Raw genomic sequence first — 142,473 nt, 5'->3', positions numbered from 1 at the left:
TGATAAGGACACGGTAGGACTTTATACCACACGTACTCTTAAATTTGTGATAACAAATTTATATTGCTTACAGTTTAATAAATTTGTGATAACAATTGAGGTTATCGTGCTTCAAATACCCTTTTGCATGCTGATAGATTGTCAGTTGGGGATGTCAAACTGCTGTTTATGCCTCTTACAAACTAGAAATGAGAGTTATGGCGTGTATGGTTCATGGTTCAAAGGTTTAGATTCATCATAATTGTGTAAATTGGTATTAAATTATTTGTACAATATGACTATTGGCTGATAAATTTATGTCACAATGAGTTATACGTATGTAACATTTCATCGAGATGTATGATTTAACCTTGTTGCACCCCTTGTGAATCACGATCACAATACTGTTTACTCTCAGTCCTGAATTTCTTCCCTTTTCTTCTTTGTTCAGGGCCTTGTGAATTTTTTCTTAAATATTAATTTTGGGCACCGGAGGAGGGGAGGATCAGATGGAAGAGTTGTGATTATTGAATTCTTTGTCATATAAAAAGCAACGATAATTTTTAATTTATCTGAAAGCTAGTCATTGCTGAAGATAGACATCGATCATTGATAAGGATCATAATACCACAATAAACTTTGACCTGAGGTGTATCATGCACCATTGCATCCATGATTATATCCATTGTGCATATGCTTATGTCTATGCCTAAGTAGGGATATGCTCTTCCAAGTTCTTCCTTTGTACTGATTATGTTGTCTTCTCTCGCTCTCTCTCATCCCCCCTGCAAATATGGCATAGCCTTCATTTGCTTTTGTGTGTGTGTGTGTGTGTGTGTGTGAGGCAACCTCACATGTCTACTGCTTGTTCTTAATTCATATTTATATATGTCTGCTTCTTAATGCGCATCTGAAATACCAGTTTAATCTTCTCAAATGGGCAAATATTTACTTGAATTTTTTTTGGATTGCAGGCAGAGCTACTATGCATCATTTGCAAGGTGGATTTGATTCGTCTGAAGGAAGCTGGTGGAAATAATTTCTTTTCACCAGAGGAAACATTTAGTGGGGCCGATGAACTTAGCTCAGAGGGCTGGTCAATGGCAAAAGAAAACAGTCAGAGATTGATTAAAGTCTTGCATCCCCAGTTAAAGGAAACTATTTTAGATTGTATAAGAAAAAACAGTTATCTGTTCCATGTTTCTGGAGATGAAGGCGGCGCAGATATTTATCACTCAACTTCTCTAAATTCCTTATTTCATAGGCATGCTGGTGCAAGAAGGAATTTGCTTCAGAGCATTGCAGAGGCTCCAGCCCCAGCGCCTGCTGTTGGATCCCTGATTCCTAGCCCTGCACCAGCTCCAGACCTGGCTCTTTCTCCAGTTTCCACTCCAAACCCTGCCCCTTCACCGCAAGAACTATTTTTTACTCGACCATCGCCACCTCCTCCCAGTCTCAGCGAAAACTCTTCTGGAGGTCCAGCTTCTGTTCCAAATATTGACCCAGATAATGGAAAAAATAACAATAAAACAGTTCTCATTGCAGTCCTTGTGACTGCTGCAGTGACATTTGTTCTCGCAGCATTGTTCTTCTTGTTCTGTACTAAGGTTTGTAGGAGAGGATCTGGTGCGAGACGAAATGATGAAAGGCCCCTTCTTAGCATAAGCCTAAGTGACTATTCTGTTGGTTAGTAAATGAACTGTCATATGTTTTCTTTTAATCTACAATTCTTTAATACAGTTCTGATATTGCTTCAAAATTTGATCTTCCAGGTTCCACACTTAAACCTTTTGGTGTAGGAAATTCCATCATAGAAGAAAAGCTCGGTCATCAATCTTTTGGTAATGTATCAAACCATGAGAAAAGGGGAACATCTTTGGAGAGCAATTTTTATAACTCTGATGCTCAGAATGTATCGTTAGATGAAAGTCTGTCGTTAGGAGTTGTTAGTGGTGCTGCCAAATCCTCTACTGACAACAAGATGAACATACTTGTACCACCTCCACCAGGAAGGACAGGCAGCAACCCTTTTCTGAAGCCCCCACCTGGAAGGGCAGAACCGCTTCCCCATGAACCGCCTGCTAACCTCAGGCCTCCTCCCAGTAGGGCTGGTCCTACCCCTTCCCCTCCCCCTCCCCCTCCCCCTCCTGCACCACCTGCCCCTGCAAAATCATCCAGTAGTGTGCCCCCTCCTCCCCGTGGTTCACCTCCTCCGCCACCTATTGCTCCGGGAGTGAAACCTGGTCCACGCCCTCCACCACCTCCACCTGGAGGTTCCGCGCCTCGACCACCACCACCAATGCCCCCAGGTCCAAAGGTTCCCCGACCCCCTCTTGGATCAAAGCGTCCTTCCAATAGTGCATCTAGTGAAGGAGCTGGTTTGGGGGATGATGCTGATGCTCCTAAAACCAAACTAAAGCCATTTTTCTGGGATAAAGTTCTAGCCAACCCTGATCATTCAATGGTTTGGCATCAGATTAAATCAGGATCATTCCAGTGAGTTACAATTTTAACTTAATTTTAATTGTTATTTTAATTTTGTTGTTCATGAATCTCTAGATAACCTTTGCTGCTGAATATGTTTTATACAGGTTCAATGAGGAAATGATAGAAACCCTGTTTGGATATGCACCTGATAAAAACAAAAATGAACACAAGAAAGAGTCTTCTTCTCAAGATCCTTCACCCCAGTATATTCAAATACTTGATCCGAAAAAGGCACAAAATTTGTCTATTCTTTTGCGGGCACTGAATGTGACGATAGAGGAAGTCTGTGACGCGCTTCGTGAAGGTGATCAACTCTCTTTGTTTCTTTCAGTAGATATACATTCATGGATAAGTTAAATTGCTCCATTTTCAATTTATTTATTAGTTTTTTCTTTTCTTTTTCTTTTTCTTTTTTTTTTGGGGGGGGGTTTGTGGTGGTTTTGTTTGTCCTGTTCCTTGTCTAGGAAAATCTCTTTACACACCATTTCTGTCTAGTATGGCTGATTTTAATGATGGTGTGGCTGTGTGGATGGTATTTAATAACCCCATTTCATTGGGTTCTGGAATTTGAGTAGCAATAGTGTCCTTTGGTTTTAATGCATCAACATATTCTAACCTCTGTTAGTTAATGCAGGAAACGAGCTTCCTGTAGAGCTTCTTCAAAATTTGTTGAGGATGGCACCCACAGCAGATGAAGAACTGAAGCTTAGGCTCTACAGTGGTGAACTTTCTCAACTTGGGCCTGCTGAGAGGTTCCTAAAAGCATTGGTTGACATACCATTTGCTTTTAAACGACTAGAAGCCCTGCTTTTCATGTGCATTCTACAGGAAGAGGTTGCTACCACTAAAGAGTCTTTTGAAACCTTAGAGGTAGGAAACTGGATACTGTATTTCTTTTCAGCACTTGGTTTAATTCTTGCTTATAAATGTTGGTTGCCATTTTTAACAATGCGTTGGAAATATCCATGCTCATGGTCTGATGATGAACTTGATAGTTGCACTTTTTCTACATTTGGGGAAGCAGACTGTCGTGGAGCTTCATGATTTTGGAAAGGCATGCCAAATTGTGGAGATGTATTTTAAAAAATCATTAAAATATTACTAAGAAAATTTTCTGTGGAGAGCCACAACAGTATTTTTTGCAAAAAAATAAAATAAAACTGCATATTGATATCAGTTTGGTGCCTTGTATCGGTTTCCCTTCATATGTGACTTGGAAAGTGCGTGCATCCCTGCTACTGCATAGAGCGAAAGAGACCAGCCACTTATTAGACATTAGAGGATGGGTAAGATATGATAGAAAAGATAGCATTTGTAGAATACTGACTTAAGTTTGGCTTTTAGAACGTATGCATGTTCTTGCATATAAGATGCCTGGCTGTATAAAAATATTCCTACGTTTGTAAATTTGAATATACTAGCATGTAGAGGCAGTCAGTTTCTCTTGGTTATGATAAAGTCCCTGCATCTCACAATGGACTCTCTTTTCTGGAAATTTTTTGAATTTCTACACTTGCCAAAATCTAATGTGATGCCATCTCCATCTAATATGGCAGGTTGCTTGCAAGGAACTCAGAAATAGTCGGTTGTTCCTCAAGCTTCTAGAAGCTGTTCTTAAAACAGGCAACCGAATGAATGATGGAACATTTCGTGGCGGTGCACAAGCATTTAAGCTTGACACACTTTTGAAATTATCTGATGTAAAGGGAATAGACGGGAAGACTACTCTCTTACACTTTGTTGTTCAGGAGATAATTCGCTCAGAAGGTGTGAGAGCTGCTCGTGCTGGACGAGAGAGCCGGAGCATCTCCAGTGTCAGTGTAAAAACAGACGATCTCCTTGAGGACATTTCCCCTGATACAGAAGACAACTATAGCAGTCTTGGTCTTCAGGTTGTTTCTCAATTGAGCAGTGAACTAGAAAATGTCAAAAGAGCAGCGGTGGTGGATGCTGACAGCTTAACAGGATCCGTGGCTAAACTTGGGCAGTCAGTGGTAGCAACCAGAAATTTTCTGAATAAAGACATGAAGAATTTAGAGGAAAATAGTGGATTCCATGAAACATTAAAAAGTTTTGTGCAGAATGCTGAGGTTGATATCATGTCACTTCTGGAAGAAGAAAAAAGAATTGTGGCTCTGGTGAAGAGCACTGGTGATTATTTCCATGGGAATGCCGGGAAAGATGAGGGTTTACGATTATTCATCGTTGTACGAGACTTCTTAATAATATTAGATAAGGTATGCAAAGAGGTGGGAGAGGCGCAAAAGAGGTCAGCAAAAACACGGAAAAAAGAGGCGTCAACTGCATCATCTCCCTCTCATAAGCACCAGCAACCCTCGCCTGATATTCGCCAGCGGCTATTTCCAGCAATTGCAGAGCGACGAATGGGAGATTCTAGTTCCAGTTCAGATGACGAGGGTTAATCTGAGAGAGGTAGGCTAAGACCCTATCAATAATTAATTTGTGGTTTTTCCATTTAGAATTTATACAAACACACAAACAAATAAACGTTATTCTGTGAACTTCAGATTAATGTAGAAATTAAGGAAGTCCTTCACTTGTGTTATCCAGGTTGCTGATATCATGGGAGTGTAGATTACCCTTCAAGTCACTTGGTGGTGGTATCCCACATTTTTTAGGGAATCGTGGGGAAGTGCACGAAAGCTGCCAAATTGCGTTCACACATGGAGACCAAATTGCAATTTCAGCAGATGGATTAATGGAGCTGAAAACAGATAGTAAATTAAGCCAGCAATTTCAGTCGGGGCTCAGTGGATTCACGTTTCTAAATCCCTTAAATGTATTAACTTGTGCGTTGGTAGCAGTTAGGTGTTTTGATGTTTATTCTTCTTTCATTTTAAATTCTTTGTTCAAACAAGATTGATTCTTTTTGTAGAATTTGGATGTCAATAGTGGAGCAGTTAGATTGGAATTACAATTGCATAAAAACAGTTGCTTTCTCTTTTGATGTTAAATAGCAGTCCGAAATGTGGAAGATCAGCATATGATGAAAGACGGGCATTTGAACTGAGTTTTAAAAATTTTTTTTTTCTTTAAATTAATATCTTTTATAATATTTTTAAATTATTTTAATGTGTTAATTTTAAAACTGATTTTTAAAAATTAAAAAAATATTATTAATATAATTTTTTGATAAAAAAAAAAAACTTTGAAAAGCAATTATAATTATATTTTTATTTAAATAGGTAGATGTATTTTGCATTTAAAAAAAAAATTCAAATTATTTTAAATTAACCTTTTTTATATATAATTTTACATTGTTTTGATGTTAATTTTTTAAAAAATATATATTTAAAAGTATTTCTAAATAAAAAATTACTTTAAAAAATATTCACTTATAATTTTAATATTATTTTACGTCATTACACGAGACATGCAAATTTGATAGAAAATTTTACAGGTTGCGGAAGAAGACAGGGTTCCCTTGGTCAATTCGATAGACAACATGATAATCAGTCTACCGGTTTCTAGAAAATACAAGATTGATCAATCGATTATTCAAATAAAAAATCATAAATTCAGAATAGGACAAGCTCAAAAATCTTTTCATTAACATCTTGGTAAGGTTGATATAACTGGTGGAACACCTAGTTCTTCTTTTCATATCAAATGAAGCAAATCGTGGCCGAGAATACTAACCTAGCAAGCAGAAGTAAACCTCCCTCATAAAATATACATACTGAGAAAATGTTGATCTGAGTGCATAGATGAACAAAAGAAACAACTCATATGATAAATGAGTGTCTCAGTATGTGTCCTGGAAGTCAGAGGGGTGATGCATGGGTCTGTGAGCCTCGGGTCTCTAAGAAACTGTCATGTCAAGTTGATAGTGAACCTCCCTCATGAATGACACCTCCGGACATAGTAATCTGGTAATGTAATGCGAGGAACAAGACGCCATGGCAGATGGTCAAAGTGGGAGAAATATTGTTCAGGCACTGGCAACTCATTGAAACCATTTTTTTTTATAAAGCAGTAGTGGGGTGAGCAAAAAATTGCTTTCATATCTCCTGAATATAAATTATTCCTTCGCTTCCATATAATTAATATGATTGTGATCATCAGAAAACTGGCAAGGCTACTTGAAGGATGTATCTGTCCGCCATCCTCAGATTTGAGCTCCAAAGTCCATGGCACTTTGTCACGGAGAAAACGAAAAAGTCAAAATATGTCTCCTAAGGATGCAGCCCTTGTTTCTGCTGCAGCATCTACCGTGAATAAGTTTGCTGATGATGGAAGTTCTATGAGCAAAATTCTTGTTAAGCAGAATGAGGATGCTGGTGGTTCTGTTGGTTCCTATTCAAACCAAGAGGAGAATGTGGAGTCGCATGTTGGTTAAGGAGACACTAAGTGAAAACCAGTGGCATCTAAGGCTTTGCAGCTTCGCATGAAGAAGCTGAGAAAGTTATGGTGAGACAATGTTTCTACTTTTACTTACTTTTGTTTCACCCTAACTCTAATAAAGAATCAAGCTTCAGGAGGTAAATGGATGAACTTTGGAGCAAATTGTTAATGCACGAACTTTTTATTGGCGATTAGCTGATTTCATTTGCCTTGTTTTATCAGTAAGAGGCTGAGAGCATCAAGGCGAAGCAGGGTGTCGGAGAAGGTTAGCTTTTTCTTATTAATTTCCTGTTTTTGATGAATCATTTTTTCTTCCCTTTTTTAGTTTTCAGTTAGTTTTCTAGATTTCACCGGATTATCTCCAAAGAGGAGAAGAGCTGATCTGTTAGTAACTATTGATTGAGTGCACTTTGATGAATATATAACAGCAGGATTGCCAATGCACTGTAACAATGATGTTTCTCTAATATTTAGCAAATTGTTGAAAGTAAATGGGGTCAAAGTGATGAATATATAACAGCAGGGAGAAACCACAATGAAAAGTAAATTATATCCATGCAAGATTATGTGCATGCTTCTGATATGAACCCAGTAGCTTTCTTTCTGGGAACAATGTCAGCACCAGCCATTCACATATGTAGATGTTGCTTGTATACGAGGACAAATACATGACTTGCACAAGTCCATTCCTAACAAATACTTGCCCTAGTTACTGAAGTTCATTTCAGGCCATTGATGAAGCTGAAGATGAGTGGAGTGAGTCAACACAGCACAAAGAAGCTCACTGATACAAGTGAGAAAGGACTTCGTGGTTCAATATCCAAGGACTTCCCTTACTTTCATGTTGAATTTGGCCTAAATAGGGGGTTTGTCCATGTTATCGATGACAAGAAGACATGCAACTTGCATCTAACTGAGGAAGACAGTTGATTTTTTTTGTTGGAAACTAGCTAGAAGATGGCAACACTTTCGCTAATTTTCAACATTTCTGAACTTCTGACTGGGCTGGCTTTGAAAATGCCGTGGCAAGGTCCTGTTATTCACATGATGCTTTCTTCCCATTTTGCTGTGGATGGTTGTGCTGTAGATAGCTTTATTTGTAAATCTGCAAGTTTTTGTAGCTGCAAAATCAACTTTGACTGGTAATAGTATGTGAGATGCCGTGTTCATCAACATAGATATAAATTTATGATTCACCAAGAAGTTACAGATAACAATAAAAATTTTGTTTCATTAGCTCATATTACTGTATCTTTTGGTTATTAATTGGATTGTATCAGTTCTAACTATATTCTTTTGCATTTTCAAATGAAGATAATTGCTTTATTGTTTTGCATTTGAACTGGAAAAAATCATTGCTTGAAAATATCAATCCAGACTTCTTTGATTTAAGAGAGGAAGAGAAGAGGGTTGCGTAATTTAGTGACTAATTTGTTTTGTTAATCTAATCGATAATATTGATTATTTTTAAAAAAAAAAATTCTTAAAAATGTATATTTTTTAAAATTAACATATCAAAACAATAAAAAATATATATATAAATAATTTTAAACAAAAAAAAACCATTTTAATATCACTGGAAATAATTTATTGATTTACCACTGTGTCCCGCTATAAAAATTATGAAATTAATTCCAAGGAAATAAAACCTCTGAAGCCAAGCCCAAACCAATATAGTAGGCCCAAGTTACAAGTCCAACGAACCTCTCACACCGTTAAAATCGAAACCCTGACGCCGTGTGATTCGATTTCGATTTCAAATCAAATACCCCTCCCTCTCAACGGCTATCCCTTGCACTTTCTCTATTTGCTTTCATCTTCTAATCTCAATCTTTCTCTCTACAAGCCAACAAAATCACAACAAACTCTCTTTCTTACATGGATAAATCTCTAACAACAGTATACCCAAACCCATAACGACGACGACGACGACAACCAGGTATGTTTTTTTTGGTGGGTCGTCTCTCTTATTCTTGCTTGTTCAAGTGTTAAAAGAATCATCAAGCAGTGAGGTTTCTTAATCTCTCAAGTCTTTAGCTTTCACATGTTTTTTTTTTTTTTGTTACAAGTCATTTTAAGTTAGCCCTTTGTTTCTTTCTTTCTGGGCCTCTCTGTATTTTGCCAGGGACTTTATTGATTTATTTATTTGAATGCTGGGTTCTTAACAAGACTACACAGTGACTTAAAGTTAGCCATTGTGAAATCCTGACAGAAAATGAGATCTAAAGGCCTTTTCTTTTGGATTACATGTTTTTGACAATAAGATACATATTTTGGTCTATTATTGGATGCAAAAACGGAAAAGAAATAGACTTTTTAGATTTTAATGATAATAATAATTTTTAGTCTTTGTTTAATCTTGGGAGAAAAAACATGGAAAATCTTATTAAAATTGGTATCCAAATCTTTGGTTATTTTGGGTTTTATTTGATTTCTTATGATCTGGAAACTAAAGATTGGCCTTGCTCGTTGACATGTAGGTTCTTCATAATACAAAAGGGACAGCAAATAGGGTTTGTGGTCTTAAGGATTTTAATCACTTTTTTAATGGTGGTGTTTTATGCTGTCCATCTGTTCTTAATTAGACCTGGAATAGGGATGCAATGCTCTTTTGGGAAGAAACAAAATAGCACCATAGGAATTATTATGCTGTTGCACAGTATTTGATTTGGTTAGTTGGATTTGAACCTCTTGACATATCCACAATGTGATCTTCATTATATATCTGTTTGTGGTACTGTGTTCTCCATTGACATAATTGCTCTTAAATCAACTTCAATTTGTCATCTGAAAGATTTTTGCTTGTGAACAGGTGAGATTTGTTTCTTTTAAACTTGAGAGGAAATGGGTGAAGAGTTTGATGAAGCGAAAGCTGAGATTGAGAAGCTCAAAGCAGATTTGAAACTCAAAGCAGAATTGGCTGACAACCTGAGGAAAGCTCATGGTGAACAGCTTATCCGAACTCAAGAAGCATGTTCTAAGATTGAGAAACTGGCACGAGAATCAAATGGAAAGGAAGAGGAGATCTCCAAGGTGAAGCGGATGTGTGAAGATTTGCAATGCAGTTTGAATGAAAAAGAGTCCGTTATCAGACGTCTAAGCACTGCAAATGATAAGCTTAGAGTTGATTGCGGTGAGAAGTGTAAAAAATGGGAGGAGGAGAAAAGGGCGATAGTATTGGCACTAGATGAGGCAAATGAGAAGAACATAGATCAAGAGCAAAAGATTAATGTGTTTATGGCAGAAATTGAAGGTCTCAAGGGGCTTCTGTCGGCTTCTCAGAAGAAATGCTTGGAAGCAGAGAAAAATGCCAAAGCATCCAAAGAGATGAGGAAAAGGGATGCTATGCTACTCAAGTTAGAGGAGGAGAGCATGAAAGTAGAAAATCAGCTAAAATGGAAGAAAGAACAGTTCAGCCATCTAGAAGAAGCACATGAAAAGCTCCGAGATCAGTTCAGGGAAAGCAAGAAAGGGTGGGAGATGGAGAAGTCCACATTGATTGACGAAATTTGCTCACTGCAGTCACGCTTAGATTCTCAGACCAGAATCTTAGAAGATCTTGAAAGACGGTTCAAGATGTGCAATGAAGCCTTAGCTCGTGAAGAAAGCAGGAGAAATCATCTGGAAGTTGAGGTTTCTGAATTTAAAGCACGCTTTGAGAATGTTTTCACTGAGTGTCAGGATGCAAAGTCACAACTAGAATGCTTGGCCACTCAGAGGGACAGAGAAATTGCAGCTCTGAGACATTCTTTGGCAACAAAGGAGACATTTTACAAAGAAATCGAGTACAAAGCAGGGAGGCTAGAGGAAGAAAATCAGGAGTTGCTGGTGTCCCTTAAAGAACTTCAGGAGGCTGGGATTCGGGAAACGGGGAATTCTTCTTCTTTGGCAAAAATGCGAAACAAACTCAAGAGTTTGGAGCAGATGCACAGAAATTGTTCTTCAAATCTTAGAGCTAAAGAAGCTGAATGGAGCTTTCAACTGGAGAAATTGACTGAAGAGCTGGATAATTACAGGACTGCACTAGAGAGCAAAGAAACAACGGTAGAAGAACTTGGGATAGAATTGGAAACTTGTCACTCGGTGATATTGCAGTTGAAGATGCAGAATGAGGAGGCTTCGACAATGCTACTGGTGTTGAAATCAGGTATAACTGAGGCTCAGCTGAACATTGAGAATGCTGATACTGAGGCAAGACTTCGTGACAAAGAAAGGAGAGAAAATGTCTCTCTCTTGATGAGGCAGCTGGAGACAAAGAACACTGCTCTAGCTAAAGTGATGACAGATTTCGAGGATGAACGTCAAAAGGTTGCATCTTTATTGAAGAGAATTGAGGACCTGGATCTTGTTGAAGACCAACGACTACTGTTGCAGAAAGAGCTTGAAAGATACAAAGAATTGCTTGAGGAATCGTCCAGAAGTCAACTTTGCTTCAAGAAGCAAGCTTTGCAGACAGAAACTGACTTGAAAGATAAACTTAAGGCAGTTTGTGATGACTTGGACGTGGCAAACTCAGAATTAGCCAAAGAACATCAGAAGTTAGTATCTTTGTCAAGGAAAGCCAAGGCCTTGGATCTTATAGAAGAGAAGTGTCTCTTGATGCAGAAAGAGTTGGAGAAGTACAAGGAAGCGCTTGAGCAGTCATCTAGGCATCAACGTTGCCTAGAAAAGCAAGCTTTGCAGATTGAAAACGATTCGAAAGAGAAATTCAGAGAAGTTTGTGATGCATTCGACATGGCCAGTTCTGAATTGGCGGAACATCATGAGAAGGTGGAATGCTTTTCTAGGAGGGTTGATCACTTAGAACTGGTTGAAGAGCAACGGCTCCTGATGCAGAAAGAGCTTGAGAGGTATAAGGAAATGGTTAAGCAATCATCGAGTGAGCAGCTTCTCATAGAAAAGAAAGCTTTGGATGTGGAAACTGACTTAAAGAAGAAACTACGAGAAGTTTATGATGCGTTGGACACTGCAAATGCTGAATTAGCTAAAGAAAACGAGAACACAGCTTCTTTGTCGAGAAGGGTTCAATCCCTTGATCATATTGAAGAGCAGAACCTCCAGATGCAAAAAGAACTCAAGAAATACAAAGAAATGCTCGAGGAGTCATCCAGGTGCCAACACCGATTGGAAAAGCAATCTTTCCAGAAGGAAAAAGACTTGAAAGAGAAACTTCAAGAAGTTTGTGATGCCATAGACAGATTGAAATCTGATTTTGCAGCTAAAATTTACGAAGGACATGCTCTGGAATTTGAATTGTGGATGTGGAAAACTGTTGCTCATCGCTTAAAAGATGATCTTGAAGAAAGCCAGTTGTTGCGCAAAGACATAGAAGCTTCTCTTCTATCACAAGTAGAAGTTGAGGAAACCATCAAGCAGGAGAAAGATGACCTTGCCTGTCTATTAAAAGCAAGGGACAGTAGAATAGATAGCATGCAGCATCAGATTGATTTCTTTGAGAAAGAACTTAAAACAAGAGAGTCAGCTGCAGCCACTTCTGCAAAGGAGACAGTACTGTCCTTTGAATCAGAGAAAGAGGGTTTTCTACGAACCATGAGAGAGAAGGACAAAATTTTAGATGATCTGCAGAAAGAGGTTGGGTGGCTGGAGCAAGAATCGCTGAAAAGAGAACTTGAAGTTTCGCTGTTGACACTGGTAGAGGCTGAAAGAAAATTTGATCTTGAAAAAGAACATTTTATCCAGCTCATGGAAGAGAAAGATCAAAGAATAGACGACCTCTTGCAATGTGTGAGGTCGAGGGAACAAAAATTTAATGGCTCGTTGATCTCTCTCTCTTTGGAGCTTGCTGAGAAACAGGCTGAGATTGGTTTGGTCCATGAGGCCTGGGAGAAGATCGCTTCAGCCGAGATTCTGGCCCAACTGGAAATTGAAGAGAAGAAAATGATGTTATTGGAGCTGGAGGATGACATCTTTTCTGTACAAAAGAAACTGGAATTGCAGGAAAAATCACTCTCGGAATCGAAACACAAGGCAATAGAAATTGAAGCTGAACTAGAAGAAAAACTGCTGGAAATGAAGAAATTAGAGAATCTAATGGAGACGAAGCTGAGAATGTCAGAAGCCTCGGTAGATGAGCTGAAAAGAGGGAACAAAAGTTTGGCTGAAAATGTAATGAAGATGTCATCAGAAAGGGACAATTTGTTTGGCTTTTTCACGGGACTTGGTGAGAGAATCAGCCAGTTCTCCAATGAAGACATGCAATTGATGGGATCCTTGGCATGCATGGTGCAGTCATTTGACAATAGTGGATCATCTAGTGCCATGTTGAAGTGTGATACTGGGCTTTTCAATGCTGTGAAGGAGAATGTCAATACTTGTCCTTCACCAACAATAAAGAGACTTCAGTCTGTTCCTGATGAGAGAGCACCATTTAGAGAGCTCAACTAGCTATAACTGGGAAAGAGTTGTTAATATAGCCTGCAATATGCTAGCGTGATTCTTCCTTTAACATGTCTTACTGATTGCTATTACCATGCGATTTATGTATATTAGTATATATGATGTGCACGTTTGAGCAATTTGTTGTGCGAAGAGAATTTGCCACAGATTCAGATTGATTTAACATTTTCTGTCCCTTGGTCTTGTCATTTTTTTTTACTTCATGTATTGTTGTTATACAGAACCAAATGCTTTTAAATGCATTTCTTTCCTAGCAAGTAGCACCACGCCAAGCCAAGCATTTCTGCGCTCACAAACTCAAACAGGCCTCAATGTTTCCAACAGTGATTGAAGCTCCTCTGAAATATATCAATTAAAAAGAAACCACGCAAGCTAAAAAACCATCATCAATTAGCTCCTCACAACAGAAACGGAAAAACAGTTCTCTGATGTAAACAAGCAAGGGAGGACCAATCTTCCGTCATTGAAGAATTAAGACGGGAGCAACTTGGCAAGTCAACATCCATGTTCTTGGTATAAACCACTCCAACGTATTCCTGAGTTTGCTGTAATAACCATTCTAATCATGGCCTATCTATTAACAGACTCGTAGTCATCTCTTGTAAATTCCACTCGATACCAATCATACCCTCAGGACAACACTCCTAAGCACTTGCATAGACTGTATCATCACATATTGGTGGCCCAACAATCCTCCTGTCAATTTCTACACCTAGAAAACCAATAAACCCAGGAAACATGTCAAGCTTCGACAAGAAATTGATGCAAATCTAGCACTAAAGATCCTTCAGCCGCTTTGAAATGCAAGCGTCAATATCAACCACCTATCATCTCGCTCTAACACCAATTAGAAAACAACACTCCACACCCACTGCCTGCTACACATCCCATCTCATTCGAAACAATAATCAGATGATAAAATCAAATAAGGATAGATTCAAGTCGTGCATTAAATGCCATTACATAGAAAAAAAATATTTTCCACCATAACATGAGCACAAAGATGATGATCAATTTATATTCACATCATTAATTGTAAAACCCTAACTACTAAAACTACCCTTACATGAACACAGCCTCAAGTCCTAAAATCTGAAGAAAAATTGAAGCTAAAAGACTTCAAATTTTCACAGTGAAGTCACAGTGACAGAAAATACACTTCCTTTAGATCTCTTCCTTCACATTTAACTGTCATCATCAGCCGAGGCCTTGGAGGAGCCACCAGTCTTCTTTGGGAGGAGAAGGTTGTGGATGTTAGGCATCACACCTCCGTTAGCAATTGTAACATCACCAAGAAGCTTGCTTAGCTCTTCATCATTCCTCACTGCTAGCTGGATGTGGCGTGGCACAATACGGGTCTTCTTGTTGTCTCTTGCTGCATTTCCAGCCAATTCAAGTACCTGACAGCACAACATACACAAGACCCATCAAACACAAAACCAATTGAAAAGATACTTTCACTGATTTAGGCTTTGAAACAAAAATTCAAAACTCTCAGATTCAGACATGGAAATTTAAGAACACCAAAATTGACTCAGGAACGAGTTCAAACCCTAGATTCCAAAAAACCCAATAAGCAAAATCACAGACTAGCCACGGCCACGTCTTCAAAAACACAATTAACAGGATAATTTCCGAGAACAAGAAGATAATTCCCAAAAAAACGATCAAGATCACCAAAACAAAAGAACCCTAGATTCACAAAATCATACCAAAACACTTCATAGAGAGAAGATTAAGAAACAAAATTGAGGCATTATTACCTCAGCAGCAAGATATTCAAGTACAGCAGCTAGGTAGACAGGAGCGCCGGCGCCAACACGCTCAGCATACTTGCCGGCCTTCAAGAATCTAGCAATACGACCCACCGGAAACTGCAGACCGGCCTTGCTACTCCTTGATGTAGCCTTCTTTGCTGTTCCAGATCCTAGGGTTTTGCCTCTGCCAGCCATTGATTGACTATTTTCGAACAAATAGTCGAAACGAAATGTGTAGAGGGTATTTCTTTTGGGAGAGGATAAATGCTGAGAGGAAATCTGAAGTGCGGAATGGGTGTTTTGGGGTTTATATAGGAGAACAGAAAATCGGGGTGGCCAATGAGAGAGGAGTACGCGGATCGAGATCCGTGGCCGTTAGATTGGAAGTGGAAGGACGGTGGAGATTCCGTAAACTTCTTGGTTTTGTTATGGGAATTTTTCGTTGGGATTGGTGGATCCACTGAAATGGGGTTTTGAACGTAGCTTTTGGTTATTGCAATACATATAAATAAAATTGTGATTGACAACGTTGAATAAAAGAAAACGATTATTTTTATATTTTATTTGGACGAGGGTGTGTGTGTGTATTACTTTTTATTTGAATTATTTTTAACTTTTTTATATTAAACAAATAATTAGATATTATTTTTTTAATTTAGCTTACATTAAATATTGAAATTAATAATAATATAATAAATCTTATTATAAAAACTTAAATCGATCTGGCGAATTGACCTAGAACCTTGACAACTTGGAGTTTAAAGCAATTTGAATTAAAAAATAAAAATAAAAAAAAATAATTGATCGAGTCTAAATCAATCAAAAACACAAGTAAACTCGAGACTCTATCAAAACCCAAGTAAAAAACTTGTGACTTTTCTTTTGTGTCATTTTGAATCTTTTAAAAAAATTGAAGCAGATTCAGGTTGACCTAGCCGACCCATGACTCGAGCATTATTTCAAGTCAGGTTTTAAAATTATAATAATAATCATATTTATCATTACATGTCTTGGTTGGACAAATTTAAAATTAAGAGTTTTTGCATAAATATTGTAGTGATAAAAAAAATAATAAATATTATCTATGTATAAATGTTTTTTTCTATAGATCATGTTCTGAAAGTACAAAAATTTATTTTAAAATTATTTCAATATTAATTTATTTTTATATTTCTATCTCTTCAATCAAATATATTTTTATCTTTGTGTTTTATGCTTTTTTTATAAAAAAAACACTACTTAAGAGACAATTAAGGATCTGATTCTATTTAAGCTAAATCTACATCTACATATTAGCATGTCAATTCAATTTCCTCCTGAAGTTTTAAAAAATTTAAAAGATATTGTTTAATAAAAAATTAAAAATTCAAGTTGATTGATTCTTACTTAGGTTATTAAGATCATGCTTGGCAATATGACCTGGTCACGCTTTTGAGAAAATTATAAAAACAAATTGCTTTAAATTATTATTTTAGTGTTTTAATGTGTTGGTATCAAAAATAAATTTTAAAAAATAAAAAATATATATTATTTTAATATATTTTTAAATAAAAAAATATTTTAAAAAGCAATTATTATTACAATATCAAACAGGCGATGCGTTAAATTAAGTTAAGTTTAATAATTATGATTTTAAATTTTGAATTATTTTGAAATTTTCTTACTCGATTGGTTTTGTCGATTAAGGAATGTGGATTGGCGATAGCATGTCCTTGAATTTATATGGGTCAGATATGAAAGAATATGCTCTTCGAGTCTCATTAAGTGATTATTTGGAGTTAATATACTCTTCAAGTCTCACTAAGTGACTGTTTGAGAACGCTGTTAAAATTATATTTTTTAAAAAATTAAAATTTTATTTATTTTTTTATATTTTTTGTTCGTTTTAAAGTGTCAATATCAATAATTTTTTAAAAAATATAAAAAATTATTTTAATATATTTTTAGATAAAAAATATTTTTAAAAACAACCATTATCATAATTTTAAAACCTCTTTAAACCTAGTTTAAGGTTTAAGAAGGAAAAGTCGATCCACGATGAATGACATTTGATATCATTCTATGCAAGATAATGGTAGCTTAATAATTAAAGATTTAGTTTTTGGTTTGAGCACAACTTTAAAGAGAGACGCCAAACATTTGGAAATATGCACTTCGATTGCTTTTAGGCACTTCGATTGCTTTTGATGACAAGAAACAAAGAAGGGGTAAAAAAAGGTTAAAAATAAAGTTGTTTGTTTTTTGACGGATAGAAAAACAGAGTGGATTTTGTTGGCGATGAATTTAATATGGTTTTCACACCTTTTGGATCTTCTTGACGATGAAGTCAGCATCGCACTTCGTTTTATGATTTTACCATGGTTTTCACTCCTCTTGGACCCTGGATTTTCTTGGATGCTGTGCTAAATCGCAACAAGTATTTGAGATTCTTGAATAATATGCCAATTGTTCTTTGTTTTTGCTTTTTTAAAGGGTTCAATTCTGCCAGGTTTTAAAAACCCTCGTGATTTCTGATCATGATATACCCAGAGAGAGCGATTTCTTCTTGATTGATTGTTTTGAGTTACGATGAAGAAAGATGGTAGAAACATTGTTCTTGTTTAAAAAAAAAAAAAAAAACTTGATTTGAAGAGAAAATATATTTCCAGGAAAACCTGGTCTGATCTTCTGAGATGAGATGGAAAGGAAGAGAGATGTGTGAAAGCAATTGTTTTGGATCTGCAGTGGAGAAGAAAAGACAAAATAGTTTTAAGGGAATTGTTTTAATTTTATAAAAATTGTTGATGATTTATAGAAAAAGTCTTGATAAGGGATAAGTCGGTGATATGTCTTGTTAGTTGATGGAATCAGAGTATCAGACTGTACTAATTACAATTTAAACACTATAAAATTTCTCTAAAGTCATTCATTATTCATCATTTTCCATTAGTATGTTCACCTCATTATTTGTAGACAATTTTTTATATTCTAAGTCCTTGAAATTTTTTGTTATTTTACACTTCTGTCATAAAAGCTTTTTTTTTTTTTTTTTAATTTAATCCTTCCAATTGTTGAAATCTATTTTAATTCACATGCTCTTGCATATCTCATGACATCTAACATTGAATTAAAGATTTACTTTTTCAAGATAGAATCTTAAGTTATTATTAAAAATAAAATTAAAAGATTAAGAATCATTTAAATAAATAAAAAAACCCCTTTTCACAAATCATGTCAGAAAATATCATTTGGTCCTTCTAGTTTAAATTTTATACATGTTTGGTCCCTATTCTTCTTAGATTCTCATGATTTAGTCCTAAATTTTTATTTTGTCATGTTTAGCCCCTACATTTTGAAAGATGAGAGAGATTCATATAAAAAGGTAGAGGAGAAAAAAAGCACTGAGGTGGTCAAATTTCAACCTTTAATAACTTTATCTTCAGTGTTTATAAATTCATTTTTAAAGAGAAACTCAAATAATATATTTTTATTTTTAAATATTAAATGACATTGTTGAAAAATATACTAGGATTCACAAATAATTTCCAAATAATTTCCAAATAATCCCTAGATTTTTTAGAATGGCTTAAAAATACAAAGGAAATAAAATGTATAATAAGAGCTAACGGTGCTTGTCAAACATGTTTTAAAAAAAGAAAAATATATTTTTTTCTCTTGCAAAAATGGAATAAGTCAAACAAGGGTTTAAAGTTTTATAGGTCAATCAAGTCATGTGAGACTGGGCATGGTGGGCTTGTCCCACAAATAAAAAAACAAGGCCTTAAACTGATGAAAACCAATTAAATAAGGTAAAAACACAATTTTCAAATTGAAATGGATGAAAACTCATAATTTATCAAGAACACAAAGAACATTCAATATAAACCTAGAAATGCAAATTCAATTTCGAACTAGATTTTGCAAAATCAAAGACATAAAGGCATGTAAAATCATTGCCCAAGAAAAATTTTGAGGCTGGATCATCACTACAAACAACAATTATCATGATTAATTGATTTTGTTAAAAACACAAATGAAGAACCAAAGATCAAATGCTAAGATTTCAATATTTTTAAGCATTTAGGATACTAGATTAATGCTAAATTAAAGATTGTTATTTCAAAATATAAAATATAGGTTCAATTAAAAAAATTAATAGAACATGGACTGGAATTAACAAGAGAAAAAAAAAAAAGGAAGGGTAGTTTTTTTTTTGTTTAAGAAGTTCGTCTTTCTACACTTTAGTTCTTATTGTTTTCAAATTTTTCTTTTTAGTCATGAAATTACATTTCTTTTACATTTTAGTTCCTGATAATTTAAAGAGAGAGAGAGAGAAAATCTATGGAAAGTGAGAAGGACGTCGTCCGCTACCTTTAAACAAACAAAACTCAAGCCTGGGCTCAAGAGGCCCAAACATCAGAGCCTGAACTTAAAGGTCCAGGCACTCCTAGCATTGATTTTTAAAAGTCAGAAATACAGACTTAGGAAGGTGGGCTTGATGCTCTTTGCCCTCGTTTATATATATATATATATATATATATATATATATATATATATAGAGAGAGAGAGAGAGAGAGAGAGAGAGAGGGATTCGTGAGCTCCAATCTCAACTCTTTCCTCGTTAAAATAATAATTTTTTTTTCTTAAACTCTTAATATGTTTTTATTGAATTAATCATTTTTTATTTTTTAATACCATCACTAAAAAATAATTGTAACATTATTAGTTTTTATTTCTTGGTGGAAACTTGCTTTACAGATTAGATAGAGTTTTGATTTTAAAAAAATATTTTTATTCTAGAATTTAAACCATTATAATCATGATGAGTGTTTATTTTAACAACCATATAATTAAATAAAAATAGGTTTAGAGAATGATCCTGACATCACAAAAAAAAAAAAAAAAAAAACTAGTTCTCTTTCAATGGAGACAACGCACTCACAGAGCATGCTTCAAGTTGTTGTTTTTTTTTACAATATATTTGGAACCCTTTAAATTAAATCTAATTAAATTATATCTCTTTTAAATAAATAAATTTAATATATTTAACGATTGAATTCAAATTGATATATCTTGAGTATATTTGTAAATATATTTCGCCTTCTTTTTTCTATTAGGCCACACTTTTGCTCATAGTTATCAGCCCTGACCCTGATTTTAAGAACGTGTTTAACAGTGTGGTAGCGGTTGCTTTTCAAATAGCTTTTCGTGTCGAAATACATGCCAATGATGTTTTTTTATTTTTTAAAAATCAATTTTGATATCAACACATCAAAACGATCCAAAAAGTACAAACCAAACTCAATTTTAATAACAAAAAAAAAATTAAATTTAAACAAAACACCGTTTGGAACACAATACCAAACGATATCTAAGTCTAATAACTATGAGCAAGGGTTGCGAATTCTAAAATAAAGTAATTTTGGTTTTAAAAATGAGATGTTGTCATTTTAGACAAATAATTTTTAAAAAATCACTAGGGTTGCCAATTCTTGTTTCTACTCGGTAATCTATGAATTAATGGAATTTATTGGATTTTAAGAATTTTTTTTATTTTACAAATTATACTTGTTTAAGATGATGATAAACTCATAAAAAATTAAAATAATTTATGAAAATAAATCTAAAATCAAATAAATACTAAAAGATAAAAATAAAAAATAATTTTTAACTCTTTCATTGTTTATATAAATAATAAAAGAGATAAATTATAACCAAAAATCTTTTAGATGTATTAGGAAATAACAATAAACCCTTTCATGAATCTAGTTTCCTCGAGCATGCCTCTTCGACATGTTAAGGCTAACAGCAAGATTACAAAACTGAAAAAACAAAATTATATGATTTTAATTTTATTTTTTATTAATATAAATATCAAATCAGCTTATATATATATATATATCTTAATTAATCTCATAAACTTTAAAATTAATAATTATATAAATATTCAAAAACTATTATATTAGCCTCCAGCTTGGACGCCCCTGTTCCCATTTTTTACATTTCCCACAGCATTGAAGTGGTGCTTTAATTTATTCATAACATTATTTTTTTTTGGGTAATTTGCGTGCCTCTTTTTCACCACTTTTCGGATTCCAAAAACAACTTTGAGAAGTTGCATGGAGATTGGAGATGGAGTCCGAGGCTAATTATGAGCTCTTCTTTACTCCAAATCCACTTGTGTCTTCGATAAAAAAGAGTTCAATCATTGCTTTCCTTTAATCCATGGATTAACGATGCACGAACATGCCTAAAACCATACTTATTTTTCATTACAATGCAGTCCTCTTCCATTGATGGCAAATTATCAGTCTTTTTTAAGTATTTTTTATTTAAAAATATATTTTTTAAATTATTTTTATTAATATCAATATATTAAAATGATTGTTAAATGCAAAACAAATAATTTAAAATAATAATAAAATATTTTTTTTAAAAAAAACACGTACACATCCTAAAAATAAAAAATCATTTCAATTTTGCATTGAAGGTGCACCATCCCCATCATATAACACGAACGTCCTAACAAGACGTGAGGCATCATGAAGATGTATGGACATCATGGCGAAAACCCTATTGAACCCACCAAGCTCCAAAACCATTTATTCCACATAGATATAACGTTGTCTTATGTTTTGGCCCTTACCCAACCTCATGGAATATTCATATTAAATGAATGATTTTGATAGCAAACGTAGTTATTAATTTCCCAATCATGATTTTTAATTTCGTTTATATATGTGTCTTTCATAAAACCCATTATCCATATATATATATATATATAAAAGAAAATTCCTGAGAGGAAACAAATTAATGGGATTTTCAACTCTTTTTTTTTTTTTTTTTGAAAATAAAAGGACTCGTAAATTTCCGAACAGATGATGAATGCAAGAGTGGTCCTATACACGACGCAACAGCTTTGGTAGTGGTTGTATATTTTGGAAGCAACCATTTAAGGGGTATGAGATAGGTTTTGAGTTCAGCCAGGATGTGTATTTTTTATAAGAGAATATGATAATTGGGGTTTTACTCGCTTATCTCGATCTATAAAATAGGTTTTTCAGGAAATGGGGTGTCCTCGAATTAAAAGAAGAAGTATGAGATAGGTCTATCCATTGAGTATTTTTTTTATTAACATGAATATTTGGATTAATTTATTTGTATATAAATTTTAAAATTAATAATTATATAAATTTTTAGTGATAATGAAAAAATTTAAATTTATAATTATTAAAAAATAAATTTAAAACTTAACCGATAAACTATAATTAAGCTATCGATAAAGTCTTTACTAAGCTACATGCGTTGCATGGACTAAATTGTAACGAGATTGACCAAATAATTCTTTTAGTACAAAGTCTATATGTGCAGTGATAGTGTAAGAATCCGTGAAAAGTAGATTTTGACTCGGATTCATAATTTTAAAGTTGGTTTCTTACAAAATAATTTATAAATTTAAATGAATTTAAGATAGAAATATGTTTAATCAAAACTAATCAAAGCAAATTTTTTTTCCAAGAATATATACAATCAAGATTAGAATCGATAAGTTAAAATTTTAGCTTTTAATTAAATTAATATTTTATTTGAAAAAATATTAAAATACTATATATATAATTTTAGTATAAAAATGGTAAAACCTTTAAATATTTAAATTTTTTAGATAAAAAGCATTTTACAAAGACAATTTTATTCACATTAATAGGAAAGACGGAGAGACAAGTACGGGTAAAAAATATTGGATGGAAATATTTTTTTTTATTTTTTTTTTAATAAATTATAAGTTTTTTTTCTAATTTTTAAAGTATATTTAAAAAATAACTAATAAAATATTATTAATTATTCTCAGCACTCCATGAAATTACTGGATTCACAATGAAAGGCATCGAATAAAATTTGAAAGGTTTCTATCAATGCTGATGTTGTCACTATGTGCAACAAAATTCCCGGAAAAAAAGGGTCAAAATCAACTTTAAACTTATTAATTATCAAGATTTTCTGTACTTTTTTTTTAACTATTAATTATTAATGTCAAAATCATCACTTATACAAAAAAAATACAAAGAAATCATATTATTATATAATCAAATCATAAATAACAATAAATTAGAAACAATTTCAATTAAAATCATTTAAACATTTAATTGAAAGATTAAAATAATATATAAATTGACGAATAAGATGAACATGTTATGATTAATACAAGTGAATATAAAAACATATGAACTATTTTTTTTTCATATATATAATCAATATAATAAAAGCTTATAAAAAAATGAAAATCTGATAAATGAATAGCATGCAAAAATGTAAAAAATAAAATAAAATTAATTTTTTTAAAATAAACATATTAATTGATAAAATGAAAAATTATGTGTTTTATGGTCAATATAATACCAACTTCTCAACAAATATTATGATATTATTTTTTTTATCAAATATTATACCAATTTTTTTAAAAATAATATTGTTTTTATATTTTAAGAAAGTATAATTTTCTAAAATAATAAACAAATAAAAACACGAGGATGTTAGATTGTAAAAAAAGCTTGTGGATTCCTTCCACAAAATCTAAAACAGATTCAAAATGAGAATAGAAAGCAAGCAGGCAAGCATAGTACAGAGTACAGACAAGAGTCAATTTAAGAATGTCCTTTTTTTTTTTATTTTTAAATTCTTATGAGTTGTTTTCACTTTTCACAGGCTGCCTTTCTCAAGCTGTAAGTGTCATTTATTACAGACACCACTGACCATGGTTTTTCATGTTAGGTTGTCCTGTTCCCCATGGACCATAGATTCTCCATTTCTTGAATTTCTTCTGTACAAGTAATTGCTTTCCCCCTCCTTTGTCTTTCTTACAATGGGCTTTCTCTGGCCTTCTGTTTTTCAATTTGCCTCTCTCTTCCTCAGTCATGGACTCCCATTTTAGTAGAAGTACCAAAGGTTCTCAATATGGAATGCGCGCCCAACAAGCCTGCACTTTAGGAAAAAGTTCAGATTTTTTTTTGGATGATTCGTGAGAAATTTTGATTCTTGATTCTTCTGAGTTCTTAAGCATGCTTAATTAGTAGTTCATAGAGTTCGTTAAAAGATTGGGTGTTAGCCTCTCAAAATAGAAAGGAAATTGCAGGGAAAGAGAGTTCTGTAGCATAAGTAGAAAGAAGGTTGTATAGTGACTAATGGTTTATTCAGATTCTTCTTTTCAGCTAGCTTTCATGGTGGAAAAAGCAAAAAACCATGGAAATGCAAAGTGATGTGCTTTCTAGAAATTATGCATGCAGAGGAGTTTTACTTTGAAAAGTTGTGATTTTGAAACATTTTGAAGCCCAACAAGCAAAGGAAAGGAGTGAAGGACGGTAAAGATAGAAGTATGCCAACAGTTTGGTTCACTTTGAAGAGATCTCTACATTGCAAGTCAGAGCCATCAGAAGTTCATGACCCAAAATCCACAAAGCATTTGAGTACAATCTTGACAAGAAAAGCAGGAAGGTCAGGGTGTTCAAGGTCCATAGCAAATCTCAAAGATGTCATACATGGAAGCAAAAGACACATGGAGAAGCCACCAAGTTGTAGTCCAAGATCCATTGGGAGCAGTGAGTTTCTTAACCCAATTACCCATGAAGTTATTTTAAGTAACTCGAGGTGCGAGCTCAAAATCACTGGTTTTGGTGGGTTCCAAGAAGGGGTTGGTACTGGTGTTAGTCATGGCAGCAACCATAATGGTGGTGGTAGTAACGGTGGTGTTGGTTCAACTTTTGTCGGTACTTTAAGGCCAGGTACTCCAGGACCTGGAGGACATCCTACAATGCACTATTTCAACCCTTCATTTAGGAACGCAGCAACTCCTCCAAGAAAATCTCCTTTTCTTTCATCAGACAGAGAAGGGTCTGGATTTGGAGGTTCTGGTATATTTGGTGCTGGTGCACATTCAAGCAGTAGGGTCTCAAGAGAGACAGATTTTAATGGTTCTTCTACAATCACTTGCCATAAATGTGGAGAACAGTTTACCAAATGGGAAGCTGCTGAAAATCATCATCTCTCCAAGCATGCTGGTAAGAATCTCCTATTTTGAAATTATTTGTTAATTTAGACATCTTCCATCTAATTTTTCACCCCCCTTTTGTGCATATATTTAGTTTTGAATTTGAACCCTTTTTGCAGTTTCTTTTGTCTCTTTCTTGTTCTCTTATCCTCACAGTAGCAGTCTCACACTTGATTCTGACCTCAGAATTGAGAGGGCACTTTTCCCTTTCAACTTTTGAGATCACCATGTGCTCCGAGACAGTGGTGAAGGTTTTTTTAAAGGCATGGATACTTTGCAGGCTTTGCGGCAATTGGACTGAGTCTTCCATTTCAATTGCTCTTAATGTGAACCCAGATTCTAACCACCAGTAAAATGTTAATTTTAATATAAAATCTTTTTTTCTTTATTTTTATTTTTTTAATAATTTGTCAGATATTACTCTGCAACAAGCCGTTTCTTTTTTCCTGCAATATCTTCGTCTGAGATATAATTTTGTTTTTTTACTGTGATGCTCAAGAGAGGCATAGTTACTAGATGGTTTTGATGACTTTCAACTTAATAAATTATAGCTGTACTCAAAACAATTTATTCTGATCTTTCATTTTGATGTTAGTCTTTGAAACCGGAGTCAAATATTAAAGTGGTTTGCTGTTCCTGATACTTCAGAGTAGCTTTCCTTATCAGCAGCTCATTATATTTCTCTTCTTGGCAGTCACTGAACTCGTGGAAGGTGACTCATCAAGAAAAATCGTAGAAATCATATGTCGAACGAGCTGGTTAAAGAGTGAAAACCATTGCGGTCGAATAGAAAGAGTGTTGAAGGTTCACAATATGCAAAAAACTCTAGCCCGATTTGAAGAGTATAGAGAGACGGTGAAAATCAAAGCCAGCAAGCTCCCGAAGAAACATTCTCGGTGCATAGCTGATGGGAATGAGCTTTTGAGGTTTTATGGTACGACCGTTGCATGCTCTCTTGGCATAAACGGTTCTTCAAGTCTGTGTGAATCTGAAAAATGCCGTGTTTGTCGAATTATTAGAAATGGTTTCTCTGCCAAAAAGGAGCTTAAAGGTGGAGTAGGTGTGTTCACAACTTCTACCAGTGGAAGAGCTTTCGAGTCCATTGAAATCTTTGAAGATGATCCATCTACAAGGAAAGCTTTGATAGTATGCAGAGTGATTGCTGGGAGGGTTCATAGGCCTTTGGAGAATATTCAAGAAATATCTGGCCAAACAGGGTTTGATTCTCTGGCAGGGAAAGTTGGTCTCTATTCCAATATCGAGGAGCTTTATCTGCTCAACCCTAGAGCCCTGCTTCCTTGCTTTGTAGTAATCTGCAAATCCTGAAGAAAGAAACGAAAATGCTGACACTACATTATGAAGTCATGTGAATCCCTTTTACACCTTTGTTTAAAGGAAATTTTCTTGAATCCTATGTTTTGAAGAATTATGTTTCTTCTTTTGAGGCTATATCCCTTGTTAGCATATCAAATTTTATGATTCATAGTTTAGTTGTATCTGCCCCACAACACATTTGCACATCTCCTGCTACTTTATTGCTGCCCTCTCCATGACTGGAGTTATAACACACAGCAAAATTTTAATTCCAGTTAGTTGCTGAGCATAGTGATAGATTCAAGATTTGGGGACCCAAGTTACCTTGAAAGTACCCTCATAACATTTACCCGTGTAGGTGAATTTAAGAACAAATACTTTAAAGAAAAAAAGAAGAAAAGACTGTCTGATAATTAAATCTTGAATTGTAACGTCAGGTATCCCAGTTTGAATGGCAAAGTTAATGAGCTTGCAGGTTAATTTGAAAGGTACTGGAGTTGAAGACTTCGATTTATATGCTGCTAGTGCATTGAAATTTGAGGACTTCGAAATCCTGCTCACATGCATCAAACACTCTAAGACAAATTAAACCCAGCTAGTTAATGTTATTATATGAAGTCCTGTCTCACTTGAACACAAAGTAATAGAATAATCAAATGAATCAAGCTCAGTTTCCATTAGAGATAATTCAGAGGAGGATCCTAGACCCGTCTTTCATCAGCAGAAATTAGTGAGTCTATGCATATAAAACTAGTCTAAACATGTGTTTTCTTGAGGTGTAAAACATGCATGCTTTCAATAATGATAAATCTTGCTGTCCACTTGCATTACTCAGTACAAGAACTACATGTGGTCCTTGTTGGAGGTCTGTGCATGAGACAAGGGTGAGTCCAAACCAGCAGACAACAATCTAAACGAGTTACTGGAGAGTTAGGTTTGTTTTGTCTCATATTTTCACATCCCTTTTAGAGTTTTTTTCTGTAAATTCATTGACCAGGCTAATCTCTCGCCTGGAGCTTCTTGCAGATCCTGTTGGTGAAGAAGCAGCTAATGTTCAAGATGAGGTTAGGGTTCCGTTTCTCTCTTGCTTAAAAAATGGTAACTTTCCAGTTTCTTTAATCGTATCATTTTCCTTGCCGTAACATCTGTGAAACTGTAAATGCTGGCACATGCACCTCATAAATGAAGGTTAATCCTTGCAGCACCTCTCTGCATTATTTATGATTCCAGAAAAATTGATGGAATTCAGTTGACAGTATTAAATATTTCCGGGGGGAGTAGCTTGAGGTCAGATGAACACAAATTAAGATACTTAGCAGTTAGCACAGTCGATGTGGCCCCCGTGATTAGGACTCCTCGTTTTGGTGGGGATGCCATCTGCTGAGCTATGTTCAGACCGAGGGCTGCTGCCACGCTAACATACAAATACCTGTGTGTTTTTATGTTTTAAAAGGTATTTTTAAAAAAAATTATTTTTTTTATTTTTTTTTATTAATTTTAAATTAACATGTTTTTAGATGAAGCATGCTGAACCATTGGACTGATTTTAGCTGTTGTGCTTTAGACTTGCTCTCAAATTAGGTGATTCTAGGAACTCTGATGTAAAAAACAACAAATTAAATAATTAGATTTGAATTTAATGCCTTTTTCCCCCACCCTTTATTTAAATTAAATAGTTTATCTTCTGGTCTTGGTAAAAAAATAATTTAGGGTATGATAGAGCTGTTACAAATGACAAGAAAGAATTAGAAAAGACAGCCCAGTGTAATTTGAAAGAATGATTCTAATGGAATAATAAAATTGTCAGTTTGTGCTAATTTTCCTGTTTTTTTGTTTTGTCTCTCTTGTTGTCTCTTTCATTATCTCTTCCATAGATGTAATATCTAAACTGGTCTGAAGAGCTAATTTAAAACCTAATTGATTTAAAATCTAAACCAATTTAGATTAAAAAAATAAAATAAAAAATTAAATCTAAATTAACTCTTTTACCTAGCCAAAATTCACTTTCAACATGTTAATATATATATATATATATATATATATATATATATTTTTTTTTTTTTGATAAAAAACAACACCATTTCATTCATTTTTAATTCTATTTTTCTTGGGTCAACCTATGAACCCATCCTGGCCTCAATTGAGCTTTACAACTAAGCTGTCGTCTTCTCTTCCTGCTTTAATATTTATAGATTGATTGGAACGGTTGAAATTGTGTTCCCTTAAATTTTATTTTATTTTTTATAAAAAAAATTTATATTTTTTTATATTGTTTTAATGTGCTGATATCAAAAATAATTTTTAAAAAATAAAAAAAATTATTTAAATATATTTCTAACAAAATAAAATATTTTAAACCACAACCGCAATTATAATTTTAAACAGATCCCTGGACAACCATGTTGGACAACCATGTTCGTAGGCATGTGCACAGGTTGACAAAAATTCCTGAAAAATAAGATAAATTGGTGTGGAGCGGTTTCCTTGAAATTCACATGTGAATAAATGCATTAGGTTTAATTGGTCTAAACATGGGACCAAAACAACCTCATTGAGATTGACCCATGTTTGGACCAGAACAACTTCATTGAAGACCTCATTGAGCTTTTCATGGGTCAATTGGTCTAGAGTGGCTAGGGATTTAACTGAATTATGGTCCTACACTCCTAATGAAGATTAGTATAAAATAACAAGATCAATGTAGCAACCAGCAAGGAAATGCAAATGAAAGTGAAAGCTTTTATGTTAATTGAGGGAGTTGGTTTTAAACAAAGCTGCATCACTTTGATTTAATCCATTTCACAATCATCTTTCATGGCATTGGACTGATTGTTATTTCCTATGATTATTCTCATAGTTATTGTTGTTATTCATTTTAGGGCTTCATATAAATAAAATAATAATAATAAAAAAAGAAAATATAAAAAAAATGCTAGAAGAAAATCACAAAAATAAATCAATAAAAAAAAATACCAGAATGCTTGAGAAATTACCAAAGACTAATTGAGGAAGATCAAAATATACAAGATTGAAAAACATCGACATTATATTTTCGATAGATAAAGGCCTTGTGGCAAAGGAAAATTCAATTTGAGGAAGGAAATGTTCAAGGACTCAATTGGAATTTTGCAAGGTCTAATTAAATTTATTAAGGGCTTAATTGTAAGAAAAAATAATTTTTGAAGTTAGGCTTTAATTGGAAGAAATTCAAGTCTGGGGGTTGAATTGCAATTTTAAGAGTTAATTTGGTCAAGTTAGGGGTTTAATTGTATAAATATTGAAGTTTGATCGGTAATTAGAGATTTGATTGAAAACAAATCCAAAACCAATGACAAAATTGAAAAATACGCATGAATGTTGGGCTACAATTGATCAAATTAGGGGCCAAATTGAAGAAATTAAAAGTTTGTTGGTCAATTAAGGGTCAAATGCACACATTTAGAATCAAGGACTAAAATGAAAATAACGGTAAACTTTAGGGCTGATAATTGAGTTTGAAAAATGTAAAATTGTATTAAATTAAAAGTTTGGAGGTAAATTACAGGTACAATTAAAAGCAATTAGAAGAACAGAGACTCAATTGAAATTCTCTAATTCCCAAATTAAGAACCCTAAATGACGCGTTGTTCAGACTTAATGAAGAGAAGGTGAATGAAACATCGTTTGTCAGCTTGCATCTTTGTTTTGACAGTTTCGATTAATTGAGTTGGCAACTTCAAATGTTTAAATATGGAGTTACAAACTTTCAAATTAAGTAAGGTTGAATCCAAATGAAAGATGTGTTTTTTTAGGTGTTTAATATATATTTTTTTGCTTTATTTTTGTTTTTAGGTTATTTTCAGGTCAAATCATAATTTTTGGTTCGGTGTATGGTTGAACAAAAAATTTTGGGTCAACCCAGTTGAGTCAAAAAATTTTGGGTGTTTAATACCATGTTTAGTTTGCCATAATTTTTGTTAAAGGGTTTTTGGGTTTAAGAGTGTGTTTGGCAAACACACTTTAAGCCTATTTTTGTTAGTTTTATTACAAAGAAAATGAGTTTTTACCAAACAAAGCCTTAAATAAATAAAAATAAAAATAAAAATTTTCTTTTTTTGTTGTATATGGCTAAAAATCCTAAAGTTATTTAAGCATTTTGTTTTTTTAATCTAAAATATATTGACATGTTTTTTTTTTTATATAAAAAATATTACATGGATTTTACAACAAGTTTGTAAAATTCCAAAAAATTCTGGTTTACGTTTCAAAAATACAACAACAAATTTTTTTTTTGTTTCTTTTAATATACAAGATTATGAACTTATATGAAACTTTGAGACATTTCTTTTACACCATGTGTTCCATTACCCAAAATTTGAGATCGGTTAAGGTTTTTATTGACCAAAATATTTGACGGTGACTTTCATTTTCTTTTTTCTACTTATAAAGAATAAGAATCTCTTATCTTTTTCACTCATATTATTTTTTACAATCCCGATCCAGGAAAATAATCACCGTAACGCCTCATTCGTGACAGTTCTTGAAAAATTTCTTAGTTGTTGAACTGCATTACATCGATCTATGCACTTCTTGTTGCAGTACCGTCCAGAATAAATGTTTCATTCTACGTATTGATGTAGTCAATAGGCTGCTTTAAAGCGTATTGCTGACCCCATATGTCTGTGTATAGCATTTTATTACCATTCAATTCTGGAGCACCTCTAGTTTAATGATAAATTTCTTCTTTCTATGCACACAATCGGTGGCTTCAGATCAGTTTGCCACCGCAAGACACGATTCCATTGTTACGGCAACAGGATTAATGTCTTGCCAGCATTAATAACGGGAATGAATTTCCAGAATTAGCAATGTAGGACATCGGAAAAACAACATATACCGAACAGACCAAGAGTTAGAAAATAAAACATTTACTTAGTTTATATAAGACAAATAAATGCAGTTTATCTTATGTAAGGTATATTAGAAATGTTCACATATTTCTTTTATGTAATTTGCCTCATTACTCAAACTCTGAAACCAATTAAAGATTTTATTAATCAAAATATTAGATGGTGACTTTCATTTTCTTTTTCTACAGACAACCAGTGGGTTTGGTCACTGAGAATATGTTGCTTCATTTATTTCTATTCGTCACTTCCGCCTGTGCTGTAATGAACTGCTACATTGCCAGCATAGGCTATAAATTTCAACACTTGTATCCTGTGACAATTTTGCCAGAGATTTGATCTTGTAGATTTGGTAAATGTTGTCAGAAAGATCAATGACCTTTACTCTTACTCATGGCTAGAGGCTATGATCTAGGTAACATGTGATAGTTTCGCACATCATATCTTTAATGCCATGCCTGCACTTAAACCTCAAGTCTCTTATCTTCTTTGATGAAATCTTTGGATGTATTGAACCTTGTTTTTCCTCTGATAACCTGAAGATGTGAAAAAAAAAAATGTTTTAAAGTAGTAAAAATCCCAAGTGAATTGTTATTTGACCTTTAACGTTGTTAAGAATGCAAAATATCATATTTTCATTCCTTAATGTATATTCTTCTATACTTATTTGATGCCTAAATATACTCATGATTTTTATATTTTGATCTAGGAGGCAAAAAAAGGCGTTATGGGCTAAGCAAAGCTAATTGGACAATTCTGTATAGTTTCAACATAACTTTGTAATCTAGGCATAATTCTCTCATCCGAACCCCCGATTGAGATGATTCAAAATGTTATGGAATCCTAAGAAATATCTCTAGAACCTTAATGTTTTGAGTTTGGAGAGATACTTATTGAATCAAAATCGAAAATGGGTATAAAGCCGCTGCACCTGTATTGCCAACATGCTAGAACGTTTTTGGACATGTAAATCTATTATGATGTGATTTATTTTCAGAAACTTCTAGACTTGGCGCATGAATTCCAGCTGAAGACATCACTTTCCTTGTTATATTAGAACTCTATTTTCAGATTGATCAACTGTCAAAGCAAATAAAGATAGTGATAACGAATCTACAATCTTTGGAAGCTAACGAAGATACATGCAAGAGAAAGAAGGGAGAACTCCAATTCTAATGGAATCAATATGCAACAAAGGAGTTGCAATCATGGTAAGGTATATGGACAACAAGAAAAACTTAAGATGAGAATACAATGTGAATCTACCGAGAATTGAGTTCCCAGTATTTGGTGGTGATAATCCCAGGGGGTGGATTCGAAAGTGCAGGAAGTATTTCAAGATGCACTATGAACTACCAGTACAACAATGGCTGGAAGTTGCTTCAATGTACTTAGAAGGAAAGTCAGAGATTTGGTTTGAGGGGATCTTGCTGGGAAATAATGATTTGACGAACTGGAAAGCACTCTGTATGAGATTTGGAAGCCATAGTGATGTCGTGGAAGAATTCAACAAATTAGAGCAGAAAAAAGGAACTGATGAGTACATTAAAAGATTAAAATCTCTGATGAAAACTATTAATCCCATGCTGCCAGAATCATATTACGTGTCCAGTTTCATTAGTGGATTAAAGGAAGAGATTAAGTTAAAGATTCTCTAGCCGACTACTTTAATACAAGCCTTTGATCAGGCGAAGTGGCTTGAAAAATCAATTGTTGCAGTTGTAAGAAGAAACATAATTGCTCCCAGAATCAGTTCTTCATTTAACAATGAAAGATCAGCAGGTATTACACCCTATAAACCTTTCAACCAGCATGGAGTTGATGAGAAATCTAGTCCAAAACAATCTACAGATACACTTTATGAACAAAGAAGGACACTTGGATTATGCTTTAAATGTGACGATAAATTTGTACCTGGACATAAATGTGGTGTTAAAGGGATTGATTTGATTGAGGGAAGGGAGGATGAAAAGGAGAAATTCTTAGAAACAGAAGTAAAGGAACAAGGTTGTTGTTTTGGGATTGGTTAAATAGTCTCAGATGTTCATGAAGAGGCAACATATGGGAAGACCTAGAGGAATTAAGCATGCAGTTCCCAGATTTTGTTATGGATTCTTGAGGTCAAGAACTCTTTGATTGAGGGGGTCTTGTTAGGACACCAGGAATGAAGAGTACAGTATTAGCCATTGACAATGCAGTGTGCGCAAGACAGCTACCAGAAGAAGAATTGTAGCATGCGCATATAATAATCAAACTTCAATTTTTTCACTTTAGCCAAAACCCATGTGGAGATTACCATCAACATTCAAAATCTCAAAAAAGAAAATGCAGTTTCAGAAGTAAAATCACGAAGATTTATAGTCTTCGGCTATGAAGTTAATGACCAACTACTGAAAGAACAATTAAATTCCAACTTAAGCAAGATCCATTTTAGTATAGCATACGAAATCTGCGTAAAACAATCACTTTACAAGTTATCAAACATAAATAATCAACCGACTATCAAAATTCAAGAGCATTAAAAATATATATGAAAAAAAAACCAGTGGAAAGAAATCAGAGAGGATTGCAGCCTACTTTTAGAGGGGAGAGAGAAGGAAGTGATAGGCGTTGGCCAAAGAATGAGTTAGAGGGGAAGAGTGAAAGAGAGGACATTGAGCTTTGAAGTGCAGCCATTGCTGCCATTTCTTCTTTCTGGTCACGCTCTGGTTGCCATTTTTTCTTCTGCTACTACTTGGTCACGCTCTGGCCTGTTTTGCTTTTGACACCGAATAGACGGGTAATGAAAGATAGCGTTTGTTTTGTCAGCAGATGATGTTTGCCTGATCAACGATGCTGTTTCTTGTTCTTCGTTATGAAATGGTGGCTTTCTTGGCCCTGTTTCTGATTCATTGTTTAAAAAGTAACGATTCATCCCCAAAATAGATGGGCACAAGCTTAGTAATTCTGACTATGATCCAAGTGCATTTCATAACATGGCGCTGACACTTTCAAGGGAAATGTGAACACAGCTCAAGTAAAAGAGGTGTTATTTTCCTTGCATTTTCATTCGTGATTCATAGTATCAATGTACAAAATCATGGATGTCTTTTTATCAAAGCGAAAGAGAGAGAAGGGACCTAGTTATGTTACAAAAAAGAAGAAACCTATAAACAAACTGAATGTATCCTCTACTCTTCTAACTCAGAAGAGGGAAAAAAAACCCCATAACTACAAATCTGCTCGCCTAGCTCCTTTTGAACTGCATGTATATATCACAAACCAAAACCAAAACCATGGGCTGTCCCGAATGAACAAATTGTTTAAAATCATCTCTATACTTCACCAGTGTCAGCATTGTCAACTGACTCCTCTCTTCGGTGGTGGTGTTCAGAGAGAGGAGTTCTGATTTCTTGTTGGTCCATATCAATGGAAATTTCGTCTGCTGTGGTGGCAGAAAGGGACTTCTTGAGATGCTTCTTATCGTGCCTCAATTTGAGGATCCTGGAAAGAACTTGCACAATGTCTCGCATGGAAGGCCGTTTTCTTGGGGCACGGTTGACGCATTTATATGCTAGAACTGCCACTTCATTGAGCTCTTGAACATCAAATTTCCCATCCAGACGTGGATCAACTATTTCCTCCCACCCAACTTTTCCCTCAGTATTCATTGCTGCCTGTTCATCATATTAGAAAAACGGGTTTAAACTACAAACAGAAAAGGAAAAGACTGACGTACATATCCACTGGACCAACAGAAGCTAACATGACCTTTCTTTTCAAATGAGAGCAGACATTGTTCTGAAATGCAATGGAGAAGGTTACACAAGGAATTGAAAACAGTTCATGATGAAGTATAACAAATAACAGTTAGTTTAAGACCCTTCAATGTTAGCATTCTTTTCCAATTTATTCTTATTCAAGGGAAAGCTGTTCGTGTTACCTATTTGGAAGTATTCTTAGTCTCCGTCACAAGTGAGGGCATAGTTTGTGCATTAAAAAACCAATATCCAATGAATGGATGTTGAAATAAATAAGTTACATAGAAAAACCATCTGAACTTTGGCAAAAGTTTCAATTTGATTGTTGTATTTGAAGTTAACCATCCACCTGAGAAAGAGTTGTTGAGACTTACAAGTTCAACATATTCTAGAAGACCTTGTTGAGGATTTCTGCCAGCTATAAGCTCAAAGAGCAACACTCCATAGCTGTAGACATCACTTTTCTTTGTGAACGTCCTTGAAGATACATATTCAGGATCAAGATACCCAAAAGTTCCCCTTATATTGGCTGCATGTTCTTCCACCATCTCTTCTCTTGAAAGCCCAAAATCAGCTACCTACTTGAACCAACATGAACAGGAGTATGAAATTAGCATGAGAACCTAACACTTGTTGATAGAAGAAAAACAACCATGATTGCACACATTGAATTAAACTAAGTTTTTCTTTAATATTCAAAACATTGGATGAAACTTTACTGTAATTTCTCACAAGGCAAAGTTTTTGTAATACACAGCGGACATACCCTGGCTCTCATACACTGATCCAACAGAATGTTGGAAGATTTAATGTCCCGGTGAATCACAGGAGGAACTGCCTGCAGCATAATATATAGAAAATAGTAAATTTCTCATGGATAAAATAATGAAGAAGTTTTATTACCATGGAGGACATGCATGCACACAAAAGAGTCCGCATAAAAAGAAAATTTACCCCATTGTGGAGATACTCCAAGCCCCTTGCTACATCTAAAGCAATATAAACCCTCAAATCCCAGTTCAATGGTTTGAGGTCTTCTCCTGCGTGAAGAAGAAAACAGTGTCACTTTTCACAATCACCACAATCAAATCTCTTCATGGTGATTCTTGATCCTTGCTACAGGATAGACAACTACAAAAAAGGCCACAATGGTATGTTCCAGTTTTTTTAGCTAGAGCTCTCCTAGAGAGTGACAGGCAATTTCAAATTGCTGAAATCTGTCATACCTGAGCTTTACAAGTGACATAAACATTGATCTCTGTAACAAAGTGATGGTCAATCAAAGTGCAACTATTTTACTTGCAATCTGAGACGCAGATGTTCATCTGACTACAGCTTCCAGAAAGTTTGTGTGTGTATTTCTACCATACACAAAATTGATGTCAACTTACTGTATAAATGAGAAGCCAAGCTGCCTTCACTCATATAGACATATATAAGCATATGCTGGCCCTTTTCTGCACAATATCCAACCAAGTTCACAAGGTTTCTGTGATGCAACCTTCCCAATAGCATAACCTGAACATAATTAAAACAAAATTGAAAGGTTAAAAGCAATGAACAATTTGATAGCAGAAAAATGTCTACAGAAACAAGTGAGTCAATCAATGAAACAGTGACACATCAAACTTCATGCAGTAGGAGCAAAACAAGAAAAATTGTCCTCCAGAGTGAAGAATTTCTTATTTATGACCTCGGTATAACTTATTTCCTAAACAGAACATAATTTTACAATTGGCTGACTCTCTTGATTTCATCACACTCCAAAATTTCTGTCCATAAATCATGTGCAAAGCAGAGTAGATTATTTTTCACCATTTATGCGTGCAGCTCTTTCTGTGATGTTTATGGTATTTCCTTTCCACTCGTTACAAAACTTCATTAAAAACTTCCCCATCTGTTGACTAGCATGCCATTAGAAGTCAAACAAAAGGGGAAATAAATTTAGTCGTACCTTACTCAGATAATTAAAGAAACTGTTCAGAAACCAGATCCAGTTCTGTTCAAGATATGTTTGTGCCAGTTGTCATTTCTTGAATCAGGCTTGATGTAACACATGTATGCTAATGTTGAAGACACGTGCCAATAACAACTTGAAGTAACAGTAATAAACCAATATGAGCATGAAAGTGAAACTGTTAACCAGCAATACCTCCGTCTGAAATTCTTTCTCCCCTTGCTTAGAATCAGTTGCAAGCACTTTAACAGCAACAGTCTCATCCATTGTAATCTGAGCTTTATAAACAGGACCAAATGCTCCTTGTCCTATTAGTGTTGTAAAATTATAGGTTGCTTTTTGTAGATCCCTGCACGATAACACCAGGAACAAAATTTAATCATGAACCTAAAGAAAGAGAACTATACACTAACATGAATTACTGATCATAATCCTATTCAGAGTTATAGATTAAAGAGATTGCAAGCGTAACAAAATACCACAGTTATAGATTAAAGAGATTGCATATCCTACTCAAATGTAATTCTGTTGCAGCACACATAACAACACATCAGGAGGTTAAACCCATACAAAGCATTCAAGCCATCCTCTACATCAAGAGATTAATAATCAGATATTAAACACATTCTGAACTTAAAAAGCTCCAGTAGTTTCTCCTTCTATCTTAGACCCCCAAAATAAGCTATTTGCAGGTATAATTGAACTTCAAATCAGATCATTTTGAAGACTCCAAATTTGAAGCACAATTATCCATTCACCATCATCAACTGTTCCAAGCAGCACAGGACCTTCTACATGTGCTGGAGCCAATACGCAGAAAACAAACTCTAACATCATAATAATTATGATCAGGTCACTCAATTGCAATCAGCCTCATCACTCTATCATATGTATAACCACAAAGTAATTTCATTCAAAATCAACAGATAGGTCATCACCGAAACAGATTAGAGAAAAACATACTTGTAAGAAAACTCAGGTATCCCAGAAACTGAAACCACATGACTCCTCTTAAATCCTTCCAGCCACAAGGGCACCCTGTTTCTTCCGGCTTTCACAGGTGACTCTGGATCAATGGTCGAGTCAGACATAACAGTACATGCATCTGCACCATTAGCCCGGATAGGGATCTTCGCCGCCCTCCTAGAACTGCTACTTCCAATCTGCGACCGCTTTCTATGGTACCTCAAACAAAACAGCGCTAAAATAGCCAAAAACACTCCAATCACCACCCCAATTGAAATCCCAATAATCAACCCTGATGACTCCATTTTTGTGTTCTATTTCACTATTTGCTATTGAATTCTCCAATCCATTGATACATCTGCTAAAAAGAAAATCTTGGTCAGTGTTAAAGAAAATCACGCCACTTTGCATCTTATAACAAGAAGCCAAATATACACACATTTTCTATAGTTACGTCAGTAGTTAACAGATTCTTGAATCTGACCTTTCAATTATCATTTTTAACAATAGATTTCCTTGAAATTTATATGCTAGCAAATCATGGAATTAATAACAAAAGGGTAGTCAAAGTTATAATTCTGTTTAACTAAAAATACAAGTCAATTTGCAGACTAGTATTAAATTGTTAAAAAAGACAGAAACAACAACTCTGCATTCAGCCTGAATAGTCTACCTTGTAAAAACTGATACAATATGTTTACACTACGTAAGGAACCCATTTTCCAATTTGTCCTTAATTAAGCATCATTAACACATAATCATTCACTAAACAAGCAAAGAAAAAAAAACGAAACCCAATTTTATAACTAAAAAGAAGAAGAAAAACCCACCATCCGTACTTCATAAAAACTTGAATTCCTTCTTGAATAATGTTCAAAAAGAGGAAGCCACAAAGATAAAAGTTGAAGAAAAAGAGAAGCAAGCAAAACTATTTAACACATTAAATCGTGGACTTAATTTAGATTACTGAGAAAGGATTTGCATTGAAAAGCATAATAAAAAATACAGCTTGATCAATGCTTGTAAATCGCAAAACATTAACTCATTCTGACCTGTATGATTAACAAAGACTTACTCCAAAAAGACAGCATCTTTAAACCATTCAACGTTCGCACACAAACTTTTATACACCAGTCCAATTATATTCAAACCAACAACACAAACACACAACACATTTATGATCTGTTTGGTTCAGAAGAAAGAAGAACTAATAAACCCCAGATCAGAAATGGAAAAAAGAAAAGCAAAGACAAATTCTCTTAAGAAACGTAAGAAGTTTTCCTCCCATTTTCGGGTTCAAAAATATTCATTACCTGTTTGCTTCGTTGGCAGAGAAAGGGAAACTGTTTGAGAGAATTACTGACCGTTACAGCAAGCTAAGGAGAAAAAAGAGATTTTGAGATTATTTTTTTTGGTGAAAAGAGAAAAGTGAGGTTTTTTTATATGATTTTGTGAGAGAGAGGAGAGAATCCAAAGAATGCAGAGAAAAAGAGCAGGAGCTGCAGGCAGGCAGGATGTGCTCCAAGGAGAAGAGGTACACTCTTGATATTGTGTTAGACAGACAAAGACAGAGCTAATGACAGTTTTTTTTTTTTCTTTTTTATTTTTGTGTATTTTTATTTTAAAATTGCGTGAGGAGCCGCCGCTTTGCACTAATAAAAAATGCGCCTCCGGGATTCGAGAGAGTAAAAATAAAATAAAAAAAATTGATTTTTTTTTTTCTTTTTGTTGTTTGATGTGCCTTTTCTCACAAATAGACCCTTACATAATGGTCCGAATGGGAGGATATTACTTCATAATTAAAATTCTCATGAATTACTGAATTTTGATTTGAGGGAAGTGGGTTTAATGTATATTTAAGTAGTAATGATGAGTATTAAAAAAACAAAAAAAAACTCTATGAATGTATATCGTTAAATTAATGAGATCTGAATTCTAATTGTTGGTTTATATTTTAAGCTTTTTATTATAATTTTGTATATATATTTAATATATAGTTATATATAAATAATATGTTATTTCTTATTCCCAAAAGTAAATTTAATTCAAATTCATAATTAAACTACAACACAATGAATATGACCAACTAATAGATTTTTCTCCAGCCACTTCCTAATTCAATTCATGAAAGCTTATTTCTATGCAAGAAAATATCATATTATTTTTATAATATGACCATATATATATATATATATGTATATGCTTGGTTAAATGGATGAAAACCAAGAAATAAAAATAAATATGTTTTTGAAATGATTTTAGAATGAATTTTTATCATTTTAAAATAAAAAAAATTAAAAAGACATGTCTTATTTATCTTAATTTTCCTCATCTTTTTTATCTCGATAAAATAATTTTATAATATTTAAATTGTAATTAGCAATATCTTATAAATTACAGCTTGGTCCGTTCTAATATACCATATTATTTTCGAATTTTTAATGTGAATAATCATAAAAATAAGACTTGATATGGATAGTCAAATCTTAATTTAGAAATATGAGCCAAATAATCAAATGAGAAGAAAAGTTAAAGAAAATTATTGAATAAAAAATCATGAATGTAATCATGATAAAAAGAAATCCAGATCACCCACATCAAAAAATATCAGTTTTCAAGGAAAAAAAAGTTAAAAAAAAAAAAATAGAATTTTAAAAGCCATATGAATTATATTCGTAAACTTCTATCTAAGTTTACAACTTGATTATAGGATTGTATAGTTGTTAATTGACAGAGAATGAGAGGTTTGTGGGGTTTGTCAAGAGGATGAAGAGAAAGCTAGGGACATAGAATAATGAATCAGGAGTGATTATTTTTTATTTGGTTTAGTTTATATATATATATATATATATATATATATATATATATATATATATATATATAATTTAAACTAATTTTTTTTTAAATCAAAACTGGTTCAAACTGACCGGTTTCGGTTCGGTTTTTTTTTAAAAACCGGTTTGACTTGGTTTTTTCTGACTTGGCTCGGTTTTTATTGTTTAGTTTTGTGTTGGCTCGGTTTTTTCTGGTTTGAGTTTGATTTCGTTTTATTTTTTTTTTAATTTCAGGCTTATAAAATCAAAACCGAGCCGGTCGGTTTTTTTTAAAATTTTAATTGTTTTTTTTTTCACGGTTCGGTTTTTTCAGTTTTTTTTTTCTGGTTTTCTCGGTTTAATTGATTTTTTCAATTTTTGTCCCACCCTAAAATGAACAAATAAAATCCATTCTTCTTGTGCATATACTAGATGGAAATCCAATAACACAATCTATATAGGGATTTTAGAATACTATTTTTTGGGTAAATTTATTTTTTGGAAACTGATTTTTTTTTTTTACATGGGTAATTTTGATTTCTTACTAGTCATAATTACATTATTTGAAAAGCATAATAAACTTTTATTCCCTTATTTTCATTTTTTTTCTCCTTTGATTATTTAGATCCTTTTCTAAATTAAAAGTTTGATTGCTAATACTAAGCTTTTCTTTTTTTTGTTATCCACATCAAAACTTAGAATAAGATTTGACAGCTCATATGAACCCTTCCTTTTCTAGTCATCCACGTCAAAACTAGAAAATAATATGGTGTACTAGGTGATGGAACCATATGATATTATTAGTTATAGTTTAATCACCATAAAATTTCCAGTAACCTATCTTAAAATTGCTTACATGTAAAAACTAATAAAAAGTAAAAAAGGATGTTAAAGTGGGCAAGTATAATTGAAATTATATCGTTAAGTAGCGCTATGCTTGCGAGTAAGATAAATTTTTTTAATATAAAAAAATTATTTCATGAATTACTAACATTTTTTCTAGTAAAACAAAATACTTGAATAATATAAGGATTGATTTGATGTGATCCGGTCAAACTTGATGAGTCTAAAAATAACTGAGACAACTAGTTTAACTAAAAAAATTCAAGACAACATATTTTTTATAAAATATTAAAACAACAATATATTGTTTTGATTCGAGTTTAACATTTCAAATCCACAACTCTAATCATGAAACTATGATAACCACACATAAAAAAATTAAAACAAATTATGAAGCCTAATTTTTATCAATTAAATGTTGAATGATAAAAAAAAAAAAAATGATCTAGAAAATCGTGATTCAACTTAAATTAATTTATCAAATTCGCAATCCAAGTCATGAAGTTAAGATAACATCATAGAAAACAAATCAAAACAAATTATAAAACACAATTCTCAATCAACCTATGGTTGAATGATGTAATTGAATTAAAAAAAAATAAAAAAAGATACAAAAAATAACTTGAGTCAATATGTCAAACTCATGACATGGTCATGAGACCAAGATAAGCTACAAAACTCATGACCTGGGTTACGAGGTTGAGATAACTTTATAAAAAGTAAATCAAAATGAATTATGAAACAAAACTCCTAATTAATGTTGAAGGAAAAAATTATAAAAAATAATTAATTAAAAAAATAACAAAAAAAATGATCCAAGTCAACTCGTCAAACTCATATCTCGTGTCATGAGACCAAGATAACCTTATAGAAAGCAAATCAAAATAAAAAAAAGTCTAATTTCCAATCCCTAAAATGTTACAAGATGAAATTAAAAAAAAATAATTAAAAAAAAAAAAACTAAATAATCAGGTTAAGCTTGCTAAACCAATGACCAAGGTCATGGGGTTTAGATAACTCTATAGAAAAAAATAAAAATAAATCATAAAGTTTAATTCTCAAAAATTAAAATATTAAAAGTTAAAATTAAAATTAAAAATACATAAATTAAAAATATCATAAATAATCCTTTATGATGTTTTGTCAATGAAAATACAACTTCTTCTAGTGTTTTGTTAATATAAAAAATGATTCATTGCAAGGAACAATGTTGGAAATCAAACCTAATTAAAATTAGAGATTAAATCCAAATTTTGCTATTAATTTACAGAGTGGTAAAAACTGTAGTTTTTAAACTTAATTCAAAATCAATCCAGGATAAGTCTCGAGTTATATGATTATTATTTTTATTAAAACCCTACCCGATTTAAGTTTTGAATCACCAAGGTCATGGATCATTTGGCGTCTGGTTGGTTTTAAGATCGTGATTAAAAGGCAAGTATAGTATTTTGAGTACAGCAAAGCTGTCTTCTTTAATGGGTGTGACAAGGATTATCGGCTCATGCCATGTGCAAGTAAAGGCTCGCAGCCAGCGTGTCCTCCCCTTTGGAGCTTAACATTGCGGTTTGTACCTTTACTGTATTTATGTTTTTATATTTTAAAAGTGTTTTTAATTTTTAAATTATTTTAATATATTAATATGAAAAATAATATATATTTTTTAAAATTATTTTAATATATTTTAAAGTAAATTAAAAAAAAATTATTATCACACTTCCAAATATTTCAAATAAAATTTTTTATAGTTGATAACTATGATAGGAATATGTAAAAAGAGCATCTCACGGAAACAATAAGAACATAAAAACCCATTGCAGACAATGGAAGAAACCTAACTTGGAATATCAAATTGGATGAGACATCATACAAGAAACTGCCCTCAAGAATTAAGTTGCATAGAACACATAAGTTTTGGTAAGACTTTAGGGTTTGCAAGTGCTTGCTACTAAGAGATATGCACTATTATAGGGTATCATTACTAGGAAAACAATACCTTATCTAGTGTAAAGGTTGTTGGTGTCGGCACCTTTTCTCAGGGCAGAGCTACACTGGGCTATAATAGGGCAATTTCCCCTTAATTTTTTTTTAAAAATTAATTTTTATATTAAAATATCAATATAATAGCTTAAGTCATATTTTGCAAAAAGCAAAGAGTTAGGAGACAACATATTAATGTTCTTTATTGCGATTGTCTGCCTTTTCTCCTCGCAAAGCCTAAAATAAAAATTTTTATCTTTGAATTCATTGAAAAATGCTTCCGATGTTTGAATTATATGCTGGTTGTCTCAAATTTTTATTTTATTTATGTTTAACAAATGGAGAAGTAAAAGTACATGTGATGATTTTATTCTATGGCAAAATGAAAACTAAGCAATGCATATAAAGAAGAAAACTGAAAATATTCAAAGAGTCGGTGAAAATTTTTTATTGTTGCTTTTGTGGTTTGTGATTATACCATCAAAAATTTTCTATGTTTAATACTTTGATTCATTAGCTTCCTTTGTAATATCAAAGTTTCGTGAGTGTTAAATCTCAAGGATTGCAAACTATACCATTTTTATTATAAATTATTTAAAAATATCATTCACACACACATATATATATATATATAATATATATATAATATAATATAATATTAAGTATTTGTTGGTAATTTTCCGAATCATTTAAAAAATCATGGCTTGGCCATTGTCAACCTCCCACACCTACTATGAATAGAAAGGTTAAAAATCATGATTCAACAAGCAAATATAGGGTGAGAAGAATATATGAACTCCCACGTATGACCTTAATTTGATGAAAGTGATCTTATTCCTTGTCATCGTGCTTAAGATATTCTGAGACATTGTTTTCCCTTAACTGTTCTGATTATAATATTCATGATGATAAACTGAGACATTGTTTTCCCTTGCAATGGAACTGATGTTTGCCCTAAAATGAAAAATCTTCCGTCATTATAAGTAGATCCACAGCAATTTTCTCCCTATTGACAAAGTATATATTATCATAAGATGTTTCTCGAGGTGCATACAAGCACAGCCATGCACCATGTCCTTTTATTTCACATCAACGTACTTATCTTGACAATGTACTGCAAATTAATATAAGAAAATCTGGTGATATAATTCTGTATCAATTACGACTAAACTAATTCAGGAATCAGATTATTATAATCAGCGGATTGTGTAGATTTTTAGCAACTAGTGGCTCTGCTCAGTCATCCCTCCCTCGCTGTTTGTTGCTTGAGTACTAAAATAAACGAAAGCTAACGTAGATGCCTGAGTTATTGCATGTCTCGGACGAGTTTAATTAGGTGGATGCCTCGACCCATTTCATTATAAGCAATATAAAGTATTCCCACCAATACATTATTATTGAAATTTAAAAGATGAAACGAAAAATAAAAAAGGGTCAAGATGGAGGTGGCAAAACCAGCTCCATAAGCTGGATGTGGACTAGATAGTTCTCTTTAAGAAGACATTATTTTTCCTTTTCTTCATACAAGACTACTGTAGCAGAATTATTCAATTCTCAGCGGAAACATTCAATCTTCACGTACCAGCTGGGAAATTACTTAGCAATGCAGGCAGAGGTGGAAGTGGGGACTGGTAGGGGCCCGGACATGTAAGGAATTCGCTTTAAAAAACAACTTTTTTAAAAAAAAGATTTCTCCCTCTAATCTCCATCGTGGGGTTAACTTCTTTTATACAGGACGACATGAAAAGTGCAGTTAATAGGTGAAAGTTTTTTACGAGGACATATTCCAAAGAATGATGCAAAAAAAGTGTCAAAAACATCTCAATCAAAAAATTTAAGCTGTTAGATGAGGTTCTAGAATATGATTTATATTATTTCTTTAACACATCCCTCAAGTAAAAGCTCTTTGGGCTTGAAACTTGCCCACATTACCTTGTGCTTAATTTTTATCAAATAAATGGAGATGGTGAGATTCGAACTCGTGAACCGCTTGGTCATAAGGCTCTGATATCATGTCAAATAACCATCTCAACCTAAAAATTAAAGCTGTTAGATAAGATTTTAGAATATGATTTATATTATTTTCTAACAGAAAACAGTCCCAGATGATGAAAACAGAAGAGGAAACGTTATCTAGTGTAGAAGAAGGTGTCCTGAAAAGCTGAAGAAACCTACAGGTATGGAGAAGAATATATCAATGGCTGGTATAAATTGTTTATCTCCTCTGATGATACATTGGATCAGCCTGACCAACTCCATGAGACAAAAGCAAGATTATCAGATCCATTTTTCTCTGCAGATTCATCAATTATTAATAAAACGGTCAAATGAGCTCAAAAGGGGGCTTCGTCGCATGTAGAAGACGGTAGTGTTTGTCCCAAGCCAACAACTGGAAAGTCACAAAAGAGGAATTTCTATCATGGCTCTGGTTGCTTTACAAAGCACTCATTCTTTGGGTTCAGCACTATCTGACACATGATCTTTGACTTTACAATGCTGCTCGATCGGTTTTGGTGAGTCCTCCACTCTTTTTTTATTAAACTATTGGAGCCCTTTGGTTCGATGCTCCATGAAATTGTCTGGCCTTCTGGTATCATAAAGAAAAGATAAAAAAAAAAAATGAAAAAGAAGAGAAGAATAACAAGAGAAGGCTGGGTGGGTGGAGACAATTGTAATGAAAATCCCAAGAATTGAAATAATTACTATAATAAGGATTTGCATATTGCAAATCTGCGATGGACTAATGCGGCATTGAATAGTGAGAAATTGAATTTATTTAGTTCTCTCGAGAACCCTACAAAAATTAATAAAAGAAGACAGATGTAAAGAAACTCAAAATTTGAATTTTATTGAAAGATAATAATATACTCCAAAAAGAATGATTACAAAAACTCTCTTATTTGATCTAAGTTTTATTTTTTCTAATACTTTTATAAATTACACTTTATATAAATTACACTTTATATTGTGGATCAAACAACATTATGTAATTAAATTGTTACAAAACATATAAACTATAAAATCAAGGGTGGAAACAGGAGGGGCTGGCAGGGGCCGGGGCTCTACAAAGAATTTTTTTTTCCAACCCCTCCTTTCATAATATTAATATATTTAGCTTAAATTATAAAACAACTAACATTTTGGTCTTTTTTAATTCTTTTTTCTGATTCCACCCTGATACAAAATATAGGAGTACAGTAAAAAAAAAAAAAAAAAATTCATATTAAACTATATGATAGTGTTTTTGTAATTATTCCATTCTAAAATCCTTAAAAAATAGCTCAAAAGTCTATCCAGAAATTCAAATTATAGCTTTGCCCATGATTGTCATTGCCTACCAGTGCCAAACGTATGAATTCCTTTAATTATTAGTGACGGCATGGAGTTTTATGGGAGGAGAGTGGATCACCGGTAAATCACCACCTCCGCCAACCACATGAGATCATGCATGTGTTCGCATACAATTCATTGTGCTCAGTTCTAGCTCACGCTAACTTGGAGGCAAATACAGTGCATTATTTATGGTTCCCGGTATTTCAAGCAAGCATTCTCACTTGCACATATGCCCATGTTTCTTGGGGACATGTGATGTGAGAAAGCACATGCATGTGCCTTTATGCAGTTTCCTGACAATAATTATTGATTTTTCCGTCCAAGCCCGCCGGAGCGGTGCAACCAGTTTTATGAAAAATTATAGTTTTTTTTAAAAAATTAACTTTTTAAAATATTTTTGGAGGGTTCGAAATCAGTTTTTGTACTCTAGCTCTGGTCTGTAGCCAAACTGAGTTAAAAAAGCTTTTTACTGTGCGATAATAATAGTAAAAAAGATTTCCTATCTACAAGAAAACATTGTTTTATGAACACCAAATTCTGGATTTGGCTCTCAATGACAGAAAACTTGGATGTGAAGTTGAAGGAGAAGAACAACGTTTAGCTCATGAAAAATTATAAAACAAGTCTTATCATGGATATAACCCAGATAGTACTAGCGATCCACCAGGTCTTGGGGCAGTAACCTTAATGGGCATTGCCTCATGTTTTATGCAAAACCTGGTGATGGATAGGATGGATTCAACGGGAGTTTTTTTTTTTTTTTGAAAATTTTAAATTAATTTTTCTGAATGTTTTTGAACGTTTTAATATGTTAATATTATATTTTTAAGTAAAAAGTCTTTTAAAAAAATAATTAATTATTATTATTATCCCAAACACCCCGTACACATGCATGCATGCTTATTGAGGCTACATATCCATTGAGTGCGAGTGGACTGCACATTGGTGCACGATTCTTGATCCATACAGCTAAAATCTTTGGAGAACTTGAACCAATCATTGAACAATATCAGTTAATTTACGAAGCTCTCCCATTACATGTACAGTATTCCGATGGAAAACTAGCTAGGTCGTCAATAGAGATGAGCATTTTTTGTTCGGTTTGGTTTTGAATTGAAAAAAACAACCAAACCAGTTCTCTCTTTTTTTTTGAAAAAAAACGAAACCGAACAGAAACCGAGTCAAACCGACCGGTTTCGGTCCGGTCCGGTTCTTGATTTAAAAAAACCGAGAAAACCTATATGCTCATATTTCTTCCACCCGGAGCCAAAGCTTTCCCCTCTTTGGCTCTTTCCCTATTAAGGCAGGTCACTAGCCCCTCCCTTTGCAAAGAAAAACCAGACCGGCCCCTCACCTTTCCTTCCCCAGCAAACAAAGTAACAAACCCCGAACCTAGCAAACTGCATTAATATACATAATCCAATATTTTCTTCACCTAATTAAAATTATGGCAATGAGATTTCCCAAGACAATCTGGTTCCATTCATTGAAAGCATTGTATGGAGATCAATATTTAGAGATATGGATGGATTAGGGGTTAGAATAATAGAAAGTTTGATGAATGACCTGACTAAGTTGATGTTAACACTGCATTATCGTAGAAATGCGCGCAATGATGATATACGAGAAAATTAAGACAACAACGTCTGACCTTTTCAAACTATCAATGTTCATTTTCATCTAGTGGATGACAATCATGGATGATAGAACCCTAATTGTTTAGGTTCATTTCATATCATGTTTTGACACCTTTCACCCCCATCCTCACAGATCGGAACCCTCTCTCACCCAGACACCCACAACAGCCTCCCTCCAGTAGCCACAAAAACCCAGCTGCACCACAACTCAGCCTCTCTGCACCACAACCCAGCTAAGAGGGAGAGGGAGAAGGGAAGGCTTGAGGAGGCTGCTGGAGAGAGAGTGAGAGGGGTTGCGGCTAGGGTTAAGAAGAGGGGGGATAATTTTTCTATTTATAATGACTTTGTTTGAACCGGTTCGGTTTGGTCCGGGTTAACCGATTCTTGCATTACAAAATCGAAAACCGAACCGAACCGGGATTTTTCCTAACTATTTTATTCGGTTTTCCAGTTTTTTTGCACACCCCTAGTCGTCGGTATTCTCTTACACTTTGATATGCTTGCTTGTTTGCTTTTTGTCTGAATTGATAATTATTTATGTAAATAAAAAAAAATTGTTAATAATAATAAAAAAATTAAAAAAAAGGAGAGATGAATATAGATTAGAAATTCAATCAAATAAAATAAGATATTTACTCGATTGTATTTACTGAACTTATTTATTTAACTTAATAAAAGATAAATTCATACTCTAAAAAACTTATGACCTAAAAGATAAACAAAAATAAAACTGGTTGAGTACACTCAATGCCTAAAAAATATATTATGCAAGGACTAACAAATCAGCTATAAATAAAATTGTAATTGAAGGACTAAATTAAAAAATAAAAAATTATTTAAAAGAAATAAGAAATTAAAAGAATGAGGATTGAAACTATAAAAGAAATAAGAACGAAATCATAAATTAAAAAAAATGAGAATTGAAACTAGAAATAAAACATATGAGTGAGTGTAAGTGAAGGACTAATTAAATTACAAAATAAAAAAAATTTCTATAAAAGGAATAAGAATGAAATAAAAAATGAAAAGAATAAGGACTAAAATCAACAAACAAAAAATAAATAGGATAATGGTGTACTTTAGCAGGAGAGAGCAAAGAAAAGGGGAAAAAAAAACTGTTGATAACAATCCGACCACCATCCTCCACCGTGTGCCACTCCTAATAAAAAAGGACACGATTGCGCATCTAAGAAGAAAGCTTAAGTCTAGATTTGGTCACTGGATGACGTCGCACGTGCCGCCTAAAAGGGGCAAACACCACCCACACGCTGGTGCGTGTTCAACACATGTCCACAAGTTTTTGATTTAAATATTTCAAAGTCAATGTAAAAATACCAAAACACCACTCACAACCCTGTTAATTACATAAAATATCCATTTAAAAGTATAAAAGTACTTTAAAATGCAAAACTTTTTTTTTTTTTTTTTTTTGTCTCGTCCAAGGTTGAACTTGTATTTGCATTGAACTAGAACAATAAAAATCCAAAAAAGCACTTGTTTGAGTCATTAATTTTTTGATCTTGAAGGTAAATAAATATTTTTAACGGTTAAAAAATTTGTGAAAAGTCAAGAAAATCCTTAATCAATAGCTCTAGATTTTATTGTTTTTGGTGGTAAAAAAAATATATTTTTTGTATAACAATAAAATAAAAGGTGCATATACCCTCAATGAAAGCTTCAAAGGTAAAAGAGTGGAGGGTAAAATGATAATTACATTATAACCAACACAAAAAATATTATTATACCCTCAAGCAAAGCTTCGGACATAAAAGAGTAAAGAGCAAAATGATAATTTCATCTTAATATAAGACATATTTCACTGTATACCGGCTACAGTTAAAAAAAAAACCAGCAGGATTTAGATTTATAGTTAATAGATAATTTTCTTCAAGAGATCCGGGAGTCAGCACCACAGCTGAAATATTTGCAAGGTGGCAGAGTTGCAAATATTTTCTCCATGAGCCCAAGACAATAAACATGTCAGGAGCTACTAAATGGGCTGCGCTCCTTTCTCCATGGGCTTAGTCTTTAAGATAAGAGTCGGTCCACTTATCAATCATCTCATGAAAGCGGTCAAATTGTTGATTTAACATATTTTTTTAAAATGTCTTCATTTAAAAAAATATGTTTTTTTTTTAATATGTTTCCCTAGTAATCTGAAAAACATATTTTTTAACAGATCATCTTTGATAAAGATCTTCATTTATTCAATCGGAGTTTAAGTTAGTAAATGAGCCAGTTTAATTTTAATTTTTTTTATTTTTTAAATTATTTAAATATGGTAATATTAAAAATAATTTTTGAATAATAATAAAATATTATTTTAATATATTATTAAATAAAAAATACCTTAAAAATTAGATAAAAATAGAATATAGTTAGTGTTTTTGTAAAAGCATTTAAATGGTGTTTAAGTGTGTAGTATGCAGATTTCTTTTCAAAGTATTTTTTTGTCTAAATATGCATTAAAATAATATATTTTTTATTTTTTAAAAAAATTAATTTTAACATTAGAACATTAAAACAATTTTAAAAAAAAAAAATTAAATTTAAGTAAAAAATAAAAAAAATTAATTTTTCATAAAAAGATAAACTTGACCCAATTTTATGGGGGTTGACTTGATATCAATCATATCAAATACTCATTTATCATCATACAAATTCCTCATTTAAAAAACAGAAAGAAAAAAAAACCTCTTGATCATGCCAAAAGCAGGAAAATCCAATAGATTCACCAACTAGCTACTTGTCTTCTGATTAACGATTAATTAAAGAAAAAGCATGATTATGACATGATGCATTTTTCACTTGAAAAATTTGATATTAATGTATTCAGATAAGGAAACGAGGCCCATGAGAATCCTCTTTTTTATTGTGTTCATATGCTTTTTCAAGACTTTATAGTGTTTTGGCAAAAATATTGCCTCTTCCTCTTGTCTATATAATGCACACGACATGTTGTCCAATGATTGAAAAAAATTACTTACTTTGATCTTTATTATATTTTGCCCAAGGGAAATGCCTTTTCCAGTGTAATTTTCTTTTATTCATTTCAACTTGGAGAGTTGAATTTTTTTTTTTAAAAAAAAGTACCATTAAAGTTTCAAAAATGCAATCAGCAGAAGCACTTCAATGACTGATATAGCAAGAAATTGACGAATAGCATGGTCTTGACTCATGAGTCAAAAGGATTAATAAGGCCCTAACTTGGGTCATAGTCCACGTCAAAAACAAAAGTAATTACCAATTGCGGTATTAATCGAGGTTTATATGAAAATATATACTTGAAAAAAATCAAATATTTTTTTTAATTCGTTACAAAGATCTAGAATCGTTTATTTCAAGATTTTTTTTTAGTTTTGAATAATTGTTTTACAAATTGTCGCAAACGACAAGTTATCAAATATTCGATCTCTTATGGTAATTCATATGAATCATAGTGAGAAATCTTCTAAATTTTTTTAGAAGAAAGAGATTTGCTATAATTTTAGTGCTAGTCTTTTTTATTTTATGTTTCAAATATTTTTGTAACTAATATAGTTATTTTTTTCTGTACTAAAAATAAGAAGTATATCATTCTATTTATAAAAAAATCTGAAAATTCTATAAATGACAAGATATCAATTTGCCTTTTAAATAATACTATATATATTATTTCATGATAATTTTATAAATTTATTTAATCAAATCCTTACTTGAATTTTTTTTTAGGTCTAAAATTGCAATCCCTTTGTATTAATTATATTTTTAGTACTTAATTTTTAAAATTTATATTACAATCAAGTCACACTTAATTAATCATCATATTTTAATTTCTAATCAATGATTTTTATGGAATAAGTTCCTTCATTGAGTTTTCTTCATTGTGTTCTCTATTGGATTTCATCATTGAGTTCCTTCTTTCATTGTAATCTTAATTTCTATTGAGTTAATTTCTTTATAGTTTCCTTTATTCTCAATGTTTTGTAAGTATTTTTATGATTTTCTTTTTTCACATGGAACTTCCTTTTTTTTGTAATTATTTGAAACATCAAAATGACTCTTGAAATGTTTTAATTTTATATAAAAACCGCAAGAAAAAATAATAATAGATAAGATCATTTTATATTGCAGCAAGAGAAATCGAAAGAGTTTCATTGTCACTTCTCTTAAGAGATTTCAAAATGTTATTTCCTCCTTCTACTCTAATGTTCATTAAGTGATTTTGGACGTTTCAAAATGAATATTGTAAGCATATAATATAATATTTGTGGCAAATTATCCAATAAAAATACATCAATTTATAATCTTTCAAGCCATGAGTCTAAAAATCAATTACTTTTTCTCAATCTTTAGGATTGGGGTTTGAATTACATAAGCTCTCGAGTCATAAGTGATGACCATCAAAATCAATTATCTTCTCCTTTTGACTTTTTCTCAAATCTTTTGGATTTGGGATTTGAATTCCATTTTCACCTTTGGCTGGCTGGTCTTGTTATGGGTGCCGTCAACGCGTGCCACGTCAGGTCAAATGAAAGTTATATTACACGTGACATTGCTGACGCGGGCTCTCGCAACTTTTTGGCTGGCTTCATTTACGTTTGTTTCCTCTCCGTGACGGAGAATTTTGTAAGATACCCCACCTTCATCTCTTCTCAGCGTGTCTGCCAACCGAGCAGGAGCATGGTTTATTATATATATATATATATATATATATATATATATATATATATGATAATAACAAGGTGGTGTTTGGGGTGGGTAAAAATACTGTTTGTTTAAAATTTATTTTTTAATATTTTTAAATTGTTTTACTGTCTTGATAATAAAAATAAAATTTAAAAAATAAAAAATATATTATTTTAATATATTTTTAAGATTAAACTATTTTAAAATATAAATTTTATCACACTCTTGAAACATGCTCTAAATACAAGGAGAGAATTCTTTGCTTCTAACCACCAATTTTAAGAGAGTTTGATTTATTTTTTTTATATTAAAAAGTTGATTTTGTGATTAAAAAACATATGTTTCATTTAATTTTTTATGTTTAAATCTCATGGCTAACATTTAAAGAGATTCATTAATTATTTTTAAATATACGAGGTGCATCTTAAAATTGTTCTAAAAGAGAATCTAGTTTCTATTAACGTGCAAAGTAACTCAAGAACATCTCTTATTTTTAAAAGAAAAAACTTCGTCTCTAACAATTTATACCCTTAACATTTATCTCTCTTTAAGATTTTTAAGAGATGTTCATCACAACTTGTGATGATGAGAGTGACTTGTAATTCTGAGATTCAACCATCATGATTGGAACTCCTACTCTCTTTCCCTTGGATTTACATTGTAGAGTCAAAAGCAAACGGTACGCATGCTTGGGATCTTGCTAGGAAGTCACTTGTCAACACAACAATGGTAGACATATATTTTCAACCAGCGCGGTCAAGAATGGAAATCTAAGAAAAAACAAGGAATGTTCTTATTAGGTGTCACAAATGGACGAAGAGGTTACCGTTAACAATCTCTCAACTCCGTCCATCAACGACCCCATCTTCATATCTTAAACTTCGTGACACCACTCGGCGCCGTTAAAATCCCACGAAACCCCCTCGATCTCTCCCTCCATTTATACCACTGTAGCCTGGCTTCTTGTTCTTAGGAACCTCTGCAAATAACAAAACACTTCACAACCCATCAAAGGATCACATAAAAAAACAAAGTCAAAATAGAAAATCAGACAAAGCTCAAACACAAATTCTTTCTTCTTTTCTTGCTGAGAAAGTTAGTTTCTTTAGTCTTTTTGTTGTTTCATTTGTTAGATACAGTTTTGTTCTCGAGATTTATACTACCTTTTCAAGATTTGGAACTTTGAATATTTCTGGGTTTTGATTTCCTTGTAAGTTTAGCCCTCTTTTTCTGTTATTCGATTCTGTTTTATGTCTTTTATGCTTCATTTTTGTGTGATAATTGCAGGGTTTTTCTTGGAAGCCTTGTAGTATTTTTTATTGAATGGATGGTTGTAGCTTGGATTCTATTTCTTTGAATGATCAATGATTGTTCAATAAATAATTTTACTTGGTGTTTTATTCTATCCTTTTGGTCCAATAAGAAGCTACATAAGTTAATTAACTCTTCATTTCTTTTTTCCTAAGCTAATTATAGTTTCTCTTGCTTTCCTTCGGAGAAAAGTTCTTACCTTTTCTAATCAAGTCCTTGTTTTTATTACATGTCTAGATTTATATTAATCGAAGTTAATGCAGAGCAAATGTTGCAAGCAATTTTATAGTTCCGGGTGCTTTCTTAGTAACTGAAATTTTAAGTGAAGTGTGTATGGATTTCTGAGGTCTGTGGTTTGGTAATTTGCTAAGTATTTCACTTTCCAATATGGTCTTGGAGAGGGCAAAGAAATAGGCGACAACCCTGCTCTTGGTTACTGATTGATTCTGCAACCATGTTCAGCAAGAAAGTTTGAATCTTCTTCTATGTACATAGGAAATTAGGAATAGAAGTCATTAGAAATGCATGAATTAGATTATGGATGTTGATAAAGAAGATTCTTTTATATTACGGCTTTTTTGATTCGATTCTGCCTCTCTTTTTTTTTTTTTTCTTCTAAAAAAAAACGATATTTTTCATGATCTCTCTCTGATGTTTTACTGTACCTTACATGTTCACAGTTTTGACTTTTGAGTAATATGGAGTTTTCTTGTAACTAAAATAGACCGACTTAGATGTTCATTTGTGTTTCTTTTGTTTTTTACCAGGCTGATACATATTTTTCACTAAAGAAAAACAAGTTTGAGTTCTCCAAGGAGAGTTGTAAAGCTGCCTTCAATTGCTTACAACAGAGCCTAGCCAATCTTCTGTGTTGCTAGAAGAACAATATATAGGATGGGATCACACCAGCATTTTGGATACGGTGTCACTGGTGCGGGCCTATCCTACTCATCTTCTTATCCTTCTGTTCCTTCCATGCCTGATAGGTTGTTTGGTTCATTGAAATTAGATATAGGAAATTCAACCAGCTCGCCCTTCTCAACTCAATTTGATTGTGATACAAATGCTACTATGGTAAGTGACAGCCAGGACTGCTACAGCTCCACACAGAATCTCTCAGGTGAATCTAGCAGTTATTTTAGTAGGCTGAACCCTTCTGGTGGCACTTCATTGCTGCAAGATGCAAGTTCTAGCCATAACATAAAACACACGTTGCTGAAATTGGAGACTACTCTAATGGGGCCAGACGATGATGAAGATGTAAGCACACCGAATACTTGTTTGGGGGCAAGTAGCAGGCCACCGACATCAGATCAGAAACCTAGGGCCTGGAGCCAGCAGCACGAGGGTTCTCATGTTATTCAGACTCAGACATCTTTTGTTTCAAGGCAGAGGCAGTTCCACGAAGGTGCTCATGTTGAGAAACGCCAAAAAGAAATGGAAGAAGTACCTTTTCATGGCATTCCATCTGGAGATTTGAAGCAGCTGTTGATTGCATGTGCTAAAGCTCTTGCTGAAAACAAGGTGAATGATTTCGATAAGTTGATTGAGAAGGCCAGAAGTGTGGTGTCTATCAGTGGGGAGCCAATCCAGCGTCTTGGTGCATACTTGGTAGAGGGATTGGTAGCAAGGAAGGAGTCATCAGGTACTAATATTTATCGTGCCCTTAGGTGCAAGGAACCAGAAGGCAAGGACTTGCTGTCTTACATGCACACCCTGTATGAAATCTGCCCCTACCTGAAGTTTGGTTACATGGCAGCCAATGGAGCCATTGCTGAAGCATGCAGAAATGAGGACCACATCCATATAGTAGACTTCCACATTGCTCAGGGAACGCAGTGGATGACTCTCCTTCAAGCTCTTGCAGCCAGACCAGGTGGGGCTCCACATGTGCGTATCACAGGTATTGATGACCCTGTTTCTAAATATGCCCGAGGTGACGGTTTAGATGCAGTTGCGAGACGGTTGACTGCAATTTCTGAGAAATTTAATATCCCCATAGAGTTCCATGGAGTACCAGTTTATGCTCCAGATGTGACGAAGGAGATGTTTGATCTTAGGCCTGGAGAGGCTCTCGCCGTAAACTTTCCCTTGGAGCTTCACCACACTCCTGATGAGAGTGTTGATGTGAACAATCCAAGAGATGGGCTGCTTCGTATGATCAAATCACTCAATCCCAAGGTGGTCACGTTGGTGGAGCAAGAATCTAATACAAACACAACCCCTTTCCTCACTCGGTTTGTAGAAACTCTCAACTATTACCTGGCAATGTTTGAGTCCATTGATGTCAGATTGCCGAGAAACCAGAAGGAGCGAATTAGTGTGGAGCAGCATTGCCTAGCAAGGGATATAGTTAATGTCATTGCTTGTGAGGGGAAGGAGAGGGAGGAGCGCCACGAGCTCTTCGGAAAATGGAAGTCTAGATTCATGATGGCAGGTTTCCGGCAATGCCCTTTGAGCTCCTATGTAAACTCTGTGATAAGGAGCCTGCTAAGGTGTTACTCAGAGCATTATACATTGGTGGAAATTGATGGAGCTATGCTCTTGGGATGGAAAGATAGGAATTTGATCTCTGCATCTGCCTGGTATTGATATAGGAGGAGATGGAGGTAGGATATACTATATACTTGTATTAATTACATATACTTTTCACAGGTGGGGATGGTGCATTACCCTTTTTAGGAGAGTGGGAAAACTGAGGTTACCATCAGAAAGGTTGGCTGAGTTATATTTTTCAGTCACAGTCAATTATTTAATTCTATTGCAATTAAATAACATCCTCTTCCTATATAGAGCTGTTTCCTCTTTTTGTTAATCACTGTAATTTAAATTCCTTCAACACATGTGATTTATGCCTCTTTCTGTGGTTCCTCATGTCACTGATGGCGAAATCTTCGTTCGATTTTGCTACTTTCCGGTGAATAAATTTGGCATACCGACATCCATTTTTTGGGTGCCAATTGTTTTTCCATCCATCTCTATGCTACCCTCTCCGTCTCGGGCAATGCCTTACAAATCTGAGGTCAAATAGACATGAATTTGGTGATTTTGTTCGTGTTCAGGCTGGTCAATTTCAGTGTCCTCCCTTGTGACTTGTTCAGTGGTCTAATTTTATATCATCATGATTCTAAAAACCACTAGGAGGAGATATATCACGATCACGCATGATTGAATCTAGTGTATTTAAGGGCTTACGGCTAACCAGTTGCTGTCTACTTGTTTTGGGCTTCGCTTTGGTCGACTAAGTTCCCTTCTTCCTGTTTTTTGACTGCGATTCAGGTGTCTGGAACTGGAAGACATAGACATTTTCTGTGTAATATTCGTGTTAAAAGAAAGTGAAATCTTCTCATACTTCAAACCTGTGATTTCTTAAATGACCTGGTATCTGTATATATATATAATTTCTTGAAATCATCTCATTTTGGAAAGGTGTTTAAAACTTCCGAAAACATGAAAACAACTCAACAGACTAACCCATACATTTTGAGAAGAAAAATTCAAGCTTTTTATTCATTAAAAAATTATTGTGAAAACATATACAAAATAATTTATTAATTTATCAGACAACTCAACTCCATTTCATTTTCATTTGAGGGTTAATCAACTAAATTTTTTTAAAAAACAACTATACATTGAAAACTCTGACATGCTAAGTAGTTTACTTGATGAAATCATGAAATTTTAGATCGAAAGCATGTAATGGTTAGACTTTTTGTGATATCGCTTTTATAAAGAGACATCCTAAGGAACAGTTGTAGCCATTGCAAATGCAGGAGTAAAAGTTGGCTAGCCTAGATTGGTCTTTAAGTGTGTGGGCGTGGGTTTTTCAGTTCTCTCCTCTCCCCTTATTTGTTGGAATGGGTTGCTTTTATTTAGAGGAGGTGGGGACGGTGCCCTCCCTTACTCCCTCTTTTTCCTTTTTTGGTTGAATTTGAGTTGATTATTTAAAAAAAAAATATAAGAGAAATAAAAATATACAAATAATTTTGGGGAACCAAAATTAAGTCATGACAAAATATCATATATTATAAGATAAATGCAACTTTTATTCCATAACATATATATTTTAGCGCTAAAATAATTTAGCAGTTTTTATCCCACGAGTGAACGATGTGAAATGGGAATTAACATAAGATCTTGTTTTCTTTTAACTGCGCCACCAAAAGACTCCGTCATGTCAAGATCTTCAGGCTTCAATCCACCAGCAGGTTTCCAGTCAAAATGGTATAACATCTGCGCAAGTGCAAACTCAGTGTTGGCCATAGCAAACAACATGCCAGGACAAATCCTCTTTCCAGCACCGAATGGGATGAATTCGAAGTCGCTACCCTTAAAATCAGTCGAAACATTGATGAATCTCTCTGGATAGAATCTCTCAGGTTCACTCCAATAACTGGGATCTCTTCCAATTGCCCATGCATTAATCAATACCTTACTCTTGACGTCGATGTCGTATCCATTAACATCACATCTCTTCCTGCACTCTCTTGGAATCATTGGTACCGGAGGATGTAATCGTAGAGTTTCTTTGATAATCAACTTCAAGAATTTTAAATCATGAAGGCTTGTTTCGTCAGGAATAGTTCCAAGATCATTGAAGACTTGTCTCACTTCTTTTTGTGCCTTCTCCATTACTCTCGGGTTCTTTATCAATTCTGACATTGCCCATTCTAAAGCTGTTGCCGAAGTGTCACCTCCACCACTGAACATTTCCTGAAAGGTAATTAAGTAAAGAAGGACATGTTAGATAGGATTGAGTTCACTTCCAGTTAGGAGGAGTAACATGATGCAAGTAAAAACATAGAGTATAGACCATCGGTTTGCGTTTAAATATATATATGATTTCATTTCATCAAGTTTGTGGATGGTTGTATTTTTCTTGTAAACAAATTGATTAATTAGTGCGTGTGACAAAGCGAAAATATATACTAACCAGGATGATTGCTTTGATAGTGCTTGTTGTTAATTGGAATTCAAGGTTTCCATGGTCTTGAAGATTCAAAAGAACACCAAGAAGATCATCCTCTTCGTTCTTGCCCGTCTTTGACGCTGAAGCGGAGTTGGCTCTACGCTCGGAGATGATGCTTTCAAGTATCGCATCTGCTTCTCTGTGCATCCTTTCGAGTCTAGACCTGACCGGACTGACCATGTAAAGAAATTTGGAGGAAGGGAATATATCTATCATATTCAAACCTCCAAGAGCCTCCGCCAATTCCTCAACAATTGGTAAGAAAGCTTCTTGGTTTTTGCATTTCTTACCAATGCTTGTTTTCGCAGTGATGCCACTTTCTAAAGAAAATATCATCCTACTAAGGTTGATTGGAGACCCCTCTTTTGAATAAATGGAAGTAATAAAATTAGATACCTCTTCTTCCCTAATAGATTTGAATGATCGTACACGTTTTGCAGAGAGAAGCTCTAATATGGAAGTTTTCTTTAGTTGTCTCCAATACTCGCCATACGGTGCAAATGCAATGTCTTTACGGTTGTAGAACAGGACGCTTGCAGCTAGGAGATGAGGTCTTTCAACAAAGTTGATTTCGTGGGTTTTCATCACTTCTTTCGCTGCTTCCGATGAAGAAATAACGACAGTGGAAACTTCACCAACTTGAAGTTGCATCACAGGTCCAAATTTCTTGGCCAAGTCCCTTAGGCGATGATGGGGCAGAGGGTGAACTAGCTGGTGAAGGTTTCCAATAAAGGGTACTTTCCATGGCCCAGGAGGTGGATTTGAACTTGACTTGTTGCTTTTGATAAGTTTCATCCATGTCCATAAGATGGAGATAACGAGAAGGATGGTTAAAAAAACTGGGAGGGAGAGCAACATTTGCTGGAGGGGAGGAGAAATGGTGTTTTTTACTGGAACAGTGGAAGAAAAGTGGGACAAGGGAATTAATTCCCTCTGGTTTTGGTTGGACTGATTGCGAACGCAGTGTGTGGATGTGGATTTTTCAGTTCTGTCCCCTCCCCTATTTATAGAAGGTGGGGAAGGTGCATAGGCTCCTATTTTCATTGAATTCGGACAATTTGAATTGATTATTCAATATTTTTTTATTAAACCCCTGGTCATGTTAATTTTGGCATTCAATATTTCGTATCTTTTACAATATAGTTATTGATTTTGAATATTTTTAATTTCATTATCGATTGAGCTTTAAAATTCTAATTTCTTTAAATTTACCCTTGATTTTTAATCAATTATAATCCTTGAATACACATGTCTCTTTCATTTTGATCCTTGGTTTTAGAATTGTTTAATTTATCCTTAATTAGCCTTCAAACTTTAGATTTCCTGCAATTGCACTCAGTACCATTTAACCTTCCAAAGCTCTAATTATATCTCTAATATTCTAATTTTTATGAATTGATCTGAATTAATACCCAAACTTAATTTTTTTTCAATTGAGTCTCTTATTTAATCCTCCCAATACATTAAAAGTTTAATTAAGCCATTTAATCTAATTAAATCTTTTAATTTTGGTTGAGTTGGATTTCAACCTTAAATTTTGTTTCAAATTAAGTCTTTATTCAACCCATCTTGTCAGCATGTTTCAATCTAACTATTTTCCTGACATTTTTATTTATTGTAATTCTGGTTTTTTAATTTTAGCTTATATAGTGGTCGGCCTTCCTACACACACGTGCCTGCCAGAATGCCTTCTTTGTTGTAGATAAAGCCAGGCAAAAAATAAAATATACGAATAATTTTTGGGGAACCAAACTTAAGTTACGATAACTTACATATCATAAGATAAATTTAGAAAATCATAATTGAAACAACTTTTATTTCATAATATATTTTAGCACTAAAATAATTTAGCAGTTTTTATCCCACGAGTGAGCGATATGAGCAACTTAAGATCTCGTTTTCTTTTAAGAGACAAGAGCGTGTTTGACAGTGTGGTAGCGGTTGCTTTTTGAAATAATTTTTCGTATTGAAATGCATGCCAATAATATTTTTTTATTTTTTAAAAATTTATTTTTGATATCAGCACATTAAGACGATTCAGAAAGTACAAACCGTACTCAATTTTAAAAAAAAAAAATTCAAATTTTTTAAAAACACAGGTTGAGCCGCGTTCCTAAACACTACTTTGTTTCCAGTCAAAAATGGTAGCATCGGAGCAAGTGGAAACTCAATGTTGGCCATGGAAAACAACATGCCAGGGAACATCCTCTAATCTCCGGCACCAATTGGGATGAATTCAAAGTCGCTGCCCTTAAAATCAATCGGAGTGTCAGCTTCACGGCTGAACATTTCCTGAAAGGTAAATATTAAATAAAGAGTATGGACCATTGGTTTGCATTTAAATATATATTTATTTTTCTCTATTAGAAAATCCAAATCATTAATTTCTAAATATATAGTAATTTCCAACGAACCTTAACTGAATAAAGCTCCAACGATGTAATTTAATATAATTAAAGCCAAAATAATAGATGATATCAAACGTATATAAGGTACACAATCCAGATTAACATTTCTATTTGTTTCTTCTATTGTATATTGACGGAACATGCATCTATATTGCATTTTTATTTTATTTTATATAGAGTTATTATAATTTTAAATGAACATAAATTTACAAGCATATAATTTTATCATAAAATTAAAAAAAAATAATTTATAAAAACAACAAAATTATTAAACTTTATTAAAGCTTATGATCTAGGTCGCAAAGTGACTGGAATCGATTCAATCTAGAATCATCACAATATTAGAAAAAACAATGGTTGTTTTAAGGTGTTTTTTTTTTTTTAATTATATTATGTTTTTACGGGTTATCATTGTTATCTTTGGACCGTTTAATTAAATAATTTATTTTGAATCAGCTCTTATATATTTTAATTTGAAATTCAAGCTAGTTAAGCAATCGAATTAGCATGTTTTGAGATAATTCAATTTAATGATATTACTAAAAAAATAAAATCTCTATGCTTTTAATTTTTTTAAATTAAAAAAGAAAGTCTGATCAACCGCCGCTCACAGACAGATATGCTAATGTGTGTGTGTATTTATATATTTATGTAAGAAGTCAGTATTTTTCTCTTTCATTTGTTTCATTTTTCTCGCAAGGAAAACTCAACTCTTTTGTCATCAGAGGACATATTACCATTTAATATACAAAGAAAACTGAACTCTCTTGTCCTAATACTGAATTATTGATTGAAGACTTCTTACCAACTATACAAAGACAAGCTCAACTCTTTTTGTCCTAATACTGAATTATTGACATGGGCGGTGGCACGTGGTAAAGTTAGTATGATGCATTCCCGCTGCTTTATAGATCTTTCCATGCAAGTATATGAATAGTACAGTTATATTAAAGAATAATATAAATTATATTTTAAAATTTTAATTAATAATTTAAGTTATTAGATTGATATTGTTCTTTTAACATGGTATCAAAGCTTTGATGACCAAGTGGTCATAAATTCAAATCCCACTATTCCTCTTTATTTGATAAAAATCAATCATAAGGCAATATGAGCCCGTGCAAGTTTCAAGTTCAAAAGGTTTTTATTCGAGAGGGTGTATTAGAAAATAATATAAATCATATCTTGAAATTTTAATTAATAATTTAAGCTATTGGGTTGAGATAGTTCTTTGACATGATATCAGAGTTTTGATAACCAAGTGATCACGAGTTCGAATCTCATCATTCCTATTTATTTGATAAAAATCAAGCATAAGAGAATATGAGCTTGTGCAAGTTTTAAGTCCAAAAAGCTTTCACTTGAAATGATATATTAAAAATAATATAAATCATATCTTAAAACTTTAACCAACAGTTTAAGTTATTGAGTTGAAATAATTTTTTTAACAATAATCACTCTCATAATATAATGACAGTGTTAAAAAAATAAAAAAATCAACAGTATAAAAAAATAAAAACAAAAAATCAACGATATAAATTTTAAATTATTAAATAAAATATTAAAAATAATTTTATATTATTCTCTAATATAATATATTAAATGCGAACACTACATCCCTTGTTCCTGTCACCAAAATATCACCTTTTTGGGCTCTCTTCAAAACCGGTGTAGAAATGGGTGCTTTACCTAGCATTGATGACTTCATTCATCCTTGAAAAATCAACTTCCATTTTTCTAACTGTGGTTTCATGATTGACGACTCAGTGCCAATTATACAATGAAAAACAGTAGAATACCATATTATCTTATTAAATATTATCAAATTATACTTTAGATCTTTTTCTTTATAAAATAATAAGACTTATGAATTATAAATATATAATAAAATTTTTAAAATAAAAGTTTATAATTTTCATTTCTCTGCATATATATATATATCAAAGCATCTCTTTTTAGAATATTATTGTATTTTTTTCTTTAAAAACATATTTATTTAAACATTACAAAATACTCATATCTACCAAAAAGAATTTTTTTTTAGATACTAGCCCATAAGCTATATTAGCTTACGAAGAACCAAGTATAAGCTATTAATTACCTTACTTAGAAAGAATAAATGAGATTGATAAAATCAATTGATTAATTAATTATCTAACCCGCTAACCTTATTTTTAGACTATTTAGATTTTTGAGACATCATCAAAGTCATAATATGAAGGGTAGTGTGACGTGGGTGAAATATTAAAAAAATATATGTACAATATAGAAGAAACATACAATCCATTGCAGGTTGCAATTTATATTTAACCAAAATGTATTTTTTTTTAGAAAAATTATCACTTGAATTTTTTTACTTCTGATTTAATCCTTGCACATTAAGTTTACTTGAGATCCATTTTGATGTTTTATTTTGGTTAATTTTATATAGGGCTCTTATTATGTTAAAAATAAATTTTAATATTGAGTTAATGCTTAATTTGGTAATAAAAATATTATTGATTCAAACCAATTAAAATATTAGAAACTCAAACAAATATTTAATATCTTTTTTTTCTAAACAAAAAAATCTTTATTTTAGCTTTTTAACTTTATATGCGGTTAAAATCAACAATTTTTATTTATTTATTGGTGTATAAAATTCAAATTTATTGTATTTAATACATGTATAAATTTTTAGTTTGCAATTAAAAATTTTCTTGATAGTAAACAATAAGTTAACAATATTAGTATTTTTTTAATTTTTTTTGTATTGAGAAAAAAATTATTCATCATGCAAGATAGCATTGGAATAAAACTAATATATAGAATGATCATTGAAGAGTTATATGATCATTAATTTTAAAATTTATATAATTAATCGAAGTATATATAAGTTGGTTTAAATATTAATATTAAAAAAAAAAACAGGTGTATAGGAAAAAAAATCCAGGACAAAACGTGATGGAGAACGAGAAAAGGGGCAACGAAGAAGTCTACTTCTTTTGTTGCATTCGACTCATATTGAAAACTCAATTATTTTGTCCCAATACTGAATTCTTTGTCGAGGACTTTTGAGCGATTACTTGGAGAAAAATCTCTCTTTCGCCCTAATACCTAATTCTTCGTTAAGGACTGATTACCCATTAGACATAAAAAAAAAATATCACAATATTTGTTAAAGAAGGGGGCGTGAATATCATTCCTTTAAAACGGCAGATTTATTTCTTTGTTTTGACAGTAGGGTTGCGACCCCTACAGTAAATCAGACCCTAAAAGAGAGTGTTTTGAGATATTGTTTTTAAAAATATATATTTTTTATAAATTATTAAAATAATATTTTTTAAAATTTATTTTTATCATCAATATATCAAAATACTTTTAAAAGAATATAAATTTTTAAAAAGTACAAAGAACTCTTAAGTCGCCTACCTGTGCTGTATGGAGGCCAAATGGTATTTTTGGCTGGAAAAAGTGGTGCTTTGTTTTTTTTTTTTTTTTTTTTTTTTGAACGGCTGGGACAAGAGAATTCCCTCTGGTTTTGGTTGGACTGAGGGTGCATTTATTTTCTGAAAAATAATTTTCAAAAAATAATTTTCGAATATACTCACCGTTCATTTGTCTCAAACGGAAAACTCAACTCTTTTGTCCTAACAAAGCAGGTCCATCGGAACCTACTCGCCGTTCATGTCAGGTAGTTGCATGTTCATGTCGGGTCACTAGCATTGATGATGACCTTGATCCTTGAAAATCAACTTTCATTTTTCCAACTGTTGAAAAAAACAATGAAGAACAGTGCAATATATATATACCATAGGATGAAGCATGATAGGGATGGCTGTTGAAAATTAAGAGCATGAAAGAGATGGAATAGGAATTATGCTCCCTTCGTGTCCTTTCAATCCATTGATACAATTCTAGTAAATTAAGGAAAAGTCTCCACGTGCGTTTTGAAAGTATAATTCTATTGGTTTTTTAAAGTTTGTTTTATTTAAAAATATATTAAAATTAATTTTTTAAAAATACATTTAAAATACAAAAACAAATACCTTCTTAAAATGCCGAATGCTGCCGGAATCATTTCTCCACGTAAATGGTTAATTTAGTGGATGTGCATGTCTCATGACTTTTCAATATGTGACTAAATCCTTGACCGGATTTGTTGGCACAATTTTCAATCAATCTTTCTAATCACGTTTTCTTTATCAAATGGTTATTATATGCAGGTTGCGTGATTAGTTTTTGTTCTTGAAATACTCCTGGGCATAATTCCTTGAAGGATACATTATATTTTTTATTAAATATTAATATAGATATAAATAATATTTATCTCTTATTAAATATTATTAAGATAAAATTATATTATGACATTTCTTTTTATAAAATAATAAAACTCATGAACTATAAATATACCATGAGATCTTTAGAATAAAAGTTTAAAATCTTCATTCTCTACTACATATATATTTTTAGAATATTTCTCTAAAATTTTATTATATTTTTTTATTTAAAAAGATATTTATTTAAGCATTAGAGAGCACCTACCTCTAGAAAAAAAAAATTTTTTTATAGGTATTAGTCACAAACCATCTTGATCTACCAAATACCAGTATAAATTATCAATTACCTTGATTAAAGAGAAAAGATGAAATTGATAGGACAACTGATTAATTAATTATTTAACTCGAGAGCTCTATTTTAAGCTACTTGAATTTTTAGAATATCATCAAAATAATGAGATGCACAATGAGCCTGAATAGATCCCAGCAACCAATCGATCCTTTGAAGCGATTTTGCCCATCCCACACAAGGATGAACCTGTGAGCAAAGGGTAAGTACAGCTAAACACCCCATTTTTCCTGTTTTCTTCTAATGTTGGCACATGATCTTCGTTAAAACATCTTGCCGATTGAGTTAACAAAAGAATCAAATTTACGGCTTCTTTCGCATAAGATACACAGTAAGATCTCCCTTCCTTGGTTGTTTCTTCCTCAATTTCACTCGAGGAAACAAATAGTGCCTCAAACCAAACTTTCGTGTAATCAGGGAGATCTTCCATGCTTGTATCCCATCTGAAATAAATTCATTAATCACCACTCAGTTAATCACGCCGCCAAATCTGTGTTTAGAGTTGCAATTACAGAACCAGGATGTAATCTAGTATACCTCTCAATCATTTTGGTGAACTGCTCAAGTTCTTCAATAGTACCATGCACATCATTTATGTCATCCAATACGGATACAAGCATAGTGGATTTGGTTAGTATCTGTCGGGCAAGAGCGTACTGTGGCTCGCTAAACAGGCCTAACACCACAATGATCAATCTGTCTCGAGCGAAAGGTAGCTTTGTCGTGAAGTCCAACTCTTTCCACCACCTACAGTGCACAAATGTAATTAATATTTTCTATCTGGTTAAATAATTCTCAGCTCCTCCTCGTACAACTTTTGCAGCATATTGAAATTCGACTTTGCAGGCTTTAGTGCAGGGTTCGATGTGCTGCTCGTCTTGCTCGTAGAAAGAGATGGAATACCATTGTTCATACTTCACTATGCCCCCGTGTAGGGGTCGATTTAAGGCACGAGTTACTTGGTCAGCAAAAGGAGAAATTAACCATTTAAGCTACCATGGACTTGAGGTGAGTTTCAGTAAACACAAGAGCTTCATCCAGTATAATTTCTCCGTGAACACTGAGGTATGAAGCCTCATACAAACTTAATAACCCTTTCACATCTTTTGTAAGATTTTCCTTGAAGTTGCCTTTGTCATCCTTGTACTTGTTGAATACATCTGCTTCACCGGTTGATAAACACATTAGAAGATATCCCTTTTTGAATGGGAACTCTCTAGTGGAATGGTGCCAGAAAATCTAGACATGGATGAAGCCTCTGGTATTGCAGCTAGAAGAAACAGCAATCTGTGCTTGACTCCCATTCCTTACCACACACAACACCTGCTGGATAAAAAGAATCACCAGCAACATTCCATGTATTGAATGTTTATTTCATAAATTGTAAATTGTATCAACATTTTTGTAATGCTCAATGGAGAATCTTTAAAACTCTCTATATGTTTATCATGCTCTGTAAAGTAGTATCCTCTCCTACTATGCCCCACTGCCAATACTGTGTTAAATGGACTCTCAAAGTCTGTGTTTGGGCTGCCTTAGTTTCAGAATATATGGGTTTATTTATTGTGGCCTTAGCCTTTATAATGTTGGACTGGGCTTACTTAAAATGTAGGCTCAGGGCTAGTCATTTACAAGAAAACTGCGAATTAATATGAAAGCTCCTTTGTCTATGCTTGGAAAGTACTATGAAATTATGTTTTTTTTAGAAAGTTTTTTTTAATAAAACTCGGGTTATTTTTTTTTATATTTGAAAATATTATGAAAAATTAGTTTGAAAATACTTACTAGTATTTTGCTATGTCATGAAAAATAACTTATTAATATTATAATTTATTTTTCAAGTTTATTAAAAAAATAAATATATATAATAGATGAAAAAGTTGAAAGAGAATCAAATTGATATAAAAAAATATAATTTCATAAATTATTAACAATTAAAATAAAAAAAAAATCAAACCCAACAAATAAAAAAGTTAAAAATAAAAAAATAAAATAAAAAATTTAAATTTCATAAATTATTTCAAAAATATTTAACTATCTTTTAATAAGAAAAGGTTCCTCATCGCTTATAGAAGTGAACCTTAAAAGGTTGCCCTCAGACCTATGAAGTGTAAAAAACTATAGACCGGAAAAATTCATATTAATTACCAATCACATTTTGTAAATTTTTTATTAGAGTTAAGGGCTTTATGAATATTAGCCCAAGGCAAGACTTATTAGGATATTACTAATTCCTCTTATGCTATCTTAGATGAATGAGGTGTTAGAATAATATTAGAGGTTGCTTTTAAAAGTTATTTTTTTATTTAAAAATTATATTATAATAATTTATTTTATTTTTAAAATTTATTTTGATATTAATATATATATATATATATAAAATTAAATAAGCAAAATTATTTTTTAAAAATTTGTGAAATTATGATTGAATCACAACACTAAACACCGTCGAAATGTGTGCCAAAACAAAGCAAAATTGTTTTTCAAAAATTTGTAAAATTACGATTGAATCACAACACTAAACACCCTTGAAATGTGTGCAAAACAAAGTTTCATGTAATAAGAGCATAGTTGCAAACTAAAAATAAAACGACAAGTGGTCGAGTTGACAGGAGATTAATAATTACAAAGGCAAGCAATAGTATATACGAATGTGCTATTAGATCCCAATTGACTAAAGCGGTCCAGCATCCTCTCATGGCCTCGCACACACAATTCAACGGTGCTGCAGTATTCCTCGAACTTTGTTTATCCTTTATCATCTCGGATGGCACCCTCCCCAAATCCAATGACCATTCATCTCTCCACGTGTCAATTTAAAAAATAAAGGGCTTGATTTCCTTCCAAGTGTCTTCCCGACCACACAACACCACAACTCTAGTTTTTTTTTTTCCCTCGGGAGACAGCCAAAAAGTGTGAGATGAGATGCATATCCCCATACAACTCTACTTCTATATATATACTTTCTTTATATATAGTGTTATTTTATTTTTAACACCAACATTCCTTCTCCTTTTTTGTTATTATTTATTTTTGCTTACCTATATATGGTGGTCTCGCCCCTCTACATATATTACTCACCACACTTGAAAATATCCACCTTGTTCCTGCGACGCCGATAGATATATTACATGTCTGCCATACCCTCCTCGGAACCGGACCTCCGGTTACCCTTGCTATCTTCTTTAGAAGAACCGGCAAGGAAACCCGAGAAGGGACCAGACGTTCAAAAGCTAACAATAGATGACATGTTACAGAAACATTGTGGTGAATTTGGGACATGGCAATTACGTCACTTTGTGTTAACATGCTTGGCTTGGGCGCTTGAGGCCTTCCATACTATGGTGATGATATTTGCTGACCGCGAGCCGGAGTTTAGGTGTCTTAGTTCGGGCTGTGATGAGATGGCTAAGAGTGTTTGTGGGTTCGAACCTGGTTCGTGGGATTGGGTTGGTGGCGCGGGGAGCTCAACGGTGGCTCAGTGGGGGTTGGTTTGTGGAGAAAAGTACAAGGTGGGGTTGGTTCAAGCTGTCTTCTTTGGTGGCTGCATGATTGGTGAGTATGAGTTGTCTCTCTTTGTTTTTTTGTTTTTTCTTTTTTAAGTGCAATATATCTCGATCTCTGTTTTTTTTACCTTGGTATTTGTTCCTCTTTTTTTTCTCCCTTTCCTTTTCTATTGAAAAAAAAATGCAGAATTATAGTTGGAACGGTGATGGAGTTCAAATAACATTCATGTTAAAGTTTTAGTTGAAATAAAAATTAAATTTTATTGGACTCTAATTAAGAAGAAAAATGTCAATCAAAGCAACTAAAACTATTTCTAATTATTTGGATTTTGAACTCTGATCGCTTGGAAAGATTCAAAATTTTAGATGGGAGCAATGAGATTCTTTTATTTAATTCTTAATTCTTTTTTTTTTTAATTTTTAATTCTTGGAGGAAGAAGTGATGGGTTGAGTTTGTGATTCTCTCCCTTCGTTATAACGTGAATGTCATTACTTATTGATCGCTGTTTATTAAAATTTTAAATTTTATTTTTCTTTAAAATTATTTGTTTGGTGTTTTAAAATTGTTTTGGTGTAATTATGTCAAAAATAAATATTAAAAAATAAAAAATATATTATTTTAAGATATTTATTACTAACACAATACGCTATTAATACTGAAAACAATTGTTTTTTTTTTTTAGATTTATTTTGTTTGTGTTTCTGATTCTAGTAAATGGTATTTGACAAGGCAGGCACGTCTTTTATACCAATAGATTGGAATTAAATAGTAGAGTTTGTCGCTGGTTATTTAATGTTGAAAGGACTTCTAAATTAATCTTGCACGTGGAGATAATAAAAACAATTTGTGTGTTATACGACAATATTTTATGTCGAGATGAGGTTGGCAAGCTTATCATCATCTCTTTTTTTTTTAATATATAGTGTACTAATCACATGATGATATCTTGAGGAGATTCAACTTTGTATTATTGCTATTATTTACAAGTCTAGGCTTACAACAATCTTGTTTCCCACAGAATTATAAATTAACTTCTCATTGGATAGAATGGTAAGATTATTTTTTAAAGTTTTTTTTTCAAATATATTTAAATAAATTTTTATACCTTTTTTAAAAAAGAATGAGCCTATGAGATATTTCGGAGAGACACCAGGGATAGAGACAATCGTGACTAACAAAAATTAAAAAATCCTGGATGCTTTTTGAAAAAGATAAACATAAAGATACTAGCTAGTAGAAGACTTTTCGTTCCACTATTTGTGTTTCTTATGGACTCGAGGCTCTCTCTTGTCGCAAACAGTCATGAGTTCCAGATTTCTGTATTCATTGTATCTGTCGTTTATGGAGATCAAGTGGGATTTAAGTGGAGGAAAACCACACATAGCCTTTCTTATTTAATATTTGTCTGTGGCTGCTGTCTTGTTATTGTAAGAAAATCGTTTAGTATATGTTTTTTTAAAATGTTTTTAATATTATAACAAATTTAAAATCACCATGACTTCATCTTGTGGCTTCGGAATTGTGATTTTTACATAGCTTTGGAAACAGATTTTGAAATACCAACCCGAAATACTTTTTTTATTAGTTTTTTCTGTTTAAAATTTCCGAAAAAAACTACATAAACCATAAGCTGTCAATTGGGTTTCTCTACGTTTGATCATAAAATGAAGGCATTTTGCGGCAAAAAGTAACCCTAAAAAGGGAAGGATTCCGATAAACCCCCGTAAACTTTTCGAATGGTGTCCGGGATCCTTTATTGCTTTACTAGAAGAATTCACACAAGTGGGTCATATGACATTATTGATGGCTATGATGATTGCTCGGGCTTTCTACTTGCTATGGTCACATGAAAATCACATCATAAGCTGCAATGATGCTGAAGATAAACAGCCCAAGCACCTTTTACTTCCTTTTCTTCGGATGCCTCTCAGGAGTTCGGGTCCCCGAACCCTTTATTTCTTTTCATCGTTCTCGGAAGCATCTTTAGCATGCTTCTTCTTCCCTACTTTATGAATTTCTTGAGGCACTTTCTCTACAATAAATGCTGTGATCGATCCACCCCACTTTCTTTTTTGTTATGATCAATTGGGGGGTCACACGTACATCACTTGCATGCATGACATTACATTAAAGTGTCTGCCATCTGCTATTACGAAATAATCAATTTATAAAATATTGTGGCAATTCACAAGGAAACAATGGAGCCTACGCATCTAACTTCTTTGGCAATATATCTAGTACTGAAGTTAGGTGTGGCTGTAAATTAACTTATTTTATAATAAGTTTTCTTGTTTGTTCGACAAACAGAACTGGATTTTTACAACGAGTTCAAGATGGAGCGTCAACGTAAAATATTCAAGGAACAGAGAACCTTGTTATGGTAGAACTGAACTATTGAATCTGAGCCTACAAAATTTATGTGTATGTACTAGAATGAAATCCCAAGTTCACAAGACATTGCTGGAAATTTTGTACTGAGGGTGTGTCACGAAAATACCTAATTAAATGTTAGGTCAAGGATCCCAACTTTTCAATTATAATGTGAAGTTTGAATTAAGATTGTGATTGATGAATGTTATCTTAATTTTTTTCAGGTGCTGGAACATTTGGTCATCTCTCGGACTCTACGCTAGGAAGAAAAGGCTCCTTGACAGTAGTTTGCTTACTAAATGCTGTGTTTGGTTGCTTAACAGCATTAGCCCCAGACTACTGGACCTATCTCCTACTTCGTCTCCTCACCGGTTTCAGCACCGGTGGTGTTGGCCTCTGCGCCTTTGTTCTTGCTACCGAGCCAGTAGGATCCTCGAAACGTGGTGCGGCTGGCATGTCCACATTCTATTTTTTCTCAACTGGAATAGCAATGCTGTCAGGTATAGCTTACATTTTCCCCTCTTGGCGGGAGCTGTACATTGCCTCGTCTATCCCCTCTATACTGTTCCTTGTCATTGTTCTTCCTTTTATCTCTGAGTCGCCGCGTTGGTACCTTGTTCGTGGGAGGATCAATGAAGCAATGGCATTAATGCGGACCATTGCTAAATCTAATGGAAAACATCTTCCTGATGGAGTTGTCTTGGCCCTTGATGAAGATGTAAATGAAAGTTCTGTCAATGACCAAAGTGACAAGCAAGGTTTTGCTACAAAAGAAGCAATAACTGGTTCTGTAGTTGATGTAATTCGCTCACCAATCACCCGTATTCGCCTGTTTTTAGCAGTAGCAATCAACTTCATGTGCTCAGTTGTCTACTATGGCCTTAGCTTGAATGTTGTCAACCTGGATACCAACCTTCACCTCAATGTGGTGCTTAATGCAGTGGCTGAAATGCCAGCATTCACTATAACAGCACTTTTGTTGGACAAGCTTGGAAGGAAACCATTGACAATCGGGACTCTATGGTTCAGCGGCTTTTTCTGCTTTGCAGGGTGTTTGATGGGAGGTGTTGGGATATGGAAAGTGGTGAGGATGATTTGCGGGATTTTGGGTATTTTTGGGATGGCTGGGACATATAATTTGCTGTTTATATACACAGCAGAGTTGTTTCCTACAGTTGTTAGAAATGTAGCCCTTGGTTGTGCAACACAATCAGCACAAATGGGGGCAATATTGGCACCCTTCATCGTAGTTATGGGTGGTGCATTACCATTTGCAGTTTTCGCAAGTTGTGGTTTTGTAGGAGGATTGCTTGCATTTTACCTGCCAGAGACACTAAATCGGCCATTGTATGACACGATCACCGGAATGAAGGAAGGAGAAGGTGGTTTGTCAGGTGTGTGAACGTGTTTTTATGTTTTGCAATTTTGTTGCTTTAGATTCATTAGATAAGCTTTTGTGAGGTTTTGCTTCTAAGATCTCCTGCTGCCCCCTCTCTCCTGATTCCCGACCTTCATCGGTGCAGAAAGCAATGTGCCCATGTTATGAAATAGCATGCTTATCTGGTCATCATACAGTGCTTGCATAAATTTGAAGCTCCACTACTATATATATATATATAATATATATATATATATAGAGAGAGAGAGAGAGAGAGAGATGTAAATGAGTCTCAATCTAAAAATAATGTAACTGAAAATCGCGAAACAATTCTTCAAGGAGAAGCAAATATCTTGGAAGCTTATCTAAGTCAAAAATCCTCTCCCTGTTTGAAAATAGCAAGAACAGGATAGAGCTAACAATGCAGAGCCAGGTTTTGAAAGTTCCATGGCTAGCTTCAGCTGCTTCAAGAAGCTTTACCAACAAGATTGCAAAATTACATGTAAAACTAAATAAATATTATATAGTAGATTTAAACATAGTTTTAATTGTTTAGTTAAAAAAATATATGGTATGCATCAATTCAATATGATTCAGATAAATAACATGAATATAGCAAATTAAATAAAAGTTAAACTTTAACTTCAAATTAAAGTTGCTAATATCTTCCTTTATAAATTAAGCTAGTTGGAACAATGAATTAAAAAAAGAAGATAAAAGCCTATATAGTCATTGCAATGGTCATTGGAATAATATAATGATTATTTTGTTTTTCTCAAACCAAACCATTTAACTAATTATAGGGTCAATTTGATCTTTTCATGATGTAGTCGAGCTTGTTATAACAATTAATTCTGAGTAGTTAGATAAATATTTGTCACAACTAGACAGCTATTTGCTTCTAGATAAATTATGTGGATGATCTAACAGATGTATTTATGGACTTAATGAGACAGATTTAAATTCAAGATGAGGTATTATTGCTTCAAACCAAAATGATGATTTAAAAATACTATTACTTTTAATTCGACCATTGGATCAGACTCAAATGTTTACATTAGTTTTTGAATGCCATTTTTTCTATAGTAGCCACTACATCACTATACAGACAATTAAATCTTTAAATATAAAAAAACCTTACCTGATATTTCAGTGTGGGCCAATTTTGTTATTTTCTCTGTTAATTTTAGATTTTATGATTATTGCCGTTGTATTTTTATATTTTTATTTTGTTTTCCAGTTGATGTAGGGTTTCAGACCCATCTGAGGTTTTGTAAACCTCCTAAAATGGTAGATTTCTTGAGTATTATTTTAAAAGAGAATAAAACTGTGAATTTGAAGTTCACATCTGCAAACCCTTTCGCTTATCAAACTTCTATGTTTTGTGTATTTTTGTTATCTTGAGCTTCCGTCAGCATCATTTCCATAGAGTCCACTTATCATTCTCATATTGATTGAGGACAAATAGGTCTTTTAATATAGCAAATGCATAGTAAAATGATTTAAATATCCTTAAAAAAAAAGTTTTTAAAACTAGTGTCTAAGGGTGTTTCCGTCTTTCTATGTATTGCTGGCACAATGAAATGACTATATTTCACTTAACGAAAAAAAATAAAACTAACATACAAGGGTCTTTTCGTATTTTCATCATATTTTTTGGTTATAATCAATATGAATGGTGAGCAATTTAATCTTTTAACAAATATAAAAATATAATTAAAAAAACAAAAAGTGGGAAGGGCAATTCATATAGTCCATGTGAATGACCGTTACAGGCACTAGCAAGTAGAGACGCACACGCTGTTTAGGTGGTGTGTGCAACATCTCCAAACGGTCAAATGACATTTTCTATAATGGTGTTAGAAGTTTCAAGTTGTTTTATTCTTGATGGTCGGGCTTGTGTGCACGATATTGTAGTGGTTAGGCTATAGTGAATTTCTCTCTTTCTCTCTCTCTTCTCCTTAGGTTTCACGACAACCATTTCAAAAATTAAATGTGTTTTGTCAAATTTTATTTATATTAATTTGCATCTTTATTCTTTTAATTGCTATTTGTTCTTGTTTTAATGTTTTTTGTATGTTAAGATTTTTTTTTTCAATTTCATCCATCAACATTTTTATTTCATTTAACTTTCTATCTAATTTAGTTTTTTTTTTTTTTGTTATTGTATTTTATTTTTTATCCTTTTTTTGTTTTGTTTTATCCATCATATTTATTAACATTTATTAATGTATATGATTTTATTTTATTTTATTAAATGTATGCACCTATTTTTTTATTCATAATTAATTTTTTTTATATCAAAAAAGATATTAACAATACTCGCGCATTTGATTTGTTGCCCATTAACTGACCAGTATCTTCTCTTTCATGAGCTGGAGTAGTTTTGTAAAAAGATAAAAGGAGAAATTTGAAAAATAAGTAAATAGAAAATTATCCTAGAATAGGGTGGTATATGAAGTAATATGTCACATATGCATGCACATTCTAAGACAATTTTTTCAAAAAAATCGAGTCTTCACTCGATTTTGGCCTTGTGTTTTCAAGAGTATTGAAAGCTGAGATTGGATCACGAAAAGCAGAGGCCACGACACTTTATAATTGCAGATATTAACAAAAAGCAAGCTGGTGGTGATTTTATTTTACGGTGCTCCAGGATATATTTTCTATTCATTTCAATACTGTAATTACTGTGTTAATTATATCTTAGTCGTTTTTTCATTTACCTTTGCTTCAAAGATAAGATGGTATTTGTCACATACATGAATATCTTTTCTCAAATAGAGTTATTTTGACACTTATATTAATTTGTAAATACACGGTAAAATAATAAATTTAACTCTAGAATAAAATACTTCAATGCTTTCTATACGGTCAAATAGTACAATTACGGCATTACTCATGCCATTTCAATTTGTTAGCCTTATATTCAGGGGCTTTGTGGTAATTTCTTTATGGTTTGTTTGTGTTTGTTTGATTGGTTTTTGAAAAGAAGTTTTAGTTTTGTGCAATAAAAAAATAATAAAAAAGATATTGACGCATGCAAAGCACTTGCCAACATATCAACCGCTCCATCGACTTCAAGCGGTGTCTACGGCTGAATCTGATAGTTGTTGTGACGCTTCAGCTGCATCATTGGATTCTTCTCAGCATCCTCTTCCTCCATGCAGGACCGTGTATGGTGGTCAACTCAATATGACAGGAAATGACTTTTTTTTTCTTCTCTTTCTTCATAAATTTGCGTGCAGGCCATGCTGAAAATCAAATCAGTACTTCAATTGTTTTGTTCTTTCAATTTAGCCCCTCGTATCTTATTTGCAATTTCTTTTATTTACATTGATTGTTTTTAACTGGATTTTATTTTTCATTCTATCCCTAAATATTTAATTTCATTTGATTTTTATGTTGGATTTAGTACTAATTTTTTTAATTACTTTTTTTTTTTGTTTTGCATGGTTTTTTATTGATTGTTTTTTCTAAATTTTATTTCTCAATGTCAAATTTAGTCTTAATAATTTTCTCAAATTTGTTTGGGATAATTTTGATTTTTTTTTTCAAATTGTTTATCTGGTTTTTCCTATCAGATTTTAAACCTTTTTTTTATTTTCTTTTTCTTTTGCAATTTTTTTAGTAGTTTTTTCAATGTTTCCATCATTTAAAATTAAATTGAATGACATTCAAGCTTTTTAATTGAACTCGAGTTCATAATGTAACAAGTTGCATGTTTTTTTAGATTAGATGAGGCTTGAGGAGATTTATTTGAGATCGTTTTGTGTTTTTCTCATTTTTTTTAAAGAAGATGTTTTTTTTTTTTTTTTGAAGTTTGACTCCTTTTGTTATGGTTTTTTTTTTAGTTAGGTTAGCATCAAGTTGTTTGTTCAATAATCCATATTGAATATTGTTCTTTTAATCTTTTTCTTATTATTTTTTTGTCAATTTATTTATTATTGTTGTGTTTTATTTTTCATATTATTTAAATTGTCACTTTAACTAATGATTTTAGACTTGAATTTTTTTTAATAAATTATTGTTGTGTTTTTTTATATTATTTAAATTGCTACTTTAACCAATGATTTTAGACTTGAATTTTTTTTTTTTTTTAACTATTATTCTTTTACATGAAAAAAAATTATCGTTCCATCAGCGATGAATCACGGGCAACATGTCTAGTAACAACTATTTAAACATTATGAGTACTCTCATCGAAAGGTATTATGCGTAAACATTATGGAGTTTGAACTTAAAAATTCTTATTCCCATTAATTTTTTTTTTTTTTTTAATTTTGTCTTCCATGCGATACTAATTTATTCACAACGCGGTATCCACAAAAAGAAAACTGCTGTGAAATCAAAAGCGTAAAGAAAATATTTCACACCCATTTGCTTAGAGATGGGAAAATCTACTCAGAATTACAGACAATAAAACTAAACCTAATTAGGAAGGGGAAAAGAAAAAAAAAACCTTCACAGACCCTGCAATTCAAATGGAACATCACTGGTTTTATATTACAAAAGATGAAACTTTGCAACCTCTGTGAGTGGAGATGATAACTTCAGGAGAACTTCCACTTGCAAGAACAGCCTCTTGTCGATTCTCTTACAAGAATAATATTTACTTCCCTGCTTATTATACATAAAGCCAATCACAAATTCTTAATTGAATAGCAAGGCCACTAAATCATGAATGGAGTCGGAGAGAATGCTGGAATAACAACCGAAACTCCATTTCGCCTGAAAAATCATGAGAAATATATATCCAATTAAATGGAAGAAAAAGAAAATATCTCACACAAAATAAATCCAGTTTGTCTTTTTTATTTTATTTCATAAGAACATGAATATTTAAAGCAGAAACTTTATAATTCTACTACTTGGTCAATCATCAACGAAGTTTGATTAGTGACCACCAATCCTGAACCCACCACGCTAAATTTTATTTCTTTATGAGCTATTATCATTATTAAAGAAAGGGATAGTCTATATATTATTTGTTTATATGTTAGACTTTCTTATTACAAAAACCAGAGAGTCAATCAACACCAAGAATTGCTCCACTTACAAATAAAGAAATAGAATTAGTGATCAGACGCACATACATACAGTATAAACATAGATACATGATCATATACAGAAGGTATCCTTCATGGTCATCTGTATCAGTTTGGTACATTAATTCTTTGTCCATTGATGTACAGGAATATATCAATGGTGGATTCTCCATTCAAGAATCCTACTGCCACATATACAAAACTAAATCTTGACAATCAGGAATTTTAACTTGCCGAAAATCTTTTCCGAATCACTTTCTGAAAGTTTAATTCTGTGAAATGATACAACTCGTTTATTCAATAGTTGAAAGGGATGAAACTTTTCGTGTGATAATTTAGGAAAGCAATGTTGGAAAAGGCACGAGATCTTAGTGGTTACGACACGAAACATGATCAACTAATAATTAATTACCTGTAATTGTCAACGTAACCGGAAAGGTTAGCAATTTCACGGACCCTGCCGCCGCCGCTGCCGCCACCACCAGCAGTAACACTACCTTTCCTATTAAGCACCCTTTCAACTCCTCTGTCCCCCGCTACCACTACGTTATTCTCCGATATCGCACTCAATGATGGCTTCCACTCAACCCCTGAATCATTATTCCCAGCAGTCGAAGACCCTCTTCCTCTCTTCCTCCTCCTATGATCGTTCCTCACCGTCATCAACTCACGTGTCTCCTCCTCCGACTGCCTCCCTACACTTTCAGCTGGAACCTCCTGTCCCCCACCACTCGAGACCCCACAACAAGACACGAATTCCAACAAAAACCTCATGCTCATGTAGTAATATAAGAAAATAACCTCAAAATCAATAAAAATAAGTTATTTTGATTATTCAAGTTCAAGAAAACAAAGTTTCCATTAGAAAACTAAGAAGAGGGAGTTTTCATGGTGATGGTTGTGAAGTTTTTTTGGGTTTGGCTTCTTCTTTTATAGAAGAGGAGTGAAACTGAAAGCATTTTTGGCCTTATGCGGCCATTGACAGAAATTGGGCATGGATTTTGAGACCATTTACGAGAAAGTCCCTTCATGTTAATATGTCAGTGGATCCGGCGGCGGGCCCGCCGTGTTTACTGTGGAAGAGTGAGATTTGTTTTGGATAATTTTAACTGTGGTCTCCACTCCACATGTTGTGGAGAGGTTAAAGTCAGAAACAAGGCCTTAATTAATGGCATTTTGGACTGGTGAGCTTGGTCAAGAAGGCTATGGGAATCGGTTCAATGATCCTACGTGTCACTCCTATCAACTTTCAGTCACCTCCAGCCAACGGTTTTGTAGTTGAGTGGTATGTGTTTGAACAAGAGGTTCCGCGGCTGATACATGCTTTCATGCAAGGCATATCTCATTGTTTAGCTTAAAAGCGACGGAGGTGGTTTAAAATTGTGCTAGTTTTTTTATTTTTAAAGTATTTTTTATTTAAAAATATATTAAAATAATATTTTTTTTTATTTTAATTTTTTTTATGTTTTTGAATTGTTTTGATATTAAAAATAAATTAAAAAAATTAAAATATATGTTATTTTGATGTAATTCTAAATAAAAAAAAAAACTATAAAAAATAATTATTACCATAATATCTCTATTGATGGATTGACTAGTTCATCAATTCAATAATTTATCTAATTTTTATATTAAAGAAAAGAAAGAGACTATTTTAGACATCAGCTTACCATTTACTAATTTAACTAGCAATTCTAGTCCTATTTATTATACTGAATAAAGACTTTAACTTGAGACTTAAATTTTTGGATAAATTAACATGAACTTCTTAGGGTAATATGAAAATATAAAAATCTTTAAAATTTGGCAGAAACCATCTTTCGAATCCAAAATGCTCTTAACTACTAAAAGAAAAGTCTTCATATCCAAAATCCCCTTAACTAATTAAAAGAAAAGATAGCTAACCTAAGAAATGTAAAGAATTAGAGAAAAACTATTATTAAAAAAAAAAGTGAACAAATAAATAACAATTAATATTAGGCATCTACTAAAGAATAATCACGTCCATTCTTTTAAAAAAAAAAATAATTTAGTTCTATTTCTTTTAGTGGTAATTAAGTGTATTTTAAGTACAAATGGGGATTCTTGTAATATTTTCTTGAACATAGAGGGCTTTTTTCAATTGATTAATTATCTTAAAACTAATAATATGAAATATTAGATGAATTGAAATCTTATATTATCCATTAATATATTACAGCAATATAAAATGAATGGAAAGATGAAAAAATAATAATTATCTTTTTTTTTTCTTATTGTTTTTGCTTATCAATTATCTTTTTTTTTCTATTTGACTTACATAATTAAATGCACCGCCAAAATATAGGTTCTTAGCAACCAAAACATTTTAATTAAAAAAATTATAAATGAATTTATTGAATTCTATCAAAAAAAATTTAAATTATTTCACTTAATTTATCCTTTCTCCATGGGAACACATAATTTTTTTTTTTTTTAGTGTCATCCAAAAATCTATCCATCCATATTATATATACACAGGACTAATTAATGTTTTAAGGTGACACCCTAAATCCCTAATTAATAGTTAGAAATATGGGATTTTAACTGAAAGATTTAATTAGGTCCAATCTTCAAAGGGATGAGATACAAAATTCGAGATCCAATAGAGGTCTACTCCAAGACCAACTAGATATTATGGTTAGAAAATAATACAATATTAGTTTTTCGGTACTCATTGTGCTCATAAATGCCATTGGTCTTTTTTTAATGGATAATTAGAGGCATCGTTATACAGTAAGAATTTATATCAAACAAGCATGTTAATAAATAAAAAAATAAATTACCTTAATATTTTTTTAATTTCATCATTCGATTTAAGTTAAAGGTATTATATTTTTTAAAATTAATTTTTATTATTTTGATTTTTTTTATTTTTTTATTGGTCCTTTTGTAAAATTTGTTATTCTTTTTATTTTCACCCTTCAATTAAAAAATTATTTTTGTTTTTTATATCAATTTTGACCATCTTATTCTTTAGATTTTGTTTTGTCCTTTTACTTGATTTGATTTTTCTTTTCAATTTCACATTTCAATTAAATATAAAATTTATTTTTTATTTTAGTTTTGATCCTTAATCTTTTAATTGCTTTTTTTTTAATTGTTTTGTATAATAGAAATTATATTTTCAATTTCATCCTTCAATATTTAAATGATTAAGAACTAAACTTCATGGTTTTTTTCAAATTGAGTATTTCGAGTCTAATGACCCGAGTCATGTATTTAAAAAGTTATCGTATATTTGTTTTTTTTAAATAACTTTATAATTTTTTTTATTTTTTATTAGATCATTTTAATCTTATAATTTAGAGTGCAGGTTTGACAGGATAGCTCGAATTATCTCAAGCCTGATTATCATATTTTATATGTTTGTTATAATTAGTTTTTTGTGGTTTTTTTTTTATTATTATTTTAACATCTGATTATTTTAAAAAAATAATAATAATTTGATCCTGACGCAAAACACAATCACCAAGACTATTGTTCATCTAATCAAGCATCATTACACTTTGATCGTAAGTATCGTGCAAAACAAACATTCAATTTGGGACCTTGCGTGATTTATTAAACATCGTGTTGACCTCCAAAGTAACCTCATAAAGAAGTGGTTATAATTAAATCGGTCATTAATGAATCAAATTAACAACTAAACTTGACGTGCGAATTGCGAGCGTTAACCAAAAAGTGTGTGTAAATTTGACGTTAATTTATCAATTATACTTCTACTTCTCAGTAACTTACTGGCCATAGCTCATCAAAAGCATCAAACAGGTAGGCATAACTAATCTCATTCCATCGACGTGCGTTTCATTTCATTGCTTGTATAATAAGAAAACTCATTTGTCAATTGCCAACATGATGATTCTATAATATATGCTTTCAAATCACGATGACAACCCAATATTGGAGTTCACGAAAATATTAATTAATGGAAAGTAAGAAATAAAATACATAAAACATGTGTAATACAAAAAGTATAAGCCATGAAAGCAGGAGAAAAATATATGTCATGTGCAAACATGCAATAAAAAACTAAAACCATATAAGATTCCATCATGTGTACTAAAAATATATATTCAAAGAAACATAAGACATGTAAATACAAAATATATATTCAAAGAAACATATCATAACATAAATACTAATATGTTTTAATTAAAATAAAAGGGCATACTTAATTATTGAAACAAAATAAATCAAGTTTTATTGTTTTAAAAAGTGAATAATTTATTCTTAAGACTTTAATTGTTTCTTAACTTGGTGCAAAGGATTTTTATAATAAATCTCTAAAAATTTCATTATCACCATCTTATTTGGATGCAATTCTAAACAAGATTTACAAACTAAAAAATATAACTCATGAATATCTCAACAATACAAAACCTAAACTCTAGATTTTTTAGGAAATTAAGAATCTAAAGCTCAAAACATATGAGAAAACAATTTAAAATTGAAGTGAGAAAGAGTACGTAAAATCTGAGAAGATAGTGTAGAAAACTCTTCTTACACCCCCCTTTTTATAATGAGTTTTGAAATCAAGAATGATGAGAATTAGTTCTAATTAATTTTGGAATAAATTCTCTCCATAATCAGATTTGATTACCTATTATAATACTAGAAGTAATGCTAACAATTATGGTTTTAAAGGGCTACAAAAACTATTCAACATTGTCTACATTTATGAAGAAACAGTTCTGGAAAGGAAAAAGAAAGTGTATTAGACTTAAACCATAAGCTAGACAAGGCAAAAACCTGGAGAGAATAATCATTCATATTTTATACTAAAGAGCTCATGTTGAAAGTTAAATTCTAACAAGATTTTAACCCTAATTTTATCTCAAATATCCTTTTTAACATTGTTTTAAACAAATTTCCAATAACAATAACACAAATTATATATATATATATATATATATATATATATATATATATATATATCTTCTTCTTTTTTTGGTAAGTGGAAGATCAAATTTAATAGCATTGCAATTGGGATGTAAACAGCATGGTAAATTTTTATGTGAAATTTTGAATTTTCAACTCCTTTTTTTTAATTCTCAAAACTTGCTTTTATTACTTCTTTGCAATAGATTGGCAATTGGTGATCAGCTGTGTATCAACACAACTATGGACAAAAAAATTAAAAACAAACATTTATATTGGCAATTGGTGGACTTATCCTTGAAGCCATGATCAATGCACTAACCTCACACCCCAATAAGATTAAAAGTTTCTCTTATTTTTTTCGAAATAATCTTCAAAGTTTCATTTCAAAAGTTGGATAGAAGATTATATTGATCATAATTAAGGGGTTGCCACCGAATAATTGAATCGAGCTGACTCATTTTCCTGGCTTCATGGGTTATCTACTCACTCAAGCACCTTATCGTTTAATCATATCTCTATCTCGAAATGACTTGGATGCCCCTTACGTATCCTAATTAAATTCCTGCCTATCATATCTCCAAACCCATTTGCTTGCAAAACCATGTGGGTTTACAGCTTTTAATCAAATATTAAATGCACAACAAAGAGAAAATCTCCAATTATCCCATATGACAGATTTTGCCCCAAAAAAAGGAAAACCCATTTGTCAAATAGGATAATATAATTGTAAATAATATGAGACTATGATACCATTTTCTTTTCTTATTGACAGACGATGCAACGTTGGACCATTTTTTAATGAAAGATGTAGCCATCAAGCTGATGGTCCAACCACTGCGGGCTGCTGGCTGCTACATAAAAAAAATTATAAAACAATTCTTGGGGGTATAATTTAACTGGTTAGGTCTCGAATTTATTTTATAAAATTTATCAGTTTGAATCTTATAAATCCCAAACCACTGGAAGTTTATATAATTATTAACTTTAAAGTTTATAAGATTAGTCGAGATACATAAAAACTAATTTAAACACCTAAGTTAATCTAAAAAACAAAATGGTAAGACTGTAGGATCCTCATATATGTTGAAGAGGAAGTTACTTATATTATAATATTCGGTCTCTTATCATGGCCATTGCCGAATGAACACAGCCGTTTAGTGGTGACATTCAATTTCACATAGAAAAAGAAAATCACTTCTGTATTGCTGAATTAATTAACACTAACACCTTTTGATGAATGATTTCAATTTATAGCTCATCATGGCGGGTGAAGTTGGAGTGAAAGAGAGAGATCACTCAAGATTGATGATCCGTAAAGAAAGTCATCTTTTGTAGATTTATTTCTCTTAAGGGAATCCATTTAAATAATTAATTTAATTAGATTAAATGAGGATTATAAGATTAAATCCTCAATTCAAGCTTTAAATTATTGAATGACGTCTTAGGATTAAGAAAATGTATATCTCAATTTCCATAGTTTATATAACTGACTGCAAGAAACGTATAATATATTTCTTAGAATATTCATCTTAGGTGCGTTTACTTTAGAAAAATAATTTCTTATCAACAACATTGAAATATATATATTTTTTTAAGAAAGTGTGCTTACCTCCTTGATAAAAATAATTTCTTAGTACCAATTTAATTAAAAAAAATATTTTTTTAACACGTATTCTTGCTTCAGGTTCGCCATGTGTAGCCTATAGAATACTCCCAGGTGGACTTGACGTGCACAGTATGAATAATAAATTCACTTAATTAAAACGAAGTTATGATATATGGACCATCTGATACTCACATCACCATCATTTATCTTTGTATTTATATGCTGGCAATTTTAAAAGAAAGTTTAATTAGTTAGATTTTAAATTTAATTTTTAGTAAAATTTTAAGTTTGGTTTTTAATGGATATGAATTTGAATCTTTTTAGATTATTAATTTTAAAATTCATAAAATTAGTTAAAATATATATAAATTAGTTTAAAAATATATATAAGTTAGTTTAAACAGCTATGTTAATAAATAAATAAAATGATATGCTGGCTTACACAATTAAGTTGTGCATACATAAAACTTAATTTCAACCTAATACAACTAGTGATGGATAAGTAAATTTTTTTATATGTTTGCTTAAAAGTGAAAGATTAAAAAGATTAAAAGTAAAGTAATAACTCAATATATTTAGCATTGGCAGGACACCAAGTTCAACGTCAAGGTTTATTTTCATGTCCAATATCTAAAAGGTTCAGATTTTTTAGTAACTTAATTGATTGGTAGTTTAGTTTAATTTGTTTTTCAAATTGGTTTCATTTTTTTCCCTCGGTCCACTAATGTTTTAGCTACATCTAGCCTCCCTTTCAATTTATAAATCCCTGTATGAGCGAAACTTGAACCCAGATACCTCAGACCAATCCCTGTATGATTTTTTCAATTAAGCTAGCCGATCCCAAAAGAAGAAGATGAAGAAGAAGAAGAAGGAGACGGTACTTCAAGGCATTGTTATTTCCAAAAAAACAGGTGTCAACATAGAAAATGATGTATCGGGAGAGAGACAAAATGCAAAATCTGATTTGCACCACAAATAATATCACTAAAAATATTGTAGGATCTTCAAGAACGTTCACCTGTCTACTTGTAAAGGATACTTCTTGAATATTGTCTTCAGTTTCTCTCTCTCTCTGGAGATTTCTCTTTAGCTAGACACCGAAACTTTAAAGGAAAACAACCAATCAAGAAACTACAAACCCTACAAAGAATGACAAGACCCTGTATCTGTGAAGATGATAGAAACAGCGTCAGGAAACCAAGACGCATTTAATTTGTTGCATCTTCTATATAGTTCTCTTCCATCAAATTTCCTCCAACTGTAACTATATTTTGTTTGTTTTGAAGGGATGATTTTGATGTATTGAGAAGTCCTCTGTGGAGTTCCTTTCGAAGCCAATCCAGATTGTTGTGTTGCTTCGACGGGAAGGCGAATTCTTGAGGCCCATTGTCCTACTTGGAAAAACAGTGCCGCGTAGCATTCATTCCTTTTCTAGGTCAACTGTACTCTGCAATCAGAAATTAAACAGATATCTTATTGTAATAATTCGAGGTGGTGTTCTCTTGCATTCATCTAAACCTGGACAACGTTGTCAATTGCCAATGTTTGATGTCGTGCACAAAATTACAATTGAAAGAGTCGTAGCAGATTGGTACAGTAGAAAGAGAAAGAATCCTATTAGAAGAAGAAGCTGAGATGGTGGCAAGTAGAGATGGTGGACCTGCAAGATTTACTTAAATCTTTAGTAACCCTAACTTGTAAGTTCAAAGTATTGTAATTAACGAGTTTTTATATGAGAAAATAATTTTTCAAGGGTAGCAAAGCGGACATCAATTGGACATGTTTTTCTTCGTGTTGCGTGTGGAAGTCTATTTAGGTGAATAAATCAATTATTTTTATTGTTTTACTGTTTTAAATTTTTTATTATTTTTTATTTATAGTCTCTTTTTTTTCACGTTTCAAAAATATTTTAAAAGAACTTTTTAAAAAAAAAAATTTTATTTTCTTTATATTAATATTTTTTTTATTTGACATGTTTTTCTTCATTTTTTATTTCTTTGCTTCATTTTTATAAAATTTATATATTTCTTTGCTTCATTTCTTCATTTCGTATTTTTAGATCACATATGTTAAAAATATTTTTTTAAAAAAATAATAATTTGATGCAAAATATTTTATAAAAATACTTTTTACTTAAAAATACATTAAATTAATTTTTTTAGATTTTTTTATTTCGATACCAGTACATTAAAACTATTAGAAAATATTAAAAAAAAACCATTAATTTGATATATATAATATTATTATATAGATGCAGAATGTTTCGCAAATTTCCTACAAAATAACAAGCAATTAGAGAAAACACTAAAAAGAAAAATTTATTTAATGTTTTTCATGCCACACATACTTTAGAAAAACAATCAAACATAATTTCAAAAGCAGCAAAAACAAAGGTGCTGTAAGTAAATAGACCAGACAATTCGTTATAAATCCGTTTTCCTACTATGTAACAATACTGAAGACACCCTAAACAAAGACGGATCACAGTAACCAGTTCCATCCTGCTTGTGCACACCTCTGAAGAACACTAAAGACCACCGGATTTTCAGTGCTACACGATACCCAATTGAACTTCCAGCATACATTGCAGAAAATATACTGATTTTGGACACCTGACAGTAACTTCTGTTCCCAAAATAAAAATTATGAACAAATTCGGAGGCACTCTAACAAGTTTTTCAATGATGCAACATTCAGATATATTAAAAATGAGTTCATGGAGCACAAGATTTGTAAGATGCTCATGGAGGACGAATATAGTGTCAAGAATTCATAAATTGTACTTGCTAGATATGCATGCTCACGCATGGAACAGTTTGTTATCCACATAATTTATAATTTCAAGCTGCTCACAGTTAGTTAATATAAAAAATATTGATCGTTCCAAGCTGTGAAAGAGAAACCACAATAATGTGAAGAATCCATAAATGGTACTTGCTGGCCATGCTAGTTTGAATAATGACAATCTCGATCACTTGACTATTGGAGTCACCACCAGCGGCGCTGGCCGTTCTAGTTTGGATAATGACAAACTTGATCCCTTCACTGTAGGAGTCACTGCCAGAGGCGATTAGTAGCGCTGTTTCCATAATCCCATGCCTGTGTTGTTTTGAGGTTCAGAAGGTGGTTGTCTGGGTCTAGCATACTCTGCAAATATAACCCATCCATCCAGAAACTACAATACACAGAAATCAGAAAGAGAAATTAAAAATAGACAACCAAAAAAAAAAAAACGAGAAATTAAGTTTCACAATAATCATACTAAATAGGTGGCTCAAGTTCGCTGCAGGCCGGACTGAATTTTTTATAATGTAAATAAACGATGTTCAAGCGCTGCTAACGTGTTTTAAAGAAGGAAAAAGATCCACGACTTGAGTCCAAGACCTTACTATGTCCAATAAGATAGTTTTTTTTAATTATATGATAGAAAAAACAAGGAATTTTAAAAGTAAAGGTGATAAAGAATAACTTTTGGTCCCTTAACACTTAATTATCAAAAATAAAAAATTCAGTAATAAAAATACAATTAGGGCTTTTGTTATTGAGACCCTTTTTTTTTAAATCTCGGTTTTCTTTGTACTTTGCTTCCTTTTTGCTCAGGTTCAATTGCATCAATAAAATTGGTGAGCTAATGAGAGAAGTTGCACTAACACAAGGCAGATAGGTATCCTTAGGTTGCTTGGTGAGCACCAAGGGCCAAAAGTATGGAAGGAACATGCATGAGCATGAATGTAAGCTGATGAGCTGGATTGCTAGTTAGAAGACTTGCTGAAACACACTGAACAGGATTCAAGGGATACTAAAAAATTAAGCATCTTCCAAGTGCAGATAACAATAACAGATACAGTGGAGGAAGAATCATCAATTTCATATATATGTTCCCATGTGCAAAAGTGCAAGCCCCTAACCCCATTGACAAATCTCGATGTATGCCACTGTTATGAGTTATCATAGCTAACCTAGGAAACATTGAGAAAGGTGCTTCGGTTTTTATGAGGCTTCAACATATGGAACCACCAATCTTATGTCTGTCATAGTTTTCTTAGATATCCACGTGACCATTGTTTAACTTGAGAAGCATCAAGCTTTCTTTAGTGAATCCTTTTGAATTCATATTGAACTTTAGGTTTTGGATTTTCCTCCAAAGATTTGACCATTTCATAGCTTGTTCCATGACTTAAGAAGCTGCACAGAACCCATACTGAATTTCCTAGAGTTACTGATCATGCTATGAGCTATGCTAACAACTACACATCATTTTATCCTAACCACTTTGAAGTCATTACAATAATAAATCCACAATCTTCTCTCAAAGGACAGAAGTAAGGAGCCAGGTAAAACTCACCTGTCCATCCATGCCTTTTATTCCTTCAGCAGCATCTTCTAAGGTAGCATATTTGACAAAACCGAACCCCTTAGAATAGCCTGAGACCCTGTCAGTTACAACTCTAGCTGTAAAAAGCTAGAAAGGCAATCGTTAGCAATCCAAAAAAGAAATTTTTGAAAAACATTTATGAAAAGAAGAGACTAACCTTGAACCACTTCACCAAATTTAGAAAAGGCCTCACGTAGTCCCTCTGAAGTTGTTCTTTTACTTAGCCCTGAAACCAAAATCATAGAAGCATCAAATAAAACTTCTGACACGTTAAGAAGTTGACTTGATGTTAAAATTACGTTCACTGGGTTTTCATAACCATCAAAGGACAAAGAAAGAAATATTTCTTTGGTTTACAATATGAAAGGACAAAAACACTAGACTACACAACTTTAATGGATGCCTATATCATTATCCCACAGCTCATGCATCCCAGGAGGACAGTCCAAAATAACTATTTAATTCTTCCAAAAAGCTCCTGCCCACTAAGATGCGCTTCTGTTTCTATTATTTTTAACCAGTACTCTTGGGGAAATTTCTGTACAATCTTTTAGCCAGGATATTGAGTATTACATTCAGATTATAATTGTGTCCCAAAAGTAAGCATTATTGAGTACCAGCTATGCCAGCACAAGAACATTGTCTTCCGATTCTCATTTTAGTCTTAGCACCTCCTTTCTATCCAACCACTTGAAGGTCACCACTGAAGAAATTCTGCAGACCGTATTCAGAATGCCCTTCCAAACTTCCACCCCCTTGGTACAGGTCCAAAAGACATGCAATTTATTCCTCCATACCTCCCCCACATCAAGAACAATGACTACTCTCACAGAGACCTCTCTCCATCTAAGCTTTCTAGAGTCCATCCATTCACACTGCTATAAGAATCTCAAACTTCTCAGAGATTTTCAACTCCCATCATCATGAATAATTCCAAAATCCTTTCAAACTAAAAATTTATAACCAACACAAGAAATATAAGATTGTGAGCTATGACTCCGAAGAAAGACACAGATGTGCGTGCATCACAATTCACGACTACTTTCCAATAAATTCTAGAGCATGTCCAACTCTTGAGCTAAAACCCGTCATTAACATAGCTAAACAACGTAGCACGCGTATCAGCATGTTATATCATATACTAGTTTCTCAAATGTGTGATTATGATCATATCCAAATCTACCTTTCGTAGGTTTTCAACACCTAAATTGCAAGTACCAGTTACTTTTATTTTGCAAATAATTAACATATAACCAGCTAAAAAACACACATTTTTTTCAACCTTCCATGCATTTATGGGCTGTTGTCGAATCACCAACACAGACATCGCCACAAAATTGGACGTACTAATAGGCAAAGACAACTAAAAGCAACTTCTTTCGGTACATAAGGTAGCAAATAAAACATCCTATCAATATACTCGCAATCAAAATCACAGGGCTCATAACCAAATAAACAACACAAAAATCTTACTAATAATTCTTAATTTAGAAAAAAATAATCAATCAGATCGCATAACGTTTAAGTCTTTCTTTTCATTTCTAGCATTATATTGACAATATCAACCCTTTAAAGATTGCAAGCAATGACTAACAGAACCCAGATGGGAATCGAGGAAAAGAAGAAAGGAATGAAAGTAATTATGGAAATGTAAAGAAAGAGACACATGCCAGATACAAAGAGATTGGTGTTGGGCTCAGCCTGTTCACGTGCAGGAGTTTGCTGCGTGGCCTGAGGAAAAGGGAAGGAGGAGGATGAAGTGGAAGTTGTTGAAAACAGACGCAAAAATCCGCCACGAGGAGCTGCTGCTGCCGCAGCCAAAGCCGCCGTCGTTGCTCTCATGGCCATTGTGGCTTGTTTGCTTGTTAAGGGTTTTAGCTAGCAATAGATTGAGAGGGAGTGGGGACGAAGGGAATGATGGTTTAAACCATGATTATTAAAGCCGTCCGGGGATTGGCCAAGCTAAAAAACCTTTTGAGTTTTATAGATCAATCCAGAAAATATATATATATAAAAAAATCTATATAAATATAGATTATATATATTGTAAATAATAAAATTTAAAAAATATTTTAAAAAGTTTTTTATCTCATATTAAAAATATATTATATTAAATTTTTTAAATTAAAGTATTTAAATAAAAGAAATTGTATCCTATATATTAAAAAAACATAACTTCTTTCATGGAAATATAAAAGTATATATACGAAAGAATTTCAAATCCCATATTGAAAAGATAATATGTTATCCTTTTAAGTTGAAGTATTTAAAACCAAAAAGCTTTTTATCCCACATTGAAAAAAATATGATTTTTTTTTTTTTTGGAAACATATAGTATATAGACAAAAGGGCTTCAAATCTCACATTGAAAAGATACTATGTTATCCTTTTAAGTTGAAGTATTTTAAACTAAAAAAAACTTTTTATCCCACATTGAAAAAACATGATTTTTTTTTTTTTGGAAATATAGAGTATACATACTAATGGGTTTCAAATCCCACATTAAAAATATATTGGTTGTAACATGAACTATATAAAAGGATTTAAGTGATAAAAAGAGGATTCATTCATCTTCTTAGATGAATTAGAAAAAAATGATCCACATACTTAATGATAAAGAGAGAATACTTAAACTAATATGTAGATATTTATCATATGACATGTACATTGAACCAATCCACATGAGAATTTTATATGGAGAGATCACTAGTATCTATGAAAAGGCTCACGTGATAGTTGTATAAGTGATCTTTATATTTGAGATCATATAAGGAAATGTTATGTTTTTGATACCGACTATATGTTGTTTTTAATAAAGAGTAACAAAATAAGTAAAATACTGGATATAACATGAACAATATGAACGTATTTGAGTCATAAAAAGAAATTAGGAAACATATTTAATAATTATCAAATAGTATTGATTATGAAATCTTTACATAAGGTGTAATGAGATTTAAAAAGATTTTTAAATTTTATTCAAAAATCAATGATTATAGTGTTGAGAACAAATATGATTTGATAAAATAAATGCACTCCATGTTATAATATTTAAATCGAAAACATTCTTGATAAAGGTATAATAATTACCTTAAGAAACTATTTACTGAAATGTTAAATCAAATCACTTATGACTTTTTTTAATATTTAAAGGATCATGACACATTGCTAGACAATGCACTTGATCTTCAAATAAAAATCAATCATTTATTGAATTGATAATAAATTAAATTATTTAATTTATTTAATCTTATTTAATTTAGGATTACGATTTATATTTGTGCCAACATATTAGGAACCTAATGGGTCACACAAAATAAGAGTTATTATTTAGAAACTAAACTTGAAATACTTAATCAAAGGTGACTTGATTGTAAATAAATTTTAGAAATTAAGGGATGTAATGTAATTTATATAAGGAACTTGCAACTTCTAGACTTAAAAAAATCAAGTTAGGAACTTAATTACATAAAGTTTCAAAATTATCATGAAATAATGTATGTTGCATTATCAGGGGAAAAAGTGATATTTTTACTATCTATAGGGTTATTAAGTTTTTTCTATAATAAGAATGTTACGTCTTTTTTTATATATATAAAAAAAATTACGCAAGTTACAAAATAAAGAGAACTATCACTTATAGGCATAGCAATCTTTTATTTTAGAAAAAAATTTAAAAGATTTCTCACTAGTGATTTGTGTAAATTACTTATTATTAGAGGTCAGATACTCAGACGACTTATTATTTGCAATAACTTAATTTTGAAAAAATTGATTGAACCTCAAATTAAAAATATGATATTAAAATAATCTTTATATAAACCAATAATAATCCTAGATTATCTAAGAGCATCTTAGAACTCACGATATTTTTTAAAATTTACCATTTTCTCGGTGTATATATGTTTAGGAAACCAACAACACTATCATTGCTCATCTACATTGCAAGAGGGGGAATTCGTCCACTTGGCCATACATTGGAGGTCACAACATCCTCTTGTCGCATGCCGCTGCTTATTGGTGTTACAATCTACATTTCAAGGTATTCCTGAATATAAAAATGGTGGCCCTATCAATTTCTTTTTTTATATAAAAAAAAAAACAGCTGATAGAAAACATTCTCTTCCAGGGAAAGCAAGGAGGTCTAATTGGAATAGCATTAGATTCCAAGTGGTACGAAACCGCTATCTGATGTTGATGACGACAAAGATGCGGCTCAAAGAGCAGTGGCTTTTGGAATTGGATGGAAGCTTTGTTGTGTTCATAATATTTGGGAAGGAATCAGTTGGTTCTTACGACTACCTGAGACCTCTCTAGAGATGTCGAAACTCTTAGTCGGTTCTTTGGAATTTGGTGGCATAAATCATTACACGATATTATATATTCGGAATGACAGGACATGGATTCAGAAACTAATATTGCCGGATGCTTCATCCTACGCTGCTGTGAATGCTGCTTGTAAGATAATGAAGTACTGTTCTGTATGTTTGAGAAGAGTGCATAATCAGGCAATGACTTGACCATCTTTGTTCATGTCCTCAACTGCAGCTTATCGTCGTGGGGTTGCAATCGGAGAACCAGTATGTCCCAACAACTTACCGGCCGGCGGCCCCTAAGATTTTGTTATAGATTTCAAACTAAAGTGAGTCAGCTTACATGTACTTCCTCCTCCAGGCAGCTTCCCTCTGGCTACACATTGTCCCATGGGGCATCCATAAATTGCTCAAATGTGTGAAAGGAAAGTATGGGAACTCACCGGTGATTATAGCAGAAAATGGCAAGTGTTAACTCTTTAATTAAATGTCATTAGGCTAAAACTAAGAGTTGTTGCATAAAACTGACTTCATGGTTGCAGGAATGGATGATCTGAATACACCGTTTATATCTTTAAACAGGGCCGTACAGGATGACAAGAGAATGAATACCACAGGGACCATCGCTCCAGCATTTCTGCAGCTACAAGGTAATGGAAATTGTGTTAGGTTCATACATCTTTGGCTTCAGAATTGGATTCTTCCGTTTGAGACATTGCGCATTTGGGCAATCTGACAGAAAACTAAATCAACACAGGCAAGACAATTGTGATGTTCGAGGTTATTCTGGGTGGTCCGGACAAACGGGAATGGAACTCAGGCTACAGAAACAACCTTACAAGGACACCGAAAGCTTCTGCTGAATGGTTCAAAAGTAGACTCGAATTAAAAGATAACCTGCAAAATGTATACTTTCAGTCACATTTATACGTCAATAACTCTTTCTTTCTCTGTTTTTCCTGGTTTCATTTCAGTCTTTTCTTTATCCTTCAAAAATGGAAGGTGAGAATATTGACACACAGTGAATGTCCCCACACGCAGCTAGTTAAAGCGTTAATGCACACCTTTTGGTTTCCTGATCCATAAACATTAAAACAGAAGATCTCAGGACATCTAAGTTTAGCATACCTGCACAAGCTAGGAAGTGTCAGGAAGAGGATGAATATGCTAAGTTGAAAACAAATGGTAATTTACTCCAAGAATTTACAACCTTACTAGAATATGGAACCTTAACAACCTAGTGAATTTGCACCCCTCTATAATCTAATTTTATGTTTAAGCAAATCTCAAATAAAAAGTTAACTTGTTCAACACAAGCTAAAATCAAAACCTAAAGATTTGTGATTATGAATTGGAAGAGAATTGACTTATAAGTATGCATTTGAAAGATTGTTTAATAATAAAAATTAATAGAGCCAACAAAGTAAAAGATTGCAAAATTTTGATAGAGAAAGGATAATATTGACACAGTTAAATAGTGCAGGGACCAAATTGATACCTACCTTTATTTGTGACCTTGTTTTTTCAAAAAAAAAAAAAAAAAAAAAACACGCACACACCCTTAGTTTAAGGTCTCTATTTTTAATCTCTTTTAGAAAGAAAGCAACTCCATTAGTATAAACACACTAAATCCTCTCTCCTCCTTCATTAATTCTCTCTTTTTAGAACCCTAAAAATTTTATTTGTACAACCTACAATAACTACTAACGATTCAATAATTTGCCATGAAACGAGGATACCCAACTTCACCATCCAACTCTTCTGCTTCTGGCCCACCGAAATCCAGATTGAAATACACCCCTGAAGGTGATTCTATTTTCACACAAGCTTAAATGCCCTTTTTTTATTTCTTGCTTTTTTTATTTTTTATTGTATCTTTGACATGGCTTTTCGTTGTTTAGAAACTTTAAAATTGTAAGTTTTTGCTCATTTTCAGTTACAGTGGATTTAATTGCTAGCCATTTGGTTCTTGGTGTTGTTTTGGGACTTGGGTTTTGTATGCCACTAGCCTTTTCTTTTATTTTCTTGGAAATGGAGATGATTAAAAATTGAATTTTAGTTCTATGCTAGTATTTCGTTTTTCTCTTAGAATCAGAGAAAAAATGAGAATGCAATTGCTTTATGGGGTTCGACTTTTGATTGTGTTTATATTTTTTATGGGTTTGATTTGTGATTTCTTCTCTGTTTCAGTTAAGGTATTGATTTTGGACCTGGGATTGGGTTTTTGGTTCTGTGTTCTTTTGGTATAGAAAACTGGAGAGATTTTTTATTTCTTAAAAAAAAACTTCTAATGTCATTCGTGGTTGTGTCTGGTTTAAGAGAGTAAGAATCTAGGATTGTAATGGTTTCTTAATAAACTTCCTTTTACTTTCCTGCTTTGTTTAGGATTCTGAAAGTTGAGGGCTAAATTTTGTGATTGCAGGTGAGGCGGATTTTTCTAATGATTTTGTTCAGAGAGTGGCTGACCATTATAGTGCCAGGACGAATCAGACTCTGGAAGAACGAGAAGCGAGCCCAATTATCCATTTAAAGAAACTTAACAATTGGGTATGTAGCATATTCCAATGCTTAGTAATATCTTAAGGTGATAGTGTGTCTAAATAACATAATCATATCTGTGAACAGATAAAAAGTGTCTTAGTTCAACAATATACTGCTAAAGGAGATGCTGTTCTTGATCTTGCTTGTGGGAAGGTAAAGTATACATCCCTTTCCTTTAATCAGTTGCATTGGAAGGTTCACATCTCCTTATTTTGTTAGGAATTAGTTTATGATGTCATTTTTGTTAGGAATTATCTTCTGTTGTCATTTTTGTTCTCCAGGGTGGTGATCTCATCAAATGGGATAAAGCAAAGGCTGGATATTATGTTGGCATTGACATAGCTGAAGGCTCGGTAAACATACTACCTAGAGATTTACTTCTCTTTCAAAATGAACTATCAAAAGTCCTTGTAATTGGTGCTTTGATTTTTAAATGCCTGACTACACTTTGTATGTATGTAAATTCTCAAGTTTGGATCTCCAAGTATATGCTATGCAATATGAGATACCATGAATACGATTATTTATACTGTTTAGTGCCTAAATCTTTAGTACTAAAAAGTGGTGCCTTCAATCTTCTGTTATATGTACTTTTATGCTTAAAATATAGATGATGTCAATGGTCATTGTCTGTATGTATTCAACTGTCGATGCAGATGGAAGATTGCCGGACGCGTTACAATGGTGATGCAGACCACCATCAACGTCGCAAAAAGTTCACTTTCCCTGCCCGCCTTATATGTGGGGATTGTTTTGAGGTAAGTTCAGCTATAACAGCTGGTGCATCGACAAATTCAGTACATTAAGTGTGATTTGTTAATTTTAATTTTATGTATGCTACCCTTTATTTGGATCTAACAAGTAGGTTGAAACTTGAATGTGCCGTCCAGAAGTTAAATTGATGAACAATTTTGGTTTCATTTATGTTATAGACATATTTGTAGAAGTAACTGAATCTTATTTTTACATGTTTCAGCTTCAGTTGGATGAAGTCCTGGTGGATGATGCTCCTTTTGATATTGTCAGTTGTCAGGTGAATTATGATTACCATCTCAATTTTCAAAATTTAATGAGATCTTGCGTTGTAGTGTGGTGCTGGAATCAGCATCTGTTGAAGCAGCTGCCCAACATTCATTTTCTCACTGAACCTAGAGCTATTCATGACTCAACAATTGTGACCTAGGGACTTTTGGAGCTATGTCACAGGATTCCTAACTACTTTGCTTGATAATGGATATTATTGCAATATATGGACACAACGTCCTCTCAACATTTTTTTTTCTAGAATCTTGAGAATGCAAAAATCACCATGTTTCATGCTCTTTTTGGCATATCTTTCTCTCTAAAAGGGCACAACATGGCCACAGAGACCCAGGAACTAGCCTGTGCTTCAATCTTAATATACCAAGTTCTTGCCCTTTCCATTTGTCTGTGCTGTAATTATGCAAATCATGATATGGGTCCATAGGATTCCTCAACTTTGTGTGTGTGTGTGGTTTTACATAATTCTTAAGCGTCGACATGTTTTGCAGTTTGCCTTGCACTATTCATGGTCAACAGAGGCACGTGCACGGAGAGCATTGGCCAATATATCAGCCTTACTTCGGCCAGGAGGAACCTTCATTGGAACAATGCCGGATGCCAATGTTATCATAAAAAAACTTAGAGAAGGTTTTTGTTTTTTTCCTTTCAAATATTTTCTTTATATGGGAAAAAAACTTCAAATGATCAGATTTATGAATCTTAACCTAAAAAATAGTGTTTTTTTTTTCTGACTCTACAAATATAAAAGCCCAGTCCGGAGGCACCTTCATTGGAACATGAAATTTGCTATTAATGTGATACCTTGCATGTCTGTTTTCGCTGTATGAAACAATGAGGAGTCTTTTAAAGAATTCATGGGATGATGATAATTGATTAAGACCTTTCAGAGTCAATCTATTTGAAGTATTCTCGTAAAATGTTCTTTTTCACACTTCTCCAATATAAGAATTAAGATTAATGTGCATGGAAGACTATTTTTTCCATTCATGACAGAGGATTCTTTTTTCATGTGAATATGCAGCTGAAGGACTGGCCTTTGGTAATAGTGTGTACTGGGTAAGATTTGATGAAGAGTTTTCTCAGAAGGTTAGTTCTTTTCAATATTGCAGGCATTTTGTTTGTTTCCACTCTAATCTGATAAGCTCATTATTCTGTGGTTCAGAAATTCAGATCTTCTAGCCCATTTGGTATCAAGTACTACTTCCATTTAGAGGTATTTATGCATTATCTTCTCTTCTCCTTTACTTAAGTCTAGTTTCTCTAGAAGCAGATGTTCTGTAGAATAGCTTGTACTTGATATTTCATCGCGTATTTGCATCGATTGAAGTTGTTCTTTTACGCAACACCCGATAGTTACCACATGCCAAGATTGTAACCTGATTATTCTCTTCCCTTCTATCCATCAGAAAATACCAACTCCAATTCTTTGTTTACTGTCATTTAGTTCAATTTATATGCTTTAGGTGACGACTTTCATTCTAAACTCCTGATGATGTTAATACCCATGATTCTGTTGCAGGATGCTGTTGATTGTCCTGAATGGATTGTGCCCTTCCATGTCTTCAAAGCTTTGGCAGAAGAGGTAAAAAATTGAAGTATTTTTTTTATAAAAAAAAATCTCGGTGCAGGAAATGAAGCCTGTGGTTTCAACATCTTTACAAAGTTGTCAATGTGTTTTGCTGGTGTTAAAAGCTGGTTGCACTTAAAGCTTTTTAAGCATTTACCTAGATACATTTATTTTGCACGCTTGCTTTCGACTTTGGCAGTATGACTTTGAGCTGATTTTTGCTAAGAATAATCATGAGTTCGTGCATGAGAATATGAAGAAACCAGAAAATGTTGAGTTAATGCGAAGACTCGGTGCTTTGGGTGATGGGAACCAAGACCTTAGTAAGTCTTTGTTATGTATCTTTGAATTTGGTGCATGATGAAATAGCTATTTTTCTTGCTGATTTTTGAGTCTCTGTGCCCTTTGGCATCCAGGCACGCTATCACCAGATGAATGGGAAGTAGCTTATCTATACTTGGCCTTTGTCTTGAAAAAGGCAAGCATATCAGTACACATTTTTATTCCTTGATTGAGTAGTCACGATACACTTGTTTCCTCAATTACAAAAGGCTAAAGTAAAATTTGTTCTTCCAGCGAGGTCAACCAGATCGGACGCCAGTCAAAAGTAAAAGAGACAAAGGAAAGATGCATCTGGAAAAGGAGGACATTTTGTACATTAGTAGCGAGGTATAATCAGAGAACCATGCAGGATGGTTGCGCTTCAATGGGTGTCCTCCGTGATCCCTCGCACTGAAAATGAAGATGGCCACCTGCCTGTGCTTGTTTCACGAGCTTCCAGTGTATTCATGTAACCTGCACAATTTTGTAGATTGAAATAAGACATTTCAAGTGCCAATTTTATGGTTCTTGATCTCTGCATTCTCAGGACGAGGAATATAAATAGTCGAGCAAAGTAAAATATACTGATGGCACCAAAGTGGTGCCTTGATAGCATAAACACCTTGACGATAACTCCATGAATTGAAGTGGAATTATATTGAGATACAGCAACTCAATTGTTCAAGAAATATAAATAAGAGTAGGATATATTCTTGTCACTGTTCTTCTCTTTTATCTGTTCATCCAGGAGAGAGATTGCACAAGAAGTAGTTGCCCTAGAAGAATAAAGCTGGTTTTTCAGATTTACGCATGGAATTGGTGCCAATATGCGATTCCTCTTGTATGCCAAGCTTCATCATATGTAATGGATGGTAGAAGCGTCGTCGTCGTGTACTAGGCAATTTTAATTGAAAACAATTGTTTGTGTATATCATTGGAATGTTGCTGGTTAGCCATGCATCTCGTTTTACTTGATGCATACAGTAAAAGCACTTGGAGCTACAAAATGTCTTAAATGAAGAGTACTAAAAATATAAAATAATAAATTCAGGTTCACCAAATTCAAGAAAAGAAGGGAAATAAACTTACTAATTGTCAAAAAATTGTGTCCCTGAACAGAGGTCTAAGACTAAGGGGAAAAATAATCTGAAAGTAGAATTTATTCTGTTCTCAAACCTTTCATTTCCATGCGCAATTACATCATAATTAAGTGGTGTGGCTCTCAGTGCTCTATCAAACCGCCTCTAATATTTATATTTTTCAACAATTCAATTATTTGAACGTACAGAGAAAAACTGTAGAACACTCGAAAATAAGAAATCGAATCTCATAGATGGCTTGCCAGGAGATTAGGGCTCAATCAGAATTAGATTAGACCTAGAAAAATAATGGAGTTACTCTCATAGATGGATAATTAAAACAAACTGAAAACTGCACGTAGATCATTACTTAGGTAAGAAGTCAAGCTAAAATGTTACAGCTTTTTAACTTTGTTCGGCATCAATCCCATCATCCATTCAACCATCCAAAAACACAGATAAAGTAGCATGTAGACTCGGCAAATTTACAGGTTGGCTTGCCAGTGAATAGAGTTTTAAGGGCGCCTCAGCAAAACCACCATTATGACCATCACTGCCAAAGCCATGAGAGAGGCTCCCATGGTCTTCTCAGTGGTAGATGATCCAGCATTTTCATCTGCGGCATCGGGTGTGTGCTCGGCGGATGAAAAGCTAAAAATCTTCTTGAAGTAAGCAGATACATTTGTCACCATGTCAACCACAGTAAGCTTAACGTTATTGATGACATCCCTGAGCCCAGTTTGAGAGTTTCCAGTTTCACTTTCATCATCAGATAATTCTGTGAGCTTCTTTGAAGATACTGCTGCATCCAGAGAGTCAGTATCTCCAACAGACTCATTATCTGCAACATATTCCTTATCTGCAACAGATTCCTAGGCTTCAGAGGCAAAACAGAAGGACATAGAAAACAGGAATATAAAAAATAAGAAGAAGAAAGACGAGTGGATTGAAAGACAAAAGGGTACACTTACTTGCATTCTGTGACTGGAGCAATTCCTGAAGGGCTTCGTTTTCCCAAACTGCATTCCAGACATTTGGATCTGAGGCAAGGGCAGCAACCACAGTCTGGGCATAATACTAAAATCAGTGAGCTACAGTCCCATAGGCTGATTTCATCAATCAAAAGACAAGGTATGCTGGATGCAATGATAGAACATGTGAAAATACACTTCAAAATGTTCAAGAGGCCTCGAAGATCCAATCAAATTAAAAGCCCTCAGGTATTATATATGGGGGCTTATAATTTATAAAACAAAGCAGTACATCAGTTATATATTCTCAGCATGGTCCAGGCCCTGAGAAATCACAGGGGTTTTTGAAATGCATTGACAGCTTAGTGTTCTTAAAGTTAAGCTAGGAAAATAATTGCAACTAACAATACCAAGCATCATCAACGACAAAAAAAAACATAATTGAAGCTTAATTTAATTCTGTATGAGCAAAAAACATTTACACATATTTGTGCAACTACAACTCTATTGTCAAATTAATTCACCATGAATACAAAACAGTCTAAGCAATAGGAGGAAAGAAAAGGAAAGAACAACTTGAAGGGGGGGAGAGATATATCAGAACCTGAATTTTAGGACTTTCATTAAGCAATGAAAATGCCTGCATAGCATATTTTGGCACAGGAGCTCGATTTGGATCACAGCTAATACAAGCTTTAGTTTCTAAAATGTCAGAGTTTGTAAGCTGGTGGCCAGACAGCTGACTACCTCCAAGTGAACTGCCAGTTCCCAAGTTAGGAGGCGACAGATATACTCTGTGCATAACAGTTCAGCATAGAAAGACGATAAAGTCAAGAAAAGGTAAATACAATTTCAGGCCACCAGAATCAATATAAGGAACAAAAGGCAAAAAAGTAAATTAATGGCATAGCTAATAAAAAAAAAAATTGGCAACACTGATGTTCTATAACTTAAACAAAACATCACACATTCATTTTTAAGCCAATTTTGTATAAGACTGCAAGTGCCAGGTTTAACAACTAAGCTCATCTAGAAAAGTAATAAACGAGATGATCCGCAGAGACAAATAAGCCTCAATTTTCAGAAAAATAAGAATAAGATCTCTGAAATCTTACAGAGGCAAAACTATTCAAACACAAAAGAGTGAGTAAACATCAAGGAACATACATTCCTCAAGGATGGTATTTGATATAATCACAGCAACCCTCTAAGAAATGCATCCCCAGTTCATAATATTTACTACTTCAGCAACTTCACTTGCCACGAAAGTGCAATGATAGTGGAGAAAGAGATTAAAGATACACAGACACACACACTCTTGAGAGTATTTATATGCCTGGAAGCTTCCCAAAAGGACGAGAAAAGCCACAGCTTTTTGTCAGCATGTGTACTGAAACTTTCTGATTACCGTGCATTTTGGCCACATGCCCTAAGAAGTTACATCAAACTCAAGTTGCTATATATGAACCTTCATTTACGCTGTCTACCTTGACTCGCACATCTCAAAAGTAGATGAGAGATTATTCAATAAAAATAAAAAGAATTGATATGGGAACTGATCACACCGCATTACTCAAAAACTATGAAAGATATACAGCACAATCAGTAAGAGGTCCATCTAAAAATCTCCGCCCAAACCAATCATGCGTACATAGAATGCAAAGTTCAATCAACCATTTAAACCTAACCTAAATGATGACACCAAATAAACCTACGTAGCAACAAAAGAACCAGAATTTAATGCAAAAAATAAATCATTTCTTCAATTCCTGAAGTTCGAAGATTCAAGAAACAATAAATTATCCAAAACTCTGAAATATAATGCAAATTTTTGTTCTTTTTTTTTTATTAATAAGAAACAAGAAAGTGTTGAAAAATCTCTAAGAACTTCTACCAATTTCTTCAGTGGAAACTATAATTACAAAGGTAAGGCTTCATTTCCTCTATACATTCAACAAACAAAGTATGATTTATGTTCCATTCTTTTCATTTCTTCGGTATCTATCACAGTTTCTACAAACTGAAACCAGATGGGAGAAAAATCAAAGCCTCACACAGTCACACTTTCAATTTTTCAAACAAGAATTTCAATAATTCCAATAATTGTAAATAATTTCAAATAAAATTTATACACAGAAAAGAAAAACCCAATAACATCACATAAAATTAGAAACAAGTAAATAAAAAGAGAAATTTTGAATAAAGATCAAAACTTTACTTTTGCAAAGCATCCTTCAATTCACAAGTAGCCGCCTTAGCCTCCTGCAAACTCGGCGGGGCACCCCAGAAAACAACTCTAGCCACCGGCTCAGCCGAATCCACAACCATCTCCTCCTCAACGCCACCAGCTAACTCCCACTCATCCACCTCCCATGCAGGCCTCTGCATCCCCGCCGCGACCTCACCTCCACTCGCCTTCGACGACATGATCGCCGAAACTGGACTGGATGCGTTGCGCATCGACTGCTCCACCGGCGGTGTTCCACCAGAGATTCCCCGGCGGATTCCGGCGTTGGCCACTCCAGTTCCGACCACCTTGACCGCTGCTCTCATGACTCCTCCTCCTCCCATAGTTCGTGTTTGATTACGGAAATCGAAAACGCTGCGACGTTCCTGGGTTTTTATTTAGCGAAACGATTTCTTTATTTATTATTAGAAGAAGGAGATATGAGAGAGAGGAGTGAGGGATCTATCGAGTTCTTTCTTGTGGTGGTGCCTTGGAGTGTAAGCTTTTTGGTTTATGACTTTATTCGAGGACTTTATCTTTTTTAAAGGAAAATACAACGCAAATTTTTGCTTTCAAATTATCATTAAATGTTTTTATTTAATTTTATTGTAATTCTTTGAATTCCAATTACAGCATAGGTGTAATTTTAATGAAATCTCGTAATTAAGATTACTTTATAGGTAAGAATTAAATTTAAAATATAATTTAGTCTTTAAAATTAGTACTAATTTATACTTTTAAAAAGTAGAAATTTTATGTTAAAACTAATTTTTAAAAATATTTATTTATCTATTTTTTAATATATATTTAAAGAAATATAATGAAAGTGAATGAGATTAATAAATGAACTCAATTCATTTGTTTTTAAATAAGTGAATTCAATTTACCTTTTAACTTAATTTATTTATTTATTGAATTTTAATTAAATATTATACTTAAATTAATTATAATAGAGTATTGTGCACAAATTTTTAAGCCATGGGTGAAGAATCTCTAGGAAAAAATGAACACTGTAAGTATTTGGCACCGTGGTTGGAAAAAATGTTATTGAAATTTTTTTAAAAAAAATTAATATATTTTTTATGTTTTTAGATCATTTTAATATTTTAATATCATAAAATAATTTTTAAAAAATAAAAAATATTATTTTAATATTTTAAAATAAAAAACTTTTTGAAAAGTAACTACTATCACACTCTTAAACACTCTATATTCTATAATTATCTTTTCATATCAATTAAAATCATAATATTACTTTAGCTTCTTTATTCATTTACTAAATTTATTCATTGTTATTTAAGAATATTTTTATGGTTGGAAAGTTAAAAAAAAAAAAAAAAAAAAAAGGATAAATATGGTAATTTACTTTAGGAATCATTTATTATATACTTGATTGGAAACATACGCTTTTTTTTAAAATTATCTATACCACAATCCGAGTGTAGCTGCCGCAGTCCGGCGAAGATACAGAGCACCTACCGTGGTGAGGTTCGCAGGAAGGACAGGACCGAGAGCAGAGGATAGATATGCATTCTGAATTTGGACTAGTAAAAGTGGAGAACTTACTCACTGGGCATGAGATTTGCACATGGATTACATAGAATACGACGTCGGAGTAACGAAACATAGAACCCCGAAAACTCTGATCGTGTCATTTGGAGCCTCTCTTAGAAAACAGGATCAAGTGCAGATCATCAAAAAACTTCTTACAATTCCGAGTAATTTATTTGATGATTATTTTTTTCTTATTAGCATGTTAGTTAAAAAATAGTGGCAAAACAACTCAGTTTAAGAAGAAATTAGTAAAATAGCATAGTTTATTGGTTGAAAAATGGTGAAAAAGGGTGCGTATCAAGGGAGAATGAGAGATGAGAGAGAGAGAGAAAAAACAAAGAAATAAAGAAAAAGATATCAGAAAAGCGCACTGCAATTTTAATTACAATAATATTAATATCATCATAAAAATTTTCATGAGACTAATTTAATAATACTAATAAATATCACTAACAATAAATAGAATAAATAGAGTGGATATATTAGTCACTAAGTGACTCATTCGTAATCTTTAAACAATAATTGCAACGCACTTAAATTATTATTAATGATTTTTTTATATATTATTGAATTTATCTTATTAAAATATTCTTTTAAAATAATATTGATGATTTCACAATACATCGATTCAATCATGGTTATTAAATTCGGGATTAACTCTGTCAAAGGATCGGGTCCTATATTTTATGGGTCAACTTGAGTTAACTCGGATCAACTGGGAAAAATTTAAAAAAAAATAAAATTTTTAATATTTTATATGAAAAAATTAAAAAAAAAAATCCATGTAAATATAGGCTATGCATATTATAAATAATAAAGTTTTAAAAGAATATTTTTAAAAAGTTTTTTATCATACATTAAAAAATATTGAGTTAAACTTTTAAGTTGAAATATTTAAACAAAAATTTTTTTTTTTCCCACATGAAAAAAAAATAGTTTTTTTTTTAGAACATAGAGTATATATATTAATAGTTTTTAAATCTCACATTAAAAGGATACTATGTTATCCTTTTAAGTTGAAGTATTTAAATCAAAAATTTTTTATTTCCAACACTGAAAAAACATAATTTTTTTCTTACGAATATAAATATATATATACTAATGGATTTCAAATCTCATATTTAAAAAAAAAAAAAAAAACATTGAGTCTTGCTCGGGTTACGGGTTGACCTGCCGAGTCAACCGGATTTGTCCAAGTTGTTGCATCGGTTGGTTTTTTAACAAACTTGAACCAGTTTAGCCTTTAAATTAATCAAGTCTTTTTAGAATTGACCCGAGATACTGATCTAGATTTTAACTAACATTTAACAACTGTAATGAAAATATATATAAGAGAGAGATGGAGGAAATTCTCATAAAATAATATAATACACTCTCATGTCCAACTTGGTACTAGGAGGTGGAGAGCTAGAGATCCTTCGAGGACAGCACCCTCCCTCTGTGTGTGTGTGTTTTTATGAAGAAAAAGAGTTGTATATAAGATAGAATCATAGCCCAATAATGGAGGTTTTAGTGTTAAAGTGATGTCTGACCTTGTAGATGAAGGCCCAATTGACTTTCCAATACAGATCTCCGCAAGAAGTGATGGCAGAACCAATGCATGGAGGAGGGCATCCCTGGGACAGTCATCATTCACCATCCGAGGTGCAGGCCTACGGAGAGGTCTTGTCAAGGGTGAGCTCCCCCGCAAGCTTGTCGCGGCTAGCTGCCAAGGGCACAAAAGAAGTGGCTTGGTCACCTGAGGCACCGCGTGCACAACCAGAGTCATGATCAGTTTTATTTTCCAAGTCTTTTTTGCATGATTTCTATGATAACCACAATATGTGAGCATTGGCTGATCATCAGTTCGCGGATCCTTTTCTTGCATTCTAAAGCTCAAGCAGGTTGATGTATTTTAAGGGGGTGACATAACATTATTGATTGACTGATCATTCGCGGAGTTCGATTTCAATTTGTTCTCAATTTTTCTTTAAAATTGTTCTTGTTTAGCTTCCACAGATTTGGACAACAAGTAATCGCATTTTATGTTTCTTAGAACAATAAACAGTAAACACGTTTTAGGGGGGAGAAAAAAGGAAAAACTAAAGAATGTCAAGTAATATCATACAATTCGATACTGTTCTTGTTAAGAAATGATGTTTTCGTAGAGTAAAGTAAATTTAATTTAACCACATTAATGATGAATTAACTCGTAATTTAATTGATTTAGTTAAAATCAGGTTGATTTTTTTTATTTCAAAACAATATTATTTTTTATTTATAATTTTTTTAAAAATAGAACACTATCATTTTAATTTTAATTAACCTACTTGAATTAAACTGATTCATGTATATATTTATAATGAGCACACCTAATAGACTTGTAACATTAGTAAGAACATTAATTAATACAATCTCATCGGTGGAAAACTTCTATGTATCTCGAGCAGGAGAGGCATCAGCATCCCATTGTATTATATAGTTTTAAAAATTATTTGGAAACGTGGTGTAAATTGTTTTTTTCAAAAAAAAATTTTTTTTAATAAAATTTAATGTGATTTATATATTTTGAATTATTTTGATGTGCTAATATTAAAAATAATTTTTTAAAAATAAAAAAAATATCATTAACATATATTTCAACACAAAAAATTATTTGAAAAATAACTATTACCAAACTACGCAAACATATTCTTCCTCACATAATTTTCCAAGGTTGATTAAATGTCAACTCACCCTTTTAATACTATAATTATTTTTATTATTTTCTAATATACTATAACGATGCAGGTTAAATCGTGGATGGTTCTAATGTAAAGCCAAATGCAATAGACAATGACCCCTTTCTCTTTAAATACTATATATGCTACAATTTTTTTTTTAAAAAAAAAAAATAATTTCATAGCCATACCTTTCAAGTTCTCTATAATTTTTTTTTATTATTAATATAGATACTAACTTACACGTACTTTAATTAATCTTATAAATTTAAAATTAATTATCATATAAGTCTCAAATAATTATTATATTAATAATATAGAACTCAATCATAAAACTAAAAAAAAAAAAAACAAATTACTTTAATTCCTGAGTCTTACCAGTGGTTGCAAGTTGGCCATAATCATGGAAGAAAGTTAAGTTGAGAACTTGACCATTCATAAGGCAAATAAATATGAAAGGACAAAGTAGTCACAATCATATTCCAATTTGAAAAGGAGAAGGAGGAGAAGTTAAATGAAAACAAAAGAGTTACAGTCAAGATGAGACATTTCAAGATTTTTATCAAGTCTCCGGCATGAAATATCTCAAGCATTTAGCGTAAAGATGAAGAATGTTTGTTTTTATAGTAAAATCGTGTTTTTAAAAAAATTTTAATTTTTTTAATAGAATTAATGTATTAATATTAAAAATAAATTTAAATTTAAATATTATTTTAATATATTAAAAAATATATTTTAAGAAACAATTTCTTAACTTAGTGCCCAAAACTTTGATGGAAGTTAAATATCTTGTAAGATAAGAACATGATGGTACCTTGGCAAGTTCAAATGCTCATTTTAAAGAGGAATTAGTACATAAACTAATTTATGAAAATAAATCTTAGTTTTTAATTAATTTATTTTGTTAATTAAATTGCGCCAAGGTATTTCAAATAGCTTTTAGAATTGTGATAGAATCCATTTATTAATAAATAAAGGAGAGAAATTAAAGAAACTGCCCGGTGTCATAATTTATTTAATATCGATATTTGAAGAAATAAAATTTTATAAAAACCATTATTAAAATTTGAACATATAAAATAAAAGATATATGACCCCACCATCGAATAAGGATCACCAGTGCCAGAGGTGAAAGTCCACGAAAGTGCCAAAGGCACAATCACAAAAATAAAGTGCAATTATTGATGGGGAACCCTACGGTTAGGTGCTTGTGGGTCCCACTAAAACAAAGATATATGACCCTACCTAAGATCCCTCCAATTTCGGGTATATTTTAGTTCCCTAAACAATAGGGATTTTCACTTAAAAAACAAAAAGAATTATAACCTAAATAGTTTTTTTTTTTTTTTTTGCTTGCAAAGAAGCACCAAACTTTGGAGAATTTTACTCTACTCCATGAGTGATTAATTGTATCCTGCTAATTATTTTATAAACTCAACTTTAAATAAATAAATAAATAAAATTATAGCGCATCAAAAGATATAAGAATTTTTTTATTTAGTATTTCTCAAAAAAATATATAATTCAGAAAATAATTAATATAATAACATATGAACAACACAAAATTTCTTACCCGTGAAGATTTTTTTTTTTTTTAAGTGCTCTATATGTAGCCGGCTATTAAGATTCGTAGAAGTGGGTAATTGGAGAGATGGTGATTTATTAGAATAATTGTATTGTATTAGATTCCTTGCTTTGATTTTATTTTTTTACTGTAAACATTAGATTAATTGGTTAGGGTGGCAACAAAAGGCAATTAACAAAAAGTTAGAAGATTAGAACCTGTAATTTGATAAGGACACCAGATTCCATGATTGCCATTTTTATACTTTATATAGCTAACAAAACCTCTAATCTAATCTATGATTATATTATGGAATCATTAAACAAAACATTCCATGGAAAATGACAAAGTTGGAACAGCATGGCGTGCATCTTCTATCTCACAGCCTCAAACCCTCTCTCCTTCCTCGCATGATTCTTCGACTCACCTGCACGCATTCACATGATTAACAGTACTCCCAATCATGAAAAAATATATATGTAATAGATCAAACAATGCTGTACAGTTATGCCCTGCGGTTAAAATGCTGTGTCTGTTCTTTTTAGGAAATTTCTTCTGATTATTTGTGAAAGGTAACAGAAAAAGGGAAAAGGTGAAACGCAGTACTCTGTGGCCAGTTTCTGGGACTGAAACACAAGCCAGTGAAAGCAACAGGCATGGCAGATAATAAAATTCAAGGCAGCTTCATCTTCCTAACCATGTCCAAAGCAAAACTGCTATATTTCCTTAGCCATTCCATAACTTACAAAGGAAATATGGAAACCAATACCAAGAACGATGAAGTCAAATCCTTGCAGTAGGAGATTAAGTACTAAAGATTCAGGACTTGATGGAAAAAAGAAGTAAAGATTAAACAAATGCGATACCTTGAGGCTTACAGCTAGGTGGATCTTCAAAGAGTGACAAGGACAGTTGCTTATGAGCAACCCCAATGTCAAACAAAATAAGTCCTGATCTTGGGTCATCAACTGTGATGTCTTTCACTGGTAGCCAAAGAAAGAGTTCTTCTTGAGACAAGCCAACAACTCCTGAAAGGCTAAGATAAGTGAGATTAGCCCTCACTACACTTTCAAACAAGACCCTGTTCTCATATCTGGTCAAGCATGGACCATCAAGAAACACCTCCAAGTAGCCATCTTCAGACACAGTGTAGGACTTCACTTCCTTCGGGAGTAGACCAGCTGGTAGCCCTTTTGAGATAAGCAGGTCGTGGATTGAGGAGGAGAAAGAGAGCTGCGGAGAGAAGATTAACACCAAGCTCAGTGTGCAGAAAGAGACTACTATGGTCTTGGTGTTAATGGTGGCCATGGTGGTTTGTTTAGAGAGAGTGAAGAGAGGGAGGGAGAAGATCGAGGGAGGGGTTTGGGGGTGGTTTCGGGCTAGAGAGTAGACTGTTTTTTTAAAAAAAAGGGAGGGTTTGAGAGGTGGAATGACTGAATTGGCCTTGGTTGTTGGTGAAATGGGACCAAAGTGTGTTTGATTAGGATCTTGTATTGTTCCGTAATGTATCGCCTCATGAGCCTTAATCATAGATGTTGGGTTTTATGGATGCTATTTTGTGATTTATTTTTATGTTTTAAAAGTATTTTTTAAATATTTATATTTTATTTTATATATTTTTTTGTGTTTTTAGATTATTTTAAATTGATGATGTTAAAAATAAATTTTTAAAATTAAAAATATATATTATTTTAATATATTTTTAAATAAAAAATATTTTAAAACAATCACATTAATACTCTTCAACCTCCTTAAGTAACGCACCCAAGAATAATTTGCATAATTGCGAGAGCAACTTGTTGGTAAGTGTTTATTATATTAGTAATCAATTGGTCAAAATCAATTTCTTGAGATATATCTATTTAGTCCCTTGAACAATTTGTATTTCTTATTTTGTTTTTTCTAACATAAATTGGTATGTTTTCTATAAAAAGAATAGCTTTTTTTTTTTTTTTTTATGATAAAGAGCATAATTTAGATGGAATTCATGATCAGATACGATTGAAAAAATTTAATTAAGAATTGTGAAACTTGGAGGATGAAATTGATTCAAAGATTTGTTTGAGGTAAAATTGAGACTCCTATATATATATATATATATATATATATAGCAATTTGAAGATGCACCCTTGTTTTCTTCCATCACGCGAAGGAATAATCATGATAGGTGGTATTGTAAACAAAGTTTTAACTTGTACTTCAATTCCTTGTCTTCTAATACTCTACATTTAACTCACATGAACAAGCAAGAAAATCTTCTTTTGTCATGAAATTAAACATGACATAACAAGCCATTAAAAAATAAGAAACAATTAACTAGAATTCTATCTATTAATGGCTCGATTTCTAGAGTTTATATACATACATACATACATATGTATGTATGTATATTCGATGATGTGTGTAGTGGACCAATATGCTTATTAGAGTAGACTGTTGTGATCTATCATTTTCCATTTATTTATTTTTTTTATAAAAATTAAGTCTCGATCTAGGAATAAATATGGGTATATGTTGCAACTAATTTTTCATAATTATAAGCTTTGAATGAAATCATTGACCTTGCAGAATGACCATAAAATCAATGGCCTCCGAAAACTGGTGTTTCATTGTGACTTGGATTACAGTCAAGTGAGGTAACTACCTCCCATATGTCGTGCACCATAAAAAAACATGGGGTCCAAGTAGAGTTTTTGCATTGCATAAAATCGAAACAATAAATTTATCCCAGCAAATTAACCTGATGGTTAATTTGAATCCAGCTAATACATAATTTAAATCAATTCAAGTCGAAAACAGAAAAGAAATGAATTGACCCCACTTAACTTATAAAAAACCCAAGTTTACTTGTAAATTGAATAAAACCCGATCAAAATCCACTAATCTTTTTTTTAAAATAATGTTATTTTAATTTTTTTTTAAAATTAATAATTAAATCAATTTAACTAACCTTCTATTTGAAACTCGGATCTTACTACAGATCCACCGTTTTAAAAAGGATGTTATATATATATATATATATATAGTAAATAGCATGCATGCCTGACAGCCATGGCAATATAATTATTAGATTAAAAAGTTGTTGCCTGTCCAAAAAAATAAAAGTAGTTCAATGATGAAAATGCCAGAAGCAAATTTGCTTTCCCCTCATCGCAAGCAAACTTTCAATAATTTAGCTAAAATCTTGGGTCCCCTAAAATAAATTCGGGCAAACAGAAGGGACTTGTCGAAGTACATTTTTTCTTTGTTTTCATTTCTCTTTGCTGAAAAATCATTACATCGCAATTATACCAACCACCGAGGAGAATTTTGTTTTCTTCCATATCCCCCACCAAATCTAGCAAGTACTTACCTCTGCAGAAAAACAAAGGAGGTTACAATTTTGGAGTTCGAGTCTTACATCTGTGACTTCTGAATATATACATGAAATAATTTTTTTTATATATAATTATAAATATTCAAGTCAGCTTATGGATATCCTAATTAATTTTTTAAAATTCTAAAATTAATGATAAAATAAACCACTAAAAAAAATTGAATACGGTGAACTAGTAAAGGCTATTTTTGTCGATTTTAATGACAATGTGGTACGGTACAAGAAGAAAGTACCGGATGCACTTGCAGTAAAAAAGACTGGACTTTGAAGGTCCCCTTCATGCCCGTTCTTCAGCTCAATGAAGGGTAAAAAGGGTTAAATTTTCACTTCAGTCCTCGGGTATGATTCTGTACACTTTTTTTTCTTATATTTTTAGCCTTCTACTAGATTTTTTTTTTTTTGGCAGGAGCCACGCTACAGCTTGAATTATTATTTAATTTAAAAAAAAAATAGTAAGGCGATGAAAATTTAAATCTATCTAGATTAATTTAATGAACATGTGAGACATGAAATGGGAATACCCTGTATATTAAAAAGCAAACAATATCACAAAACTTAAGGCCCAACAACATAATCTTAAATGAAAATTATTTTTAAAAAAAAACATTTAAGAAAAATCACGATTCAACCTGCGTTTATTATACTAATCCATCACCCGTGACATAAGATCAGGATTAAAAAATTAAAATTTCTAAAAATAACATAGAAAAAAGGATTGGATTTAAATAAATTAATTAATAAATAAAAACTTGAGTCACTCCAGATTAACTAACCTGTGACTTGGGATAACCTTACTAACCTGCAACCAAGGAATAACCTAACTAACATGCGACCTAGAATAACCTCATAGAAAGGAACATAAAAAATCATAAAAACTCAAAACCCAGTAACATAATGCCAAATGATAAAAAAAAATAAAAAAAAAAATTTGAAACAATCCAAGTCAACTTGACCAATATATGATCCAGGATAACCTCACAAAATAAGAAAATGATAAAAAAAAAATAGTAATTAAAAAAATAAGGACCAAACTTGGATAAAAAAGAAAATAAAATGTTGATGAATAAAATTGAAGAAAAAAAAAAAAGAAAACGATAAAAAAAAAAGCAATTTAAAGAATAAGGATTGAAATTGAATAAATAAATAAATAAAATGAAATGAAATGAAATGTTGAAGAATAAGATTGAAAAAAATAAAAAATAAATGATTAAAGTAACAATAATCAAAAGAATAAGTACTATATTTGATACAAAAGTTAAATAAAACCAAATGAAAAATGGATGAAATTAAAAAAAAAAAATCAATCCAAAAAAATTAAAGACCACTCAAGAGAAAAAGAACCATAATTGAAAGAAAAAAAATTAAATAAAAGAACAATTCTGAATTTTAGCAGGTTTAACTTGGATTTCAAGAGGAGAAGACAAAAAAAATGGGGAGGAGAAAAAAAAATCTAATCATCTTTGAACTGCATGGAATTGCACTATAAGTGTATTTATCTACACGACAGCGGTTATGTTTTGAAGAATCACAAAAATTTGTGTTTGGTTAAAGTGTTAACCAGCGCTTTTAAAACATGGAACCTACCAAAAAATAGCATAGAAACGCAATTTCAGGAGAAGCATCTTGCACTGGCTTCACCGACACTGTTCACTTCACAAAAGTGAACAATGTGCAGAGTGAATTCACTCTGCACACAAAAAGTGAACACGTGAATAGTAAAAAACTTTATTTTTTAAAATTGTGTTTTATTCAAAAAGGTAGTATTTAACATTATTCAATGATACTACATAAATTAGAAAGAGATTGCATAATGACGTAATATTTACAGAATTTAATCGTAATTCCAATTTTGTTCATGATGATATTTTATCTGATTTTATTGTACGCTAAAAAAATCATAAAAACTATAGTTCTTATCGGATGAATTTCACATGTGATGGAATTGTAGATAGTTTAATGAAACAATAATTTTTTTATATAAAGTATTATTTATTTTATAATATAATAACAGTAATTAAATCTATAATATTTAAATTAAAAACTGTTAATATTAATACATACCATTAAATACATTAAATTATTTTTTTGTTTAATTTTAATTTCAATTACAATTTTAATCAAACATATATAAATACCTAACCAACTTTAATTAAAAATAATTTTTTTAAAATCATAAATATAAAAGCTATCACAATAGCCAGCCCACTGTATACATGCTGCCCCATCAGCTGCGCCACCACTTGATCCTGAGGAAGACATGACTGTTGATCCTTTTTGGCTCTGGAAGATGCGGAACAAAGCGTCCAAAGAGAGAGGGCCGCAACTACATTTTCTTTTTTAATATTATATTTATTTGGTAGGAGACTGATTTACCCCTAAATCATAGATTATAACAAATAAATTGTAGACATGCATAAAAACATGAGAATTAAATAGGATAAAGGGGTAGCTTTTTAGTTTCTAGATGAAAACAAATACTAAGATCCGAAAAACATTTGTTTTTTGTAAAATATTTTATTGAAAAATATTTTTTTTAATAATGATGGTGAGATAACAATAATAATATAGGAGGTAGTGGTGATAATGGTGATTAAAATAATTGAATATCATTGTGTAAATGAATTATTATTTGTAAAATATTTCAATAAATTTGATGAGTTAAAACTATTTTTCAATAAATAAACTAAGTTTGGAGATTGATTGTAAAATATTTTTTATTAATTGTTTTTTATGTAAAATATTTCATTGAAAATAAACATATAAATTTTTTTTATAAAAATATTAATCACAAATAAACATAAAAAAATGTAAAAAATATATATATTTTTAGTATTTTACAATTTACACAGAAGAAGCAGAACCTCAGTTATAGTTTATATAATTTTGATGACAGAAGATATGAAAGTTAGTATTATTTTCTTTTTTGCCACTGAAGACCGAGGAGTGAGGACTGGAGGGGGATCCTTTGCAGTTTCTTCTGTCCATCGTGACACTGTTTCTGGGACATAAAGTTTTCTAGAGATAATGACTACGTTACGCGTGGAGTACCTTAGTAGGTGACCCAGCCATATGATTTGACACACGTGGATCAAAGACTGAACCGGTGACTTGGTGTACATGTCGCTTTACGTGGTATTTTTCGTTGGATATTTTAGAGAACCAGACTTTTAAAGCAGGTAGCCTGTTAAAGTTGGCCCTCGTGTGGTCCACAATCGTGATTTCTGCGTGAACTCTTTTATGATTAATTTTTTTGGGTGTACATCTTCTATAATGATGACGTGCCTATCAAAAACAGAAAAAAATAAAACCCATCTACTAATATGATTTTGTTTCTGGACAATATGCTGTCAAAGGACCTAAATTATATTTCCAAAACTATTAACTGAAAAATTCCCAAAAAAAAGAAAAACAAGATTGGCCCGTATAATATATAGTAGATATCTGTAGAAATAAATTCTGGGCATGTGAGTTTCTCATTCAGTAGATTTTGCAATATTCTCAGTCTGCATATAAATATTATTTTAATATATTTTCAAATAAAAAAACATCTTCCATCTCAAACATCAACCCCAAAGAGTCAACTAGGGATAGGACCCTAAGCATTTGCCTTTGATCTTTGGAAAAAAACCAGAGCAAATGAGAGGATGGAAAAGAAAATCCATCATTTGTTTTTGTTTCCACTAGAAAAAAAGGGCGGGCAGGCAAGCACCATGAAGGTCCATTGTCAAACTTTTGGAAGTCTTAAATATGATCATTAGCATTGCACGTCATGATCCACATATATAGTTTGGACAAAAAAGATATTCAAGGAAGAAGATAACACTCTTCGAATGTTTGGGACCAACGGTTGCAAGAACCTTGGCATATTCCAGAGGTTTGATATTCACTACGATAATCTTTCTATGTCAATGATCATGTCGAAGATTGTGTTGGATTTTCAGTAACGTTGTTAATTAATGATGAAGTTTGCTTTCAGAAAATTGACTTGTATCGTTTAACTTTACACGATTAAAGGTCGTAAGGCTTGGAATCACAACAAGAACCAAGAGCAGCTTTTGAGTATGTTCTTTCCTTTCTTTATTATTTTTGTTATTAGTCTTTTTTGTTTTTCCTGTTTGAGACTTCGAGCAGGAGTAGTAGTTTGGTGACGATAAGCATGATATTGAAATTCAAAAGGTACCTTACCAGAGATCATTTCTAGTCCTTGGTATTTAATCTTTAATCAGAGTCGGGGAAATTAACTCTCTTTTTTGTTTGTCTTGTTGTTCTTGAAATAAGATTAGGCATAAAACATGAACAGATTAGGTCTGATCACTCTGCGAAAACTGAAAGAAAATTGGCGTCAGCAGTATGAGCAACATATCACATGTTGCAACTGTATTGGTCCAGCACCAAACATTTATATAATGTTAGTGTCATGAAGAAATCCAGCATGCCACAAGCTAACAATGGCATTGCAGGTTGCAAACATGGCAGAGGCTATGGTTGAGGCTCTTGCAGAGCAGTTGGTTCAAGTTCTCAAGAAGCCAGGAGAATATGTGCTTGAATTTCAAAGTGAGTTCAATGATATGAAGACGCAGCTTGATCTGATGAAATCCTTTCTTGCTGATGCTTACAAGCTCAAAAAGAAAGGAGGAAACTGTCAAGACAACCTTAAGCATGCTGCGAGAACTGGTTTATGACGCGGAGGATATATTGACAGATTGCCTGCTCAGAGCTGAATATCGGAAAGAGGGTTTTCAGTGCTGCAGCAACTTCACCCCACGTGAACTGATCTTCCAGTATCGGACAGGAAAGAAGTTGGAAGCTATCAATGAAAGAATTAAGAAGATGCAGAAGATCTTGACAGCCTATTTCAAGACAATTGGACAGCAAAGCATTCATGATGACCGCGGCAGCATGGGAAAGAGGTGGACATCACCAGTTTATGATGAATCTGCCATGGTTGGTTTGATAGAAGATACAGAAAAGATAATAGGCTGGATTCTTCCTGAAAACAGGATGTTGCACCAAGTTGGGATTGTTGGAATGGGGGGTTTAGGAAAAACCACCGTGTCACAGAAGATTTTTGACAGTAAACAAGTAGTTGATCGCTTTGAGAAGAGGATTTGGGTATCTATATCTCAAATTGTCAGTGAAGAAGAGATCATGAAAACTGTGTTGAAACAATTGGGAGAGGATGTAAATGGGCTGGATATGGCTCAAATGCTTCCAAAGATTAAGCAACTGCTTGAGAATAAAAACTACGTGATTGTAATGGATGATGTTTGGAGTGCCGAAGGCTGGGCTACAGAATGTGTGGAGTAGTTGCATAATAGAAAAGAAAGTGTAGCGATAGAAATGGGCGTTGAGAAAGCACGGATTCATCAGCCGAGAATTCTCAACGAAGAAGAAAGCTAAGCATTGTTCTGCAAAATTGTATTTTCATCAAATGAGGAAGCAAAACAGCATCCTGAGTTGGAAGAAGTTGGGAAAGTTATAGTGAAGAAATGCAATGGACTTCCTCTGGCTGTTAAGACCATCGGAGGCTTACTGAAATCGAAAGCTCAATCTACTGAAGTTTGGAGAAGGATTTGTCACAATTTCCATGATGCATTAACCACAAAAGAAAGCGAAAATTCGGTCATGGCTTCTTTGCAGTTGAGCTATGATGAGCTTCCCATTCGTATGAAGCAATGTCTGTTGTGCTTTTCCCTATATCCGGAGGACTCTGAGATAGGCGCTGAGCAACTAGTTCATTGGTGGGTTGGAGAGGGTTTCATCGAGGGCAGAAACACATCAACCACGATGGAACTGCCCTTTGACTATCTATCAGAACTAATTAGCAGATGCCTAGTTGAAGTTGTGCAGCGTAGAGGTTATGATGGAAGAGCCTACAGTTGCCGGATGCATGATTTGGTGAGGGATTTAACCATCAAAATTGCTAGAGAGGAGGGTTTTTGCTGCTTTGATGATCAAGGCAGGCAAAGACCCTCAGCAAGATCTCGGCGTCTGAGTTTTACAAATGAAGCAGATTTAAGATCAATGAACAAAAAGTCAAGGATCCGTGCAGTGCTGATGATGACAAGTTCCCCAATCCAATTTAATAGGAACATCGCAATGTTTACGATAAAATCCCCAAGGGTGCTTGATTTCTCAAAAAATAAACTAGAGAACATTTGCATTGAAGACTTGTTGAATTGGATCAGTTCCCTCGAACGCCTAGCAAGTCTGAACCTAAGTGGGGTTTCTGCACTAAAAGAGCTGCCATTTTCAATCGGAAAGCTCCGCAACCTCCAGCTTCTTGTTCTGTCAGGATGCAACAACCTACAAAAATAGCCCTTATCCATCACAGCCCTGCAGAAGCTCATTCTGTTGGATATAGGGCATTGTCCTATTCAGTACCTTCCAGGGAATAGGAAGGCTCTCGAATCTTCAAGAGCTATCTGGATTAAAGCTAGTGGGTGCCGATAACAAGGATGGTTGTCGACTAGCCGAGCTCCAAAATCTGTTACAGCTTAGGGTACTAAGAGTAAATATAAGTGAAGAGAATGAAATTGCAGAGGAGGAACTAACAGTCCTAACACATCTTAAGCAACTTAAGGTTTTATCTATCGACTCTGAAGTGTGAAGGATGTGATAAAGAAGAGATGTTTCAGAATCTGGAAGACTTTCCCCTCCCACATCTGTTGTACCTCAGGCATTACCGAGGAGGACTTACCCCACAATGGATAAACCCCACATCACTCTGTCATTAGCAATATCTTTGCATGGAAAATGGAGACATCAAGTCCACAAGTCCTGTCTTTGAGGGCACTAATGGCACCACTGGGAAGGTTGTGGGTTTATGTTTGAAGTTCCTTCCAAGGTTGCACATGGAGTGGGAAATGGTGCAGCGAGTGATGCCTCGGATGAGGTATGTGGAGGTTAGCCACTGTCACATGTTGAAATCATTCCCTTGTAACATCGACAAACTAGGGGTGTGGAGAAAATGAGGAAGAAAAACTTGGTGATTGCAAGATTGAAGCTAGAAGGAGCAGAGCTTCATCATCAAATAACCAGCAGAAGCCAAGACTCCTAGATAATGTTGTTCTTGACATTCTTGTATCTAAGATAAGATGTCCACTGCATATATCACAGTCCTAAACTGTCTGTCAAATAATTCTAGTTTCTCTCTTCGGCAAGTATATTTTGGTTGCAATTCCATGCATGCAACAAAAACTTTCCACCCCTTAAAGGAAGCTTTGCTTTTGGATACTTCAAAGAAAAAACAATCGGACATAAAAATCATTCACCATAGTTAACCAACAAAAAATCATAAGGTTGACAAAATCATCACCTGCCAATCTCTCCTGCCTTGCACTTGGTGTGGGCTTGGAGAGAAATAGTGAAACTAACGAACCTGTAGAGGAGTGTCATAAAATAGATCTACTACATATTAGGCCGGAGAGCTTCATAGGCCTCCTTGCCGTCAAGGACTGCGGCAGGCCATAGCTACCAGTCTAGTTTCATGTCAATAAAACCCATCTAGAGAAGAGGGCCTTCCCTTTACATCAAAACAAAGATAGCCCACCAAAGCACATGGGGTTGTGGCCCAGTCCCCTCCACTGGACATGGATATGTTTGAACCTCATCGTGCACGCTTGTCATCCCTGCGGTGCCTTACATGTTCACCGGACTTGTAGGATGTTCAGTGGGGCCCGAAAATTAATTGTGATGCGCTCAAATTAGCCTGAACATCTTGAGTTATTAAAAAGAAAAGAAAAAAGATAGCCCAGCAAAGAAAATTACATTATCGTCTGATTAAGAAGATAAACAACTACACGATCATATCAGATATGATAATTCATGATAAATCCTGATATGCAGCTAATAAAATGTGAAAATGTTGTTGACAAGGATGTAATAACATTCGGTTCAACGCCATTTACATGGTTTTTCAATGCTAGGTAAGAATCTACCTACCCTATACTAGAGGTGTAAGATGCAAGCAATAATAATTGAGAAAGTGGGCTTCTGCCGGAATCTGTGGTTTAACCTAACCATAGAAAAATATCCATGATGGATCGATCCAGTCTTCGTTATTTCTGGATCGATGGGCATATAAAACATCCATGTATTCAACGGAAGAGCAAAAATTAAAACCGAGCATGCACTTCGGCTGAGTTGATGTCCCTCTAAGCAATGAAAAGGACTCGGACCTAAAAGTTTATTAATCTTGAGCATATTTATTAAATCTAACCGTGTAATTTGGCTGTCAAGTGAATTTCAAAACAATATCAGTTAGTTAGGGGATATTTGGAAATGTGTTTCTAATTATATTTTAAAAATATATTTATTTAAAAAAAACATAAAAATAATATTTTTTTTAGTGATTTTTGATGATTTTGATGTTATAATACAAAAAAAATAAAAATATATATATTTTTGATATATTTATAGAATAAAAATATTTTTGAAAAATATATATATCATGCATCAAGCACACACTTAGTTTAATGAAACCTTTTCATTAGAATTTTTTTTTTTTTTTTATAAAAAATCTAAAATGTTGTTTTGAGTTTTTTTTTCAAAATTCTTGACCGCATTCGAGTTTTGCTAAGTCAATCAGTTGACTTATTATGTTATCAAAATTTAATTAAATCAACATTTAAATTGTATAAAAAAAAACCTCAATTAGAATTCAGATCAACCAGTCTAACCTTACTAAGTTTTAGATATCAATATTAAAGTTAACATCAAGTCATTTTTCATCTATTAAAAGTGATTTTTTTTTAATTAAGTTTTAAATAAGCCATCTACCCTGTATATTGTATATTAATGTATAAGTAAAAAATATTTTTCCTTACAAGCTTTTTAAATTCGAATTGTACATGACATCGGAAATTAAAGCACAAACTTCTCACTAGAGTGGACTTGAATGATCGATGTTCCATTCGTCAGAACAACTAGAATAGACCTCGAGTGGTTGTTTATTTGTTGAAAAAGCATTTAAAATTTCATTTTCCTCCCTAAATTATGAACGAAACAGCGTTATTATCATACGAAATTAGGGCAAGCTTCCACGTACGTCCGCATTTTATCCATTTCGGAGCTGGTAGCCATAATATAACCAAATGACAGAGACAATTGCTTCCGAAAGCACTAAACAATAACATGGAAAACGACAGGGAATATCTTGGTGCCTGCAACTTTGCTCCGAGTAGTTTTCAGTGATGGAAACTGCAGTAATCACAGCGACAAGTTGCCATCCTCATAAATTTTCAAGCCAGGTGTTCACTGGTCACTATAGATTCGTATATCATATATAATATGGTAAGCAACACCTAAGATACCAGTAATCAAGAGTGGGTTCGGTAGCTACTTTCTCTATCAATTATTTTGGTGTCTTCGAGAAGATTTATTACACGAAGTTGACAGTGACAGATATTGCAAGAAACATGGATGTTTCATTAGGCAAAAATCCTCAATATATATATATATATATATATATATATATATATATATATATATGTATGTATGTATGTATATGTATGTATATGTAGAAAAAAGATCAAGGCAACCTCCATAAACCATCAAGAACATGCAAGAGAAATTGAATCTACATGTCTTTTCCCACTGTTCGAGCGCAAGACTAACATCAGCAAGGTGAGAGTGTTGTCGTCGCTTAATTATTAAAAATATTGCAAGGCATGTTTCTTGCATCTGTATTAAAGAATGTTTAAGCAGCAATGGCTGATGTAAGTGTAGGGTTGATCAAGAACAGGAGGGTTTTATACTGCCATTTCTTCATGGTGGTCAAGAGACAAAAGGAGTAAATTAGGGTTTATGAGCAGTGGTTCAGGTGGCTGTATCCTTACACTTATCCACTTATGTCTCCTTAATCTTAAGCATGCCCATTTTTTTTTATAGCCCCGCCTAATTGTGATACATTTTATTTTAGTTCATTGTTTTAGACTTATGCTGAAATGTACGTAATTATGCTGGATTATATGCTTTTGTCGTAGTCTCATAGGCTATTAAGTTAATTAAACTATGATAAAAATAAAAATAACTCAAAAAAATATTGCACAAATATTGTGATACATTTTATTTTAGTTCGCATATTATTATTATTATTAATCTTTGAAGCATTTTCTATTTTAATTACCCATTTTTTTTTAAATTTCATCTCGTCACTTTGTATTGACTAAAAATAGAACCTAATAATTTTTTTTCATTAAATCTTTAAGATTTTTGTGTTAAAAAAATATCCAGTATTAATATATACTAAAAAAAAATTAAATTAAATACATAAAAAAATAATCATTTATTTTAAGTCTCTAGATAGCCATCACATGAGATCACATAAAAATAACAAATTATTCTTATAGAAAAACATCTACGCGTCACCCCACGACCGACCGACTGTTACAACACAACTGTTAATGTTTACGTATTGGGCCCAGAACGGGCTGAGAGGCCTTGTAGAAAAGGCCCGACAAGAAAGCAATGTAAGTTCTCCCCCACGTGTGGGTGGGGTTTTCTCTGAGGGCCGGTCAAAGTGAACATTCATGATCACACGTGTTCGTGTCTGGTGATGTACGTGTTGTAAACAGTAGTTGGGCCGTCACCTTCGGCTTTAGGGTTTAGTAAAATGCAACGATTCATGTGGACATGGGCCCGACAGAGAGAGGCTTTATTTTGGGTGGCGTGGCTCTAAATTATGCTAATTTTGGCAAATTATTTGCCCTTTTTTTTTTTTTTTTTTTTCTTTCTTGGGGGGTTGGTTTGCCTTATTATTATTATTATTATTATTATTATTATCATATTGGACCCACTTTGACTCTTGAACGCGTGCAAGCCCTTTGTGTAGCGATTAATAATTTGTGGAGATTCTTCTTTTTTTTTGTTTCCTTGCAATTGCTTGTTGCTATCCAAGTGACTAATAGGCAAAGGAGACATTGATTTTCAACACTGGATTTTTGGGAGTTGTAGCGGATTCTCCCAACCCCAAAATATTGACTTTGGATTAAATTATTTAATACCATTTATCACATAGACCCCCAACAATTATTGTGCCTTTGAAATAAAAATAGGATACATGAAAGAACCCTATAATCCGATCTCTCCCTTTTCTCTCCCTGTAACATGAATTTAGACCAAAAAAAAAAACATTTTATTTTATTTTTGAAAAAATGGAAAAATCATTTAACAAGAAAGAGAGAAAAAGCTTCTCTCTCACATGTATCGATCCTGCATCGGATGCATTTTTCACTATTGGATGCAAAACTCGCTGTCTATCAATCAACTTTTGCCCACTATCAGCATCACTTAAGACAATAATTGGCTACAATCACAGTCAGTGTTGGTTTAGTTGTCTGTAAAAGCAAGAGTTCGATCGATCAGCCCCTCAATGTTTCTATCAAACTTTTCAATCACTCTCAATCAATCCTCATTTTTCTTCACCATGTGCTCTCCAGATGGTTAAATCACTAACATGGAAAGAGATAAGCAAAAAAAAAAAAAAAAAAAAAAAAAAAAAGAGAGAAAGTTATGGGCTAGCTAGGGGTTAACCCTAATTCATGCATAAAAAGACCTAGTTCCATGTCCCTCTACACTCCATCAAGCTTTGCTTGTCTGAGTTTACACACATCTCTTTTCGAACACAAATTCACCCATAAAATTGACGCCTTTTGTCATTTATACACTCCCCTCGATCGCTATTACATGGGAGGATTGCGTTTGTGTTTATCGGTTTTTAAATAAAAAAGCAGCTAAACATTTTATTAGGATTTGTTATTGTATAAGGTGTGATTTATTATGTTGTTAAAACCAAAAAAAAATAATATATACGGCACATATATATATTGATTTATCCAATTATATGAAGATTTATTTTATTTTAGTTATTAGTTATCACATACTGAATTCCTTATTAAAAGCAATCAATCCTTAATCGATTATAAAGGGATGTTAGCTTTGTAAGTGGTATTCTATATTGTGTTCTAGTTGCATTTTGAAAAAAAAATTAGTTTTAAATTATTATTTTTGGTTTTTTAGTAGTTTTGATATGTTGGTGTTAAAAATAAATTTTAATAAAAAATAATAAAATTATTTTTATTTTTGATGGCAAGTACAATCACAAAAAGCATAATATTTAGTTAAGACAATGCTAAACATCTCTCTCTCAACATGATTGGAACTAATTTGGATTAATCAACTCAAAATTGATCCTCACCGAGAACACTCTTGATCATATGTGACAAGAAGGTCCTTAATTTTTCTTATTGCCACGTGTCAGTACATGACAAGACAGGATCACATAACTTCCGTGGTACTAACACCATACGAAAACTGCGCCTGTATGTGGGGCCCAGAAGATAACAAACTTAAAAGGACAGCCCCACGTGGATTGCTGTTCTTTGATTGGCACAGCAAGTTGGGCCCATAAAATTTTTGGTCAGCGCATGAAGTGAGAAACGTGGCAGATATGTGTAATGGTCCCCCACTCGAAGAGAAAGAAACCTCCCACATCCGAATATTATTTTACCGGATTCTTCGCTTCTTCACAAACGTGCAGTCCTCACGTAGGTCCCACGAAAAGAAGTGTCTCGATTGAAGCGTCTTACGTGGATTTGTCTAAATTTCTTACATGTCGTCTTCGCCTTTAAGCCTTCGGTATATTGTTTTTTCCATGCCCTTTTTAGATTCTATTTTAAGTTTGTGGAAAACCTATTAAATTGATTTGCAACTTGCTGTAGTTATTTGATATAATTACAAAAATGGTGTTCTAAAATCTAAAAATAAAATAAAATAATGTTCAAATACAGTAATTCCAAGTTTATGAAATAATACAAATTGTTTTTTATATAATTTAAATAATATTTTTGGTTCTCTAAGGTAATAAATCATTTTTTATTGCAATTGTACAAAATTATATTTATAGCGAGCTACATATAAAAATAATTAGGGTATCTTATCTTTGTGTAAGTTCACATTGGGATGAATTTGTCACGTGAACTTTGGAGTTCGAACCAGTCCTTGAGTCACATATGTAAGACTATGGTTGGAAATAGATTTAGATTCGGGTCGAATCAGGTTAATGTTAGGTTACAAATAATCAATGAATTTAAAAACACAATCAGATTAAGTTTGAGTATTAAAAATTCATACCCATTTAGATCTTGGGTTATCCTAAGATAATAATTTTAATTCAAGTTTGGATAATGATAAATATCACACAATCAATAAAAAAAAGCTATAAAAATCTCAAAAACACAAAATTAAAATCTTGTTGTTAAAGCTAGAAAATTATACAAGTAATAAAAACAGATTATTTAAAACTCAAAATGATGAGAAAGAAATACAATAAATTTTTCTCCAGCATTAATGGAAAATATACATTAGAGACATCTTATCCTCATCAGATTCAACTCATGGTGAGTCAAGATCCTCCCCACATGTTCATTTTGGATTCTATCTTCTCCATAACTTCACTCATTATAAATACAAACACCTTCACCTAGAGGACTAATTAGGCAAGGTACTCGGGCATATTTATTTATTCCACAAGAATTAATAATATAATTAAAGATTAGTCCAAGTGTACATGCTTTTCAAATTATTTATGCATCGAAATGGACAGGAGATGCTTTGAAACGGTAGGAAAAGCAGGGGGCTGATGACAAATAGGATAGTGAGTAAATGCAATCACAAATAGGATAGTGAGTAAATGCAATCAAAAGAAGAAAGGAGGTACAATCAATAAGACATCAAATAAAGAAGAAGAAGAAAAAGAAAAACAAGATATTATTTATATTATTCTCTAAAACATCCTCTCAAATGAAAGTTTTTTGGGCTTGAAACTTTTACAGATCCATATTACCTTGTGCTTAATTTTTATCAAATAAATAAGGATGATGAAATTCAAACTCATGATCGCTTGGTCATCAGGATTATAATACATTACAAAATGTACATGCTCTTTGAGTTATTTATGCATCGAAATGGACTGGAGATGCTTTGAAACAGTAGGAAAAGCAGGAGGCTGATGACAAATAGGATAAGATGATAGAAGAAGAAGAAGAAGAAGAAGAAGAAGATAAGGTGATAGAACGGGCTTAATTGCACGCTATTCCTTTATTTTTACCTCACAAAGACCGGAATTTCAGGCCAGAATTGAATGTACACTAGCATACAAAAGTGAAATGACAAGAAGAATTGCTATTGCTGACATGCGACACTTTATGATCCATCCATTCATAAAGCCATTTTAATCTTTTGGATTATATTGGGCAACACTAGGTCGTGGGATGGGTTAATTTAAGTGATTTCAAGTACTTTATGCCATGATTATGTGTATGATTTAGTCCCAACTTCACCATCGATCCTTCCTTCCATTGGTGATGTGAGGTATACATGTTTATTAGCCAGCCATGATCATGTGCTTGGAAGAGCTTGAGGCTTCTTCGTCAGTGAATTGATGCGTTAATTCAAAGGAGGATAGGGTTAGCTTCAACATGATCACTTGTATAAAAGAAGAAGGAGTGCGATCAGATGATTTGAACACCATTCATGCCCACTATTATCTTTGCTGTAAATTAAAAGGATTTGTAGTGCAGGTTCACGGATTTGCATGTTGTAATGGAGGGTTTCAATTGCTTGCAATTGATGTCCACCAAATGTGTGGAAACTATTTATTTTATTTACTTATTTTTTCAATGATTTTCACTCCATTAAATGATCAAGAATTCAAATAACCATTTTAAATCACTTCATTTTGCTCTCCCAAACGATCTAGTTTAAGTGAATTGAATAGTATTTTTTTTTCCTTTTTCTTTATTTTTTTTTCTAAAAAAAATCAATTCTATCATTCAATATTAAATATATTTATTGGGGGTTGAACTTCATAATTTTCTTCCATTTACTTTTTATAAGGTTATTTCAGTTTTATGACTTGGACTGCAGGTTTGACCGACTAACTCGATTAACTTAGATTTTTTTTTATAATTGATTTTTTTTTTAATTTTCATCATTCAACATTGAATTGAGTGTGAACTAGAATTTTTGATTTGTTTCGGTTTGTTTTCTATGAGGTTATGATCATTTCATGACTCAGGTTACAAATTCGACAGGTTAACCCAGGTTGACTCGAGTTATTTCTTTTGTGTTTTTTTAATTGATTTTTTAATTTTAATTACATCATTCAACATTAAATTTATTAGAGATTAAACTTCATAATATGTTTCAATTTGCTTTCTATTGGGTTACTTTGGTCTCATGACCCGGGTTGTGGATTTGACAAGTTAACTAGGGTTGTCTCGAGTTATATTTTTAGTCCTTTTATTGTTTTTTTTTTTCAAATTTACCATTCAATGTTGGATTTGATATTGGAAGTTGAGCTTTATAATTTATTTTTATTTACTTTCTATAAGATTATTATGGTCTTATGACTCGATATACAAGATTGACAAACTAACCCAGATTGACCCGAATTGATATATTATGTTGTAGTCTTAATATTTATTGAAAACATATATCATTTTAAGTATTTATTTTGAGTCGAATTATGTTTTTACTGGTCATTCAGGTTACCTTTAGGCCCGTCAAATTAACCAAGTTACTTTTAATTAATCCTTCAACAATTTAAAATTTCTTACATTTTTTTTGTGTTAAAAATAATAATCCGATAAATGACCTGTTCATAAGTAAAATGATTTTCTTATATTTGACGTCATCAACACATGAAAAGCAATTAAGCAAATCATGGGGTTATTGTATTGAGTAGACAGAGTGAAATTGGTGCTCAAACAAACAAAAAAAAAAAATCATTAAGGAAATCATGAAGGCTGGCTGACAGGCCCACCGTCTGAAACCAATACAGCACTTGCACCGCAACGCACCGCACCGTACGCACACATACAGGCACAGAGCAAACATGCACCAGAAACAAAAAGATATCACCTTATCTTCAAATAAGTGGCAAGCCTCTGCTTTTGTTCTTTCTTTTTCTAAAAACTGAGGATACGTCTCTGAGATTTGTCTCTCTTTTTTTCTGGGGCATTATCTGGCTGCTGACAGGCTGCTATCATTACTATCTGACTGCCCATTCTGAAAAAACAAAAACTGATTTTGTTTGTGTTCCCAGACAATCGCAATGGAGAAAGGGAGCAGCCACTGATCCTACCTTATCTGTCCTGCCACTCCAAAACAAAAGCTCCCTGCCCTATCAACAGTTGCTGTCTTCTGGCCCCCTAGCTACATGAATTCCAGGCGATTTTCATGGCTATATCGAGGACTGGGTCCGAGGGACACACTCATATAGGCCATGCTCTACCATTTAACAAGCCTTCATAAATTTCTTGCTTTTCTCAGCTTTACATGAAATGATGTGTAGACACACACTTTGCTAGCCTGGGTTTGATAAAATAATGCTTGAATGTGGACATGGCAGCTGCATGCAGTTACAGGGTTCTATTATTTTGAAGTGACATATATACTTGCATAGGAAGATCACAAGGAGTCTTTCTGGCAACCATTATCATCATAAACATGCAAATTCAATATTATTATTCTTGCCGTATACTGTCACACTTCATGACATAAACAAATCAGCACTCCATCATGCTGTAGAGTTATTAATTAACTGGTTCCCTTACTACTTTGAATTCCTGAATTTTACATGCCTTTGCAGAGAATTTAGCCCCCAGGTTTCCAAAAGAACTCCTCCCAAGAACACTTCCTGTGTTGGGATTATATTACAGTGCAGGATATTTTCAAAATTTCTCTTTTTTTTATACTAGCATGTCAAAATCATTGAAAAACATTAATTTGATGTTTCTTAAAGGGAAATGTGTTTTTGAAATGAACCGAAAGCAGAAGCTATATTCCTCCCAGACACTCACTATTTGAATCTATGTAAACATCCCTTCCTAGGGGAATCTTTTATGCCAAAGTTAAAATAAATTGACGGGCTGGTAAGAGAATCGATTACATTATTTTAGTGATTAATTATAGAGTGAATGTAGTTTTCATTGACCTTAGAACTCAACTGATATTTACACTCCCTTCCTTCTGAAAGGTTCTAGTTTCCATGTCTTTTTCAAAATAAACAGGATATTCAACATAATATTATTGTTTGATTGGTAGGATTTTAAACCTTCCACGCAAAAGTCACACCTCCTTCGAAAGAAATTCCAATTTTTAAATGATGGAGTATAACATTAGAACATCTCATGATTAATTGACTTTTTTTTTTTGGATAAAAATTACTTGGCTTGAATTTGACTTCTCAGTTAGCTCTCACGATAGTGACAGGAGAGTCCAGGTTCGGCTAATGAAGTTGTTTTTCAAACTTAAGTGTTGAGTTCACCTACTTGAGATCGATCCCCTGAAATGGTGATCTTCTTTTTAACTGATGTTGTTTGTTCCAGAGTACAAATGGCTACTTGGAGTACCGTTAACTGAGAAGTCAGCAAAGAGGAGAGGTGCCCTAGCTGTTGTGGCAGTCGCTTTGAAAAAGAGTTGGCATTAATGCTACAAGGACAGCATTCTCTTGGACTAACTCCATCACTGTAGCAAAAGCTGGCATGCTTTATCGTAAAAATAGTAGATAAAGATAGGACTGCTTCAACTTCATTCCAAGTGAGTGGATTTCTTGTTTGCCGTTTTAGTACATGCCCTGTGAGGTTAAAGAGGGCAGGATTCCTGGCTCGAATTAAGAATCAATTTCGCATATATAAAATGGAAAAGAACAGCTAAATTAAGTAAAGGAAGGGGGGAAGTGGAAGCTTTCCAAGGAACAGGAGGTGTTTTTGTACATTGCTAATCCGAAATTAAGTCCCTAATGCATATTAAACAACGGCTAAAAAAAATTCAAGAGAGTACAGAGGAGAAGAAAAGAAAGGGAGAGAAACATTAAGACGCGGGTTAACCTAAAATGGGTCCTTAACATTAAGACACGGGTTAACCTAAAATGGGTCCTTAACATTAGCCTTGAAATGGCTTTAAGAAACAGCAGCTGGGATCAGAGACAAAGGGTCTTAATTTCCACACCCTTCAATTCTTGTTCCATTGCTTGTGACCAGGGACCCATTTGGGACACTTTGGACTGAAGTAACAAGACACAGCCCTCGAGTTCAAGAGCTCAACAATTGGTGCAAATTTCACACACCTAGGGGTCTTGTATTGGTTGATCGATGCCCCCAAGCTAATGGCATAGTCCATAAGCTTATCAAAAGTCCCTGGCTCAACGACCTTGATCTCAAGTGGCCCTATTGACTTATCAGACACCCGTCCTTGGCGATATACACTATTGAGCGACTCTTCAACGGTCAAGCAACAATCCTCAAAAACCGAGGGAGGAATAGGGGTTGACCCATCGAGGCTAAGCTCCCAGAATAACACATAGTGGCCTGGAATGGTAGTGGTATCTGCGTAGCTAGTGTACTCAGCTAGCGTTGCATCAAATGGGATCAAATGGTTCACAGCATTCTTAACTGCACTTTGTAGTTCAACCTCATCGGTCTTGTCTGAATCAATGCTCAAGACTACATTTTTCCGGCATATGAAGCTGAACTGGGGTGCCTTGTTCTTGAACCCAACCACTCTTAGCACATCACCAACCCTGTAGCGATAAAGACCTGCAACAACAGTTTTTATTTTATTTTATGTATGTAAGACAAACTATGCAATACATTAAGAGAAAAGAAAAGGGGTGAACATTGATTTTAGATAAATTTAATTACCTGCATAGGTTGTGACCACAAGCTCATATTCTTGGTCAAGCTTGACATCCACAAGATCAACCAGTTCTTGCTGCTCCTTCTCCTTGAGTGATTTAGGCCTGGAAACTGAGTTGACGACCCCATTATTTCTATTAACCGGTAAGAACTCAAAGTAGGCCATGGTGGGAATGAGGGTGTAAGACACTTCACTTGGCTTGCAAATAGGATTAAGATTGACACCAAAGTAGCACTCAGAGGACGCATACATGGTGCAGACTAAAGGCAGCCCATTGCTGTAGTAATCAAGAGTTGGGATATACTGTGACATGGTGCCTGTCACAATAACATCTACATACTTGGTGTTTGGCCACAACCTTGTTATGATTCCTTGCCAGGATTCCTTGCTGCATTCAGCCTCAATAAAATCGGCGAGTTTTGCATCAGGTTTGAGTATTTTCATGACTGCTTCACGTATCGAAGGATCCGTGATTTGGGGGTCAATTATGCCAGTTCTAATATCATTCGCAAGAAACTTCCAATATTTCTCCAAGAAACGGATTGCTCGAATAAAACCAGAGGCGAAAACAGCCCCAACACGGAGGACTTCGTTGTGCTGGCAAAGGCCACAAAGCATTTGGGAATACATGGATTGGTAAGAGTCAGGGCAAAGAATGGTTTCATTTGGGCTTGTGTAGTTAGTGTAAGGGTCATAAGGCCTGTCCTTGAAATGGGTGCTTTTGTAGTAACTAGTGAGAACTGGCCTAGCCACAAGTCCACCAGGTGTCTTAGCCTCAGATTTTATGAACAAAAAGTACATTCCCTTGCCTTTTTCTAGGCCAGGAACAAACTGGCTCATTACAGGCATCAACAGGCTATATAACAGTGATCTCCTCCCCAGCTCCTCCACAATTGTTGGCATCAACTTTCTCTCCCCTCCTGAGGTCCCAGAGCTGCAAACAAAACCACACCAATTTAGCCAAACCAGCAAAAAATTGAATACGAGCCTGCTACAAGTTACCGGAGACAAGAATTACAGCTTTGAACGGCCCACCGAGCCAAAACATTAAAAAAAGGAGAGCCTCGAATAACTACACAAGGTACTAAAAAGCCAAAACTTGCACACACCCACCTTGTCAAGAACTCTGAAATGGGCTTTGAGCAGAGAATTGGCGAGGCATCACCGTTGGCAATACGGTTGATATCAGGCTGGATATCGTCATAATTAATCACGGGCATGACTTTCTTGAAAGTCTCACGGTTCGTCTGGCCATTAAGACCGTGCCTTTGCAAATACTCAACATGAGCATTGCGAGAAAGAATTTCTTCAAGAACCTTCCTCTGGACCTCATCAGCGTTTGAGGTCACATCTTCAATGAACTGAAGAGATTTCTTGTTCTTCTCAGCAAGGTTGTAATCAGAGGGTTTCAAAGTGTTTTTTGGTGCCTCAGGCATGGTTTTTGAACCTTTGAAAGAGATATACCTCAAAAGTAAGTGCGTGGATGCGTGCTTTGTGTGCTTGAGAGAGAAAAAACACAAGAGTCGGAAAAGATGTGTATTGTAGAGAGAAAGTGTGTTGTGGTTGTGTGGGAAAAAAAAGGAGTGGAAGTGTGTATATATAGAGGGAAGAGGCATGAAGGTGGCTATTGTTTTGTTTTCATTTCTTGGGATCGAGAAGTAAACATTTAGTACAAGCGAGGGTATTGTTGTAAACACAGGCTATTTCGCTTTGGATCATTTACAAATCCCTGTATATGTCTGCACGCAAAAGAGTAGAGTTCCCATGCTTTTGTGGGTCAAATGAAGTGCTAGCCTTTCCTTCGACTTTTCTTGTTGTAGAATATATTATATTTTAAAATTTTATTTAATAATTTAAATTATTAAATTGAAATGGTTTTTTAATATGATATTATAGCTTTAATAACTAAATGGTTATGAGTTCAAACCTCATCATTTTTATTTATTTAATAAAAATTAAGTATTAAATAATGTAAACTTATATAAATTTCAAGTCTAAAAATATTGTACTTGAAGAAAAATATTAAAAAATTATATAAATTATATCTTAAAATATTACTTAAATTTTTAAATTGCCACATATTACTAAATATCTAATTAGTAGTCTTAATTCTCTTCTTCCATGATAGTTTCCAGGTTCAAGAAGTGTTTTTAATTTTACTTCGATAATTTCTCGAAAAAAAAAAAAAACTTTGAGATTCAATCAAGAATGAGAAGGATCTTATACTGGTTCTAGATTTGTATTTAATATTAAACTTGACCAATGGGATGATTATATGTAAAAAAAAAATTATATCAACAAGATGGTTAAATAAATTAATTAAATTGTTCCGTTCCTTTTTTTTTTCCTTGTTACAAATAAAATTTTGTTATTATATAAACAAATCTTTAATTAGAAAAACTCAATATTAAATTTAAAAAACAAAAACTAGTTCAAGAATCATCTAAATTACATATTTTATTATTTCACAAATATTTCATGAATACAATGTTACAAGATCTGGCCTCGCCTGATGATCTATATTAAAAATAATTTTTAAAATTTTAAAATAATATTATTTATGTATATATATATATATATATTTTAAAATAAATAATAAGTTAATTTTTTTAGAAAGGTAATGCTGAGGTGAGTGTGCTGTGCATACCGTACACGAAAAACCGGGAACCGTTTAGAATTTACCCTCTCAAGTTGTTTGGAGACCATGAAAAGGAGCAATTTTGACCGGCAACATCCGGTTTTACACTATGGGTTTGACCGGCAGTTCCCTGTAAGACCGCAGTAATTCCACCGGTTACAGGCGTGCTTGTACCTCGGGTGTCCTCCAAAATACCGGCAGTCCTTACTTCCATTTCCCGGGTAACAAAAGAATGGCTTTTAATAAACCAATTTAGCGCGATATTTTGAAGTCAAATAAGGAGATGAGAGATGTGTGTATATGTGTACGGTAAAATAATTAGAATTTTCAGCTGTGGCCTTACTTGAAAAGTCGACACGTGTTCAAATAGAGTTCAATTCGCATCTATTACATTAAACAAAAACGTTTTTTTTTTTTTTAAATAATTTAAATTTAATTTTTTATTTGTTTTAAATTATTTTTTTATATTTTTCATATTATTTGAATGTGTTGATATCAAAAATAAAATTTTAAAAAATAAAAAAATATTTTGATACATTTACAAATAAAAATACTTAAAAAAAAAAATCACCAATACAATATTAAACAGATTCTTAGTATTTTTACAAAACCAATAGTCGGAATGACCTTCATTTAATCAATCATTCAATTATTATTAATTACACTATCCATTTTACTTTCATCAAATTTAAAGTTTTACAAAATCATAATTGTAGGCTTATATTTTTTTTTTTAATGTATAGATATTATGCTTTTTTTTTTCACAAGCATTAAACTTCAGGTTAATTTAAAACCTGAGTTTAAAAAAAAATCAATTTGGAATTGAAAATATTTGATATTGCATTATTTTTATTTATATTAGTATTAAGGTCTTAATTGAAAAAAAAAGGTATTAATGTCATATAGTTTGGGTTTTGTACAATCATGAATTTTTAAATATTTAACGTGACTTTTAATAAGAATTTATTTGGGACTAAAAAAAAAAGTCTTCTTTCTTTTTTAAGACCAGATATTGGTTTTTTTATATATAAAAAAATACAGTATAGATATTAAATCAAAGCTTATGATTTAAGCTTAATTGATTGAAGTAAAAACAACAACTAAAAAATATATTCTAAGAAATTTAAATTTAACTTTTTAGTATGAATTTTTTCTTGCTTCTCTCTCCTAAAGAATAATTAATCTTGTAGTATTTTATTTTATTTTTCATTCACACATGGCAAGAGGGATTCGATTTATATTTTTTTTCATCAGAGAATATAGAAAATTCATTAAATAAAAATTAAATAACATACTTTTTTTATTTCCAAGAATTTTGATTTTCTCTATCCGAAACCTCCTAAAAAATTGTTGTTGTTATATCTCATGTGCGCAGAAAAGTCTTAAGTCATCATAAATTAATGGAAAAATGATCTGCATTGCCAGGCTCCATTGAAAGAAGATTCTATGTCTCTACGATTGCAAAAGAGAGTCAATCTTATATAAAATTAGAATACTGGTGGAGAAAATAAATAAAAAAGAAAATTAGATGTTGATCAATGAGGAACTATATCTAAATTTATTTAACGTAAAAAAAAAAAGAGCCAGAAAAAAAAAAAGACCACAAGTGATTTATGAGATATCTCTTATAATTTGATGAGGAAACCATCACTGATAGTAGGGTTTTTTTTTCTCTCTCCCGAGAGAGAGAGAGAGAGAGAGTTTTTATTGTGGTTAATGAGTATATTTGATGCTGAATTAAAAATGAAATCCATTCAATTTTTAGGGTTAAAATTTTATTAAAATTTTCCTCCAACATAATCTTTTTAACATAAAATATTAATATGATTAAAATAAATTATGTGTGAATGAACAAATTTATCTTCAAAGAATCCTTAGTTGACATGTCTTGAAAAACTTAAAACCCTCTAAAAATTCCATCTCTTATAGAAAAGAAACAAGCTTTTTATATTGTTTATATGGTAGGAATGTGATTTAAAAGCACCTAAACTTTTAGATAAGAAAAATGATCCTTGAGCATAAGCCACACATGTACAACTCGACTAGGCTAGAGTCCAAGCCTTAACCTGAGTTAAGGGTTTGAGTTTATTATAATTTTTTTTTTTTGGATAGCAAAAGAATTCTTTTGTTTTGCCAACCTCTTTTGGGCTTGGGCTTGAGTTTATAATTCTTTAGCCTATAAAGAATTATTTTTTCCCAACTTTTTATTTTATTTAGCCCATGAATAATAGTCTGGTCAATTAGTCATTTTCTTCATGAACCTAAACATCTTTTTCATCATAAAAGGTGCAAAACTATTAGGTTTAATACTATTTTACGATGAGTAATTAAGATAAAAAATGGAGTGAATTTATTCTGGTAATTACTAGAATTAATTTCTTATCAATTTTGATTTCAATTCTACTATAAAATGAGGGAAAGAAAGAGTGTTAAGATTGATTTTTTCTTATATAGCACCAAGTAAGAGCAATAAAATCTTAAAAATAAAGGATTTATACTTGACAACAACAAAGTTTTAACTTGATAAAATTCTAAGATCTTCAACAAGTAAATGCTTTATATGTTTTTAGCTTAAGTATAATTTCAGTATATGTTTAGTATGCATGCTAGGAGTTAGTTTCAATATTTTATGCATGTTTCAATAAATGCCTATTATGAATTTTAGTCTTTTGTTATTATTACAAGTTTACAATGATATTATGACATTGCATGCTTATAAAATAAACATTTATGCTCACTAATTAGTCTGATATATTTGGAAAATAATCTATAAGACTTTATTCTTAATTTAGTCTTTGTTTATTTTTTTATAACTATTATAAAATTTTATTAAAGTTTGGTTTGTTGTAATTTTGTGTTTATTCAACTTATTTATTTTATACTTTCTTTGAGAAGTCAATTTCTTATATAAAATTTGATTATTGTTTCAACAACAAAAAATCATGACATCAACTCAAAAATTAATTGTCCCATCCAATGTTATTTTGGCAAGTACTATTTCGGTATAGAGGAGGATTCCATAATCACCTTATATAGAGTATGGTGAAAAACTTGAAAAGTTAAATGAATTAAACTTTAAAATATGGAAATAAAAAATATTGTTCTATCCAACTACCTTGAACTTTAGTAAAGTTCTTGTAAGAAGTAGCACCAAAGCTATCAAAAAATCAATATAATTCAATTATTATGGCAACAATGGATGATAGAGTAATAAAAATTTTGTGTGCAAGAAATACATCTTGAATGGATTAGACAATACATTATATGATGTGTATAATTTAATCAAAAGTGTAAAGGCACTTTGAGAAGATTTGAATAAAAAAATGCAATGCTAAAGATGTTGGTATTAAAAATTTCATAGTTAGCAAATTCTTATATTTAAGATGGTTGATTCAAGAACCATTATTAGCTAAGTTAAAGAGTTTCAACTTTTTTTGCATGATATTCATGTTGAAAGTATGGTTTTAAGTGAATCATTCCAAGTGGATGCATTAATTGAAAAATTACCATAATCTTGAAAATTATCATATGAAAATAGAAGTTGAAGACCTTATTTTAAGGCTAAGGATATATGAAGATAATAACTTATTTGAAAGAAGAGAAATTTTTATTCTCATATGGCCCCTAAAAAAAAATATCATAGAATAAGTGGAAAAGTTTCATAAAAAAAGAAAAAAGAAAAGGCTTATTGTAAAAGGAAAGGGATTTGTTAAGAAGTTCAATGGTAAATGCTTTATCTGTAACAAGATTGATCACTTGGTCAAGGATTGCGAAAATAAGGCACAATAAGTGAACCTTAAAAATGTTTGATGAAGCAAACACCTCCCAAAATATGCTAAAATCATAATTGAATGGTTTGTAACTTGACTTAACAAGAACTTGTCTTAAGAAATAAAAATTATACACAATGATTACTATCACCCTACGCCTATAAAAAGATACAAATAAGTAGTATAAATTACAACAAGGTCGAAAAGTTTGTGAGTTCAATCAAGAACTCAACATGAAAATCATTTAACCACATAAAGCATAATAAGAATGCTAATTTTTTTTTATTAAAATAATCTTTTAATCTAACCTCTTAAAGTCTATACAAAATAGTATTAATACTAGAAAGAATCTCAAGTTTGATAAAATATCTTTAATGAATATGGATAAACTTAATAAATAATAATAATAATCCAATGAACTTAAATTTAAATAAAAGATCTAATATCTCTAAAAGACATAATAATAACTGAAAGATAAATAGAACAATAACTCAACTAATTTAAATAAGACTAAAGTAGTTTTTATAATCTATTGGCAAAATCAAAACCTAACTTAAAACGTATGGTTCTCTCTTATCTTAATGAATTATAAGGCTATTAGTTTTTTGGAAATTGAACTTCTTCTTTTTTTTTCAATTTGCTTTTTGTGGAGTTATCCGGGTTTCATGGATTTTTTTTCTTTTTATTTCAACCTTCAATAGTGGAATCTGTTGGAAATCAAACTTAGTTTTTTTTTTTTTTAATGATGAGTTATCTCGGTCTCATAAGGCTAGGTTGTGAGTTTAATAAGTTAGTTCGGGTTGACTTGTGTTATTTTTTTATTCTTTTTTAAATTTCATCATCTAACATTGGATTGGTTGAAAATTGGCTTTGTAATGTTTTTTGATCTCATTTCTATTGGGTTTATGTAATCTAATGATTTGAGTCGTAGGTTTGGCAGGATAACCCGAATTGACTCGGTATTTTTTTTTCTTTTTTTAATTTAATATATTTATTTCAATTTTATCTTTAAATATTGGGTTGATTAGGAATTGAACTTCATATTTTTTTTTTAATTTTCTTTATATATGGTTATCATGGTCTCATGCATAGTTTTGAAACTCAGCCCGGTCGACTCGAGCTTGGAACCGGGCCGAGTCTAAGTAAAAACCCGCAAGGGTTTGGTCCGCAAAACCCGGTCGACCCGGGTAAATCCAGTTGAGACCTAACCTTTTTATACACACACACACACACGTGAAACTCACCTTTTATGATTAAAACCACACTACAAATCAAATTATCTTCATAATCCAAAATAGGCACATTAAAAATCCCATCTTTAATGCTAACCTTAGGAGATAAAGCAAAATCAAAGGCTTTAAACTATTTTCAAAACTTTTTACATATCGGGCATCCTCCCTTTTGTGGTAAGTCAATGGAGATGAATCAAAGCCGTTGATTCGATTGTTGTCGATCAATATGAGCCATGCGATTCCAAGAGAGGATAAGAGGAGTTGGAGGTGACCTGACTCAGTTGAGAAAATCCAGTCTAGTTCACGGTTTTGAGGGACAAAGAGAGCTGCAACTTGAGGAGACTTGGTGAGTTGGATTAGAGAGTCGAGGACTGCAACTTGGAGGAGGTGAGTTGGGAGTGTGGGGTTGGGGATTGTGAAAGAGAGGAAATGAGAGGGGGTTATGGTCTCGAAGGTTCTTATGTTAAGGGCCATTGAGTCTGGCTTTAGAAGAAGAGGGGGAGAGGAAAAGAAAGGAAAATCAGGATAGGGCGAAAGAAGGAAAAAGCGGAGGATGGAAGATGATGTCAATTTTCACTATAAGAAAAATTAAATAAAACTTCATTATTTAATTTGCTGAAAAAAAGCGTCGGACAAAATTACCTTGGAAGCAAAGGGCACAAACTTGACCTTTTTTTTTGTTGACCCGGGTCAACGGACGCGGGTCAACCCATCTAACCCGTGACCCAATCATTATACCGGGTCCCTATCGGAAATCGAGTTTAAAAACTATGGTCTCATGACTCAGTTTGTAAGTTTGATAGGTTAACTTAGGTTAATATTCAATATGTTACCATCTTAATATATTTTTAAAATATATCATTTAATATATTATCCGTGTCCAAATTAAAAAAAAAAATAACGTCTAATATGTATTATATTTTGAGTTCAAGATTAATTATTTTTATTAGAAAACATGCTAGTAATATTTAAATATTTTTTTACATTAACAAAATTTAATTCAACCTGTATGGTAGCGTATCGTAGCGGGTGCTATTGATCTAGCAAAATCCATTAAAATTGATCATGTGTGTGAACATTGTCAGTGTACGTGGGAAGTAGGTTGAAAAATGGGAATATGGTTAAACCTAACATGAGACTTGTGGAAGAACACACGGGATCTGGGAAGGAGTCTTTGAGGGCATTTATTGCTTCTTAGCTAGTAAATTTGGTGAGAATTGGAAAAAAAAACTAGTGTGAACAGTTTCGCTCTACTTTTTTGAAGTCGCTCAACGATGTGGACACATATTTCTCTTTCACAATCTTGGCATATCAGTTCTGTTTTGGCTTTTAAATTGCTATAGAATTGCTAAAAACTAAATATATACGCTAAAAATACTGGCTTCTGTACACTTGAGAGACCAAATATTGGCTTCTTATTGTATTTTAATCTCTTCGATAGCTGATACACACGTATATATGGGTTTTTATATTAGCAGGTTTTAAGGGTTTTTTTTCTTAAAAAAACTGATAGATTCTCAGGGGTTATGCCTAACTTGTTAGACAGAATCGCAATTATCAAGGTGGGGAGTGTCCTCTTACCACCTCCAGATTTTTTTTGGGCGCTTGCCAGCAATCTCCGAAGGGAAAAAAGGAAGAAAATAACAACAAACACTTTTGACTTTTTCTTTAAAAGCTTGAGAGTTTCAATTGCTTTTTCAAGAAAATTTCTTTGACAGGGATGTCCCGGCAGCTATTTTCAGGGAGGCTCACGTAAAACCTGGAAAACTACATTGAACTTGGGAGATATAGGACACATGTCTATCCATTTTGTTACCTAACAAATCTTGGAACTCAATTTTGTTGTTCGAAGTCAAAGACATATAGGTTATTAGGAACACGCAACGCCGGAAAGTCTAGATATCGTGTTTATGTGTCACTGATGAAAGGTAGCAGGTAAAACGTGCATGAAGAAATTCAATTTATCCAACGTCCTTTTTATTAATATTAGACAATTTGGTTAAGCCGTTAATTTGATGCAATTTATACCTATGAAGGTGCACAGCTAAGAACGATTTGACTTATGTGTAGGGTAGAGATTTAAATTGATGTATATTAACATCTTAAACGGTTTTCATGAAGACAAATTAGCCATTGAAATTTAAGATTTTCACTATGAAGTTTTAGAATCAATTAATAAGAACGATGGTGGTTGGGTTTAGGGTTGACAAAGGATAAATTCTATTATATACTTTGTGACTCGTTAAAACTTTCCATAAAAAAAAGAAGAGAAACTCTTAGACATGTTAATTTTTAATACTATCTAACTTATAGTAATAAATTCTTATTGTTTCAATGTAAATTAAAAAAAAAAAAAAAAAGAGGGAGGTTATCCCAATCTTATAAACTAGACTGCAAGTTTGATGGATTAACTCGGTTAATTTGAATTTTTTATAATTGACTTTTTTTTCCCTTGATTTTATCCTTCAATATTGGGTTGATTGAAATTAAGTTTTGTAATTTATTTTGGTTTGCTTTTTATGAAGTTATTCTTGTCTATGACCTGGATCATGAATTTAACAAATTAACTCGGGTTGACTCAAGTTGATTTTTATATTTCATCTATATTGTTTTTAGTCAAACTACGTTTTTATAGGTTGTCTTTGGAGTCGTCAAGTTATTTGAGTCACATTAGGTCAATCTCCACACAATTTAAATTTCTTTTATACTAGAAAATACATTAGCAACACCTATATATTTTTTATGATAAAACAATTTTTTTATTAAACTTGCAACATAGTGCATACCAATGAGCACTATACAAGTGAATAATGTTCTAACAAATTTGCCACTGGCTCAAAAAACCATCAAGATAGGATTTGAGGGCATGGTTGTCTTTTTATCATGATTCAGTGATATTTTTAAATTGTTTGGAAATATATTAGTCTTTTCAATTTTTTAGAATAGTTAAATTACTTAAATACCCCGGGAACAAAAAAAAAAGGGCTTAGGCCTGGGGGATTTTATGTCCTTTTCTTTATTTTTTTTATTAAAGTTAAATTAAATTACTTAATTACCCCTAGGTTCAAAATTAAGAAATCTATCCTCCAATGGTGTTTCGGTCCTTTCATCATTTTTTTTTTTTGGTTAATGTCAAGTTAACTTAAGGTAATTTTTGTATTTTCATAAATGTTTAATATTACAAAAAAAAAAAAAACACCAATAGGTGAGTGACACATGCGAGGTTGTCTGAT

General features: G+C 32.6%; 15 protein-coding genes and 2 pseudogenes across 19 annotated transcripts in view; 8 read left to right on the top strand and 9 right to left on the bottom strand.

Moving 5' to 3' along the window:
- LOC118047461 (formin-like protein 5) overlaps positions 1-5,432 on the top strand; it is a 6,278-nt gene extending 846 nt beyond the window's left edge. Inside the window, exons 1-7 of the mRNA XM_035056765.2 lie at positions 1-13; positions 954-1,665; positions 1,752-2,475; positions 2,571-2,770; positions 3,101-3,336; positions 4,023-4,899; positions 5,038-5,432. The exon at positions 1-13 is cut by the window's left edge and continues 846 nt beyond it. Coding sequence (XP_034912656.1) covers positions 1-13; positions 954-1,665; positions 1,752-2,475; positions 2,571-2,770; positions 3,101-3,336; positions 4,023-4,889 — 2,752 coding nt within the window. The 3' untranslated portion in view covers positions 4,890-4,899; positions 5,038-5,432. The remainder of the gene's footprint in view (positions 14-953; positions 1,666-1,751; positions 2,476-2,570; positions 2,771-3,100; positions 3,337-4,022; positions 4,900-5,037) is intronic.
- Positions 5,433-8,599: 3,167 nt separating this feature from the next.
- Positions 8,600-13,422, top strand: LOC118047462 (uncharacterized protein At4g38062). The gene is made up of 2 exons (XM_035056766.2): positions 8,600-8,770; positions 9,644-13,422. The coding sequence occupies exon 2, from the start codon at positions 9,676-9,678 to the stop codon at positions 13,234-13,236; it is 3,561 nt and encodes a 1,186-aa protein (XP_034912657.1). The 5' UTR covers positions 8,600-8,770; positions 9,644-9,675; the 3' UTR covers positions 13,237-13,422.
- A 739-nt stretch (positions 13,423-14,161) lies between these two features.
- On the bottom strand, positions 14,162-15,296 carry LOC118047463 (probable histone H2A.1). Its single transcript, XM_035056767.2, has 2 exons — positions 15,012-15,296; positions 14,162-14,648 (listed from the first exon to the last, which is right to left on the bottom strand). Exons 1-2 carry the CDS (start codon positions 15,198-15,200, stop codon positions 14,433-14,435), a joined length of 405 nt encoding a protein of 134 aa, XP_034912658.1. The 5' UTR covers positions 15,201-15,296; the 3' UTR covers positions 14,162-14,432.
- Positions 15,297-23,723: 8,427 nt separating this feature from the next.
- LOC118047464 (uncharacterized) lies at positions 23,724-26,516 on the top strand. The gene is made up of 2 exons (XM_035056768.2): positions 23,724-25,036; positions 25,721-26,516. Exons 1-2 carry the CDS (start codon positions 24,355-24,357, stop codon positions 26,350-26,352), a joined length of 1,314 nt encoding a protein of 437 aa, XP_034912659.1. The 5' UTR covers positions 23,724-24,354; the 3' UTR covers positions 26,353-26,516.
- Positions 26,517-34,238: 7,722 nt separating this feature from the next.
- Positions 34,239-39,480, bottom strand: LOC118047466 (calcium/calmodulin-regulated receptor-like kinase 1). The gene is made up of 8 exons (XM_035056769.2): positions 39,203-39,480; positions 37,887-38,247; positions 37,119-37,272; positions 36,358-36,484; positions 35,921-36,006; positions 35,733-35,804; positions 35,341-35,544; positions 34,239-34,882 (listed from the first exon to the last, which is right to left on the bottom strand). Exons 2-8 carry the CDS (start codon positions 38,192-38,194, stop codon positions 34,541-34,543), a joined length of 1,293 nt encoding a protein of 430 aa, XP_034912660.1. The 5' UTR covers positions 38,195-38,247; positions 39,203-39,480; the 3' UTR covers positions 34,239-34,540.
- A 14,443-nt stretch (positions 39,481-53,923) lies between these two features.
- LOC118047467 (chitin-inducible gibberellin-responsive protein 1) lies at positions 53,924-57,440 on the top strand. Of its 3 annotated transcripts, XM_035056771.2 has the most exons (3): positions 53,924-54,370; positions 55,239-55,402; positions 55,481-57,440. In XM_035056771.2, exons 2-3 carry the CDS (start codon positions 55,366-55,368, stop codon positions 57,061-57,063), a joined length of 1,620 nt encoding a protein of 539 aa, XP_034912662.1. In that variant the 5' UTR covers positions 53,924-54,370; positions 55,239-55,365; the 3' UTR covers positions 57,064-57,440. The 3 variants fall into 3 exon arrangements, with proteins under 3 accessions (XP_034912662.1, XP_073268722.1, XP_034912661.1); XM_073412621.1 differs by having other exon boundaries at positions 53,924-54,255; positions 55,239-57,440; XM_035056770.2 differs by having other exon boundaries at positions 55,239-57,440.
- A 1,039-nt stretch (positions 57,441-58,479) lies between these two features.
- On the bottom strand, positions 58,480-60,427 carry LOC118047468 (cytochrome P450 726A27). Its single transcript, XM_035056773.2, has 2 exons — positions 59,405-60,427; positions 58,480-59,184 (listed from the first exon to the last, which is right to left on the bottom strand). The coding sequence occupies exons 1-2, from the start codon at positions 60,296-60,298 to the stop codon at positions 58,564-58,566; spliced, it is 1,515 nt and encodes a 504-aa protein (XP_034912664.1). The 5' UTR covers positions 60,299-60,427; the 3' UTR covers positions 58,480-58,563.
- A 6,126-nt stretch (positions 60,428-66,553) lies between these two features.
- Positions 66,554-67,644, bottom strand: LOC140956088 (probable terpene synthase 3). The gene is made up of 4 exons (XM_073412274.1): positions 67,453-67,644; positions 67,269-67,333; positions 66,994-67,203; positions 66,554-66,899 (listed from the first exon to the last, which is right to left on the bottom strand). The coding sequence occupies exons 1-4, from the start codon at positions 67,639-67,641 to the stop codon at positions 66,554-66,556; spliced, it is 810 nt and encodes a 269-aa protein (XP_073268375.1). The 5' UTR covers positions 67,642-67,644.
- Positions 67,645-69,437: 1,793 nt separating this feature from the next.
- LOC118047469 (organic cation/carnitine transporter 4) lies at positions 69,438-73,903 on the top strand. Its single transcript, XM_035056774.2, has 2 exons — positions 69,438-70,011; positions 72,558-73,903. Exons 1-2 carry the CDS (start codon positions 69,588-69,590, stop codon positions 73,733-73,735), a joined length of 1,602 nt encoding a protein of 533 aa, XP_034912665.1. The 5' UTR covers positions 69,438-69,587; the 3' UTR covers positions 73,736-73,903.
- A 4,165-nt stretch (positions 73,904-78,068) lies between these two features.
- LOC118047470 (uncharacterized) lies at positions 78,069-79,888 on the bottom strand. Its single transcript, XM_035056775.2, has 2 exons — positions 79,172-79,888; positions 78,069-78,442 (listed from the first exon to the last, which is right to left on the bottom strand). The coding sequence occupies exons 1-2, from the start codon at positions 79,537-79,539 to the stop codon at positions 78,385-78,387; spliced, it is 426 nt and encodes a 141-aa protein (XP_034912666.1). The 5' UTR covers positions 79,540-79,888; the 3' UTR covers positions 78,069-78,384.
- Positions 79,889-88,024: 8,136 nt separating this feature from the next.
- Positions 88,025-91,569, bottom strand: LOC118047471 (organelle RRM domain-containing protein 2, mitochondrial). Its single transcript, XM_035056776.2, has 4 exons — positions 91,313-91,569; positions 89,800-89,868; positions 89,613-89,719; positions 88,025-88,442 (listed from the first exon to the last, which is right to left on the bottom strand). Exons 1-4 carry the CDS (start codon positions 91,488-91,490, stop codon positions 88,338-88,340), a joined length of 459 nt encoding a protein of 152 aa, XP_034912667.1. The 5' UTR covers positions 91,491-91,569; the 3' UTR covers positions 88,025-88,337.
- Positions 91,570-93,137: 1,568 nt separating this feature from the next.
- Positions 93,138-94,980, top strand: LOC118047485 (putative beta-glucosidase 41; annotated as a pseudogene).
- A 562-nt stretch (positions 94,981-95,542) lies between these two features.
- On the top strand, positions 95,543-99,828 carry LOC118047472 (mRNA cap guanine-N(7) methyltransferase 1). Of its 2 annotated transcripts, none has more exons than XM_035056778.2 (13): positions 95,543-95,761; positions 96,378-96,502; positions 96,581-96,649; positions 96,778-96,849; positions 97,153-97,254; positions 97,473-97,529; positions 98,029-98,167; positions 98,562-98,596; positions 98,703-98,753; positions 99,060-99,122; positions 99,307-99,430; positions 99,524-99,585; positions 99,684-99,828. In XM_035056778.2, exons 1-13 carry the CDS (start codon positions 95,680-95,682, stop codon positions 99,780-99,782), a joined length of 1,080 nt encoding a protein of 359 aa, XP_034912669.1. In that variant the 5' UTR covers positions 95,543-95,679; the 3' UTR covers positions 99,783-99,828. The 2 variants fall into 2 exon arrangements, with proteins under 2 accessions (XP_034912669.1, XP_034912668.1); XM_035056777.2 differs by having other exon boundaries at positions 98,562-98,626.
- A 1,014-nt stretch (positions 99,829-100,842) lies between these two features.
- Positions 100,843-104,225, bottom strand: LOC118047473 (uncharacterized). 2 transcript variants are annotated; one of them, XM_035056779.2, is made up of 4 exons: positions 103,697-104,225; positions 102,083-102,272; positions 101,479-101,584; positions 100,843-101,366 (listed from the first exon to the last, which is right to left on the bottom strand). In XM_035056779.2, the coding sequence occupies exons 1-4, from the start codon at positions 104,047-104,049 to the stop codon at positions 101,023-101,025; spliced, it is 993 nt and encodes a 330-aa protein (XP_034912670.1). In that variant the 5' UTR covers positions 104,050-104,225; the 3' UTR covers positions 100,843-101,022. The 2 variants fall into 2 exon arrangements, with proteins under 2 accessions (XP_034912670.1, XP_034912671.1); XM_035056780.2 differs by having other exon boundaries at positions 101,479-101,572; positions 103,697-104,224.
- Positions 104,226-109,714: 5,489 nt separating this feature from the next.
- On the bottom strand, positions 109,715-110,912 carry LOC118047475 (uncharacterized). Its single transcript, XM_035056782.2, has 2 exons — positions 110,389-110,912; positions 109,715-109,949 (listed from the first exon to the last, which is right to left on the bottom strand). Exons 1-2 carry the CDS (start codon positions 110,828-110,830, stop codon positions 109,897-109,899), a joined length of 495 nt encoding a protein of 164 aa, XP_034912673.1. The 5' UTR covers positions 110,831-110,912; the 3' UTR covers positions 109,715-109,896.
- Positions 110,913-116,724: 5,812 nt separating this feature from the next.
- Positions 116,725-120,061, top strand: LOC118047476 (disease resistance RPP13-like protein 4; annotated as a pseudogene).
- Positions 120,062-130,625: 10,564 nt separating this feature from the next.
- LOC118047477 (indole-3-acetic acid-amido synthetase GH3.6) lies at positions 130,626-133,166 on the bottom strand. Its single transcript, XM_035056785.2, has 3 exons — positions 132,714-133,166; positions 131,606-132,534; positions 130,626-131,500 (listed from the first exon to the last, which is right to left on the bottom strand). Exons 1-3 carry the CDS (start codon positions 133,034-133,036, stop codon positions 130,917-130,919), a joined length of 1,836 nt encoding a protein of 611 aa, XP_034912676.1. The 5' UTR covers positions 133,037-133,166; the 3' UTR covers positions 130,626-130,916.
- Positions 133,167-142,473: the final 9,307 nt, after the last annotated feature.

Source organism: Populus alba, chromosome 11 (genome assembly GCF_005239225.2).
Source record: "Populus alba chromosome 11, ASM523922v2, whole genome shotgun sequence".
Taxonomy (NCBI): Eukaryota; Viridiplantae; Streptophyta; class Magnoliopsida; order Malpighiales; family Salicaceae; genus Populus; species Populus alba.
Note: the sequence above shows the minus strand (reverse complement) of the source record. Positions and strands in the feature narration are given on the sequence as shown.

What these genes read in the sequence shown, in the direction of transcription:
- LOC118047464 (XM_035056768.2), top strand. Translation starts at nt 24,355, where the DNA reads ATGCCAACAGTTTGGTTCACTTTGAAGAGATCTCTACATTGCAAGTCA. An exon ending in TCATCTCTCCAAGCATGCTG is followed by an intron (nt 25,037 to 25,720) that starts GTAAGAATCTCC and finishes TCTTCTTGGCAG; the next exon opens with TCACTGAACTCGTGGAAGGT.
- LOC118047466 (XM_035056769.2), bottom strand. Translation starts at nt 38,194, where the DNA reads ATGGAGTCATCAGGGTTGATTATTGGGATTTCAATTGGGGTGGTGATT. An exon ending in ATCAGTGTATGAGAGCCAGG is followed by an intron (nt 35,545 to 35,732) that starts GTATGTCCGCTG and finishes TGGTTCAAGTAG; the next exon opens with GTAGCTGATTTTGGGCTTTC. An exon ending in TTCTAGAATATGTTGAACTT is followed by an intron (nt 34,883 to 35,340) that starts GTAAGTCTCAAC and finishes TATGATGAACAG; the next exon opens with GCAGCAATGAATACTGAGGG.
- LOC140956088 (XM_073412274.1), bottom strand. Translation starts at nt 67,641, where the DNA reads ATGTGTTTATCAACCGGTGAAGCAGATGTATTCAACAAGTACAAGGAT. An exon ending in AAACTCACCTCAAGTCCATG is followed by an intron (nt 67,334 to 67,452) that starts GTAGCTTAAATG and finishes TCTACGAGCAAG; the next exon opens with ACGAGCAGCACATCGAACCC. An exon ending in TTCACCAAAATGATTGAGAG is followed by an intron (nt 66,900 to 66,993) that starts GTATACTAGATT and finishes AATTTATTTCAG; the next exon opens with ATGGGATACAAGCATGGAAG.
- LOC118047471 (XM_035056776.2), bottom strand. Translation starts at nt 91,490, where the DNA reads ATGGCCATGAGAGCAACGACGGCGGCTTTGGCTGCGGCAGCAGCAGCT. An exon ending in ATTTGGTGAAGTGGTTCAAG is followed by an intron (nt 89,720 to 89,799) that starts GTTAGTCTCTTC and finishes AGCTTTTTACAG; the next exon opens with CTAGAGTTGTAACTGACAGG. An exon ending in TAAAAGGCATGGATGGACAG is followed by an intron (nt 88,443 to 89,612) that starts GTGAGTTTTACC and finishes TGTGTATTGTAG; the next exon opens with TTTCTGGATGGATGGGTTAT.
- LOC118047475 (XM_035056782.2), bottom strand. Translation starts at nt 110,830, where the DNA reads ATGGCCACCATTAACACCAAGACCATAGTAGTCTCTTTCTGCACACTG. An exon ending in ACCTAGCTGTAAGCCTCAAG is followed by an intron (nt 109,950 to 110,388) that starts GTATCGCATTTG and finishes GAATGCGTGCAG; the next exon opens with GTGAGTCGAAGAATCATGCG.
- LOC118047470 (XM_035056775.2), bottom strand. Translation starts at nt 79,539, where the DNA reads ATGAGCATGAGGTTTTTGTTGGAATTCGTGTCTTGTTGTGGGGTCTCG. An exon ending in GGTTACGTTGACAATTACAG is followed by an intron (nt 78,443 to 79,171) that starts GTAATTAATTAT and finishes ATGATTTTTCAG; the next exon opens with GCGAAATGGAGTTTCGGTTG.
- LOC118047467 (XM_073412621.1), top strand. Translation starts at nt 55,366, where the DNA reads ATGGGATCACACCAGCATTTTGGATACGGTGTCACTGGTGCGGGCCTA.
- LOC118047468 (XM_035056773.2), bottom strand. Translation starts at nt 60,298, where the DNA reads ATGTTGCTCTCCCTCCCAGTTTTTTTAACCATCCTTCTCGTTATCTCC. An exon ending in CTATCAAAGCAATCATCCTG is followed by an intron (nt 59,185 to 59,404) that starts GTTAGTATATAT and finishes ATTACCTTTCAG; the next exon opens with GAAATGTTCAGTGGTGGAGG.
- LOC118047469 (XM_035056774.2), top strand. Translation starts at nt 69,588, where the DNA reads ATGTCTGCCATACCCTCCTCGGAACCGGACCTCCGGTTACCCTTGCTA. An exon ending in CTTTGGTGGCTGCATGATTG is followed by an intron (nt 70,012 to 72,557) that starts GTGAGTATGAGT and finishes AATTTTTTTCAG; the next exon opens with GTGCTGGAACATTTGGTCAT.
- LOC118047463 (XM_035056767.2), bottom strand. Translation starts at nt 15,200, where the DNA reads ATGGCTGGCAGAGGCAAAACCCTAGGATCTGGAACAGCAAAGAAGGCT. An exon ending in TTGAATATCTTGCTGCTGAG is followed by an intron (nt 14,649 to 15,011) that starts GTAATAATGCCT and finishes TTGTGCTGTCAG; the next exon opens with GTACTTGAATTGGCTGGAAA.
- LOC118047462 (XM_035056766.2), top strand. Translation starts at nt 9,676, where the DNA reads ATGGGTGAAGAGTTTGATGAAGCGAAAGCTGAGATTGAGAAGCTCAAA.
- LOC118047472 (XM_035056777.2), top strand. Translation starts at nt 95,680, where the DNA reads ATGAAACGAGGATACCCAACTTCACCATCCAACTCTTCTGCTTCTGGC. An exon ending in TAAAGAAACTTAACAATTGG is followed by an intron (nt 96,503 to 96,580) that starts GTATGTAGCATA and finishes ATCTGTGAACAG; the next exon opens with ATAAAAAGTGTCTTAGTTCA. An exon ending in TGGCCTTTGTCTTGAAAAAG is followed by an intron (nt 99,586 to 99,683) that starts GCAAGCATATCA and finishes TTGTTCTTCCAG; the next exon opens with CGAGGTCAACCAGATCGGAC.
- LOC118047473 (XM_035056779.2), bottom strand. Translation starts at nt 104,049, where the DNA reads ATGGGAGGAGGAGGAGTCATGAGAGCAGCGGTCAAGGTGGTCGGAACT. An exon ending in TTGAAGGATGCTTTGCAAAA is followed by an intron (nt 102,273 to 103,696) that starts GTAAAGTTTTGA and finishes TGTTATGCACAG; the next exon opens with AGTATATCTGTCGCCTCCTA. An exon ending in ATGAAAGTCCTAAAATTCAG is followed by an intron (nt 101,585 to 102,082) that starts GTTCTGATATAT and finishes CACTGATTTTAG; the next exon opens with TATTATGCCCAGACTGTGGT.
- LOC118047477 (XM_035056785.2), bottom strand. Translation starts at nt 133,036, where the DNA reads ATGCCTGAGGCACCAAAAAACACTTTGAAACCCTCTGATTACAACCTT. An exon ending in ATTTCAGAGTTCTTGACAAG is followed by an intron (nt 132,535 to 132,713) that starts GTGGGTGTGTGC and finishes TTTTGTTTGCAG; the next exon opens with CTCTGGGACCTCAGGAGGGG. An exon ending in TGTGGTCACAACCTATGCAG is followed by an intron (nt 131,501 to 131,605) that starts GTAATTAAATTT and finishes CTGTTGTTGCAG; the next exon opens with GTCTTTATCGCTACAGGGTT.